Source organism: Syngnathus typhle, linkage group LG2, assembly GCF_033458585.1.
Source record: "Syngnathus typhle isolate RoL2023-S1 ecotype Sweden linkage group LG2, RoL_Styp_1.0, whole genome shotgun sequence".
In the NCBI taxonomy this organism is placed as follows: domain Eukaryota; kingdom Metazoa; phylum Chordata; class Actinopteri; order Syngnathiformes; family Syngnathidae; genus Syngnathus; species Syngnathus typhle.
Genome location: NC_083739.1, coordinates 7418141 through 7537382, shown reverse-complemented (window position 1 = coordinate 7537382; position 119242 = coordinate 7418141). Strand labels below are relative to the sequence as shown.

General features: G+C 41.1%; 3 protein-coding genes across 16 annotated transcripts; 1 reads left to right on the top strand and 2 right to left on the bottom strand.

Annotated features, from left to right (window-relative positions):
* Positions 1-14326: 14326 nt before the first annotated feature.
* On the bottom strand, positions 14327-23834 carry rnd3a (Rho family GTPase 3a). The gene is made up of 5 exons (XM_061271634.1): positions 23552-23834; positions 23288-23375; positions 17559-17668; positions 16499-16633; positions 14327-16422 (listed from the first exon to the last, which is right to left on the bottom strand). Exons 1-5 carry the CDS (start codon positions 23699-23701, stop codon positions 16174-16176), a joined length of 732 nt encoding a protein of 243 aa, XP_061127618.1. The 5' UTR covers positions 23702-23834; the 3' UTR covers positions 14327-16173.
* Positions 23835-33486: 9652 nt separating this feature from the next.
* Positions 33487-65617, bottom strand: LOC133146562 (R3H domain-containing protein 1-like). Of its 9 annotated transcripts, none has more exons than XM_061270420.1 (27): positions 65456-65615; positions 59415-59568; positions 58059-58250; positions 55251-55268; positions 54766-54855; positions 50954-51077; positions 50372-50450; positions 50210-50269; positions 49789-49929; positions 49538-49646; positions 49264-49359; positions 48937-48962; positions 48622-48675; positions 48158-48390; positions 46697-46972; positions 44963-45117; positions 44347-44451; positions 43555-43866; positions 43341-43476; positions 41569-41723; positions 41003-41133; positions 39749-39837; positions 37353-37534; positions 35933-36068; positions 35349-35431; positions 35137-35221; positions 33487-34443 (listed from the first exon to the last, which is right to left on the bottom strand). In XM_061270420.1, the coding sequence occupies exons 3-27, from the start codon at positions 58209-58211 to the stop codon at positions 34334-34336; spliced, it is 3138 nt and encodes a 1045-aa protein (XP_061126404.1). In that variant the 5' UTR covers positions 58212-58250; positions 59415-59568; positions 65456-65615; the 3' UTR covers positions 33487-34333. The 9 variants fall into 9 exon arrangements, 6 of the variants coding, with proteins under 6 accessions (XP_061126404.1, XP_061126411.1, XP_061126436.1 ...); XM_061270427.1 differs by having other exon boundaries at positions 33487-34440; positions 65456-65614; XM_061270452.1 differs by having other exon boundaries at positions 33487-34440; positions 35150-35221; positions 65456-65614.
* Positions 65618-65630: 13 nt separating this feature from the next.
* Positions 65631-117288, top strand: zranb3 (zinc finger, RAN-binding domain containing 3). Of its 6 annotated transcripts, none has more exons than XM_061270394.1 (22): positions 65631-65788; positions 66761-66933; positions 73164-73182; positions 73419-73597; positions 75157-75388; positions 77290-77375; positions 79171-79342; positions 81836-81970; positions 86431-86550; positions 88356-88475; positions 88558-88737; positions 90541-90711; positions 90864-91314; positions 94612-94896; positions 99454-99563; positions 102756-102860; positions 104744-104886; positions 109113-109253; positions 112822-112962; positions 113199-113391; positions 115892-116023; positions 116765-117288. In XM_061270394.1, exons 2-22 carry the CDS (start codon positions 66785-66787, stop codon positions 116861-116863), a joined length of 3363 nt encoding a protein of 1120 aa, XP_061126378.1. In that variant the 5' UTR covers positions 65631-65788; positions 66761-66784; the 3' UTR covers positions 116864-117288. The 6 variants fall into 6 exon arrangements, with proteins under 6 accessions (XP_061126378.1, XP_061126388.1, XP_061126369.1 ...); XM_061270404.1 differs by having other exon boundaries at positions 65635-65889; XM_061270385.1 differs by having other exon boundaries at positions 65635-65895.
* The last annotated feature ends 1954 nt before the right edge of the window (positions 117289-119242 follow it).

Genomic DNA, 119242 nt, shown 5'->3' with positions numbered 1-119242 from the left:
AAAACCCACGCAGGCTCGGGGAGAACATGCAAACTCCGCACAGGGATGGCCGGAGCTGGACCCTCCTAACTGTGAGGCGGACCAGTGCACCACTGAGCCACCCTGATCAAAGCATACTGTTAAAAAATGAGTTGCTTTCAGCAACGAAATAAAACTAGCCTCTGTTTCTGCCCTTGAAAATTTCAGAAACTAACATTGCACCAAATATGGCAATGACAGCTGTGGCAGAAAGGATACAAATGTTGAAATATGACTGGAGGTGCTTGCACCTGACGCTCATACAGGGAAGTCCAAAACGCTCCGAGTACTATCAGAGCTGCTGAACTGTGCAATGAGGCCTTCCCCTCAGTTGGAAGCCTCAGGGCAGCGTTTGCTAATGAACTCGCAGCGTGTATGTGCACTCTACAAATCATGCATATGCATCAAGAGCCTCTGGGGTTGTTGTCATGGTTACAGCACCAACAGACATCTGCTAGCTAGGTCATAGCACATTTGGAACTACTGTATACAGTTAATTCTGCGCTAAAACGTTTTTTTTCTTTCTGCATCAACATATTGTGAATCCAAACCCCCCAAAAAATGCTGTAATGGTAGTTTCTCCTGCTCCCCGTTAATAATAGAAGGTGCAAATGTCAGCATTGAATACAGATATACAGTACATTATCTTTAATCACCTTTGCAGAACACTAAAACACGCTTACAGATGCTTTTGTGCCCTCCTCTCTCGGAAGTACCCTCCAAATTAATCGCACAACACAAAACACATTGATTTGAATGCATCTCTTTTGTCATCTATTGCAAAGAAATATTTTCTCATGTTTACCCTAAAGGGGTAGTCAACATCCAAATATTCATTGTACTAGTATCTTCTCTGCAGCCAAACTAGTTGAAACACAGTGCTGGTTAATATTGCAATTGTGGGATGTGATTTAAGTGACAAAATCCACTTGGTTTTATCCATCTCAGGGGGTGGTCATTTTGACACTTGCTGTCGACAGGTCTTGAGTCACAACCAATCATGGCTCAGACGTTTTCTGAAGCTGAGCCGGTCATGTCGCTGACTTTGGATTGATTCAAACTCAAGAATTAAAAAAGGAAAAGTGAGTACTTGGAAATAAAGCCTCCCTGAACTTTAAGTCACTTTTTTCAGTACCGTGGAGTACACACATTTGGTAATGGGATTGCTCTCTGACATCGTAATAGTATTTTTGAAATAATAAAAGTAAAGTCATGATCGCAGCGAGTCGAAACTCTGGCCATATTTATGTATTGGTGAAGCGGACTTGAGCAATCCTATTGGTACAAGACATCAAAAAGAAATAACATCTGTGTGTGGATATGAGATATAAAAGAATCAAAGAGAAATAATTGACATTAGGGAGTGCGGAGGAACAAATTGTGCAGGGACAGTTTTATCATCTTTATTATCTGGAGGTTTATCCTGTGATGTGGGTACATTTAATCTTTTCCACTTATCTGAAAATGGTCAAGGCTGAAAGTGACAAAACGTTAAACTTGTTTGATATCTCCAATCGCAAATTCAAGCCGTAGAGTATGTGATTATTATTATTACATTCTTAATTTCTGTTGCATGTAACCACACATAGGTCGCATTTTATGGTATTAAAGATTTTCTCCTCTCATATTGCCTGCTTCCAAATCTCTCCTTCCTGCTGACATGTCGCCTTGCAGTGAGGATAATCACATCACAGGAAGAGCTGAAGGCTGCAAGACACATTTGTATGAACAATCTTCCACTCTCAAGTACTTCCACTAGACATTGAGTATGTCACAATATCTACAATTGTGTATGTATGTGTGAGCAAAAGTGATACATTGTTTCCCTGCCACTGTTTACAGCACTGTCTGGTTGGATTACAGGGTTGACGGGGAAAGTAGCAACACCTAAATCTCGATTTTACGCAGACTTTGGGATCCAGAATTTGGGAATTGCGTTAACCCCGAAAGCACGTTGTATAGAAAGTCTTTTTTTTTTTTTTTTAGATGTAGTTCTATTTTTAGGCAGCTAAAGTAGTCCTTTGTTTCGTTAATTTAGGTCAGGCATGTTGTTAGGCAACCAAAGAAGTCCAATTTGCTCCACACACATCAAAGTCTGTTGACATTTTAGTAAAAGAACCAATACGCCGATCATTTTAATTACTTTATCTTCGCAGTTACTCTCTAATACCCTGCCCTATTGTACACTCAAGTGCTAACGCAATGTGAGGGGTGTGCGATGGTTCAATCGACCAATAAAGTTCGTACATGAAACATCCCCGCACAGCACCAAGGAGGTAAAACAATTAGAAATGAGCCTGAAGAAGAAAAAAAAGACGAGTGTAATTACACAGGAGAACGTGGTAATGTAACCAGACAGCTGGAGATGCTCCAAAATGGAGAGTCATAGTGCAAGAGGCCCTCGAGGCTGATTCAGCTCCTCACGCTTGGCTTAAACACACCAGCATGATACCACGCTGAGGGGCAACAACACCTTTGAGTACAATAATCAGATGGCCAGTGGTTGCATGATAGAGACAGAACATGCAAGAACACAACAAAACAGACGTTTGACCTTTTATTCTCTGTTTACTTTTGTCGCATTAGTAACTAGCATCTTACTGTTAATTGAAAAATAACAAAGCCGAGAAAGAGCTGAAAGATCTTGCTTGTACAGTTATTTAAGTGGAATTTGAGTTTTAGGAAGCTCTTAATCCGGAATCTGGCACTTGCACCTGCACTATAACCCCCACTTTAACCTTAAAGTCACGAGCCAGTGTTAATTAACATCGACTGAAGCGGCTCACCTCGCACAAAGAGAATGAGCAAAGGCTGTGAGTCTTTTTGTGTTTACAGCAGCTATGCAGCAAGCCAAGGTGAGAGGAGCTGACCGCTCACCATCAGACAGGACCAACTACCCGGACGAGCAATGACCTAATTTCAAGCATTATCTCTTATCTGGTCACGTTAACATCAGCAGTCCGTGTGCTCTTTTGCGCACCCTGCAGCTGTTTGTCATGACAGGTGGCAAGAACATCACCAAATGCCAGTGTATGGCATCACTATACACTGGCATGTATAGTGATGCTGGTCCGCGTTCTTTTCATGGGAAATCTTTTTTTTTTTTTTTTGTGCAGAGTATGCCTCGTGTTCATTCTCTCATTCATAATGGACTAGACTCGCATTCTAAAATTACTAATACATTACACGGCGGAAATCATCATTGATAAGGTCACCTTTAAGTATTTTGACTTGATTGGGCATCCTTTACAAAACAGCTTCTATCTCAAAATTTACTCTGTCTCACATTGGATACATTTAGCCAAGTAAAAAAACAAAACAAAAAAACTTGGACACATTTAGCCAAGTAAAAAAAAACAAAAAAAAAACACTTCATACAGCATTGCCCCCCAAAATAATATTTCACCATATTTACATGTTGTAGAAAGTCTGAACGATCTTATTCAGTAGATATAAAAAGTCCACACACCCTTGTACAAAGTCCACACACCCTTGCTCAAATGACCCTTCTAATAAGATTTTTTTGTCGTTCGGGTCAACAGATTTTAGGTCACAATAATTGTGGCAAAAGATGATTATTTTGTTTTAAATTTCGGTATTTTGTATATTGTGTATCTGGAAAAACATTTCCATCTATCTATTTTCTGTTCCGCTTATCCTGTTCAGGGTCATCAGGTAGAAAGCCTTTAGTTGTTGGTGATTCAGTTAATCACTCATTCACATGTTATAAAACAAAGAAACAAACAAAAACAAATTTATACATGAAAACGATTTGCAAAGAAATGAGGAATTCCAAACTCAATTCACCATTTTACACCTAAATTTAGTAAGACGATACCCTAGGCTTACATAAAGTAAAATGATTTTGCCACAGTAATTAAAAACTGCTAATTTAGAGCAACTGTGGCATTAATCTTACATTGGCTATCAGTCTAACAAATTTATTCTACAATGGAGGTAAACAAAAAGGGCTCTTTACACAATCAATAATTCCCCTTCTGCTTTCTGTCTAATCAATAGGTTTATCCACTTGAATCTTCTGCCAACCCAGCAGCCTTGTGCATTTTAACTCTGCATCTTCACCTGCAGAGAAATTTTTAAAATATACATTACATCCAAATTGCATGAGGAATCGTGTATAAAATTGAGATATTTTAGAAGAAAAGCCAGATGAATGAATATCAGTATTGCCGATGCTACAGTGGTTCTTACAGTTTGATGGACAGCTGCAGACCACACGCATTGTGATTAGATCAGGAGATAAACACTAAAGCAAAGATGCCCATGCAATTGCCAGGTCATTCAACAAAAGGTTCCCTCAAGGTCAGAGCAGCTTGAAAGCAGTGTCGCTTCCACTGGTGGCCTCTGTATTTACCAAACGTAACAACATTTCTCAAAACATGGGGCACATAAGCAATGACAGCAAATACACTATTGTAGAGTTCCCTATAGTGACAGCCTGGATAACCCGGAGGTAAACCAGCTTGCACAGCACATTGTCAAGCCTGGCGACAGTTGTCTTTTTAAAACGATGGAGGGACGGTTGCAATCGCAGGTTCAGCATGTTTCCACGGCTCCATACACATTCTTGAGAGAACATGTCATTTACAGTATTTAATGACTTTGGTAGGATTTTCAAATGGTCATAAACATTTTATAAGTCATTCCAGAAGAGAATTCCCCACCTCCCATCTCTAAAATGACTTACAAAATAAATGCTCCATTTTTCACAAAGGTTGGTGCCTAATTTGTCCTCCAATTCTAGAACGACACTTGTTATTAAAGAGTAAACAAATAAATTAAAATAAAATAATAATAATAATATACTATATAAAATATATATAATATATATATATAGTGTATCGCTCAAGGTCACCCGGTGAAGCCCTCAGCTCCCCCAAAAAAGAATCAGGAATAACATCTGGATTGCTTGTGACAAAAAGAAACTCGGCCAAAAGCTCCACCATCAGCATTTGTCGTATCTTCCGGTAATGGGAAAAACACGAACCAGTTCCCTCGTGGATGCATTTGCTTCGACGGGTAAGCACTTTGATTCCAGCGAGAGTGCTTTTCTTTGTCCCCTGCTCACGGCAACAAGGGAGACGTAGCACCATTCAAACATATTGTACTAAACTGCCTGTATATCTTCCTTGCTGCCTTGCACTTCTCCGCTGAACATAAATAGAAAAAAAATACAACTTAAGGCGTCTGACAGATGGAGGTGAATCGTCGCATGCTTGCAGGCAGCTCGCTGTTGAGCTGCACTTTGTTACCCTGTGGCTTTTTTTCCGACTTTGCCCAAGATAACTGACCTCGGTCTCTCGCTGCATGTCTCGTTTTATTATCAGTGTGCATCTTCTATCACATGACTTAAGAAGAGTAAAAAATGTCCTGTACTTTGTTACTTCCGACCTTTGCATACATGATGAGCTTTCTCAGCAGCACCTCATACTATTCCTCACGAAATAGCTTCAGGCTACAACTGCACACAAGTGACAATGTTGTGATGAGCGGTGACTATTGCTGCTTAATGAGGTCTCACAAAGCCATATTTCACATGTCAGCTACATGTGCGTCATTGTGAGACGACACTGTTGTGACACACAGCACTGCTGAAACAGCAGCCCAAGGCCTCAGCAACACCTTTCCAGTTGTCTGATAAAAATATCTGTGATTTAATTCGCCATGGTCACATTAATCCTGATGTTTCATCCACTAAAAATCATATTGATTGCATTATATACTGTAAAACATGAATGAATGTTTTTTTTTGCAGTCCAAATATTCATGTAAAAATGTGATTTTAAGATTGCGATTTTATTCCTTCAACAATAATCTGAAATATAAAAATCGATTGTTGACCCATTCTTTTTTGATAATTACGATGATGCACATATATAGTCATTTTTTTCACATCTTTACACGTAATAATGATGATTCATTTTAATTATTGGCACATTTCAGGGCACTCAAGGTCATCATGCAATACAATTTCAAAAAAAAACTAAAACATCAATGAACATAGCCATTACGATGCTGAATGTCAAAAGAAGGATTTATTGTTTCCATCCTACAAATGTTCACAGGGAGCGACAGCAGTGACAGTCCTGTCCACATGCATCAGCAGCATCGCTCCTTGGGGCAGCCTGCCATCATTTTGCCTCTAACAACCTGCGTGGCGACAACACCTGCCCACATGCAGCCACACTAGTCATTGTGTTTATGGGTCACATCATGACGGCCGGTCATTTTTCCTTTGGCAAGGCGCAAAACGCTGCTAGTCTGCCAGAATACAGAAAGAGTTGAGTATTTCTGACAATTGCTGCTGGATTACACTCATGCAGTGACTTGGACAGCTTTTATACTGTAAATGGTGTAAAATGTTGGGTATGCTTCAAGTAACATGTATTGTATCGAGTTCTCTGCAAAACTAAAATGTCAAAACATTACAGCAGAAAGCCTCTTCAATTATTTTACTGACAGAGTGGACTGGAATGTAAAAATATATATTGAAAAAATCCTTAAGTCAATATTTGGTCATGACATTTCACATAACATTGACTCCAATGAAAATACTGGGAGGAAGAAACCCACAAAGCCTGCACACTCCAAACATGAAGGCTGGAGCCAATATTTAAATTCAGAACCTCAAAACTGGCAGTCTCATTCACTGTGGTTTAATCTTACACGTACGTATGTAATACTGTATTTGAGTCAGGGGCGTCACTAGTGGATGGCCAGGGGTGGCCATGGCCACCCCTGAAAATTTGCTGGACACCTCACAGCCACTGGGGGAAATAGATTATATAAATAGAAATAAATTAGACAATAATATAATATTTTAGACGATAAAACAAATGGTTGTAGAACTCAAAATGTTTACTGTTAGTCTGTCCCCATGCAATCATTCGTAACATTAAAGTGGGAGGGACACGATTTTTACAAACGTTACTTTTATTTTCAAAACTATAGTACTCATGTCGCAATTTATGGTTTCTCGGATTAACCCACATTAACTGAGCACTGGATGGATTTTACGCTTTGAAAATCTTCCAGTCACGGTCGAATTGTGAGATAGGCGAATATGACCTCAACGACCCATCTGTTTGAATTTCTCGCTTGTGAAGTGAGCTCATTATTTTCTTGTGGTTCATTTCAATTTTTGATTCACATGGATTATACTGCCATGTTGTGTTGCTGGTTTATGTTTGGAGCGACGGGAGGATACTGTGAGCCTCTTTCAGTAACAACACCTGCTGGAAAGAAGCATTGCTCGAAAGCCATTCAGAAAAGTGTTAACTAAAATCCGGTAACACGTACACACACACGTCGCCCACTTGGTGTCTCTATCGTCCAAGAGAGTAAGTATATACTACATTAGGTGTAACAAACAACTGGCAATTGTGAATGCAAATTAAATGCCAACTACTGTCTGACAGTCAATGTAACATCACTATATTTATTTTGAAATTTTCATGTACAAGCCAACAAAGTTCAAACTGTAATAAATTTGTGAAGAAATAATCACCCCTTCTTGGAATCTTATTATATGTACTAGTAGTGTTTCTTAAGAAAAGCTTTTAGGGTGACTTTTTTTCATTGTGTGCCCTGAAATTATAACACAAGACACCAAAGCCCGCCCCCCCTGTTAGACAACCCATAAAAATGTCTTTTAGTATTTGTGTGGCACCCTAACAATTTATGTGTCCCCATCTGGTCACTTCTATGAGAAATTTCCGGAGGCGCCCCTAGTTTGAGTGCTCGCGAGCGAGGATGAGAATGTCATGCTTACCCAACCTGACAAGGAATTTTTGCGCAGAGAAAAACTGCTCAGCCATAAGAGGCCAATGCTGCTGCCATGAAATCTGAAAATATAAGTGTTCTCCAAAAAAATAGTAACATAGATGTGACAGATCTGGGTCTTCACTGGTGTGGAACAATTGTCTCAGATTTGTCAAAGCGGTGCCACAACAACTCTGTCATGTTTCGTGGAGTCAAGCTGTTGCTTCTGTGTCTGCCCGTTTTACTACTTTACCATTCCCAGTGGGCACATACGTTGTAAAACCTACAAAAAAAAAGGCATAGTCATATCTTGGGAGATATAAAAACATGGTGATATAAAAAAACAACAAAAAAAAAACAAGGTGACGCTTATGCTTATTCTGGTTATCTTGATTTAGGTTTATAGATAAATATATATATATATATCATTATGATATTAGAGTCTTACAACTTCTATGTCAGACTATAGTAAAACCAAGTATTCTTATGTCATGTGATTATACTTCTAGAGAAGTGTTGTGCAAAATCTCCCACTAATTAATTGGAATTTATTTGACAATTTGAGATTTGAGTGATTGAAAGAGACATTAGTGAGTTACTGAAGCACTGTGGATATAAAAAGTGAACACCATGTATGATACCCCTTTTTTTTTAATATGTAAAGCAAACAAGAACATGATAAAAGAAATCCTGAACTTTTATGGGCGGAAATTGGGCGTTTTGTTCTTGGTTTTGCTTGTAAATGCTTTTAATTATTTGAAGCACCTTTTGTGTATGAATTGTGCTATTTAAATAAAACTGCCTTCCCTCTATAGTAGAATAATTTGAAGTCCTCTATCAAGGGAAAAAAAAAAACCCTTTTAGATACAGATGGATGGCTGTTCAAAGAAATATGAATATGCGTTTAGTTGTTTCACAAAACTTTTTTAACAATATTATGTTTTGGATTTTTTTTTTTATATTTACAAAGGATACGCTGATAATGAATACCGTAATTTTCGGACTATAAGTCGCGGTTTCTTTCATAGTTTGGGTGGGGGGGCGACTTATATACATATATATGTTTTTTTTTTCACTTTTTTGGGCATTTTGTGGCTGGTGCGACTTATACTCCGGTGCAACTTATAGTCCGAAAATTACGGTAATAGAAGACAAGAGAGATGCAGTGAAACTCTCAGCTGATGACAAGGTACTTAATCAGATCTATTTTAGAACGAGACCATCCAAGATGTTGAGCGAAACTGACGCAACCCAATATTCCTTATCCTGACATTTTTTTTCATTTGAGGCTGGCCTATGTGAGTGACAGCCTGAGGCCATAAAGTGACAGAAGGAAAAGGATGCGAGATTTAAGTCCAGTTTTTAAGATGAATCTATCAATATTTAAATGTAGATATGTGCTTCTAAAGGCTTTTAGTGCTTTTCACAAGTGGGGCCAAGCAACTACATGATTGGAAAACTTTGTGCCCAGCAATGAGCATTACTCTCCAATTCTCAAAGTGAAGCCACCGCCTTGAGCCGAAATACATTTTCTCAAAATTCCCCTTTGGCCACCACACTGTCAGGTATAAAAATCAGAAAGCTGCAAATTAAATATTGCCTACTGACAGACTATATTTACTACTAATGATCTCATGTGTACAGAATAATAACAGTACAGTACACGACAATTTACATTTTATCATATTACAAAAAAATAACTCAAAGTGTAGATGTATCGTAAACAAAACAACTGACATCTTTTTTTTTAAAAATATATGCAGCACATAGAAGAGTTACTTTCTTATTGAATTTCTCACTTAATGAGTAGGTAGGCACTGCGGAGACCAAACTATTTGTAAGAATTAGAAATGAATTTAATATCATATGTCCATTTGAAATAATATTATCTTCTGCAGAATGTTCCCCAACAGACCAGCATTGGCTGTGCTGAGCCCACATTGCTGCTGGAAGAAACGAGCGGAGTTTCTGGAGCATGACTACATATTAAGTCCGTAATCACACACATTTCTTATTCATGGCCTAAAGGGATTTTGAATTATTTTGCAGCTGCGAGATTTTGGACTGCATGGCTTTTCTACTCTATTTTCTGTTTCCGTTAGGTAAAATCTAAAGTGTGACCTACAAACGATCTTTCAGCCGCTTCCCAATGGGATGAGACAAGATGTTCAGGAATACCCGTCGGGAATTTTAGCCTTGTTATCCTGCAACGTTCCAGATGGTTGGAACAATCACGTGTGCTCCCTTTGAAATGTGTAGAGCGATAGCAGAGCAACCATTCCTCCTCAATTTAATTGACTTTCACTTTTTTGGGGCCCCACCTTGTAGGACCCCGAGTCCTCCATGACCTCCCCTATGGGCCTAATTGCTTTTGGCTGTCGAGCAGCTCGGTTTGAAGTTTAAAGAAAGAGAAGAGGCCCGGTTTACTGTAAAGTGGGCTCGGGATTGGAGGGACTTGATTTCCCATGGTGGATTTCTGATGACTTCTTAAGAAGACTGGCGGGCTCATCGGAGGAAAACAAGCAGAAAGACAGCCATGAGAAGTCTCCTCACAACATGAGATGAAATGGAGCCAGCGTTCAGGCAAAACAAAATGCACAGCAGGGATTCAGCAACACTCCGGGAGACGGAGGGGGAAGGGGTGTTAGGGTGTGTTTCCTGGTGGCTACGGGGTGGTTGGCTTGACATCTTAAGCTGATTGGTGCTAATCAAAATAAGCGCGAGAGGCCTGCTTTTTCTGCTCTCGCATTTCTGGAAGGAAATTGCACTGAGTAGTGCCTGATGGGGAAGGCCTTTGAATTGGAATGGGGATTGTTTAAGCCACAAATGGTGCACTTCAATTCAGCTTGCCACAGCAAACACATTATTCTACAATTCCTGACCGCGATACCAAATATTAAAGAAGCGCTGCAAAAGCGACAGAAAATTTTGAAGCCCCTTCCGTTCCGATTCATACACCGTACGCAGCTTGGCATGTTGACATGATTTGAAACAATTCAAAATTAGAACAACAGCACATTAAAAAAAAATCTTGCCCCTTCCTCTTGATTCTCAACTTACACATCAAATACAATATATATAACGGATAAAATGTGGTACCTTTTTTTTTTATTACAGACATGTTTTCAATAGGAGCACTTATCAAATATATATACCAGCTGCAAAACATATCCAGACACAAAATAAAACTACATTAATAAGACGGAATGCATGCAGAGTTCCCCCCTACCCTGTAAACGGACACTTTCGGGCAGTGATCTCACCACATACATACATGAGGCCTGAGAAGTAGGAGTTTGTCAGGTGGGGGGAAAACAGGGCAGACAAATATACACGAGAAACTTTACACGATTGCATCAGGTGTTTTTTCTGTTGTCAATATCTTCTTACATTAACAAAATGCTTAAGCAAATGCTTAAGATTTACATTAAACATGTGGATGTTGTGTTTACTGGCGGCAGAAAATAGACAGTTCACTGGCCCTTTAAGCCTCCTGCCCTGACTTCCCCCTCCGTCATAAAAACCCCATGAGCTAGTTTTGCAATATGTAGAACATCCCAAACTTACTCCACCCTGAGTATAACCTCAAAAATGTGACAGGCTAAGATAAGAGCCACAAATGTTTCTTTTCTTTTATCAGTTGGAAAAGTCCAATGACGTCACTTTGACTTTTTAGTTTTGACTCTTAAACTTGCAGCACAGGCAGGTTTTCCTGTATTTAAGTCCATTGTATTGTAAAGTGTGGGAAGAGAAGAAGCCAAATGGGACTAGTCGGCAGGTTCCTGTAAAATGGAATTGTTTGTGTGCAACTCACTGTTAATAGTCATTTGCTGTTTTTGTTTTTCAGCATTGGATGCATTCATTGACTGTAGGTGATAAGCAAACAAAAACAAAATTACCAAATTAAGGACTTGGTACCACATTTGCTTAGAGTACGCAGGATTAGAATATTCAATGTCAAACAGATTGAGATCAAAGTCAAAGTCTGCTTCATTGTCAATCTCTTCACATGCCAAGACACACAAAGAAATCGAAATTACGTTCCCACTTTCCCACGGTGACAAGACATAGTACACAATATACACACAAGTAAACAACACACAAAAAAATAAAAACAAGAAGGCACAAACAATGAATAAATAAGAGTGATAAATAAATAATAAATAAACAAATAACATGGTAAATAAGAGGAGCAAAAATGGAGCAAGTGTGCATACAGCAGACAGATGTTCATATTTGTGGGGAGTTTTAGTTCAACATTGAATCATGCCCTAACCTGTTTTGACAGATGTATCAGTCTTTTTTCGTTCAAGTGGTCGGCAATCTAGTGACTGCTATCATTCCTCCTCCGTTCTGTGGCTAGGTCCTAATGACTCCTTGCCTGACCCAGATACTGTAATAAGTGAGGAATCTGGCCAAAGCAGAGCACATGAGCACAAATCTGGTCTTAAAACCACCCTCGGGTGGGCTGGGCTGGCACAAAAAGCCACTTAAGTAGGTCTACGTTTAGTGTGTTCACAAAACAAATAGACCAGAATCCTGCTTGCAAATGTGCAGGATTGAGGTCTTGTGATGTGCAGCTGCTTCCAATGAGGGCATGAGGAGGAGGTGGTCGGTGGAGGTCAGGTGTTAACTAGACAGACAGACATCACATGGCGTGAGTGGCACTGCCTGAGGTTAATATACAGACTAGCTTTCATCACGGAGTCTGTAAAAAAAAAAAAAACCTTTATTGGCTTAGGAAGCATACTTAAGTGTTCAAAGTGAACCCTGCATTCCTTACAGAAGAAGCAGGATTTCAACCAGGAAGGAAACATACTGGTATTAATGGAAATAAAAGTAATGAAATACAAATAATAAGAAAACTGATGTGCAATCATGGATATAGAAACCTGTCCCAGGGTCATGATACAAATATTTTCAAATCCAGTCAGATTGGATGCAATAAAATCACTCTTAACCTTTTTTTTAATTTTCACACAAGCTTAACCCCAAGTGTATTTTTTTTTTTTCAAATTAGGGCTCACAGTATGTGATTTAAGTTAATGACATACAGCATGTTCCTCTCCTGTAGATGCCTTTACATTTCCTACCAATTAAATGTGAATTAGCTTTTGTTATAAGACGCATCCCTTCATCTATCAACTGCAGGCTGCTTCGAGACAAGACTATTTTTCACCATTTTGGTGGAATTGAACAAGCTACTCATCCGCACTGATTGAGGAATTAATGAGTTTAGATGAGCCTATGTGTTACAAGTGACACCACAATGAGCATCCATCACTGTGATGGAGAGCTGCCATTAAACAGCCAAAGTGTGATAGGGAACTCAAGTGAGCTGTTGAGGTCACTGCTTTCACATCGGCACACATCCCCCATCCCATTATGTTATTTTCCTTCAGGAGCAGCTGGGATGGAATGCTTGGATCAATAGGCCTAAACTGGTGGTGTGTTGTCATCCCCCGCCTCCTCACGCCATCTCCTCCTCACGCATCATGCAATCAGTCATGCACAGCTGTAAAACAGAGACACAACAATGAGAATAAAGGATGAAGCGGAGAACTGAAGCGAACAGACGGCTTTGCCATGAGCTGATTCTCAATGAACTGGTTTTACTCCCACAATGAAATATTGCTGTTTGAATGCATGTTACTGGTTGTCTAGTCCTGCCAATTTGCAGCATTTCAATTTGGTTAAGATAAGATTGAGGAAACTTGCATGATGTGCAACATTCACAAACCTGTGGTTGGCTGTTATTTTTCACCAGTTATTCTGAGGGTCACATAAATGTCATTTTAAATATGGACAAGAAAATATGCATACATGCAATTTATGAGTTCTCAATCCATGTATATAATGTAGGAGACGCTTTTCAGCAAAGGGTTTGAAGCAAAACACCAAAACTAATATTTTTAAATGATATATAACATCAATATTAAGTTCAAACTCTCATTTTGTGTATTTGTTTTCTCAATCACTTCATTTTTGTATTATTGAAGTCCTATGTTTGTACTGCATGTCATTCTAAATCAGCATAAAAATTACTAGCCCAACTCACATTGTAGTATTGGGTAGTATAAGGTCCAGGATAAATGAAAATAATGCCAGTGTCTTTTTTTTTCATATCAACTGTGCAAGTGCACAGAGACAGAATAATGAAAACCCGCATGGTCCAACAATCTTAGCCTAGAGGAAACTTACTGCAGTGGTGAAAAAGTTTCAACTGTGCTCTTGTAGCGTAGAAACACACATTTCCACTCAATCCAAAATAGTGTTAGTCCTGTGTTGTACTAATGGTTTAGTGAGCAAATGGGTCAAAGGTCCTGTTGATCTTGAAGAAAGTGATTTAATGTTCCAAAAATTCATTACACAGCTTTTTTTCCCCCTAAGGTTTGTTTTCACAATTAATTGTATTCTCCTACATCCTGTTTGCTCCAAATGAAAGACAGGTGTTTTTGAATAAAGAAAAAAAAATGCAATGAACCTAAAGAACGTTGTGTGCAAAGCCAACAACCACACTTTAAAGTTTAATTTAATTTTCATTTATTTTAAAAGGAAAATATACAATTCAATAAATACTGTGGCAACAACATTGTCAAGGTGTCATCAGCATTAGAGAAAACATGAAAACACACGCAGGCAGAAAACGACATGAAAGTTTTGGGTCACAGCACTGGGACATTTTCAAACGTATGTTACAAGTGCGTCATTGCCTGTGTTTTTTTTTTTGAAAACAGAAATTGCATTGCTCCAACACTGGCCGTCAGCACATGGTCATTTTTTTTAGACCCTGATGATGCACGATAAAACAAGGTGTCTTTTGGTGCAAAGAAAGACCAGAACAAATCTTTCTTAGTTGTGTAACCTTGACTAACAACCAAACTAAGATGTTAACAGCACTGTACATTAAGGCAACATTAGCAATAGCTGCTCTCTCCTGGAGGTGAAAGGTCGATGCTTGATGACTTAGTACATTGATTATAATCTTAAAATACACCATTTGCTAGTAGCACATGGAAAATCCAAGGGGTAATTAGTTGGCAAAGCTAGCAACCATTTGGCCTACAAATGAGACGGGGCCTAGTGTGAAAGATGCCACTTTGGATGGCTTTTGTTAAAGAGCCAACGCAAAATAACGTTTTCAATGTTAATAATTAGTATCGTAACAAACAACAACAGAACACCTTCTTGATCGAGACTTACAAGCTTAATTTTATTTATCACAAAATCGGGTTGGCGGTCACTGACAATTGTCGTCAGTCTTTTTATGGCTCCAAGTACGACACACATCATGAATAAATGCAACACCACCTGTTCTCACCGAATCATTGCATATTTTGTTGTAACTTTTCAAGGTAGCATGAATTGTTGCAACCTCTTGTAGCAATTGAGTTAGCTAGTTAGCTGTCAAATAGGCTGCCAAAGAAAATCGAAAAAAGAAAAAAAAAGGAAACAACGTTTGGTACAGGACTAACAAAAAGAGGTTATCATAAATATCTGCTGACACCATAGATTGGTGTACAGAGGAAGGAATGATGAATGGACCCTGTTGGCTGCAGCAGCCCCTCATCTTTGGTACCTTGGGAGATTTGCTATCACATATTGACATGCTCAAACTTCTCAAAGAATAGGGATTAGCTCACAACCTTAACGAGTGCTCTACTTTGCTAAATGTTTAGTTGTTTTGAGGATTGTTGGACTATCATAATTCCAATTACAGAAGATATGGAAACATGCTTCCTTTTCCATTTAATTTTGACATCTAAAATGAATATTAAATAAATCTATAAGAAAATTGATGACAAATTGACTTCATTTAACCGAACTGCAAACACCCAACCCTAGTGCAGACATGCAATTTCCAGAACAACCAATCATGGGAAAGTTCATCACCAAGGACTTCACATTTTACAACATATCGCAGACGGGACAAACAGCAGCTTTGTTGTGCAGGGCTGCCATGACTTGACGGACAATGTGTTTCTCTGAAGCTCAGTATCAACCATATCAGCACCTCTTTGCCCCTTTTTGTTGCGACCCACCCATACACCCACATGTCACATGTTCTTATGAGGGTTCCAATGACATCACTTCTCCAACTTAGTTCTTGTGGGCGTGACCTGCCTCAGCTTTGTTCTCCCGCAGGAAGCAGGATATAACCAACTTCCCCAGCAGGTGGCACGCTGATAGATAGCTTCCTCGACAGCCGGACTTTGACTCGTCATTGGTGCGGTGTATTCCATAAACTTGTAGATGCGTTGACTTTCCAGACACAAAAGAGGTCTTTCCCATGCGGGAAAGATGCATTCCCTGTAGCTTCTTCCTGGCTGCTCCATGTTCAGTCCCCAATCCCGTCAGGCTCTTGCCCCTCAGTCACATGACAGAGCAACTTCTGGCCTTGTCCTTGCGGAGGTCTGAGGCTACAGCTGTCAGGTCGGGTCTACCAGGCATGTGGGAAGTCCTCTTGCTGGCACGGGCGGTCTTGCTGCGCTTGACATTTTTGCCATTTTTGTTGATGCAGGCCAGCGTGGCCACGTGGAAAATGTCCCGCACGCTGTTCTCCGATTGCTGAGATGAGCACTCGATGTATGGCGCAGAGATCTGCTTGGCCATGCTGGAGCCCTGTGGTGGCAAAGTCAATGATAGATGGGGGCGGGTTCTGAGCTTCCATCATAAAAGGAAGGAAACTTGAGCATACCTGGTCATAAGACACGGGGGCCTGCCGGTGGTTCGAGAGCTCGACGAGTGTGTTCAGGTCAGTGCGTAAGTCTGACTTGCAGCCAACCAACAGCATCTTTGTGTTGGGACAAAATTCCAGTATCTCCCCCTTCCACTGCAAAGAAACACACAAAGTCTCAGTTAAGGAGTTGATGCGGGAAGATAAGAAATGTCTGCTGGTTCGACGAGGGAAAGGTTGATTTCTCGCTGGATTATAAGGTGCAAAGGTCAACACTGCAACTTCCTCTAGCCCCAAGGGCTTTGAACCCTGGGGTGGAGGTGGAGCTACAAATAATCTCCATGTGTCCTTCCTGCCAACAATAGACGCGCTGTGATGGATGGACAGTCTCTTCGGGCTTCGGCCAAATCCGCCTCTCGCCCAGGCGACTGTCAGTGGATCAAGTTCATCAAATAGAAACGGGAAATCGTGTTGCACAATAACTCTACCTGATACGTTGACTGATTACTGTGGCAGACACATTCTACAAAAGTTGTTACTGCCCAACTGGATATGTTTAGATTTTTACTTTGGAAGCGTTTAAAATCCTCCCTCCTTTCCAAGTCTGGCACATGCTAGGGAAAAACTAAATACAGAAACAAAATCTTACAGAACATTGTTCAGTGCTTCGCAGCAAAAACTCCGTGCTGTAACTTTTACTTAAGTGCAACAACAAACAAGTATAACAAATAGTAGCAAGTTTTTATTTCGCGGAAATACCCTTAGCATTTCTTGAGTAATCCTCTTTCTGAGAAGCAGACATTCCACCAGTCTGATAATCGATGTGATTTACACCATAACGTGTGGACGTCAGCCAGAACAATCACAATCAGGAGATACAAACCACAGCAGCTCCACACTTCCATATCACATCAGTGGAATTGTGTCACTTCCTTCTTTCAGCTAAGTAACCGAGTGCCACGTGACATCTTGACTGACTTCAGACTTTTGATCCAGACAGGCTTCTTGGCCGCACATCAAACACAACCAAAGTCTGCATTGTTGACACATACAAAAGACAATTTAATCAAAGACAACTGACCTTCTTCAGAACGCTGTCTAGAGTTTCGGGGCGACTGATGTCAAAGCAGATGAGCACTGCATCCGAGTCTGGATACGAAAGAGGTCTCACATTGTCGTAATACGGAGAACCTGAACGAAAGAGAAAAGAAGAGATGAGATAAACACACGATTTGCTCTTTTCGGGTGGGAGAGTCGTTGGCTGCTCAAGTGAGAATGCAATCAATCAAACAAACAGACACAAACCACCTTATCATTGTTGCTGGGGAAATTTGAGTATCGTCCTAGTCGTACGATATTTCTCAAACCTGTCCAGTCGGTTTGTGAATTGATCCATTTGAGAATTTTGGTCAAATGTTCTAGAGAGAACATTAAAAATAGTAGACAACCATTGATCTGGCAGATTTCTTCTAGCGAGCAAGTTTAATTGATAGTACATACAAACAAAATGAAGAACAGGAGCAAACTAAGACATGTTTCGTAATTAGTTTACTGTAGAAGCTATTTTGGGATCAGCCAATCTGGGATCTCGTGTCATTGGGAAAGAAAAAAGGAAATCTGCCGGGATCAGACAGGAATAGTGTGAAGTCCTCCTCACTTAAGGGAGGAGCCCATTCCCGATCTCTAAAAAACAATGATAACCATAGAAAGGAATGTACTTTAATTGATTGCATGACATAATCCATAGCAACTGAGAGAGCAAAACAAATAACACAAAAAAATGTGCTGACTATGACAAGATCTTTCTCAGGAAAAAAACCCTGCCGAAAAATAGAACCTCAGAGTGAGGGAACTACTCCCACCTCAAATTGAAGCCATATGCGACGGAGACGCCCTTTCGCCCCAACAGACATCATGATCAGGAAGTGTCGGGGGGAGGGGTGGCGGTTGTGTAATGTCAAGGTGAGTCAAGATCACATGACAAGTTATGGCCGACCACACACAATTGGCTGCAAAAAAATCTGGGGAATTTTGTTATGGGGAATTCAAGTCTCCCCTGGGAGGTCCGTTTCCAAACCGTGAGCAGCCAGGAATGCACACAAAGTCACACACATATAAGACTCTTGATTCAAACAGTCTTGGTGGGCCACAATGGAGGGGGAGGGGCACCATTCAAACAACTCGTGCTTCCTTTCAGGTGAAATAAAACAGCCACACTGGCTGATTAATACATGAACCCAGTCACCCATCGGGAGAACCAGAGTTACTTGAGGGAGCATGTGAAATAGCGCTTGTCATCTGTCCTTTGTGGATGGAAAACAGAAGTGTCCAAATTAAGCAAAAACAATTCAATTATCAAATGGATCGCATCATTTTTCGAGTTATCATTTAGCGACATCTTTTAATTACATTCAATAATTAATTTCTCTCATCCTTTGTTTATAATTTGTGTTTAATCAAATCAAGACATTTGCAAACATCTGCTTTTGCTTGAGTGATATTGCCTAACTGTTCAGTTGTTTTTTTAATCACTACAAATGGCAAAAAAACTAAAATAATTAGTTAATAAACTGTAAATGGACAAAATATTTTTAAATATACTAAGACATACGATTGCATCCAATGAATCGATAGAATACATCGATTCGAAAAAAATTCGATAGTGACATGGTGTAAAATAATAAAAAATGTTTCACTTTTGACCCGACAGTGATAAGTACAAAGATAGAGTACTCCGTATTGTGCATCAAAGAAGAATTTTAGCATAAACAATGTCTAAACAAACTATATGGCCACAAGCTGGGTCTGCCACAATGAAAATCTAAAAAAATCTTTCTTCACTTTCTCTAAACAAATATTGCTCTGCTGAAGAATTATGTTGCCGCGTGGAAAACTGGATTTTTTCCAAACAGCGCATTATAAATGCTGTCTGTAGAACTTGTTTTTTTTAACCAGTGTTAAAAATATGCCCAGTGATGGATCTTTCTGTGGTATAGGAGGCCATCTTGGCAGCATGTTAAAGAAGTGGATAAATGCCCGTTTACATTGAAATATTATGGGGTGTGATGTTTGAGGGATTGAGCCGCGTTGCGCTCTGGTTGCAGCCCTGCGTTCCACAATGTTACTGCTTCCAAATGTTGATCCAGGGGTGCCGATTCTATGAAAACATTTCCACCAAGGGCTCCAGTTGAGCTCACCACAGTACAGTATAAAACATTCAACTGATCTGGTTGATGTTTTCACCACAGGGTGTTGTAGGCCAAGGTACAGAGGACTGGTTTTGGTAAACTATGACTATTTTGAAAACAGAAATAACTCCAGAAAAAGAAATACATAGAACACAAATGAGCAGACTTGAACTGTGCTGCTGGGTGCAAAAGTTGCTTTGGTTTGGCCATAACTAATTTGAAAGTATGACATGGTCAGTGTCATGCTCCGAACTATACAAAACACATTCCTATGTCGAAAATGCTCTGCTTCGTTTTCCCATGAGTTTTGTTCAAGGTTTTTATAGGTTTCATTATTAAACTCTTAGCAGCAGACATTATCGTCCCTTCACATCAAGAAAGAATTTGGGATTAACCACAGGAATCTTTTCCCCATCTTTCATGGCTGTCACGTTCAAACGCAACCGCATCACACATTTCCTTTTTTTTTTTTTCCTCAGCACTTCAGTTGCTGGAACCAATCATTGGAATTACCGTGACTGAAAGGGATAGAGACAGTTCTGCAAAAAAAGTGCTTTTAGCAAACCGGTAAAAAGAAACACACACTGTGTGTATACGTTGAAAGACATCAGACCAGAAGTGTAAATGAGGAAAAATTTGGACCGCCTTCACCTCTCCCCCTGCCCTCAATGTGTTTATTTTTTTTTTCACACTCGGGCCTGTTTCTCTTCACAGCAACTGCAATGACAATGGCCATGTTAACCTCAAACCTTGTGGTGCTCCGATACTAGTTTGGAATGCAATCCATCATACTGACTGTAAACTCTTGTCGACAACACTGCCTTGCGTGTGCTGTATGCACGTTAGCCTCAGCAGAGGTACGGAATGACCTGTTGATTAAATGCATAGCTGTCATAGCCGAGCTTGAGCAGAGGGAGGGATTGTGTGTGTGTGTATGCACAGGTGTTGCACCATCTGTGGAAAAACAGATAAGTATGTTCTAGGCTTACAGAACTTGTATAGTACATATAATCACTCACTCAACGGAGCCAAAAGGTCTATGCAATAGTTCTTCATTAATCCCAATATAAGGATGCAGCAATACTACTAAGGTTATTTGTGATGAAAGATGTTTCCTAGAAAGTCTGCGTCACCTTCTTTCAAAGTAAATACAGAAAGGCATCTTAACAATGTGTGAATTTGATGAGTAATTTCAGTCTGAATATTGGTATCGGAAAACATGCACATTTTGGCATTACTGAACATGATCAAACTAAATATGTCTATGTTTGTGGAGGGTTGGGCATGACTACCTTTATAGAAACAGTCAAGAAATCTGGGGGGAAAAAAATCGTAAAGGATTGAAATAAAATAGAGACAAACTATTTATTCAGATAAAAACCACAATTGAAGTTCGTGTTTGAGGTAAAATAGCTTTCCCATGATACTGCCCCCAACAAGGTGAGGCCGAGGGCATTGCCTTTCAATTTGTGTATGCTGGCTTCTACTGCCAATTGACTAATTCATCCATGATTGAATTTGGCTGTGTAGGACTAGCCAACCACGCCACTTCAATTTCACCCTGCTAAGGATCCGGACCTGTGGACACAATAGACTTCTTTGTCCAGGGGTTGGCGAAACCTTTAGTCTGAGGAATGCCAGACACGCAGCTCTAATTCGAGTTCTGAAATGCGATCCGATGCAACAATGGCTTGCAGAGAGGGGAAGGGATCACATTCCCGGAAATACTTGTCACGATGCGGGAGGCTGATCTCGGTCCTACTTTGACCTGGGCTCAGACTGCAGGTGTTCACTCAATTTAAAATAAATAGTGCTCACTGGAATGAAGGCCTCATGGGCAAAATGGAAGGCAGTTCCTTCTCTCAGGGGTTTGCAAAGGTGAAGTCAACCCCAAGTTTTCTTTACAAGATGTTGAATGTACCTCTACTAGTCGAAACATAGCATTTCGATTAGTATTGTGCTTGAAGAACGAGTTGAGCAGCAATATTCAGCTGTTTATTCATGATTTTGCCACTTGAAAATAACATCACAGTTGCCAGTTCTCAACCAATCATAGCTCAGCTTAAAAAGAACTGGTGAGCTGTGATTGGTTGTGACCTGTGGCGACTGAGGTCATTTTCAGTCGACAGCAAGTAGCAAAATGGCCGCCGTAAAAACAGGCGGATTTTGACGATCTGACTAATATCCCACAAACAAAACATTAATCCCAATGACGTGTTTAGACCAGTTGGGCTTCACAGAACATTTTACGACAAAGAAGGTTTTGGGGGTTGACTTCCTCTTTAACGACCCGAATTAGTCCTATCTAGTCCTCCATCGTTAAACACACACCGCTTATTAGGTTGCCCATCAGGACACAACAAAGACTCCCTACAACCACCATATGTGTGTAGGTGTTTTCTAGAAAGGGGGTGGGGGAATCAGAGATTGTGTTTGACTCCATTTGTGTGCTTTGGTCTTTATCTAAGCCCGGCGGTCTTTGTTTGAGTGCATGCTTGGACATAGCTCATAATGGATCGATTAGGTGGCTCTATCAGCAAGTGTTTGTGAGCTTGGGTGGGTGTTTAATATGAGGTGGGGTCAGGTTGACATCTCACAATGTCAAAGGAAACACCTCGAAAGATGCAAACATAGTTCTATGAAAGTTAGAGAAAGGAAAAATGGCTCCGGGCGACAGGCCAACACAGCGCTACAAAACATGCTTTCTTTTTTCCTTTCCTTTCCTTTTCTTCGCCTTTCCCAAGTCACACAAACAGTGGGCGTGAAGGAATTTCAAATGCTACCAATATTTAACAGATGTTTCTTCTCCTATTTCCCTCCAAGAAATAAGTCTTACAGGGATTCACCTTTGTTTGCAGTCTTGCTAAGGCAGATTGCATATTTGGAGGTCTAAAAAAAAGTTACTGCAACACCTCTGAGGAATTCCAAACCTGAGAAGAACAACAGCTGGCTGGCTGCTTGGCCCCACCCATGCCCATTTTCAAACCCCCCCCTCCTCAATAGACATACTACATGCAACATATGCTGCACTTGCGCCTGACGGACTGACTGCTGAGCTTTTCACTGCTCGGACATTGATGGATGCGAGATGGGTTGTTTACACCCCCCAACACAAACACACGCATACACAGGATGCTTCAGCTCATTTGGCCCCTGATCGTAAACCCTACAAAATCGGGGTAGGGGTGAAGAGGCAGTACATGTGTTGCAAGACTTCACTTTTCTTAAAACTAGGCACAGTTCCAAAAGTGTGTTATCCAGATGACCATTGTGCCTCTTTGTTTGCATACTTCGACTTTACAAGTCGGATGAAACGGTTCATATTCTTATCAAGGATTAATAGAAAAATGTCAATATTTTATCCAGGCTACATGTTGGGACGCATCAGGGGAACATGGTCTACACGTCCAGTGGTGATCAGGATGAGGGAACAATAGGCCCTCCACACCAAAACCTATGTGACTCCCAATCAAAGCATCATAATTTGACACCAAAAATAAATTAAATAGCTTCATTATTTCTTATGTCCTCTAAAGAAAATGCGTTTTGAAAGAGTTAGGGGTCAGCGAGAAAGAGTTGAAGCATATTCATATTCATGCGCATGCAAATGTGGCCTGGTTACCTGAGGTGTCCCACAGGCTGAGTTCAATCCTCTGTGTGTCGATTTCAAAGCTGGCCGTGTAGTTCTCAAACACAGTGGGGACATAACTCTGATGGGAGCAAAACGCAGTGCAATATTAGGACGAGAATCGCCGCATTACCGCACGCATGCACGCCCTAAATCTCTCCACGCATCATAGAATGGAGGATGAGTGCACGGTCATCGTTACTGAAGGTTTATTTGTGCTCTTGAATTCACATCATGCATGTCGCTAAAGGTTCTTACCTCAGGGAAACAGTCCTTGGCGAACACGTGAAGCAGCGCTGTCTTCCCACACTGGCTGTCTCCCACCACCACGATCTTACACTTGACACTCGGACTAGGATCCATGGCGGATTTCACGGAGAGTTTCTGACACGGGCGTCTTTCCTTCATTGATTCCCACCGGGGAGAGTGACTGTGATTTAAAAGCTAAAAAGAGTCCGACGTTTGCTGCGTGTGGATGCTTGACAGCGCCTTGCTGACAGACTAGTCGAGTTGTCTGCGCCTGCTCCAAGCCGGTGGAAACTTCTCCCTCTGGCTCTTATAGGGCGACGGTAACCAATGATGAGTGGCGCTTCCCCTCAGCTCCACGCCCCCTCGCGTGGATCCAGTGATCCAGCGATCCAGCTCGGGCCTTTTCCGTGATCCACTTCGCACAGTCAAGCGACAAGCAACTCGCTGCAGTCTTGTCTGCCGTTATGGCGCCCCCTCCTGGTTGTAAGTGTAAAGGAAAAATGTAGACAGGTCCAACTCGACTGATAGGCCTTTTTTTGTGTTTCAGTGTGTGTCTGTGTTTTAAAATTGGTATTTAAAAAAAAGAAATCTTATTTTTTATTTTAGTGTACTTCTTGGAGTGTTTTTCATACAGAAATATACTGTAATTGTGGCTTTACTACTGCAGAAACATTGCACCAGTGTCGGTTCACGTAGTTCCATGGCGCTGCAGTATAATAAGTGCAATGGATAATACCGCTTCTTAATAATTAATCATTCTTGATTGCCAAGTTGCTAGGAGATTTCTGGCTAGAATTTTTATTGAGAAGTATTCCACACATTGCACGGCAGGCCACTTGCTTTTATCTGTCTGTCATCGTTTAATTGGATGGATGGATGGATGGATGGATGGATGGATGGATGGATGGATGGATGGATGGATGGATGGATGGGTGGATGACCAGACAAAGAGCATACTGTAATAAACATTACATGTCACTCCACAGTGCACATATAGAAAATTATATAATGTGTTGAAAATTTGAGGTAAGTGAAAAGATTTTACATATCATGGTAGACAGTTTTGACTATGCATATTAATTGAGCCAGTGATGTGCAAATAACAAATAAAACACTCCCGTGTTTGCTTGGCCTTGGCTGAATTGTGCTCTGAATTCAATAGCACATAACTCACAGTCCAAATGAGCTGCCTAGAATGTTTTAGACATGTTTTGTTCAGTTGGGCTTGAGCCCCCTGGCTGCTCTCCAGTGGAACCTTGAGACACGGGGATTGATTATGTTGTGCGAGCACACATGAATTGCTTTTAAGAGGTCTACATTTGAACCCAGGGGAGGTTCTGGCTGTTTCTTCAATGCAGCTTTGATTGTTTCCAGTGAGAATTCTTTCAATATGTGTGAACAACACATACAGCCAGTCATTTTCCAAAGAGCAACATACACATTTCCTATTAAAGGCTTGAGGTAAACAGGCTATATACATACAACACAAATAAAAAAACAGCAGTGTTTTATATCTTCTGCAACATCATCTTTGGACTTTTGGGGTGGCTAGTATTTTTTTTACTTCAATACAGCTCCACCCTGCAGGCTGTGAGGCTGGAGTCCCGTCTGTTGTGTGGAAACTGTGCCTGCAGGACAAAACACTGCCAGGGGAGTGGGGGACGGGGGATTTTACCCTTTCTGCTATCTGGTTGCCATCTCTCAACTACATTTGGCCTCATTTAAATTCTATCTGATACAATCGTGGAGCTTCACCACCTGGTTTAATGATCATCTCTATTGTTGCAGTCTCTCACGTTTCATAAAGTGACAAAATGGTCATTTATGAAAATATTTTCAACATGGACCACATTGTGTACTTTTAAATCAAATATTGAACAACAAAAAAGTGTAGAATGGTATGGAATTTTTGCGTTGCCTTTCTCTGGGTGCTGCAACTACTTCCCAAATTCTCAACATATTGATGTTGGGTTACCCATAAACTCTAAATCAAGGATACTTTCAAAGTGACTGGTTTGATATAAACGTGTGAAAAAGACTGATGTGCTCAAAATTGTCAAGGGTACTGATGTGCTCAAACTTTTCAAAGGGTAAATCATTTTTTCACCAGCTTGTCTCCACAAACCGGTTTGACAATGGGCTGCAATGTGACCTTTCAACTTTATGAGTTTATTTTCCAATAGTTTAATTTCCAAATTTAACCAATGAAAGTGCAATAAAAAAAGATTAACAACTGAGAAGTCTGATGCTGCTCATGATTAAGTGAAAATCTTTTATGATTTTTATCATTTCTTTTCTCTTTTGACCCTGTAGGCTTTAAAAGTGTGTATGTTGTGAATGTTTTCTCATCAGAGTGCCTTCAAGGTCACCAATACATTCACTGACAGTTTTAACAGTCACAAACAATTTTTCTTGTCGCATATCGCTGAGGATGGAATTAACCAAAATGAGATGATCTTTAGGTAACCTTGACAGCGCATCAACAGAAAATCTCCACAGGGACTCTCGGGACTACCTTTCATGTATAATAAAATATGTCAGTGTGTGTGGAACATCCTTGGAAAAAGATTTCTTTTTGTTTGATTATGCAGTTACACAAAACATGATGGGCAATCCTAAACACATCTATTTGACATGTTGGAATGAAAACAAATCACGTGATCTCCTGCAGCTGCATCTGGCGGATGTTTTTGGTCACAAGTGGATAATAAAGATATGTTCTCATTTTTGCACTTTAGCTATCTATACCTTTATCGCAATCCTCAGCTAAATGTAAAGAATTGTTGTGTTAAGAATTTTTTCTACAAAGATCTACAAACACAAAGTCGTTTAATATTAATGACTGCAAATCCCATGTGTGGTGAAACACCAAGATTAACAGATGCACAGACTCTGTTAAACGCAACAATAGCTCATAAAAAGCAACCTGGAAAGTTGCAAAAGACAAAATGAGGAGCAACTGGCTGTAGTGAGTGTCCATGTTATTCACCAATATTAAAATGACAAAGAGAAGCAATTGGAACTGCAATGGAGATAAACTGATAGTTAGCCTATCTTCCCCTTGGCTCTATGACAAATGAGTTGACCTACCATTGTCAGTTGGGATTCACACAGGCGTGCGCGCACACGTCCAGACAAAGAGAGCAGTAATTAGAATTTTTTTTTCCTTAGGAGTGAGGTCTCTTGATTAAAAAATAGGTTAAGATTTTAAAAATTGGTACATGTGTACCCCATGTTACATTTCTTTTGGTGCGAAATAAATATTTGTAGTTATAATCCCATTCACCAGCAAAACAAAGCAACTCTGAACTTTCCAATGACGAATAATCAGGGAATAGCATTTCACTTAAAACATCTTGCTCGCAAGATTTTCTAAAATGTTGTCATAAAAAAGGCTGAAGAATGAGTCACAAATAAATTCAAGCCAACTCTGACGTGATTTCAGCCTTTGGCTCAAAAAGGGCTTGAGGTGAGCGACGAGTCTAGGTCAGTGGGTCTGCCGCCCCTGAGTTATCTCTTGTCGACATGCATTCAATCAGCCGGTCGCTGACATTTACAGCTGGGCCACGCTTACACGCACACACACACAAACGCTTTTCACATCAACAACTAAAATTAAGGGCAGACTGTAAATAATAGCTTTTCCTGAAACCCAGAGACAGTCTTAATGGTTTGAGGTGTCTGGTATAAGTCATTTAAAAGGAAAGAATTGCACAAATTGTCTAAAGTGAGTTATGGCAAAAACAAACAGCAAAGGTCAGCGATACATTAATGCTTCCCTGCAGGCAACTTGGAGCCGTCTGATTGAATGGTCCATTTAATCCCGCTCTACCTGAACTACGACATATGAACGTAGAGGATAGAACCATTATGCTTCATGTTTATTTGGATTTTGTTGAGCAGTTTCCAACCGCACCCCCACACATACTGCAATTGTATTTATGCAGCTGTAGTGTCAAGGTTGCTTGGCGACAGCAATTGATGAAAGATAGGAAGGCAGAAATACTCCTTCAGACAGACTCAATTCATCTCTGTATTTTGATTTGTGAGCGCCAACTCTTCACTTCCTTGCAAAGTAATGGTGTCTGGTCCTCATACTTACAAAGGTATGTAGACTTTAGCGGCAGAGGAAATCATCTCCATAATCGCTTGATTACATGACCTGAATGGAATGTGGATTTTGCAAGCGTCACTGATCACGAGTGGGAAGATCCCTAAAAATTCCACTTGTTTTGAGAAGTGATACTCCTTCAAACATCCCTTGACCTCAAGTGTTCGTCCACTGAAGTCCAAGAGATGATCAGTCATCAAGAAAAAAGCAATTGGGCCAAATATAGGCATTTTCCATTCTTTGACCCGAATGTTGGATGTCCCTCAAAAGATTATCATGAGCAATTATCCTGTGATGCGGAGGGTTTTTTCCTCCCTGATATGCTTAAAAAATGGGGCAGAACTGACAATTGAAAATGTTCAACCCTGATTTATTATTATTATTATTATTATTATTATTATTATTATTATTATTATTATTATTATTATTATTATTATTATTATTATTATTATTATTATTATTATTATTATTATTATTATTATTATTATCATTATTATCATTATTATTATTATTATTATTATTACTGGTCATTATTATTATTACTGCTGCTTGCTTTAATTTTTACATATGAGTCATCTTAAAATACATCAGTCAAGAGAAACACAAGTATCTACAATTTTAAGGTTGTCAGTTGCTTCTCCACCCTTATTTTTTTGCTCCCCTCCAAGCTTACTAACGCATGACATTTTCTTTTAAACGAACCATTAGCTTCATATCCTCAACTCATTGTACTGAAGGGCGGCTAGGGCACGGCGCCACACAGAGAGGGGAAAGGCAATGACGCGTTCAAGTACAGTAAGTGTGCCAGTTGCCTTCCATCAGTCATTTGCTCAGTTCAGGCGTGGATGGATACACACTGATGTAATGAGGCACGTTGCGCGGTGTGTGTGTGTGTGCATCTGTTTAATAGGCTGAACGATGAATCATTCCGGGGATGACCCGATTCTTCAGGGAGGTATGAGTGTGTGTGTGTGTGTGTGTGATTTCTGCAGTTAATGACGCGTGAAACAATGTCTTCATTAGCATCTCTATGTGGACCACATGCAGGGACAATATTCATATCTGTCAGTTTGATTGCAGGAAGAATGAATGTCTGTACAATGATGAAACATACAAAGTTGATATCACGAGTGCGGGTGTGGATTCCAAAAAATCTGCCAGTGTTTTTTTTCCCCCCCTCTCACTCACTTTTGCAAGATAGGAAAATCTTTGAACAAAGAGCTTTTCATTCACACTCACATGCACAACTAGCGACAATGTTAATACCTTCAGTGAACTTAACATGCAGGATCTTGAAATTCAGGAGCATGAGGAAAAGATACAAACTCCACATGCTGTGATATGCAGAACTGGATCTAAATATGATTAAAGTATGGAAAAAAGCTTTCAGTATGACACAATAATTTATTATAAATACAACTGCAAAATCGTATATTCTGAATATGGTTGCATGTACAGCTCGGAAGCAACGTGACGAAGATGGAAATATTTCGCTGAGCTCAGTGTAAAGAAAAATTCTCACACGTGTAGGTGATTGAACCAGTAATCGCATTGCATGTACCAAAATATTATAACGGGAATGTACAATAGCATAATAGTATGTTATGTGAAATCAGTACCCAAGAAATTCCTGCAACTGCAGCAGAGGCTTGGTGGGCTGAGTTTAGAGGGGGGAAATGTCACTTGTCTCTTTTTCGGGGTCTGTCTCCACTTATGGAAGCGCCATAAACGTGGTAATGCTATGCAGATGGAGACATGGTGCCTGTGAGCGGGCTACATCGAAGGCGCAGAATGCTGAGAATGCCTTTCATCAAGGCTTTATGAAGAGGGCGGCCGCTTTGATGATTTCGCTGACATTTCCAGGAGACGTTAAAAAATTGAGCCTGGCTAATCAAATCATTGCTTGGTTCTCTTGGAGGCATGCTAGCATGCACTTCTAGGAGCATTAGTGGTTTTGGAGATAGACAGATGCCGCGTTTAAGTGCTTTTTGGAAGGAAATGAAGAGTGTGCCGTCTCCGAATGCACGTCTTGTCTGCACAATGCAACTGTGTACACTATATGAATCATGTGAGGTACGCAAGTGTAAAAAAAAAAAATTAAGTACAACATGCAAATGGCAATGCAAAAAGGAACAGACACTCACCAGCCATATTGAAATGCCATATAAGAGCTGCATCAAAATAATGGCCATATCCTACACATAATCACTTTCCTTGTTGGCTGACTCCTAAGAATTTACTAGCAACTTCCATCCATCCATTTTCTATACCCCACGGGGGTCACGGGTTACTAGCAACTTGTATATTCTTTTTTAAATTGAATATACATTGATTCAAATGACTAATGAAAATATCCATGCGGTTATTGAATGAAAGCAAATTCACAAATAAACATAAAAAACTATTGTTGAGTATGAACTACTTACAAGTACTATAGACATACTAGACATGTATGGCAAAACAAGCCCAAGTTTTCACATGTGTTCTGTGTTGCCTGCCAACACATGCTGTGTTTATTAATTCCAGCAGACAGCTCTGGGTAACACACTACTCTAAAATCTTTTCCCCCTCTTCATTTTATGTCTGTCATGAATCTTCACGGGGCGCAAAAGTTGACTTTATTTTTGGTATGTTTAGTTTTGTTATACCCTTGTTAACACGTCCACATACTTGGATGATAGTTAGGATAGGCATTTTGAAATATTACGTCGCCTGCACAGCTGATGCAGGAATGAATCCATTGCAGCTTAGACCAGGGTTTATTATTGAAGTAAGACCAGGGGGGAATGGACGAGCAGAACAGGAACAACAGGCGCAGACACAGACAGGAAGCAACAGTAGACACCAACAGGGAGAAACACACGGGCAGGGTTTAAATACTTGTGGGAGCGGGTGACAGTCAATACAATAATAAAATGGGTGTGGCTGAGGGTCCTATGGCACGGCACGGCACGGCACAGTTACACTTTAAATGTTTACCTTTCATAATTTTAAGTAATAACTGTCAAAATAATCACACCGCATATTACAGATGGATCGAGAACTAATCTACGTTTACTTGATGTGTTTTCAACAGCAAACTAATAAGGCCTGAATGAATTTCACCAAGAATGTAAACAGTTAAAAAAAAGCCTTCATTGTTTCAAAATGCGCGTTGGTCACCTCATGCAGGGAATGTCAAACGATTGACACAAATTGGATAGCGTTCTATGGACCGATCGACCCAAGTGCCCCTTGCCCCTCACCCATCCACCGATCCATTGATCTGTCCACCAATTCACCAGTTTGTATGTCTGTCCCTCCATTCATCTGTCCGTCTGTCTGTTCTTCCCCCACCCATCCACCGATCCATCCACCGACCCATCCATCCATCCGTCCGTCCGTCCATCCAATCTGCACCCATTCACACATTTATTGAAGTGTCTGGAGTGCTGCCTGACTGAAAATGATTTGTTTTCTCTTTAGGTGTGTTAGCCCCCTTCCCCCCTCTATTTCCAAGGCCATTTCTTCTTTCAGCCATCTGGCTCTAGAGGTAACAAAAGCCATGCTTGGCATGGATTTTGTACAGCAATTGTCCGGAAGACTCATGGAAAGTGAAAAAAATAAATAAAAGCACACTATGTCTCCTTTAACACCATAAGCCCTGGGAAATGAAAAAAAAAAAAAAAGGCGGTCTGCTGTTTCTGCAGCGAATAAAACACACTTAAGAGAGGCACTATTGTAAGCTTTAATCTATTCAGAAAGCACAATTCCACTTCCTGCATAATGAGGGTGAATGGAAAAGGTGTGATGGAGGAGCAGCATTTGGGGCTCTCAGCTTGTTGACCCAGCGTTGCTATGCCATCTCTCAGCCACAGGCAGGTTTTCATTGTGAGTGCTATTGTTCCAATTGCCGAGACTGTGAGAGTTGAAATTATGGGGCGGTCACAAAGAGTCACTGATTGTACCTGTCACACAAATAATATGAAAATATAATGGTAGAGTATACTGCATAGCATTTCTTGGGGTTGCTTTTAATATTCCTAGAGTATACAAGCCACCAATGTCTTTCATGAACGCTACTGCAAAAAAAGGAACTTGCCTCCTGATGGATGTTTTCAATGTACAAGAGCTCCTTGCCACTGCAACCTATTCCACTTGGTTGTCATGGAAACCTACCATAGTTCGTGTGTGAATGTGTATGTATGTGTGTGCTTGTGTCTGAAGATGAGTGATTGTCTGTAGTTGTGAGTATGATGGCAATGGGTTTCATTTTACTTAATGACTCAATTACGTGGTGGGAGATGCATAAAAAGGGGATAGCCCTATGACTGTGATAATAATTATATATATTGAGACAGAAAAAAGAAAGAAAAGCCTCATACTGCCACCTACTGCTTAATTTTGGATTTACTTACTCCAACGTACTCTCAAGCAGGGATTGTTAACCGGTGGTCCTCGGCCCTCTCGTGGTCTCTGGCGGTATGGCAGGTGGTCTGCAAAATTGGATATGGAAAATAATTGTAAGGTATTAAAAAAAAAAATTGATTTATTATTGGGACTTGATTTATTTTCCAGCTAATTTTCTGAATAATCAACTGACTTTTTCTTGCCCTCCTGAGAGTTAAGATCAGGGGATGTCGAGAATAATTGTCAACTTGTCTGTGATTAAGGGCTATATAAATAAAATTGACTTGACGTGTTAGTAAATAGTACAAAAAGTACAAACTCAAATGACCTGTGCATTGTGTTGAGCATCAATTAGACACGACATTCAGGAGTAATTGCCACTAATAAAGGAGGAATAAAGATTTATGCATGTACCTTTTACATGCATGGAAACAATCTATGTGTACCGTGCACCTCTTGAATCCAAATGATTGCAAATGCACGGTCAAATTACACAGTAAAGATGCATGGCAAACAGGTCGTTCAAACCTCATGCCGATTTTGCATGAGGAGGTTGTGTGCATCACCCGCTTTAAATTAAGGGCAAATTAATAATTTTACACACATTTGTTACATTTGTTTATTTGGTTCTCTAATGTGCGGCGTTTCACTTCAATTAACGTCTGTTTGTCAAATGCCAATTAAACAAACTGAACTTGGAACTCCAACAGTTAAAGTGATTTGGCAGTACAACTCCGTCACCCGGTGGCCAAAGACGGTAATTGCACGTCTTTTGCAATTTGGCAAACGTGTCCTCTATTCTTGTATAAATAATCAAGACACTGATATTTTGAAGGTTACTTCCCCAAGCATTTGAGAATGACATTCCTAGGGGTTTTCAATAGATTCCCTTGGTGCAGCTATGCTGTAAACCATTCAGTGACAATGATTAATTTTGTTGTTTTCAAAATAAGACAAACCTCAGCTCATTATCTACCTAGTTCATGTTGCTCTGCTTGTTTTATGTACAGCCAAGTTGCACTGCGTGTTAGTATAAATTGTAAATACAGTAAATATTCCCCAGCCTCTAAAAGCATATCTGCCAAATTGCTCCCATGAGTACCAATTAGTTTACAAAATGTTGCACTAGGACAACACCAAAATGCGACTGTGCCGTTATTGCCAATAGCAATTACCATTGAATAACAATAAAAACCTGGTATTTCATCTTGACTTTCCAATGGGAGTGAATTGCACAGTATAAAGGGGAACAGTTTGGAAAACAGATGGAATTTTCTTCCACAGAGGACTTTAATGGATGCAAAAGTGTTTGCTTTGAAGGGCATCGGAGTATTATTTATTATTTAAAATGTTCATACAAAACGTTTCTGTAAACGTTAGCAAGTGCAGTCATTCTTCATTACCGTTCCATGCGTTGGTCAAATATTAAAAATAAAGTCTCAACTTGTGGAGTGAAAACGTTTATTATTTTAAACAACCACAAAAAACACAACAGTGAGTGAAACAAACAAGAATTCCCCTCACTCTCCCAAAAAAGCCACGTACCTAAACGCTTGCATTTTTCGTGTGCATATAATCATTTGAATTTAAAACAATCAAACTGTGCTGGTTGAGTGCAATAAAGGTCATCCTTAAAATATAAATCTAGGTTACAGGCATTCAACACCAATCAGATCTTCAGTGCAAATGCAACACTGACTTGAAGTAGACATACACTCGGGTGTTGAATGTTTGGGCTCAAATGGATAATTGCTCCAATCACGAGTGTTAAATCTTACTTTTTACAAGTTGCTTAATTTGGCTTGACCTGTTCATTAAAAAAAAAAAAAAAAGCACTGCAATCTTTCAAAATGGTGGATAAAGCTCTACATTCTTCACAAAAATGTACAATTGTGAACAGCAACAGTGAATACCTCATGATTTACCTTGTGAATAAGGTTGTGAATTAAGATGGAGTCAAAATCTGATTTACAAACACACTGTAACCTGCACAGACCTGTTGGCTAAATCGAGGGGGGGTAAGTAACAAGAAAACATTCACTGTTCAAACCATTATACTGATGTAGGTTTGGGAGATGTTGAAACACTCCAAAGTGAGGCAGCAGAGGCTGGAGGTTCAACAACATGGTGGCTGCACCAAAAACTAAGCAGCTCCGAGCTGTTTTGATCACACAGCTCCCCCTGAAGTCTGGGTGAGTGACTCCTGGGTTAAAAATGGGCCCGCGGGCTGCTGTGGTAACGCAAAGTGTCTGGTTGAGCCACGGCACAGGTAGAGAGGAGCGAGGCTGGCTTTAGCACAGCCAGGGCTGACGCTGCGTCAATTCACCCTTTTTGCAGACTTGTGCCAGGAGATTTTGAGAGTCTGTCTCGCTGGTTTCCTCCCGAGGACAGCCGCTCACTGCTGACAAACACACAACAGAATCAGCGACACGGCTAGAAAAGAAAACAACTGTCACGGATCGAGAGAAGCAGTAGACAGCACCAGGGGAGGCTTCAATAAACTGCCGCTGTCAGCTTCAAATGCGTGCGGAATGAGCAATCGCAGCAGTACTTGATTACGTATTCAAAACGTGCGCAAATGAAAATCTGAAAAAAAGCATCTGCTCCGCTCTAAGCATGAACGTGCAGCCCACTGGGCTACAAGCAGGCAGCCTCCTTGATTGCATTAGCAAAATTTTTGACAAGCACACCTCAAAAGAGTACAAAATATATTTGAGGGAATGACATGCTATTTGAAATGATCAGCACAACTTCATTTGGTGCAAATATGTAAGGGGCTGCAGGTTACATTGCAATTTTTTCCAGGTTGTCTATTTGACTACTTACGTGCACATAGCTTTTCAACAAGTATACAGGGAGCTGCTCTGGACACAATTTTGGAAGAATAAATAAATACAAATGAGGGGGAGTATTTCAATACTGGCTGTTTAATTGCTAATGACACCCAACAGTTATTTTGATGTCCTTGACATTATGTTTCATTCTTATTTAGCAAACTAACAAAAGTTTCAGTGAGGTAAGATTAGGTCAATTATCTGCAAAGAATAATTGCAGTGTTAAATCAACTGGAGCCTCCCTCTGGATTTCAGATTACCTGCTTCACCTACACTGTGATCTGAAGGTAAAGATTTTCTGCCCGCCTTCCTTCCATGCCCACTGCGCCAAACTCCCAGTGGACCCTGGCGAGAAAGGGGTTCTTGTTATCGGATATTAGCGGGAGGCAAGTGTTGGAATACACGAAAACATCTGTCTGACAATCAGTACGGCTCAGATAGTTAAACAATAAATAAGAGTCAATTAGTATACCTGATGTTTGGTCATCATATGTGCGGTGTGGATGAGCGGCTTGTACTGCAGAGGCTGGCCCAAGAGAGAGTAGTGGGCTTCACCTAGACGTGCCCACAAAAATTAATGACGTGAGTTTTTACAACATTCTTCATTTGGGCCCTCTTTTCAATTGTCGTGTACAATAGACAATTTTTATTTATTTAACTGCAGGGCTGAACTATTTATTACATGTAGGGCTTTATTTGTACACAGGTATTTTCATTTTAATCAATTTGTTAAATGGTTACAGAAATAATAATTTCAAAATAGTAGTTTGTAGGGTGGGCACAGTGGTGCTTGTGACCAACAAGTTTACGTTTCAGTTGTTCTAGGTTTGAGTATTTAATTTCAACTCAAAATTACTCCGTTTCCACTCTGTCAAGCCCTATTTGATACATTGAGGTCGCCATTCTGTAGTGCTCATGTGATTATTTATGCATAATAAATGTGATCATGTCTATTGAAGTCCAAATTAATTTCTTGCGTCTGTTAAAAAAAAAAAATGTTGAAGAATATAATCCCAATATTAAATGGCAATTTAACATCTTGGTATATTTACTGACCGGGTCCAGTGTGACAGAAGTCTGTAGGGAGCTGCAGTTGTTGCTGGTGAGCCATGACGGGGATGGACGAGATGCCTTTCATGTTGGGCGATGGTCCCGATGAGGACGCGAGCATCGGGGATGAGGGCAGGCTGCTCTACATGCAATAGACCAGTGGTGCAGTCAGGAACAATAGGGAAAACCACAAACACTTTCATTCAAAAACAAACAAATGCCTTACTGCATCCACCGCTCTACACCACTAATGTATCATTACTCGTAAATGGTTTTATTATGTCTTATTATTATATTATGTCTCCCGGCTGGCCTGGCAATGCGCCTTGGTATTGCTCGAGCTGAAAGAAGTGGCTGGGGAGAGCGAACTATGGGGTTTTCTGCTAAAGCTAAAGACGCGAATCCGGATAAGCGGTCGAGAATTAATGGCTGGATGGAATATTATTTGCCGAATGCCATTAGAAACCAAGTGCTTGCGTCAACCAAGCCTGCAACGGGCACACACACACAGTTTCCTTTTTTTTTTTTTTAAAACCAGATTTTATATTCACCTCTCTGTGCCTTCATGAATCCTCAGAGTGGAACAACATTTTTCCGTCCTCTCATTGGTTCAGCTTTGTTTATCCCCTGACTGGTCCAGATTTTACAGGGGACGACAGTGTTGGATATGATTAAAAATTCATTTTCATGGCGCACATTTCAAGGAAAGAAAAAAAGCTTTTATCAGGCTAGGTTAACCAACATTGTTGCTGGCTGATTATTTCAACACAAATGGATTTTTGGGCCACTTTCAGAGCAGTATGTATGAGGGAACAGTTAGCTTACATCGACAGGGCGGCGCAAAGAAAAGTAGTCTGCTGCATTCAAATATTTTTATATTAATATTTATTATAAACTTCTATAATGGAGTGCATCGGTTTTGGAGTTGATATAGTTTGGCTTTTTTATTAATGGTATTTATCTACAAATACACAAAATCCTTCTTTTTAATGCCACGCATTGTTAGTAATTGTATATTATTTTGTGATAGTAATGTGTTATTAAGATGTGGATTAGGTCACTTAAGTCTTCATGTTCACTGTTGGCTGATATTTTTCAAATACTACCTTAAAACATAATTATTATACAGAGTAGTTTACAAACACAAGGTAAAGTCTGGGTCATTGAGCCAAAATTCAATTTGGATCATACCATTTTTTTTTACGAGTACCGTAATTTTCGTACTATAAGTCGCGTTTTTTTTTCATAGTTTGGGTGGGGGGGCGACTTATATACATATATATGTTTTTTTTTTCACATTTTTGGGCATCTTATGGCTGGTGCGACTTATACTCCGGTGCGACTTCTAGTCCGAAAATTACGGTATGCATTTTTCTACAAGGGTGTGTATTTTCCTGCTGCTGATGCACTCACACAGCATTTGTACCTGCAGGTTGTCAGACGGCAGCGGGTGATCAGTTGCTCGGCGGCTACGGTGGTGCTCGGGGCCCAGGTGTTTGTGAGTGGGTTGCTTTTGTTGGCAGGGGGAGGACGCCTGGGGCTGCTGGCAGGGGGGAGCTGCCATTTGCAGCATCATCATACTGCTGCCGGGGGCCGGCGGCAACAACCCTGCACACGATTAAAAGGAACGCGAAAAAAACAGGCGGTTGGTACAAATTTGTGCTGGGGAAAAAAAAATGCAAATCAGCTCAAGCAGTCATGATACAATTCAATTCGGTGTGGCTGGTAAGCAGATTTTCAGCACGTTTACCAATTTTTATTAACGCAGCTCATCACACAACCTCATTAATGCATTTAGACTGAGTGTATTTGTTTGTGCAAATGTGTGTTTGCTCAAAAGCTCTTTTCCAGCAGTTTGGTTCACCTACACACCCTATCCGTGAAAACAACACTATTAGCTGCTCGGCAATTAGATTTTAAGTGCCTCGATTATAAAGGCACATCCATAGGGGCTATAATTGAGTCGTTCTCTTCCTGCTAAATCTTCTGTGATGATCCGGAAGATCCAATTACCTAATTAGTTTGAGCTACGTGAATGTGACTGATGGGAATGGAGGAGGGGTGGGGGGGGGGCAATTAAAATAAGGGGAGGCTCCTTCTGCTGCGCCGCCATCAAAAACACTTCATCCTTCGATTCAAATCTTTAAATATTATGTTGACACATGTTTTAACAGGTAAAAATCCAATTTCAGAAGCCAATGTTTATATCAATTAATCAAATCAACAAAAAAAGAGACGAGAGATTACAGACGTAAAGCGGTCAACCTAAGATGTTCACGCTTCCTGTTAAATTGAAAATCTGCATATTTACTTAATAGTGGTTTTTAAATTTTAGTCTACCATGTATTTATTATAAAAAAAAATAAAAACATGGCATTTACTCACTCAGCATCGTAGATCTACTCAAAAAATTAGCTGTTAAAACTTTGAAATTATGTTCCCATTTCAATGTTTTATTTGGGTGTGCATTTTTTTCTTTTTTTTTCTATCTGCAATATCAAACATGTAAGCTGTGTCTTTATATTATAATGTAATTGGAAATCACATTAGTACAATAAAAAAATAAAAACTTCCGATAATTCTCTCTGCCGCCCGTGGACTACAGTACTCTGAGTGTGTGAGTTGAGCAAGTATGCCTTTCTCCCATTTATTTCCAAGTACCCTATCTTATTGTGAACACACAAGTTAGGGTGTTTGAGTGCGCACACCGGCTCTCCGTTTTTGCTGCACTCTGAATTTCCCAAATTTGAGTAACTCATTGAATTTCTAAACGGCCGTGCTCCGAGCATATTATGTGAACGCACCATTAATTTGGTCATGTAAAAACGGAACGGTCATTTTTAATATGGCGCTGTCCTTAGGTTGATAAATTATGTTGAACTCTTCCTGAAAACGTTAAGCAGAATACCAGGTTTTTACTCTTGCTATAATGCATTCTTTTAAAAAAGAAAATCCTTTGAGTTGACATCCGCTTTAAAATTCGGATTATTCCCATGCCTGAAGGAGCCAATTAAGAGTTTTTACTGGAGATGCTTGAGGTGAGGCTGCCACGTGACCTTCATCTGACCTCACTCCTGTTGGATTGAAATAATAGCTCCCACCACTCAACATTCACACATGCATAATAAAGGACATTTGAGAGGAAACACTTATTTCGCTGAGATTCATCATGTCTTCATAACATTAAAAGATTCTTTTGTTCAGACGACAACGAGAACAAAAGAATCTGTTTATAGAAAACACACCTGAGCCTTTGTGGGCCACATGGATAAACCTTCATATTAATCTTATTTGTCTGACTTACAATATGCACATTTATCATGAAATCATTGTTTTTCTTGTCTGCAATGTAGTATTTTATTACAAACATAATACACAGTACGTAAGAAATACATTTGTTGTTGATTTGATGGTGTCAATGTAACGGATTTACTGGGGGCTTCTTTACTTCTTGCTACAGCATCATTGTCATTAACGCAAACAACAACAACACTCCATTGTTCATGTGTAATATGTGGTGTTAAATTGAGTCTTGTGTCAGGTACGCATCCATTATACAAACTCGTTTGAGATCATTTTATTATTGGCGTCTAGATTATGGCTGTGAAGAAAAACTGCGGTTAATCAGAGAAAATTGAGCACAGTGGGGGGGGGGGCTGCACAGAGGCAGATCCAAACAGTAAATAGAACTTATTTTCTGGTATATTGGTAAGACATGTCTTCCTTTATGATACATCAATGCGATGAAATGTATGTAATGAGACGTGACTTTGTCATTTGTCGTAATGCAACTAATGACTGCTTTTAGATACAAGTACTGACCTGTGTTCTGCTGGGCAACACAGGAAGATGAGTTCTGAGGGAAATTGAGCTGCTCCATCATTGGGGAGGGCAGAAAACTCACAGTGGAACTGCGAAGAAAGGTACTTTCAGGCAAATATCTTCACCACCACCATCATTTCAAATTGACCCGAAATATATGTTGAGGACATGTCAGATTTGTGCGGAAGGGGGGGATAGTTACATTAAATATATGCCCCTTCATCAATTCAAAAATGTCTAACAGAGTTGATCTCGTCTCGTAAATATGTTGAAGCAACCTGGCACCCATAAGGAGGAGTTGTGCGAGCTCAACATTACAGCTGGTGTATTAAATTTGAAAGTGAACGTAAATCTCTCTGCAAAGCAGGCGCTCGGCTCTGTAAGCAGCCCGCCTGTGGGGACTTGTGTACAGCTGGCGAAACACAGACTGCAGGTGGACAGGCAGCCCTTGTGGGAGAAGCGGCGGAGCGCTTCCGATGCTACCGCATAAATCATTCCTGCCCAGCGAAAAAACGGTCTCATTTCACACCTGAAACAATGACAATGTGACCTATCCGAGAACGCCCGGGCTTTCTTTGCTTCGGTCCCTCGCTGTCTTTGGTTTGCCACAGATACTGTACAGCCTCGTGTAATGCTCCCAGAGGCACTACAATCACCAATTTCCAGACTGATTGGATCCGTAGAGGCAGAAACTAATTACGTGGTTTGCGTTCTGTGAACTACTTCTATCAATCTGTTATAACGAGAGCCTGGCGGACCGCACCGCACCGCACGACTCCACGAAAGCGCAGCCAGGATGAAAAAATGGCCAAAAAGCAATTAATTGCAAAAGGACCCTCAGTCGACAATTATCAGTTGCACAAAGGCGCGGCTCACAGAGTATTGAGGTAATACCATCTTGAAGACCTGTGCTCACATGGTGCTTTGGGGATTCATCAAATAAGAAGCACCTTCACGAGTAAGGCGCAGTGTTACCTGCATATGTTACCAGCAAAAACATAATTTGACCTATTAAAAGATCAACATGGTGCTTTGAGGATTCATCTAATAGGAAGCACATTCACAAACAAGGCGCAGCAAAAAACTTTTGAAATCCTGACAAATCAAAGCACACAAATTGACCTATTAAAAGATCAACTCGAACATGCATTAATTATTTCTAAATTAGTATTTTGGATTGAACTGGATTCACATTGTAAATTAGGGCAATTGCTTCAAAAAGAAAGTGCATGTGCACGAGTATTTAGATGCTACCTCATGGTAGTGTGCTGGTTCGGAGCAGCGAGAAGGCTGTAGCAGGGCTGGACACCAGCGACTGCTACCGCACCTTGTCCTGGCGGGCATGACGAAACCAACATTGGCCCCGTATGCTGTGGCAAGGACACCTGCGATGGAGCAATGAAATAGCAACTAAGGCTATACAATATATCGAAAAGATAAAATTATCACCATCTTGGCCTATGCAATATGCATATTGCACACTGAAAGAAAAATAATTATTTTATTAGATAATACATCACAAAATTGATACAGCTAAATTCAACAAATCATATTTTTGGTTCCTCACTTTCTGCGCATTCACCAGTAAATCCATTTTGATTTAATTCATTTGATACATTTTAGTTTAGCTCCAAACAATGCATCTACACAGACAGGCCACAAAATTATATTGGCAGATTGTCAAAATAGTCGATTAAAAGACTCCGACAGTATGAATCAACTGAACATCAATATCTTTGTAAAGGCAGAATTGTTTTGTTTAGCCTTTGCATTTTATGTCATTTTCTAAGCAGCCATATAATGTGCCTGACCATACATACCTGATAAGACTGCATTGGAGAGTACTGGACCATCATGCCTTGCATCTGACTGCTAATGCTGCTTTGCTGGACACCAGTGAGAGCAATGTTGAGTGTTGGCTGCATGCCCACTATAGTCTGGTAAGATGCTGGGCTTGACATCACAGGCTGGTGCACTGACAAAAGAAAAGCAAAGCACTCAGGCCACACCACAACAAGCGGACAGAGCAGTGGAGTCAAATTGGGGATTGAAATGCTTGGCCACAAAGACCGGACTCCGGTTAATAGGGTCTTTTCGGGATAAATAACCGCCAACAAGAAGCATGCAGTGCATCAGCAGGGAGACAAAAAACAGACGGGGACTCGAGCTGTTACAGCAGAGCAAGGTGGAGGCACTTGGGGTAAATGAGAAAGTCGATATATCTGATTTAGCCCGCAGGGGCCTGAAACAGCAACATGAGTGACCAAATGAATGTTGCGAGGAATAAAGCCCAAACAAACATCAATTTCTTATTAACGCCAAAAACACCTAGGCGATCAGACTAGCAGGGCCATATTCCCAAATGGCATGAAATGGTGGCGCCGGCTCCTGGCTGGAGGGGCACACTGTCAAGGTGACAAGGCAAGACATTTGAAAATTCAGTCCCTGGTGACACACGTGAGGTGCTGCGAGCGACAAAAGAGAGGGCATGCTTTTGTGAAGGTGTCTGCAGTAGGCCGCCTGGGAGAAAGACACAATGAAACAATGAAAGCACCCCATGGAGCAAGGCGCTAGCTATTTTTATCCACCCACCTCTCCTACTTTCCCTCACAAACCGAGCATGAAATGACCGCAATCTTAAATGCACCAGATTTATTCCATTTCAGCAGGCAGCAAGATGATTGTGATTCCTCAGACGCAGATAATGACTGAATTTCTCCTGACTGTTTTTGATTGACGCCAGTTTGTCGGGATTAAATCCTTCCAACTAATCTGAGTATAAAATTGATTTTGCCCTTCCATTGTCTATTTATGACAAACCATCAACGGCTTTGGCCTGCAGGTGAAAACTGAGGGGCTGAAAAAGAGACCGGTTCACTGTGAGATTCATAGAGGCCTCTCAGACAGCGTCCCGGCCCCGCATCCCGCCTCTCATCAGTATTCCTCTTTGATCTGATAATGAGGCCGAGAAAGGAAGTAAAGAGTCGATTTTAAACAAATGCTAAGATATTCAAGGAGATTCTACTCTACCCTGTTCTGTGCCTGCTTCAGCACCTCCAATTTGCAGTGCACGCTTTTCCTTTAAGTTAATTAGGGACAGTGGGGGACACGCGTTATTATTCACTTAGAAATAATTGATGTCCTTTGCTGTGGTATGGCATCTAAATTTGTCCAACTACTGAACCCAACTAGGGAAACACTGCAGGAGACGTATACAGACTGCAAGAGTGCACATTTGGTTTTATGTTTGAGGTGGCCGCAGTGAGGTGACAAGAGAAGAAGCAAACAGGTAAGACCCTGCTGAGTAATCTGGACTCAGAAATACACGGAGGGTGGGAGGATGGAGCAACCCTGTGCCCTTTCCCAAGGTGAACTGTGGCATGTGGATGATCTTGCTTCTGTATGAAAAAGCTAGAAGAGACTCTTCAACAACACGCCTTTGCTTTTCACAGCATGACACCAAAGCAATCAAGGTAAGCGCTGTTGCTTCACATCAAAACCTGCAGACCTGGTTCATTTTGTGTTCATGTGTATCAAAGCAAGCTCGACAAGAACGTCAAGGGCAACAAACCATTAATTGTGAGAGTTGTACCTTGCTGCTGGGCCAAGGTTTGGCTGTGAGGGCTGTTATGCGGCGAATGGTTTACAGGCGGACGGTAATGCTGCTGCTGCTGCTGCTGGCTGGAGCAGTGAGGATGCTGGGTGGATGAGCAGTAGCATGTGGATATCTGCAGAAGCACAAAACAAATTCAAACATCAAAAGGAAAGAACAAGTGGAATTGAGCGATGCACAACTGCTGAGCTACCTGCTGGACTGGCTGATGAATGAAGGTGTGCTGCTGGTTCAGAGTGGACCCAGGACAAGCTGCATAACCAGTCATGCTGCTGGGGTAGCTGTGGTGGGGTCCAGGCTGGCCTTGGAGCATCCCTGGGTGCCCCCCTGTGGGTCCTGCGACCATGTAGTTAGAAACTTGCTGGTGTGCTCCATGCAACACTACAGGGGCAGGATGGTGGTACACTGCTGTATAATGGCGGGGGTCTGCGGCCGGCGCTCCACCGTTGCTGGGGGGCTGCTGTGCCAGAGTCATGTGACTGAATTGGTTGTTGAGCATTTCAGGCTGGAGAAGAGATTTCAAAACAGCTTACTTGAATTATTGATGTGGATCAATACAGCTTTACCAATTAAGACTTTAATTTAAGATAACTGATAAAGTAAGAAGGGTAAAATAGTTTTGGATGTAGTTTAAATATAACCTCCTGTCCGTACACAGAAGGAGCCAAAAAGTGGATTTCATCAATCCATACCAATACCCCAACTTATGTTGTTGTAAAAGTAATGTTTTCCGTCATGTATTATTCAACACTAACATCTGGTGATGAATTAAATATTAATGGAGATTTCGACAGGCATAATTAGTTGCGGAAGCCATAGAGTTAACTAAAACCAGGTCACAAATCAGGCCATCCGTTTTACCAATTTACTTTCCACTTACAGTGATCTTCAAAAATGTTCAGTGACTTACAATATTAAACAGGTTGTATAGCCAAAAACGACTGATTTGTAATCATCAGAGAAAAGAATAAATGAAGTTATTTACCACAGAGTATTGTTGGTTAGCTGGTGGGAACTGAGGAGGAAGATGGTAAGAGACTGTTGGGTTGTGAACAGGCTCTGAAGACGGCTGGAATGGATGACACATCGGCTGAGGAGACGAGGAAAGAAGAAAACAATTGCGATGAGGAGAAAGGATGTCTAAGGTCTTGAGCACTTGGCTAAGCCCTGCCGACCATCAAGCACTCCATTGTAAAGTGACAAATGGAGTTCACGACCATAGTAGCAGACTATGAAACAACTAATGCATTTTTTAAATATAGTGAAACATTTCCCGTGGCTGAAACGACTTATGACAGATAAAATCATTGGTGCTTATTTTCGCCACGCTCAGACTAGGTCACCAAGACCTCTCGGAACTAAGCTTGTTTTGTTTTTGGGCAAGTTCCTGGTGGGGTGGCCTGGACCAGTCAGGCACAACTCAAAAAGCTAAAGTGGGTTGTGAGCTGGACAGCAGGGATAGCTATACTTATTGCTCCCAGCCCGACGCCTATGAATCCACTTATTCTGGCCATGTGCAGGTGGGATGACTGCATGTAGTGTATTGTATTGATACATTGAACAAAAAAAACAAACAATAACATTTATATATTTTTGCTGACCTGGGAGTGGAGGGCATTGATGTGCTGTTGCTGACTTGCAGCAGAGGTTGGCTGCTGTAGCATCTTCCCTTGGTGGGGGCCCCTGCCGGCAGGAGCTGCAACACTGGCCGTACTATAAGCTACAGCAGTGCTATTAGAATGAATGATTGGTTTTCCTGCCGTGAGAAATTCAAAAGAGAAAACAAATGGGTGAAAAAACCCACATGAGCCTGTAGGATGCAAAGTAAACAAAAAAAACATTGTGCCTGTAACAGTCAAAGAGCACACACCATGAGGGCACCAACAAATCAAGCGGAGTGAACAAAAAATGGTTCTAACATTTAATCATGCCCGACCAATGCTCTGCGTGTGATTGGTTTGGTGGCCATTTCTGAGGTGAGGCAAACCTAAGAAGATAGTTAGAATAACAAATCAACGAAGAGAAGACGTGACGTCAAGGGAAAAGAAAACACGTTTTATTTTTAAAAGAATGCTTCCACTGCCATTGGTTGCTGTTTTTTTTTTTTAATGACTATGTATGTGTGTGTGTCTAGTTATTTAAAATTGAATTTAATGAATTTAAAACTCCAGACTCCTGGGCAACATTTTGTGACAGTGCGCATGAAGGATACGTCACAGCGAGTAAGTCAATTTGATTTATTGATTCCTTTTGGGTCTGGCTTGCAAGGGCTACATTTATACCAGCGAGCTCTTCATGAACAAACTTGAGCTGCAAAAAACAACCAATAAAAATCCATAATTAAAGATGTTGCCAACTAATTTTATGATTCGCTGTGTTGCACAATTACAACCCCAGTCACACTGCCGTCCACGTTCCTTGGCCTCTTAAGGGCAGTGTGTTGTATGCATGCAGATTAGTTGCCATTTAATTGCTTTAATAGCAGTTAAATGACTTTTTCACAGAATAAGGACGGAGACATAGGGTTGTAATTTCATGAAAATTAGTCCGTGAAAATAAGTCATTGCTTTTGAATTGTGGTTCAACAAAATTATTTGGAGAAAAAAATCTCACAAAACAGTTCTGAACAAAAATGATGTCGCGCCTAGAATTTGACATAATTGGACATAATAACATGTTGAACCAACGTGTGCCCTCTAATTAGCATCACAGTTGTTTTCTTCTAACTTGTAATGAGTCAGTTGGTCTGTTTCAATGCTAGTTATTTGCACTTATCGCAACCGTCGAATGCCAGCGATTTCAGAGAATTTTGACAGATTTTTCAAGACCCACAAAATATTGTGGTCTGTTTATTTTTACATCGATACACATTTGTTTCTACCCTATTCCACTCCCTTGTCATCCGCAGGAGAATATAGATTAATTGGGCAATGTATTTAGAAAATCATAATGAATAAAATAACTTATTGTTCCTAGTTGATGCATTTCTATCGACATCTACTGTACACGGACTTTTGCTATTTGTGGCCTGGCCTAGTGCCATTCCCCATGAATAGCGGGGGTCAACTGTAAATACATATATTGTTTAAAAAAAAAAAAAAAGAAATAGCTTCCTTTTTTGTTCCCAGAATGCATTCCATGGAGAAAACATTTAATTAATTAGGTTATAAAGACATTTCATACGTGTGCTTATCTTACCAATAATAGTTGAACATAATTTATATTTTTGAAAACAGATGTAAAACAGATGTAAAGGTAAACAGAATCTAATTGCATCATTGAACAAATTTCAATGTTTAACCACTAAATGCAATACAATAAATGAGCATAGATACCTGTGTGCGGATTCACCAGAATGCTGCCAGGTGGTATCCCCGAAGCTTCCAGTGACATCACATAATAATTTGTTGCATCAGCAGAAGGCGTAGTAGGCTGTAACGGGACACTCTTGATCATCATGTCAGGGAGTGCTAGGCCTTTGGTGTCTGCAGCTTGGTGGATTAAAGGCGTGCCAGAGATTTTGGGCCGTAACGAGACTGACACGGTGAAAGAACGGTGTGGATGGGAGATTGAACTGGATGAAGAACCAATGCTACTGCATGATTCTGAACCTGGAATGACCAAACAAAGAGTGATACACAATCTTAAAATTAGATTTCATCTTTATTATCCAAGCAGCATCATGACTTGAGAATTAACTATCAATGGGGGTGATAAAGAATAGATGGTGATAATTAAGCAGTGGGGCTTATTCACAGCTTAATAACAACAGCGGTTGGATGGACTCTTGAGGGACGTGTTGAAGAAGGAATTGGTAGTTCTGCACCATCTGTGCTTGATTTGTCCCTGTGTAATTACTAAATGCTGAGCAAAATAGAAACGAGGCAGCTTCAGATCAAATTGGCATTCTGTGAGGTTCGACATGGGCTTGCTTGCACTGGATTTTTAACTAAATTTGCATCTTCCAACTGGGTATTGAAACAGTAGACAGTAGTATTTAGATTTGGCTTAAAATATACAAGAAAGAAAAATAAGTTGTGTTTTAAATACATTGAATTTGCCTCACTGTTCCAACAATTTTGAAGATGAGCGCAAGTGTCCTTCAAACGATTACTGTATGCGACGATATAAGGATAAGGATATTATTTACGAGGCAGGAAATTGTTTCCTTGACTACAAATAAAGACACGGTTCATAAACTCCACTTTATAGAATTTCACCTTCATTTTTTTTATGGGTACCTATTTTATCTGGAGATTGCATGCATATTTTTGCATGGGACAGTAGTTTGAGGGCAGAAAGAGAAAATGAGATGTCTTCTTGACTAACTGCGTTAAAACCTCATACATCTTTCTCCCCTGTATGGAACAAAATAAGAAAACACTACATAGTGCAGGAAAATGTAACAGTACCTAGATCAATTAGTTTCCTAATCACCTCAATGAAGGAAGCAGGCACAGTTTCCAGACTGCTCACCAACTGCTTTTGTCAGGGAGCCCCTTTAATCCGAGAATTTGAGATATTTTCTACCTTTGACAACTTCCCAACAATATGGGAGGTCCACAGCCTTCGATAGAGGTTGGACAACTGTCGCGATGTGGGGTAGAATTTCTGTCTCCAAAGTATAAGATGCTAAAAAAGGATTTCCCATTGATCTCTGTTTAGTGAAATATCTTTATCTCTTTCTAATCAATGAAGCAATATCGATTCATTTGTTATGATTTGCTTTTCTTAAGAGGTTGAAGCTATTTGTGTGGTCATGTGAAGAACAATGGCTTGTGCGTCTTCTTTCTTGCCTGTTTTGGAAAGCCTCCCGGTGCTCTTACTGCTGGCGGTGCTATCCCCTCGTGCCAGGCTGGGGGAGATGCTGCTGAAGCTGCTGGCCTTGGTGATAGCAGGCCTTGGGACGAGGCGGTTGGAGCTGTCCGAGCTGTCAGTGCTGCTCCAGGGTCGGGGTTCGCCGTTTCGTAGCAGCGTCTCTGTCTCAGAGCTGCTCTGCCAGCTGGCGCCTGACGGTCCGGCCCATGACCTGGTCAGAATTAGTCATTCTTTCAGTCAGCATTAAGAATCACGTACACACATTTAATCATGTAGACTTTCAAATCTCCTTGGCTCGTCAAGAATGATGTTAGTACCGAGATTTTACCACGGTGTTCAAATCAAATGGACGACTCCCTTCTTTCTTTTCTTTTCTATTTCATTGCAATGGCGTCTTGTGAAGTGTGTGTGTTTCAGGTGGGGGGGTGGGGGGGGACCTTACCTAAAGATTTGCCGCCTGTACTGGGTACGTGTACATGTGTCTTCATCCTGAGCACTAAGAGGGAGGGGTAGGAGGAATTAGTAGCAGAACGCTGACAAATGATTGGCACCGATCAAGACCAACGGCTCCTCTGACAATAAAAGCACAATTCGGCACACTTCAAAATAGAAATGGCCGCCATCCTCATTATAGATGAGTTGTATTATAGATGAGTTGTATTTACATATTAAAGGATGCACTGACTGAAAATTGTTTTCGTGAGACTCGACAAGCAAAGACATTGATAATGATCATGATGTATATTATGCATCTTACCTTTGATCCAGTATGAAGTGATCACCCTATGAGTGGAAATTAAATTAGATCATTGATAAGAATATTGCAATTTACTCAGTAGTATTAATTAGCTTGTTAATGTTTACATGTGGTGTATTAATTAGCTTGTTAATGTTTACATGTGGTGTCATTGGTTGCAGGTCTTTTCAAAATATCAAATCAATTCCATTCCTGGAAAATTCTAAACACTTAATCCAACACTGTAATTGCTGGTAAAAATGAGCTGAATTTGCACACGGATAGATTTGTGTTAGATCTGTGCAGCATGGCCCCCTCCCCCATCCCGCCCACACAAGGAGAGCTCACATCATGTGCAAATATCCTTTCTCTGGCTCGCTGGTACTCCTCCTCTCGCTCCTCCATCGATTTGCTTTTCTTGTCTGCTTTCAAACGCATCCGAATCTGGCAAGGACACAGCAAACGCACGTACGCACCCCCCCCCCCCCCCCCCACACACACACACAGCCACACACACAGCTTTTTAGCAGCTTTACCAGGGATGCCAGATTGTCCCACTCGTACAGACATATCAGAAATAAAAGTGACAGCTTGGTGGTGGCAGCAGGGTTGGGACACCTACCGTGCTGTCCTCGCGATCAAAGCTGGAGTTGTCTCGTTTAAGAATGTAGCGTTTCTGGAAATCGTCTGCCCTGTCATCCTTGATGTGCTCGGAGAATTTCTGATCGGGGCTGTCAGTGGGGAATTTTTAACGGTTAAGGAGGCGAGCTTCATTTTAGGCAGATGATGACAGCAACATATGTTAATCAACTGGAGGGCAAACAAGCCCCGCATGTTGGCGATATGTGTAACAATTTACAGAAAGATGCTCACATTCTTGTGTTGGTAGTTTTGTTGATCACAACTGACTTGCCAGTGAGGTCCACATTGTGGTCCATGCCAAAGTAGGCAGCCACACGGTGTAACAACATCCTGTGGTAGGACGTCATGGGCGGGAACGTTCTCTTTTGACTTCTAAAAGGAGACAGAGAGGAGTGGGTCAAAAGTAGAGCTCATCCCTTACATCCATTTAGATAAAACAGAAATCCCAGCACAAATGTACAAGTTAGGAGCAGAACCGAACTCCTTTCAAAATGCTCCAAAAACAATTTGATTCATTCTCATCAAAATTAAGCACCATCAAGGATCAGAAAGTGAAAATATTCTTCTGTGATGTAGTGCTCAAATGCTAACCCTATTCCTAAATTGGACTTGAAGAGGGATGAGATTCAATGAAACCAGAAACAGGACTCACTCATTATTGCCGATGAAATCCAAGATGTCTTGCTCAAGTTTCAGCAGCATAATTCGGTCCCTAAGAAAATAATACAAAGACTTTCCATACAATGCGCTTTTGAGGTTAACGCGATTCCCAAATTCAGAACCCCAAAGTCCGCGTAAAATTGAGTGTACTTACCTGGGGTTGCTCTTTAACGTGTTCACTAAAAACTGATGAAGATCTATTCCTGTTGAATCAGTGTAGTCTTGACTGGAATCTAAAAAAAAAAAGAGCACAAGTCCTGTGAGAATTTCTTTGTAAAACTCAATAAAAACAGAGGTGGGCGGAAAAAAAAAAATCGATATTGTTTCCCAATTTCCATATAAATTTTTTAAATTGAATTTTAATTGTGCAACTGTATCAGCAAGGGTTCAAAAGTGAAAACCCACTCAGCAAACAATAGTGTGGTGGTGACGGAGAAAGCGTCTGGGACCTATAATTGGGGCCTTGCCTCATCAGTGGTATTCCCTCCACCAAAGGGTGGCAACTTCAGCCTTGTGGGAATCCGTGTAATTGCTTTACACTTTTCAGCCCACCGCAATTAACTGAATCACACTCATTATCTGCCCATCACAAGATATAATTGAAAATAGAGAAGCACTTTTGGACAAACGGGACGGTAACTTGGGCCTATCCACACAGGCACAAAACGAGAAAATATGAAGAGCGTTGGTTGTGAGCAATCTACAAGCCCTCACTGGAGGCTTTCTATTTTCTCACCTCTGCACAGCATTTTCCTCTGCGTTCTGTCAGCTTTGTTCACCTTGTCGCAAACGACTTCTTTCTGAGCCTGGTTTTGTGCGGCTCCATCATCCTTTTCCAACATCCGAAGGAGGCTTTCATCCTTAAGTGGGCAAAAACAAAGACGGAACTGTTGTCATTCTATATTAACGAGGTGTTGATTTAGTCACTGAATCTTTAAGCGGAGCACACAAAAAGCCTGATTGCTTGCTATTGACATTTTTGGGGAGGAGGGTCAATATCAAACAAGCGTAATCATAGTTTTAGAAGGTAAATTAAGCTTTCAATTTTCCTTTCATCTTACCAGAAGTTCAAGGTTAATTCAAGTGCATCATGCACAATAAAGGCAAATGTTGAAAAGACTTCAAAAAGCCTCATGGTTCATCATTCAAACATTTTTCCTTGATGGTAACGATGCATCTGCATCCATGAATTTCAATGACGATAGCAATTAATCATCAAGATTAGCTTGTTTTTATTAAACCATCTGAATAATACATGAATTCCGTCCCCAGGTTAAACAACGCAGCACATTTCATTAATTAAAATTCAGGAGTGGGAAGAGTTAGAGAAGTTCTAACGCCAACTGCTGCAATCTGACTGCAAGCTTTCGGAGGGTGTTTTTTTTTTTTTGCTTTGTTTGCTTCCTTTGTGGAAATGAATAAAAGGCCACCTTGGTTAACCCAAGCAGAGCTTTTTTTTTCCACAGACCTGTAGAATAACGGTAGAATCTGATTTGCTTTTCAAGCAGTTCTGCATGTCTTCAACGACTTACAAGTGCCAACAATTCATGCGACATTTGGTTTTAAAATGCGAGTGAGTGGCCACAAAAAAAAAGATAACCGATCACTCAAAATGAAGATAATAGAATGCAATGCTTCGATTTCAGCTGGTGAAAAATCTGTAAAATGTAATGAGCTAATGAGAGCTGCTACAAGCAAATTCCCAAGTGGGATTTTGAAACGACGTCGACATGTCAGGTTTGAGTGCCGCTTGAGCGACAGCACGTTCCTGTCAAAGTAACAATAATGAGAAAAATTCTGGCACGGAGCAGTGGCGGTTGTTGCCTAATGCCACCCTCTGTATCGCATGGAACCCGCCCGGTTGATGTGCAGCTCTTGTGAATTGCCTCAATTGTTTACTGACACCCATTTATTTCACAAAAAAAGGGGAAAACAGCAGGAAAATGATGGCCCTCTGAATGTGTAATGAACATGCTGTCAATTTAAAACAAAAGGTACAGCGTCCATTCAAAGGCCCTTGACTATAAGGCATTTGATTTGAATTGACAGCCAGTCATAAACAACGTCAGGGCAGATTTTTTTTCTTCTTCCAGATTTGGAATGCCTATGGATTTATACAGCCTTTTGTTAATGTGTGCAATTTGACAGTGAGGGAGTGACAGTGATGTCTAATAGGAACAATGGTCAACTTCATCATCATGAGCTACAGTTTCACATGTTCGGATGAAAGATTTTGCTTCAAGTGTGCTTCTTATATATCATGGGACTCTAAAGTTGAATTGATATGTCGATTTAAAGCTAAGATTGATCTTATTAGACTCGCACAGTTGAGCTCAAACATGCACCACTTCAAATTTGGCTCTGCAAAAAGTCATATACTTTCATATTTCAGATGACCTCATTTTGTATGTGTGGGAATTTTGTCATCAAGACACGCGCCAAGCTTTATTAGATTCGTCCTCGGCTCATCTCTCCACAAGTAGTGGAAACCAGCTGAGCAGTTTCTCAACATAATTCTGCCAACCCACAAACTGCAATAACACTCTAGCCTAATTTGGTGGATGAATTAAAAATTATTCAAGTACTAGTTTAATAGTGTATGTGTAAAAATTCTCCATAATGCATCCGAGTTTACAATGGAGTGCACAACAGAAAGGTTTATTCCAAACCAACGTTCTTTTTCTGATTATGAATTAAATTTGTAAATAGCGTTTTGTCCAGAATGACAACTTCTGCTTTTAAAAATATGCATTGCCACACACTTTTTTTTTATATATATATATATAAAAAGAGAAAATCACCCCTTTGTTAATGAAAGAATAACCCACGTGGTCATAGAAATAACTTTGTAATCAAAGTGATCAATAAAAATGTAATGAATACTCCAATGAAAATCAGACATTGCTTTTGAATTGTGGTTCAATAGAATTATTTAAAAACGCAAAGCAACTAAAGAAATAGAACAAGTCTTTTGTTGCGCAATGTTTTGATGCAATTTCTGCACCTATCAGTAGGCATTTTGGCCCACTCCGTATGAGCAAACTGCTACAGTAGTCTCAGGTTTGCTTTCTACAGATGGCACTTTTCATCTCCAAGCGCAGATGTTCAATAGGATTTAGCTTTAGCTCTGAGCTATCCCTTAGTTTTTTTTTTTTTATCTGTGTGTTTTGGGTCATTGTACTGCTGCAAGAGCTATGACCTGCAACTGAGATCAAGCTCTCTGACACTGGGCAGTATATTTCACCCTAGAATATCATGATTGCGTCAAGATCTTATTTTACCCTTCACAGATCTAAGACACCTTATAAAAGAGCCTTCTTCATGTTTCACAGTAAGGAGAATGTTTGTGCTGTTCTCAACAGTGGTATACACCTTAGTTGTCTCCCATGAGGTCCACTTTACCTCAAACAACAAAAGATGTCACAATCTGATAGTGATGTACATTGACCTTGGAGTTAACCTTTAATTTCTTTGAGGGATGTTCTGGAGTCTTTTGTTACCATTCACATTAACCCTCTCTTCAATTTGTCATCAATTTTCCTCTTGGGACTGCACCAACATTTCTGAATAACGGGTGTAGTCCCTGGAACACCAGCATATTGGAAATGGTCTTTACTTTTGACATGCTTGCGTTTCGTCTGCTTTCTAATCTCCTGAGACGGCTTTCTTTTTTGCTTTTTCTGGTCCATGTTTAGTGTGTTACACACGACATTATTAACCACTTGTCACCCTTTAAACAGGCTCAAGTTTTTTTTTAATAATTCTGTTGAACCACAATTCCAACACAATGATTGATACTCACTGGCTCATTGTCATGAAATTACAACGGTATGGCTCCGCCTAACTAATGTTTTGCTTCATTCCCTATTGTCCTAGCGCTCTCCTCCAGGGTAGCTTGCCAAAAACAGCCCCGCTCAGAGGCATCTCTACCAATAACTGCGGCGGGGGAAATATCAGGAGTATTCAATTAGGGCACTACATAGCAGTCGGTAGGTGATGTGCGGAAATTGCAATTTCCTCAACATGATTGATGGCGGTAATACGAGACGTCGTGGGAGTGCGGGCAATGAGAGAGCGCGGTGGGAATAACATTGCCCTCTGGCTATGGGGCACGGTGCTGACTGGCTAAATCGTAGGACGAATTCACCTTTGTGTGTGTGTGTGTGTGTGCAGGCGCATAAATATATCATTAGCAGAGCAGAGTGGCATTTAATGGAGTTTAAGTTTGATCTGGCGGCGCGGGCGGGGCTGAGGACTCTTTGTCTGGATGCTGTAAAATAGTTGAATTAACAAATTATAGTCCTGCTTGCTGTTTGTGTTTTGATGATGTGATGCTTTCGCCAGGCTGCAATGGTCAGGTATTCCATCACAGCTGTCAGAGGAAGGCGGCTAATAGTTCGCTAGAGGTCTTCCATCTCAATTTTAATGAGCTGAATGGAAGAACTCATCCGTGGTCAGCACTTCCAATCGAGCTACCGCATGCGTGTCCAGCTGATGGGATGACGAATGGATTCAAAGAGGTATTAGATACGCTCAGGGAGTTTTTACCTGAGGTGAAGCTGAAGGCTCAAGAATTGGACAAGGGAAGGACTCCTCACATACTGCCAGGCTCCGAACGAGCTTTAGCCTGGTCTTAGGCTGTCGAGGGGGGGTGTAGGAGCAGACAGTTAAAAAAACCATACACCGATAAAAAGCAGCCAAATACACCCACAAGCTAGCAGAGGAAAAAAAAGGTTGCAAGCAAATTTTGTCTTTGTCTAGTGACGGAGTTGTTGTTTTTTCATCCCATAGAGCGATGCTTCCGTTAACTGTCCCCGGAGGGGCATGACAGCAAAGCAGCAAACAAACCACCACAGCCTCCAATGTGTGCATAGGCAAACTGACGCTTCACAACACAAATTGCAAATAAGTCATCTTACACAGATGAGATTTGACAATATTCCTGACAGTAAACACAGGGGCAGCTTCAAATATATTCTGAGGAAACAATTCACATGCTTTATTTCAAAACATGCGAGTCAAGTGATCCATACCTTCAAGTACTTCACGGGCTGCACCATGTAAGCAGGTGTTTAGTTGGAGGGAAGTTATGCGGAGGAAGAATACAGGAAGTTAAAATGGTCACAAAAACCACTGAACTTTGGAAATTAAGACTTAAATTAAACATGGATGGCCAACAATTTGGGCTTCTGTCACTCTACAAGAAATCTGCAGAAAAAGGACGATATAACCCTCCATATCCAAAACACCGTAAAAGAGGAGAACAATTTTTAAGGTGAAGATTCAGAATTTATTTGGAACCTTTTTCACATTTGTCACCGTCCAACAGCAACCATGTCGAGTTCATTTTCTGACAATAATGTCTTTAAATGAACTTGCCAGCGCTCACTCTATTCATTCAGACAAGTCATTAGAAAAATGAACATGTTAGGAAGGTTGTGGAAAGACAGTGCAAATCATTTCCAAGGCATAAGTCTTACATAATGTGCTCTTTCTGTGACAATCACTTGAGTTGAATTCCTTTTGGCCATCACGTGAATCAGACTCGGGAGCGGGAGGGAGATGGGGCGTCTGACAGTAAAAGTTAAGGTTCAGTGCTTCTCCTTTTGAAGCGCCAGAGCACGACACTAATACATGTTAGAAAGTTTCATCGTGCGCTGAGGACACAAGGTGGCGAAGGTAGCAGGTGACCTAGCAGGAGTCGTTCCAGTATAAATTGTACCCGTGCCCTGTACTGTGCCTGCTAATCCCAGCATGAATATCTGTCCTTCTTGTCTGTCCTCTAAAAAAATCAAGAGGACAACCACCAAGCAACCCCTTTCTCTAACTGAGCTTGAGGGCCTTAAGTTGCATACAAATTGAAATGGGACGCTGCCTGTGACCTACAGCACCCCTTTCTATATCAGGTAATACGGAAAGGGAGGGGTGGCGGGTAAGGTGGGAGAGGGCTGCGACTGCGTGTGCACCGCTACACCAGCTAATTGAGCAGCATGGGGCCAGTGGGGAATGAACAATACCAGCAGGAGATAAAGGAATGGAAATGGGAAAGAGGGAAAGGGCTGAAGTCAGCAAAAGTAGGGCGGCCACCAACAGAGGATGGAGCTGCAGAGCTGGAGGCAGATGGTGGCAAAGTCACACAGTACTGCCTTTCACTGAGAGTACACACACTAGCAGATATGCACGCGTGCACGCGCACATGCATGCGCACGCTCTTGCACACGCAATCCCACTCTACCGTAATTTGAAATTCCAAATTTTAGGGGGCAGAATTAACTATCACATTGAGACCACAGAAGGTTTTTTTTATAACAATCATTTTTTTCTAATTTGAATAATTTATGAATTTCCCATACATTTGATACTAATTTCAGGATGAGTATATAATGAAAGTTGGCTGGTAAGTAGGAACAAGAAAGGACATTCATAGTGACATTAAAGGCAACATTTATTCTTGTTTAATTTGAGTTGAAATGTGCTCGAGTATTACATGTTCAAAAGAGACAAAATAGAAGGATTATCATTTAATGAATCAGTTGTGTTACATAGTACTGGAAAATCATCCAGACGCACGAGTGAAGGGGTATTTGTGGTACGATAAAAACAAATATGAAAACAAAGGGAAATATGAATTCGCAAGTTTGCTCTGTCTGTTGCTCGAAGGAACATAGCCACCTCCCATGCGATAATGATTTCCTTTGTTTAGGTATAAGGCGATTCAAAAAAACAATTTCTCATTTACAATGCAACGTCAAACCTCAGAGTAGGGACGTCAGCGCGCTGCAACATGCAGACAGCATGAAACTGAATAGATCACGTCGTTATGAATGACAGTGATGTGTGGAAAAAGGGATAAGAACCAATTTCATTTTGTAATGCGGTACATTCTAATTCATACATCCTTCATTTTTGGAAGTAAAAGAAAATCTATCTGTAATTTATTTAGATCAGACATTCTGAATACTGTTTCAATGATTAAGTACTCATTAGATGTTAGTGTTACTAACGCCGTTATAGATTTCCACTAACGAACAAGCTACTTGATTACTACGTTAATCGTTTTAACGCTACTAAGAGTGAAATGTGGCTGCTTGGGACGCGTCGTCGCGAAAGACAAACGCTTCTACCTTATGTAACTGTATTGACACATGCTCAAAATATCTGAATTATTTGACATCATTGAATTATTTACAAAGGTGATGCAGTCATTACTTTCCCTAGTAACTAATTAATTTAAGAAGGGGTAATACAATGACTAATTCAGTTACTTTTTTGGAAAGGTGACTAGTAACTAATTACATTTTGGATAATTTGTCCAACACTGCTCATACTGGCAGAAAAGAAGAAAAGGAGAGAATTTGAAGCAGCACTGATTCTCTTTAATTGAATCCCTGTGAGTCACAATGGGGGAAGTTGCGAGATTGCCTCTGCAATTCACAGCCGACAATACTTCCTTCATTGATTTAGATATTCACTGTGGTCAGCAGAAAAATAGAGCCAAGCCCCGTCCAGTCGGGAATAATGACATTTTTCAAAATATATTGTTTTGTGACCTGAAACACCAACTTGGGAATCACCCAAATGCCGCAGGTACGTGTAAATCGCCTTGGGCAGTTTGTGTGTTGGACGTTGACTGTTACAGAATCACGTGCGGAGAAAAGTGGGGGAAAATATTCCCTATGAAATGCATTCAACCCACTCAGTTTGCTGGGCTGCCGTCCAAAGCTCACTTTTCCATTTAGCTTTTCAGATGTGGCTTGAGCGCACCTCCTATCATATGCTGTGTTATTAAGACAATCCAGAAGAAGCACTATGTTAGTGGAAAACAACTAATCCTCATTTACCTTGGCTTCCATTGCGGCGATGTTGCCAGCATTTTCTTTGCTGCCTTCATCAGAAACCTCCGACTGGGTGGCATCATCTTTTGAAAACGCCTCAGCGTTGGCAGTTTCGGACACCTTCGTTGTTTCAAAGTCTACTTTATCAGACATTCTCATGGCAAAGTCTTACTGGCAATGTTGGCAAAGTGTGAGAACCTGAAAGAAATGTTTGAAGACAAAAATGCAAACTGTGAGGCACAGCCGCTTTCTTCTTTTGGGGGGGGAAAAGCAAAGCATTTGCAGTTGGTTTAGCTGTTCTCAACACAGTATTCATGAAAATCAATATGTATTTTAAATAAAAATCAAATTCAAATCAAAATTATGGAGTCAAACACAATTTCCAAATAGCAAACACTATTATTTTTTTAAAGTAATGCTTCATGCAGGTAATTTTTTTTTTTTTTTGTAATCTAGATCTATATTTTAGTTACTTACATGATGTCTGAATACATTTTGCGCTTAACAAATAGGGCTGCACAAAATATCGATAAAATGCGATATGCATATCGCAAAGACATGCAATGCAAGTTTCTACTTCGATTAGGTCATAAAAATGACATTTCTGGAGGTGCAGTGGAGCTTTCAAGGTGGGGCTTTGAGGAAGGTCAACCATGATGAGTGATCACTACCATTTTCTTATCTGATGGCGGTGCATCTATGCATGTAACTGACTGTTTATGCTAAAAGCACTAAAAAAGTGACAGTCAATTCGTCCACGTCAAAGTCATTGACTTGTAGCTCGCTCCCACAGTGTTTTTCCAGAGAGCAAATGCTGTGCTGGGCCGAGAGGCACGCAAAAACACAGCTGGCATCTGCAGAGTTTGTTGCGGAATTTCAATGACCTGTCAGTTGTTTGACAAAAGCATCGCTGGCTGCTGCTTTACATTATTTTTACATTCTGAGGGAAAACAGCTTAATACTCTAGAGTGTTGCACATTCCTTTGAATATTTAGTATCTTTTACTGACATTTTGATGGGTGAAATCTCTCGAGTTGCCCTGTTCAAAGATTTGCATTACTGGACAGATATTTTCGAGAGCCAGTAAATCAGTATTCTGTCCCTCTCAGCATCATTCATTCCACCAGACACATTTTGCCTTGGGACAGGAATGTCAGAATTTTGGGGGGTTTCTGACTTTAATATATTTTCATGTTGATGCGTCGTTTTCTAGAATGACTTCGGTATGCCGGTTTTGTTTTACGGATCATCCTTAGTTTTCCATTAAGGAAACACTCTTGAATTTGATTGGCGGAAAATCTGTGGAAACTCTTGTAGCAAAAGAAAAAAATGCTATTAATTCACATCAAGCAAATGACATACCTGCGTAGCCAGCGGTGAAGGTCGCGGCAAAGGATGAGCTGTCGGGGGAAGTCAACAAGGCCTACCGATCCTGCCGGAGACTTCTTGTCCATGCCTGCTTCAGTCGCTCTGCATGGCAACCGGGGGCCCAGACACCCTCATGACCCCTGCTGACCTGGCACAAAGACAGGCACTTGAGTTAGCGCTGTGGTGTCTTACAGGTCAGGGGTTATGATTGGCACCAGTGACAGTAGATTCAGCAGGTTTTAGTGAGCAGCATGGTGGCGAGTGTGTATTTTGGGTCCCATTCGTGCCTGTGCGCCATAAATAATGAATGAATGTGGAGATGGGAATGCAGCTAAGGCAACAGCAACATTAGCTATTCAGAAAGAAGCAAGGAAAGAGCATTTCTGTGCTGAGAAAGCCTTTGCCATTTGGTGGCACACGCTTATCAAAACGCCTGCCGTGTGTTACACGCTGAGAAAGGATGATGTCTAAAAGAATGACTGACAATACCACAGAAAAGAAAAAAAGCTACTCGTGCTGTAAAATGCTTTCATATCAAATTTGTATTTTTTTTTTCTTTTCACGTAACACATTTCCAACTGACTAATGTCCCAGAATGCTCATGTTAAATGGCTGTTCAGTTCTCAAATGAGGCAGATAAACGCAAGACATATCTCATTGCCTCCCAAAATATCTTTTAGTTTCTCTAATCTCTAGCGCACTGAATGGGTGTGGCATGGTGCCGAGGCTGGCGTCCAACAGTGCCAAGGGCTGGCTGCTGCTTATAATACGGTCTTTTGTTTCACCCTCCCCCTTCCAGAGCCCCAAAAGGTCAAGTGGCATCCCTGCTAACTCTATAATCTTCCTTCACATGATGCCATCGGCGTCAGCAGCGTGAGGCGATAATGGGTGGCAACTGAGAATCAAACGGTTTACGCTTTACCAGTCAAGTGGTAAAATTGCTATTATTTTTCTTTCAATTTTGAATTTCAGTACCATTTAGTTTCTCATTCAGGTCTTGGGTTGTCCCAAAAAGTGTGCGCCACTACAGCGAACAATCAAAAATGATGCAAACGCTCGGACGAAAACAGCAAAGAAGACGGACGGCTACGACAAAATGCAAATGTTTCGGTGGGAGGAAACACGGCAAAAAGCGGCCCCGCAAAATGTGTTCATGAGGAGACGTTTTTATATGACTGGAAAAGAAAAAAAATTCAAGATACTTATTGTGTATAGATAGAATGAAAGTAAAGACACTGCAGGGGGACATTGAGGACAGCCTTTAAAATCTTTTAAAGTAATTTTCTGTTCCTGCCACTTCTAATTTCTAATGTGATTATGTGCAGTCACTGCAGTGTGTTAGTAAATTGAAACACACACACACACACACGTATTATGCACATTAATCTCTCATAGTTTTGGTTGACATTTCAATATATTCCAAAGCGCTATTATCCTGGCATGAATTTAGACATTATAAAGTGATGGAAAATACCATGTCATCTATAGTGGCAGCAACATGCTACAAGGCCCTTTGATACACTCATTTACACAAAACACAGCTTTTGTTATTCAAGAGAACGTGTTCTGAGAAAGCACGGCTGTTGCAGAAAATTAGACATGACACGCGTACGATAAACGCTGCTATAACATCAATGCAGCTCAGCCAGGCTGTGGGCGCTCCAGGAGGGCGGACATATTACAGCCGCAGCGGAAGATACCGTTACCGCTTCAAACTGAGACATTCATACATGAACAAACGGTGGCCGTTTTGATTGGTATCCCACAGCTTACATGCCGCATTGAAATTGCATTTCATTTTTTGAAATTCATCCATCCGTGCATCCTCGGGGCAACGTGCCGTCACTGACAGGGAGTGGTTCGCTGATATTAAAAAATCACAATAGAGCACAACAATACTAAAGTGGGTCCCTCCGGCGTCGCTCAGAGTCACCTCGCCAATTCACGACACATAAAACGGCCATCATAGCAACCTCACACAAAGCAGAAGACAAATTATAAGAGTTCATAGCTCATTTCAGGTTCATAGCAATCAAATCGAAATAATCAAAGACATGTACAGATCATATCTTTTTTTGGACTGAACTCATTATGCAGCCATGCCAATTTTTTTTCTCCCTATAAAGAAATTGTTAAAAGAGGTTACCAGAACAATTTCATAAAGGTGGCTGAGTTAATCACACTCCTCTTAGCGGACAACACTCACAGACAATTATAGAGATGGCAGGCTAATGAAAAATTTCTGAGGAACATAAGAGGCGACAAGTGATGACACGGGCGGGGGCTTGGTGGTGCAGGTGTAGATGGATGTCGTGACATCGAGACAGTTCTTTCCCTTCCGCTTCACATGAGCACACACCTAAATCTTCGACAAATTCAGACTTTTCCCTTCAACACCTCCACTAGGTTCCGCGTGGGTCGGAGCAATTGCCTGGGCTAAAAGCAGCTCGAGTGGAGCAGAAGAACCCTCGAAAAATATTACATTTGTTAATGATGAATTTATTTTCACAAAGGTGGAGGAACTCAAGCAGAGAGCTGTGACTGTCCACAAAAGAAACAAAAGCACAAACACAAAGAGGTGAAAACTTGACATCAGCTTTCCATTTTTCTTTTAAAACCGGCAAAAAGATCCCACAAAGGAGACATTTTCTTTCTAAGAAAGAAATCAAACACAACCAATTAGCCACATATTGTGGCGCTACAATTAAACCATTTGCACACGGCATGCCAAAAAGCCACTTTCTATTTGGCACAGCACACACAACCCGACTAATGAAATAAAACACCCAATAAACAGCTAATTAGATACTAATGCGGCTATACACTCACGGCACGGCAACAAAATAGAGTTTTGTGTTTCGCTCAGCCGAGTAACTAATCTACCGTTTCCTAGCCATTTCTCCTAATTGCAAAGCCAGGAAAGCATTGACAGTGGAGCTGGAAAGCCATTAGTGTAAAGCCAATGAGATGATGGCACTTTCATCCCCTGCTTCCCTTAATTTCAGGGCAAGGAAGCCCGTGTCATCTGAAGGAACTGCCAGCAAACGGACGGTTAAATTAACTGCAAAAGCATGAACGAGCCCCTAATTGCGTGCCGTGCGCTGCCTCCGGGTCGCATATGGTGATGCGAGCTCAGGACGCTGCGGTAGAGGCGCAGGCAGCCAGCATTAATAAATTACATTTGCAGCAGAGCATGTAGATAATCCATTACCGGTCCCAGAGGTGAACTTCTTGGGAATATCAATCTGGGCAATTAAAGGAGACACAATAAAAGTGAGAAAACCCACATGCAAGTCTTGCAGCGCTGCCTGGTGAGAACCCAAGTTCAAAAGTCTACCTTAGCCATTAAAAGTCCATTTGCTCAAAGGACGAGTCAAACCTCTTACTGGCTCATCTCAGGTAATAACGCCGCCGTGAAAACCCGAGCCCGGGCAACTCTCGAGGAGATTGGCGGCACTAACTGAGCAACACGGTCTTGATGTAACGTCGCAAATCTCACACGAACAAGCCCAAGGGAAAGACTGCACACTTGCTCGGCGATCTACAGCACAGCCATCATGAAACCCGAAAAATATAGACATCTTTTTCTGAGTTTGATTTCCATCTGAATTAATTGAGCGAGCTTAAAGTCATTAAGGACAAACTCTTCAATCAAATCAACACATCGAATGAATTGCATTAAATGACAGAGGAAAAACAGTCAAGGGGAAAAAAAGAAGCACGTTGGCAAAAATGATCAATATTGAGAGCCGGGAAGCTTGCAGGACCTACCTGCCCTCCGTCCCCAAAGCAACTCAGCTCTTTAGCTTCCATTGTGTACAGGAGGCAATAATTTTTGCTGGCTGAAGAGACTGGAGTCGCCTCCCAGCTCGCACCTCCAGCAGCTGCCGGCCGGCTGCCTCCTGCACACTCACGCAAAAGAGTGAGCGTGTGAGATGGGGAGAAGGGGCTCTAAAAGAAGAGGGTGAAGGCGAGTGGGTGTCACAAAGAGGGAGGGGAGGATGCTGCGCAAGCACAAGTCTACCTGCCACAACCCATCAAGCCAGCCAGCCTTGGAGACAGCGCCAAATCAACAGCTGGCTCCCGCGTGATGTCAGAGCCCAAACAGCCAGTCGCAGCAGCCGAGGCCGGCCGACCGGCGCTACGGAGGGCTGTATGAACCAAAGTCGGCGGCGCCTAAATGGGTCTCTTCATTAGCTACTCTGCTCTTCGGATAGAGGCGGGGGGAGGCGGAGAAGGAGGAAAGGGCATGCAGGGACATGGAACAGAACGAGATGGAAGGAGGGAGGACGGAAGGAAGGCGGCATAGACAGAGAGTGAGAGCGCAAAAGGGGAAGAGGGAGGAGGAGGGGGAAGCGGGGAAGCAAACCTACATCGAAGGGGAGAAGGAAGTTGGCAAGCACAGACGAGAAGAGGAGAGCGGACGGTAACGAAACGACTGCGGCCTGCTAGGTGCTCAAACGCCAGGTGGAGAGTCGATGGGGAGGCGCTGGCCGCTGAGAGGCCGAGCTGTTCACTGGGCGAGTGTCCCAATAAAGCTGGCACCCCGCTTCTCACACAAGTCCACGAGGCTACAGCTAATCCTACTTGACTCAGAGAACCTGAAATACCGCCCAGAGCACAGACTGAAAGAAGCCCTGTACGAAAGCAATCTACTTGAAGCAAATTACAAGCTTAATGGATCTGCTGGAAACAATTTTCTGCCTGTACATAATGAGAGCAGAGCACTGACCACCTCCATTTCATCTAAATGTGCCTTTAATCACTTTGGAGTATTGGATTGGGAAAATAATTAGAGATCATGACATGCCTAGAAGTGTTAATTTCATTAAAACATCTAATATTGTGAGAAGATGGGGAGGTCAAGGTGTAAGCCATCCTCACTCACTAAGATGTGCACTGCGCAACAACCAGTGTCTAGACTGCCATTTTGTGATAGTTTCTCAACGTTTCTCAGACGTTCAATAGAAAACACAGTGGGCGGTGAAGTTCCCACTGTCACTTAGCAACTAGCATCAGGCTGTGACAACCATTCCTTCCTTCGAGACTTTGGCAACAAATGTATTATTGTGCTTCTTTTGTCCTATGAAAAGGTCACTGATTAAACAGAAACAATTTATGGATTGACAGTTGAATTATTTAAGAGCCTGCTGGACCAAATAACATAGGAAAGGAAGATTTCCCTTTGGAAGGTGATTAATTATTTAGCCACCGTGCCACATCTTTTTTTGAGAGAAAGACACAATATCCTCAACCTTAATATTGGACATCAGCTTCAAATCAACCCTTGATCTGTGCAGGTAACAGTGAATTAGGGCATAACCACTCAATGATTGATAATACATATTTTACCATTTCCTACCCGGGATGATGGACGAAACACAATAAAATGTCGTAGGAAGGAATACTTAATGCCCATGTTTTTTTTGTTTTTGTTTTTTTAACTGTGGAGTAAAAAAATAAAGTATCTGCCAATCTTTCTGCACTAAGCTATAGTGCTTGCTTCATGAAAATGACGCCATTGTATTGGTATGCTCAGTCATCCATGCAGTAAATTTAATCTCTGTACATTGTGATCATGAGGCACAATTGCCTATGTTGATACATCAAAATGACCGGACCACTGATTAGACAAGCCCGATGAATTATTCGCAATTTCACGTGACAAGCAAATCAAAAGCAATGTTTTGCCACATTAGACATGTCTTGCTGACGACAATAAATGGTAAACTTCTCTAATTGCATTAATATTCCCCACGTTGAACTCTAAACGTGCAATATGGGGGAAAACAGATTTGAAGAAGTGCAATTTCAGCAGGAATATTTACGATGCTATTTTGCTTGGGTGTTTTTGCTCAAGCAAACACGACGCACATGCAACTTTACAACCACTTACTAAACATCAAAACAAAGGGGAAATGAAAATGGCTAGCAATTAACATGTGGTGGCAATGCATGCAAATCTTCTTGCAACACAAACAGGCCGAAAAGTTACTTCGATCAGCGTGGTGACTCTTGCAGGAACAGGTACATACCAGCAGCTAACGTGATTACTAAGCTTGCATATTTAAAGTTTCCTTTCGGGCCATGCTCTTTACGGTAAAATAAAAAGACGCAATATCAGAATTGACGGCGATTCGGGGCTAAGCTGTCAGTGTTTAGAGCTAACACCGGCCGGGCCAGCTGGGAGCTGTCACACACTCGCGAGACTGCTGTTTGCAGCTGCTAGCTACAAAGTGCGACACAACTCGCTTCCACAAGGCAACATCACTTCTGTGAAGGAATCAAGTGTTCCCTTACCGATTGGCTTCACAAATAGTGCAAATTGTGTAGGAACAGCCTCGGGTTGTTGTGAGTGACGACGTGAGGTAACGGACACAAGCAAGCTGATCGAAAGCGGTGGCTCCTCGGCTACTTACGCTCGACGGGAGGGCGTTGGAAAATATGTCACGGTTCGCCGTCGTCCGGTGTTAGTGTGTGTATTCATACAGTCATTTTCGCTCTAAACTTCCTCGATAACATACGTTTAAATGATTGCTGGTGTTATTGTTTGATCCATGAGTGTATTTTGTGCGTGTGGCTGCCGTGAATTACTTGTAATAGAAAGTTGATTGACTTGTTAACGTGATGCTGAGGGTCGCAAGGGACGTAAACCGAGTGCACCTCCACATTTTGCCGGGATCTTCGCTTCCCATGATACAGTTCAATCTGCTCTTTCCAAAACAAGTTAGTTTATTTACGTTCTACTTTCATATATGGTAGGTGGAAACGCATACGCTTACGCAAATTAAGGTGACGACAGCGATCTTACCTAGTTATACTGACCAAACTATGACGTAGCCATGCGATCAGTAGCACATCGTGCAATGATTAAAAGCAGTGGTGCATTTTGCCTGTCATACTTTTGTCGGGGCGGAGATTAACTGTATATTATTTCATGCATACTGCACAATCGTGCAGGCCTGAAGTTGTCATTTGATTGAGTTTGAGTGTGAATGTCTGAGTATACACGCAAACACGCGCGCGCACGCACATCATGATTCCATATTTATATTTTGCCCAATTTAAATCCAATGATAAGGGTTGAACAAATGGGACAGATTTGAGGTCTCCTGGTAAATGATGACTTTGGAGGTATGAGGATTCTGTCTGATGCAAGTAATATGTCCTATAAGCCCAATACATTGATAAGAAAGGAATTGTTATGCACCCGTTACTAAAAAAGTAAACAAAATTTGCCCTCTTGTGCCTTCTTTCTGTGTGCAGCATTGTCTTTATTGTCATTTTGAGTGATTTCAAGTGTTTACAGGTCAATGTTTTTGTTTCCATCTTAAATTCAGATCCAAGCCACTGGTGAGGACATAATGCCCGTGGATGATAGTGGCCCGCCGCAGCCCTCTCACTGTGACACAAGATGGTCACAGCAGATGTCAGGCCTCCCTCACAAGCTCCTGCAGCGCTTGATGCCTTTCCAACGGGAAGGAGTGCATTTTGCCCTATCTAAGAATGGAAGGTAAGCAACACCCTTAGTGAGATCATCCCAGTTCTGTTATTTTTTACAGAACTACAGTCAGGGCAATTTTTTTATCTCATTTGACTACTATCACATGCACAGTTATGCACACAAGACTGATGTGATGTGCAGATATGGAAAAATCGGTTTGTGAGCATCTGCAGCTAGCACAAGCTGTAAACTAGGAGTGCAAAAAAGTGGTGCCATCAAAAAACACAAAAGAGGCTATGACAATGTTTTTAGGCTCACAGTGCCATTGTATTGTATTTACAGTGTAGTGAAACAAAACGTGTCTAAGTGTGTGCTCGATGCGTTATCATTATTCACTTGGATTTATTTATTAATGTGAATGTCTCACGGGTGTTTTATTTTTAATGTAAGTGTATCAACAATGGGGTCTTCTGCAAACAAGCATTTATGACACTCTTTGAGCCAAGAGCATAGATGTAAACAACATTGCATATTATAATGGTTTATAATGTACTATATTTTATTAGTTTTACTATCAGATACTTTGAACAGTATATTTCCTCCGAATAATACTTTACTTTATCTTAAATAAAATTTAAAAAAGGACTTAAGACCCACCTTTTAACTCTGGCATATATATTTGCCATTGTTAGTCTCTTGTTTTAAAGTCTTGCTTGCACTGTAGCATTCTGAGATTTGGTGCCCGAATACAAAGTACATTATAAATTTAATTTATTATTATATATGAGTTTTTTTCCGATCTTAAATTGGTACAAATAATTATTATATATTGACTGATATGAAACATTGATATTGTGATACACTTTTCAGTCATATCCTCCTGCTCTGTTTGAAAGGTAATTTAGTCAAGGTGGATTTTTTTTAACTGTCTCCCAAAGGAAGTTTCTTAGCTTCTCTCAACTATCGGAATTCGGCAGCATAAGTAGACCAGGATCTGACTGTAGTCTAACTTATCCAGTTGATGCATGCTCGAGTTCTCAGGGAGGTCAGCACTGGGGCAGCCAATCTGAGTAGCTTCGCTGTGATGCAGCGGCCCTATTGATTCAGGAACACGAAAAGGCGCTGCTTACGTGCACGGGCAGCTCAGAAGTCAATTGACTTTTGTTGCATTACATGAACAGCCCTGTCAAATGGCATCAGTGTAACAGGGAGAGCTGTTTGGTTTCTGTGTCGTCTGAAAGACAAGCAGAAGTGATTTTGGCATGTCTGTGGCACAACGTTGGTCATCCAGTACCCGAAAGGTTCGCTGTTAGATTCCTGCTCTGCCCGAGTCATGTTTTTGTGTGGTTTGGCAAGACATTTCACCCATCTTTCCTCCAATGTCCCTCCTACAGGTGTACGACTGGATGTTTGGTGTTCGGAGGTGCACACTCAGGGCAGCTATGGCTACAGAATGTAGTTTGCCTCCACCAGAGTGAGAATATGTGAATACATGAATAATAGTATCCACCGTGAAGCGTCTGAGTGTCCAAAACAATCTACTAGGGCTGCTCAATTAATCGAATTTTAATCATGATTAAGATTTTGGCTTCAGACGATCTCAAAATTGATATGATGGAGGAAAAACGATTATTTGGTGTTTCCGTTCTAAGACATGCATGCACAACTCAACCGCTATGCCCCAGCCCCCGGATGTGTGGAGAGTTCAGCTTGAGGCCATATTTAACAGGCAGTGTTCTACCTGAACGCGTTCAATGAACGAAAGTTCATGAACTCGTTCATATTTTAGATGAACGTGAACTGAAGGTAGCGCATTTTTGCTCCGTGAATGTTTTTGTGAACGCGCTCATTTTGGGGCCAACGAATGGTTTTGAATGGCAGTTTACTTTCGTTCAAGGATGCCGCAGGTTTTTAACCTTTCACCTTAGACTTCATAATAGAACCCTGCTAAACGCAATGCGGGGGTAAAAGGATTTGGCAACCCCGGCCACCAACAGTCGCACAGCGCCCGCCTTATTAAAATGCGACGAAAACACGACGACAGATGCTCCATTCGATGAAAACACGTCATGCGACAAGCATCCCCACTCGCCCTTCCTTGTCAGACGGCAATGATATGATCTAAGATCTCATCCTGTGAGACCATTCATGAATTTTAAGAAAAGGTTTAGTGCTCTCAATGGCGTTGAACCACAATTTACTCTTCTCTTGTTTTAGTAATTTATTTGGGCTTTGCACCATTACCTTTGTAATTTTATGTCCCAAATTTTTCCGTCTAGCCCAAAGCAAACCCATGACCCCAATGGGTACATAGAAAACGGATAAATCAAATAAACCTAACATGTATAATTTTGGGAATGTGGGAGGAAATCTATGCAGAAAAAAAACCCACTCATTGAATGAGTTGGACGATGATATAAGCTTGTCAAATCTGCCTATCCATGCTACATTTTCATTGGTTTGATGAGATACTGTAGCTACTGACTTTCATTGTGAGATATTGTAGAATTTTGAGAATGCAATAATTTGAAGAATCCAGCAAACAATAAACACGTTTTGGTGTAACCTCCTTGTTGGAGGACAGTTTTCAGATCTTGAGTTGTTCTATCACAAGCTCCAGAAATGAAATTCATTGGTCAGATATTCGACCTCATCTTAGAAGTATTCTTTTTTTTTTTTACCTACAAATTTGAATGCATTTGCTGATCTGATTTATCAGAATTCCTGGGAAATTTAGGGTTTCACTGTACCTGGAATGTAAGTAAAATAGATGTGGAGAATGTTATGGTGTAAAAATAAAAAAGGATGAAATAGCAGCCCTTTATTACCTCCGATAAGACGCTGAACATCATTGATGTCAGATGTCAGAGTGTGGGAGGATTCGTATGCAGATTTTCATTTTAAATCTCACACGTCTTTTCACATTCCAAGCATCAGGAATACCAAACGAAAACACCAAATCTTGCTGCAATTCATATGCTGATGCAGCATATGGAGGAGGACGAGAGGAATTTGATGGGTTTAGATGACAGATATTGTGGGGAAGTTATGGCACTGTACAACAATAAATGCCATCGAATGTGGTTCGATGTGTTGTTTGCAAAACGGGCCTGCAAGCAGTTATGCTGGAACACATTTTGCCCAGAATGCACTTGGTCAGCACTTGAGTGTGGCTACTTCAATATGGGTGGGAAAACATGTCAATTTGAAGTAAAACTGCATCCATGAAGAACTCGTTGTCACTTCCATTAAGATTCTGACAGTGATGTTGCATGTGCTAGCCTTTCCCGGTGTGAGCTGTCCAAAATATCTTGAACTGACAGCCTGAGCTTTTATTGAATGAGGCCTGCTGCACTCATGCAAGAGGGGATCAATAAACGGACTTTATTGTTCCTTCATAACTCTGTGCTTGTTACATTGTAGCCGATACCACTAATAAGGTCTGATATAAAAAATTATATTATTCCTATGGCAGATCATATTCAAGAGGGACTTTTCATATAAGCAATCTAAACATACATACGTATAGACATCACATTCTATTCGGATTATAAGAGGATGGATGGATGGAATTGGAAAGACAAAAGCACTCAGCCAGTGGAAATTAAGTAAAAAAATAAACACACACATTTGAGTAAAAACACCTTAATAATGCATTTTAAGCGCAACTATAAATTGGATGTTAGCATATGAGAGGATTGACATGGATAGTAGGAGCACTGGAAAAATATTACTTTCAATGTATGAACCTGAATTTTAATTAATTCATTTAACATTTAAATTCAGCTGGGTTTTTTTCACCATTTTACTGAGAAATACTAATGTTTTAAATTGTCATTTTACTGTGCGAGTTTTGGCACAGCATAAACCCATTAATAAGTACAAATGTAAATCAGCAAATTTCAGATGCTGTGCATGGTTGTTGTTATTGACAAGAGAATTTGTAGATGAATTAAATTGTTTGCCTGACTAAGAGCCAATCCCAATCCCAAAGGTGCGTCTGTTCAATTCCCACTCAAAGACTGTCAATGTGAGAATGTACTGTTGTCTACTTCATATGTATGCTCTGCCACTGCTACTGACTGGGGACCAGTCCAGCATTTGTCTCCTTTGGCACACGAGGTTAATGTGGAGAAAAAAGGCACTGAACATCCTATTGGCTATTGTTCCTTGTTAGAGTTATGCAGGCTCTGCCAATTAACCCTTTTGCGTTGGTGCCCCTGTAATTAGAACAATACTGGCCCCATATATTATTATTTTTTTAAATATAGTTTAAGTGATTATTTATTTATCAGCTTTATACCGTACCTTTGCACTTATGGCTGACTTCAAATAATAAAGACTCTTAAAATATTTGCAGTGTACTGACATTCCAACCATCCACGAGCACAATGTAATTTTTCTTTTACTTAATAGCAGCAGCCCCCAAACAATATTATAGACATTGCAACGGCATTGAAACAATTTCAAAATATCACTCACCACTTCAACGTTGAAGCCGTATTCCGAGTGAAGTGTTTACGAAGGTATTGACACAGTTCCGTATAGTTTCTTGATGTGCGTTTCAAGCATGACTGAAAAATAATGTCTTACTTTTTGACCAGAACTCAAAATTCCCCTGACTATTGTATCTTCATAATTACAATTCTTCAGTCGATATTCTCTACAGATGAAAAGAAACAAAACCTTTTAGACATACTCTAATGTCAAATTCAACACATGGTTACTCTTCTTCAATACATTCTGCTCTTCTTACCTCCACTGTGAAATACAATATATCCTTAAATGAGCTTAGACATGCTTTATGAAATGGGGATTTTGTTTTGTTGTCCATTCTGTATTGAAACGCTTGAGGTAAATGTCTTGCTGTCCGTCTTTGCCGGATACAGTATTTTCTTTTAACTTTGTTTTGATTTCCACTTATAGCTCAGTACGCAGTAATTTTACACTTTGAACCGTGTGGGAGCCCCACGAGGTCAATCTTTAGCATCCTACAAGTCAGCTATTTGCACAGTGTCCAGCCGCCGATCAGCTTTTCACTTAACGAAATGCGCCGCACATTCAGAACCTTAACACTGCTGAAAGATTGGGGTTAGCCACAAGGCCATGTGACACATCACTGTAGCGAGGTCAAAGCCATCAAATGGTTGCAAACGCCCTGGAAGGCAAGGCGGGCCATTTCCTGACACTTTGGGGCTTGTGGGTTCCTGAGATAACATTATAAAGATGCAGCGACGGGGATCGTGCTGTCGTCAGGCAACAGCGGTGCAGCATCCTCGTGGTCTCAAACCGTCAAGACGACACTCGGGTTATTTAAAGGAGGATGATTAATGCGTTGAGAAATGGCAAACACCTGCCCCAGCCACGCACCTTCCCCACTGAGTGTGTGTGTGTGATATGTGCATGAGCACACAAAATATGTTCATTTAAATCTTTTCACACTTTTGTGCACACCTCCTGTTCCTGATCGCATGCGTGTGCGAATGTGTGTTTGCACGTGTGGACAATGCGCTGACTGAGCCGGTGTGCTGGCAATTAGAAAAACCACCAGTGGCAAGGTGCACATTAATCATGTTCCGCAGCTGAAAGAGAGAAATGGGGCGGAGATAGCGAGAAGGGGGGAGAAGTGAAGGGGAGGGAAGAAGAATAATGAGAGAGCATGTCTGAGGAACTCAGCTGTTCTGTTGCTCTGTTTTGGCTGACAGAAAATTGGAAGGCATTCATGAATACGGCGGGTCATTACAATAGAACCAAACCGCTTGGGCATAGTCGATCTGCTCGCACTACAGAATGTGCTGAAATGTTCATTGTTTCATTGAGGTGCTTTTTTTCTATATGTTATTTAAAGTTGGCTTCTAGCACAACAAAGCCATGTCAAGGATGGGGCATGTTTTGCTTTACTCTGCAACGGTCACATTTAACGTGGCGCCGACCAAAGTGTCACCTACCTAAGAAATCTAGAGGTGGCCGCCACTTTGCATTTTAGACAATTTTCACTTCAAAAGCAGATTAGTGAGGGGAGAAATCACAGATGGGGGATGAGAGAGCCCTGCACACGATCTCTATTATATCAGTGATGTTTGATGAGGGTCTGAAAACGTTGTACTTGAAACTCGCCCTGTGAAAGTTTCCCATTCGGGACCAAATCCATGCATTCGTTATTTCTTAAATTGTTTCAGTTAATGCTGGTCAAAAGGCCAGATGTTCCCTTTTTTATATATCTATAAAGCGTACATATTGGTAATATTGGGAATTTCAGCTTCTACTAAACATGGTTTCTGTTTTGTTTTGTTTCACAGATGTATGATTGCCGATGAGGTAAGCACACTCAAACCTGGCTAAGGAAATCTATTTTCCCGACCTTCCAAATGAATTTGTCATCTTAGTGCTGCATTGCTACTTGCCTAATCATTTTTGACAGAGGACCCATTCTTGGACCTTATTAGACTTGGGCCTCATATCAGCTCAGCCGTCATGTTCAATTTGCCGAATTGCTGGTGCACAGTTGACTTGTTTTTCTCCCCTTTCACCGGGTGCTGATTTGGCTGGCCCAGATGGGTCTTGGCAAAACGGTGCAGGCCATTGCAGTGGCATACGCTTTCAGGGAGGAGTGGCCCCTCCTTGTGGTGGTGCCCTCATCCCTCAAGTACCCCTGGATTGAGGAGCTGGAGCGCTGGATCCCCGAGCTCCAGCCTGGTGACATCAACCTGGTGGAGAACAAGAGCGATACCATGTAGGTCACCGTAAGCCCCCCAACCCCCCGACAAAATAGCATGTGGTTTATAGTTGGAATCACTGTGTAATTTTGGGCCATCTGGCAGCATCAGGCAAAGCCATACACCGATCAATGAAAATACCGCGGCACATTGTGAGGCGCACAAAGGATGTAATTGACGTAATGTGGATAATATTCTCTTATCTGTCTTTGAATTTGACAAGTTAATGACTGACCTAGCAGGAATGGAGCGATACACAGTTCTGTACTGTGTTTAGTGTAACAAAGTGTGAAATTATTCTGACCCTTTTTAATTTAGCATATAGAGTAAATTATCACTCAAATATTTTTCTAGTATGAAATTATTCTGACCCTCTTTAATTTGACATATAGAGTAAATTACCACTCAAATATTTTTCTTCCCGAAAACCCAGTGTTCCCCAGTGGCCAAGCCAAAGCAGAATCAAATGTTTTAGTAAAATAAAAACTGAAAATGTTTGTTAAGGTACTTAGCACTAGCGGTTCCGTTTGTCGTGATCACCATTGAGATACAGCACTTATAGCATTCTTTACAGCACTCTTTAATTTGAGTCAACTCCAATTATATTGAAATTTACAGATATTATTTAAAATTGCCTTTGTTTGGCTTTACAGCTGACAAAGAATATCAGCAAGAATCCAGCAATTAATTCAAATAAAATGCCATGGGAGTTAAAATATTGTGTCAAAGCACAAGGATAAAACTTTTCAGGAAAAAAATGCCGATGTACTTTAAATGGAAGAGGTTTATAGAGCTGTACTCTCTGGCCAAACTGAGCAATCGGACAAGAGTGATCAGGGTGACCAAGAATTTGATTATTTCTTTGGCTGAGCTCTATCAATGCAGTTTTGAGAGAGGTGAAACATCCAGAAGCCAAGGTGTTGTGAAGGTGATGAATGTCCGGGTTTCCTCAACATACTAATGGCTTTTGGAATTGTGGAGCCCCAAGACCCCCCCCCCCCCCCCCCAAAAAAAAACTGGTGTAGGTGTTTAGGGTTCATATCTCTCGCAAAAAGCTCTTTTCTGATTGCTCACACTGCTCACTGTAGGAAGAGGTCATCACAAACTTCCGCCAGAAAGACCCTTCAGCTATGAAACCATTAACTGTAGCTGAATGTTTTTCTAGCCTTGCAGTTCCGTTGACCTTATGGCTTGTTTATGCCGTGATATGCTTTTTCACTTGTGAGGCCTTGTAGGCAGTGGACAGGCTTTTAGGTGTTTGCCCCTTAGTGTTGTCTTTTTTTATAGGGGTAGATCAAGGAGACACTTTTGACAGTTTGTTTTACTTGCTTATTCTCATTGAAAATTTATTTCATAAGCCACAATGTGTATTTACCTCACCTACATGATCCTCATCAAGTCCACACTAGCTTAAGAGTTCTGATGACATACCTCAAGCACACAAACGCTGGGTAAATGTTTCCGCTTTGTGATGAATGATGATTTGTTGACTTTTCCTCTTTTGTTTTTGTATTAAAACATGTCAGTCAGACATTGGCATTGCCTACGTCATGCTTATTTTTCCGTGTCCTTGCAGGGGGATTAACGACAGTAAGGTGACGGTGTTGGGCTACGGCCTCCTCACTACAGATGCTCGCTCTCTGATGGAGGCGTTAACCAGGCGGAGCTTCTCAGTGGTTGTGGTGGATGAATCACACTACCTCAAATCCAGGAATGCTGCTCGAACCAAGCTTCTGGTGCCTATCATTCAGAGCGCTAAGCGAGCCATCCTCCTTACTGGGACACCTGCGCTGGGCCGCCCGGAAGAGGTGACGCAGATAGTTTCTAATTGATTTCTAATGATGTCCACTGGGGCCCATTTTGGTGAAATTCTACAAACAACTTTGAGATGAATTTCGCAAGTTTCTCATGCAAAACTCCTTGTTCGGATGAAGGTAACTCCAACATGTTGGATATTCCCAACTTGCCCAAGTGCCCCAAAATACCAATTAATTCATTCCCGCATCTCGCGATCTTGTATATTCCAATAACCTTTGTAACAAAAACATCATTTGCAAAGCTCAATATAGAGAGATGAATGCAGTGCAATAAATGAGACAAGTAATAACAAAGCACACAGGGACAGAAACTATTGAATTTAGAGGCAATAAGAAGGGCTCGTCACAGGGCAATGTTGTTTGCTGAGCCACACAGTCATAGTCCTTTTTCATAATGACTTATGATATTTTCATGTGTTATATTGAGATACAAGCCTAGATTGTAGACATATTCTATTGCGTCAGCTTCCAAATATTTCCAGTAAGTCTCATTATGGCACAATGGATTTTGCTAAAAACTAGTCAGCTCATTGTAGGCTAATCATGACACATTTTCATCTCTTTTGGCTTTTACACATTTGCATGGTTTCAATTATCATTTGAATTATTTTGTCAATGTAATTCAACCTGGCCATTACATTTCAAAGCATTTTTTGAAATGAAGACTTTCTGGTTATTGTTTGTTTTGAAATTACCATTAGCAGCAAACATTTCCCAAATGAGAACAACTTGATTTCAAAATTATTCATCTCCTGAAATGCTTCACTTGTCTTGCAGTTCACAATGTAAAGAAATTGCTCCATGATACATATATATTTTCTTTCTGAATAATATTTACTCGTTTTCTGCAAATGATCTGAGAAATTGTCAGCAAATTAAATTTAAAAAGCAGAAGCACCAATTGTTCTCCTCATTAGATCAGAGATGAAGCGGGCCTGTCATTGAGCTCTCACGTTTTGACTGCTGTGGTGAGGTTAGATTTGAGTTAAATCTCTCTCTCTCTCTCTCTCTCTCTCTCTCTCTCTCTCTCTCTCTCTCTCTCTCGCTCTCTCGCTCTCTCGCTCTCTCTCTCGCTCTCTCTCTCGCTCTCTCTCTCTCTCTCGCTCTCTCTCTCTCGCTCTCTCTCTCTCTCCCCTGCTCGAATCTGAAACGGCATAAAACATTTTATCATCCGTAGTATAAATCTGATAAGCTCGGTCCGTTTCCTCTCTGCCAGTCTTCATTGCGCTGCCATCATTACTCACTGTGGCTGACATGAGGTTAGTGCACAGCTCAGGGCATGCTGCACTGTTTGTGATGTGCCCCCATTCCACCCACCTATTATATCAACAGTGTGAAGAAGGATTGGGAGGTGGAAGGATGTCTGTAAAGCCTATGATGAACAAGTGCTGAATTCTGAATAGAGCTCTCGCAGTGCTGCTGATTACCTACCATTAGCTCAGATGCAAATACAAAGAAATTGACGTGGAGTGTGTGTGTGTGTGTGTGTGTGTGTGTGTGTGTGTGTATTCACACACTTAAGTATTCATCTTCAACCTAATAAGCATGAGTGGTGGGAATTTATTTTAAATAATCTTAAAATATTTGAGACAACAATATTAAATAAGAAATATTTCATTTTAATCATGATATTACAAATGTAAGCATCTGAGTGTAGAAATGGAGTGCGATTGAATGCTTACTTTTTAACGTTACTTTTTTCAGTGATGAATCCAAATAAAGTCCAACTTAAGAATGAAATGTGTTCACTCCATTCCTAAAAAGAATTTTAAAAAATGCACTGATGCCGCAGTGCTGAATGTGCCACATTGCGACTGATTGAACATTGTTACGGCATCAAGCTGTCAGCAGATTTGCAAATTGTTGATGTTTGTTTCTTGTGTGTTTTACAGCTTTTCATGCAAATTGATGCACTCTACCCCAAAATGTTTGGAACTTGGACTGATTACGCCAAGAAATACTGCAATGCCCATTATAGGTGAGAGTGAGTCAGACACAAATTAACATAAAAACATTTACGGCGGAGCCCTACATAGTGGGATTTTGGCACCCCCTGATACACATATTCTCAATTGTTTTCTTTTTTTCAATATTGTTCAAATTTGCACAACATAGGAAAAATGTGATATGCAATATGGTTGTCAATTTTATTGTGATAAATTTGGTATTTCCATTTTTTATTATTTTTATTATTTTTATTATCTAATGAACAAATGGAATGTTTTTTCATGTGGCAAAATAGGCACGCTCACTGTCTTCTTAGCTAATAAATTGGAATTACCTAAAATAATGTTCAACTCTTGGATAACGATCCCAAGAGTTTATTGTTAAACTGAACAAGTATTTAGTATAAAAAACAGTATTTCACTGTAAAGAATAAAAATCTATAGTAGGCCTATACTATAAGAGTATAAGACAAGTGATCTCTTCTGAGCCCTTCCAGCTATGCCTCCACCTCGCACGCAAACGCCTCTTCCTCTGACCCCCTCTACCTCTTACGCTCACTCTACCTCTCATCTGCTCATCTGCCTTAGACCTCCTCCATCCATGTGTGCAAAGGTCTGAAGACTGATTGCAAATTGAAATATTTTGTGAAGAAGCGTCAGACAGCTGCTTTTAGTGATTACATACTGATCAGCGAGTTTCTAAGAGTTCAGAGCATATGGTTTCTGTTCTGTAAGCACAGCTAAAACAATGGAGTTTGGACTTCTTGAATGTTAATTGTTTTGAAAAAGGGTGGAAAACGGTGTCCATCCAATGAGAATGTGTTAACACATTTGCATGAGGTGTCTTCTGCTCTGCTAAAATGGTGATGATGAAGACTGAGAGGTTCCTAGTTTCTTCAATCAGGTTAAAGCAATCAATAAAAGTCCCTGAATACGTATTTTATATATTTCCCCCTTCGTGTTTGTATTCTTAAGCCCCCCTACGTACTATATATTTATTTTTTGTTTGTTTCATGACAAGGGACATCTTTTGTTTTATTCAACGATTTATTTTAATTTAGGTCAAAATGAAAATAACTTTTAGATTAGAACTTTTGAATTAAAATGACTCTTTGAATTTTACGTAACATCGTATGTAGTCTGACCAACCTCTCGGTTTGTACTGAGTGAAAAATGTATCTTTGCCTATTTAAGATTTGACTTACCCTGAACTTGAAAGTCAATTGTAGGTGAGGTCCTCTCGTCCAACATTAGTCACTTAGGTCCTCATGTCAATGATCTCATATTCATAAAGTGAAGAGGAATGAAATAACTACTTAGCAGCATGTATTTCTTCATACTGGTAAAAGTATGTAAATCTGCCAATAAACTTTTTTTTTTTTTAATAAATAATAATAAATAAAATATTTTTCCTTTCCTCAGCAATAAAAAGTCCAAAAACACTCGAGTAAAGCTGCAGATTTTGGCACCCCATTGTTCATTTTGTCCAGCCAACATGGATGGCAGATAACCAGCCTTTGTCTACAAGGCCACTTTTATTCTAAAACCCCGTTTGGCTGATGAGTTGTGAAAGTTTGCCATGGCCTCGAGACAAATTTCTTTGCTGCTCTATAATTGCCCTGACGCAAAAACTCAGATGCCCAACTGTGTGAGTCGAGCTTTTTTCGCTGTTCACAATGCAAGACTGTTCCAGTGCCTGGCAGCTCCCAGGTGGGAATTTTTAAAAGTGTTTAACTACTCCTCCAGGGCACTTCTGTAAATAAGTATATTTAAGGAAGTTTGCTTCAGCTTGTAATGGGGTTTTAACTCTTAATTCCTCTCCTGCAGGTTCTTTGGAACCCGCAGGCAGTGGGATTGTAGAGGGGCATCCAACCTAGAGGAGCTGCACCAGCGGCTGAGCCAGATCATGATCCGTCGCCTTAAAGCTGAGGTGCTTAGTCAGCTTCCCCCCAAAATCCGCCAGCGCATCCCGTTCGACCTTCCAAAGGAGGCTGCAAAGGTAAATTTACATTCGATATTCTAGCGCTCCTTTGCCTCAAGGGATCTTCATCTGTGCATTTTTTCCGCTGTCCAGCGCCCTCCACTAATAATTCAATATTAGGGATTAAGAATAGTTTGGAAGAATCACAATCATTTTAATATGAAATGAACTTTCATTGTGTATGGGAGGGGGGGGGGGGGGGGTGTCTGATTTTTCAATGTTTATTGATTTTAGAAATCCACAAACAATTTCAATAATATGCAAATATCAGATCTTTTTTTCCCATATAATCGAAGGTCTAGTCGATTGTCAACTGGTTAGCACGTCCACCTCATAGTTCAGAGATTACCGGTTTGATTCTGGCTCCAGCATTTATTTCTGTGTGGAGTTTTCATGTTCTCCTTTGTGTCCTTTGTGATGATAATTTGTTTCCACCTCTGCTGAAGTAATTGGTATTAGAAATTGTGTTCACTCTGACACCGTAGTCTTGTTATTATTATTATTTTTTTTATAACTATAATAATAGTCTGCTTGCTTCAAAATGCACGTGCTTTGACCTTACTTCGTTGCATTCTATTCGTTCTTCACTAGATGGCAGTGAAAAGTCAAACATTTCTACACTGTCCCTTTAAATGTGTTTGATGGGGTTGAAGTCAGGGATCTTTTAATATATTCTAATATGACAAAATATTTTCATGATGAACTAAGGGATAAATCACAAACCCTGACTGAATACAATGTAATAATTTGACCAGAGATAGACTTCCTACTGGAGGTAACCAGCGCCAGCGTATTTTATTTTTTCACATCAGCAGCTGCAGGAGTTTACAGAGACACAAAATGAGTGCTTTCGATGCTAATTATGCCCTCAACCCCATTTCTCGGAGTGACACAACAATAAGCAAGACCCCCATGAAAGTGACTACGCTGCAATTTTATCCCTGAATTTCCCTGAATGCTTTATTTTCCAGCTAAATATGGTCAATGTTTCTCCATAGAGGTGCCAATTAGATACAGACTGAAAACCTATTGTGTTTTGTAGCTTTCCTTGAGCAGCTCCCTTATCTGAAGTTGGCTGATGCAGATAATTCGTCTCAGGTGGATGCAGTGGCTGCAGCCCCCCCTTAGTTATTAGATGAGAGTGTTTTTCAATACTTAAATGATTATGGAGTATCTTGCAGCTAATGATGGGAAAGGGGGACATACTGTGTGCATAATAAGCCCAGCATAATAAAAAAAAAGAAATATCCACCCACCATCCCCAAAACCCCTTAAAATGTGTACTCCAGGACCACTCACTAGCTAGGCCCTGGCCCTTCTATCTCATTTTACTCCCTAATGATGGCTTTTATCTTCCACTGCCAGACACATTTTATGCCCCGCCTGCCCTTTACATTTTTAGTCCTGCCCTTTTTGTCTATGGTGGTCAAGTGACTATCATCATGGGCGTAGTGTTTAGCCACTCATTTTTTTCAACAGCAGGTTGTTAAGCTTGAATGCGGCATTCATAATGAGAATCAAAACTCATTTCCAGTCTGTCAAACCCTTGTTTATGCAGGTGCTACTGAGTGGAACATCTGAGCAACAAAACATAAATGGAACAGAGCTTTGTTCTCCTGCAACATGATCTCATTTATTCATTCAGACGTCCTTGACTTTGACGAAATTCTACTGAAATGCTAATCTTTTCGCTAAATGGAAACGCTTTCATGTTCCAAACCAAAACTTGTTTATTATCTTGAACGCAAAGTGGCACCAATGAAACTCTTACAGGATGTGCACATTAATACGTTTCTGGTGCGTCCCCCCCCCACGCACACACATTTCTTCTTCCCCCTCGAGGAGCTCGCCATATGGTTCTGATGCGACACTTTAGGACGGCATTCAAAGTTTTGCATGATCTTTGCGATTCAAGTGAGACTTGCAAACAAGAGGGCCAGCATATACGCTGCATAGAAATGTAATCAAATTGCCGTGATTCACTACAGCATGCACATTTTTTGTCAGGCTTTTACATCATGTGGCGCATTATAACCCAAAATAGTGTAACAATGTAGGACACCCTGCTGTTAAGCAAGCACGTATTGCCCTGTTTTTTATGATAAACAGAGCCTGTTTATGAATAGCAGGTCACATATGCTGCTGGCAGCAGCTCCCACTGCAACGCTCTTCACGCTTGCTTTAAATACTCCTCGCCAATCACCTTGAGAGCACACGAGGCATCTTTGATTTATTGTAGCGGCCTGGCTGCTTCTCCATCTTCGACCCCGGCTTGTCACAAGGCGGCTATAATTGGGAGATGCTCCTGACCCACCTAACACAGAAGCCCAGTCGGAGGGGGTGGCATCCTTGGGAATTCTCTCCCTCTTTTCCCCCTCCGTTTTTCTCTTGCCTTCCAGGAAAACTAGGACATCCAGCAGCACCATTAATTGTTTTGCCCTTTATCTCGCCAAAAGTGTTGAGATCGAAAGAGAAAGATGTTGAAGAACTCGCCCTCTCCTTGCTTTGCAGGAGGCCACAGCCAGCTTTGCCGAGTGGGAGAGATTGATGAAGGGATGTGGGTCAGAGGTTGTCGCCACCAGCAACTCCTTCCCTGAGGTCATGAGCCTGATCACGCAGATGTACAAGCAAACAGCAATTGCCAAGGTAACGGGGGACCAGGTTGTTGTTTTTTTATGTCTATGAACTCGACTCTTTTTTTTCCCCCCTGAACACTTTGTTCCTCTGTTTTTCATATATTGTATTGTATTTGCAATCAAATCAGGCTAAACTGTAGAAAAGTATAACTTGTGGCTTCAAATGCAGGAACCTAATGTGAAATTTGCACCATTAGTGCCGTCTGATACCAGTCCCCAACACTTTTTGAACTAGACCAAGCTAAATGTGCCTTCTAACATTGTTAACCTATACGACACATCTGAAAGCCAAGAGTTTGCAAAGAATAGCACTTTAAATGAGTGGAATAATATCGTCTTAAAGAAAAAGGGTGACTTGATGTTCTGTCTCGGTGAGATCTCATGGCAGAGCATTGCCATGGAAACAGAACTTAATGATTGCGGGTGAAAAGCACTTAGACAAAGCCAGGGATCTAACTATGGTATTATTTAGTCACATCCAACCTGCCATGATTACACCCTGCACCAACACCATTACACCTCTGTAATTGTGTTGCTATGGAAACAATGGCTTTCAGTTTGAAGTGAGAAGGAAAGAAAGCAATGGAAGAGGGCGGCAGCATACGTGCAGCGTTCCATTCCTGTACTCTGGGTTTGGAGTGCAGTTTGATCCTCTTGCTATGGCAGCCTGTCTGCTTCCCATATTGCCAAGTAAACATTGCACCAAGCATCTGCCATATGCGAGAGTGGTGTTTCTCTTAATTAGCTCGTTGACCCGAGCCGCGAGCAGCGCTGCCCCAAGTTTTGCAAACTCCGGAGATAACCGTCGAATGCAATCACAATGTCGCTACTTGACAAGCCCTGAGTTTGTATCTTGTTTTGGACTCCATGTTGTTTGCTGATTGAATTCTGCTCAATTTAGCTCGGTGCTGGCACTCTATTACATGACAAAAGCAATCTCCTCTGTTTCAAGGCAGATGTTTGTTCGGCAGTGGACAGGATGACTTAAAACTGAAAATTTCCACAAGGGTAGAGGCCAGAATTTTTGGGGGGGAATTCCTTTATTTAGCTGTGAATTGATGCCTGTGCAGAAGGTGGGTGTCTATGAAAGTGTTCTGTTTGATTCCGATCCACATCCGGATTGTTAACTTTGGCAGCGGCCTGTGCTTGACCGGGTGCCATCCTGGTGTCCTCTCTTGCTTTTAGAGGGTGACACACTTTCTATACTTTGGGGATTTTCTTTGATCGGTGAGAGTGAAAAATTGCATTTATGTCACTTTGACGAGCAACAAGACTGCCTGCCGCCCGCCTGCCTGCCCGCCCGCCTGCCCGCCCGCCTGTCGGCCCAGCGATGATGGTGCCAAAAAGTCTTTGGGGGTATTTTTATTGCTTTACCCGCCAAGCATCTGCTCCCAATTACCCAGAGAGGACAGCTCTGATCCCGGACTTAAAAGCTAGCTAACGGCCCGCTTCAGACAGTTGAGAAGTTTGTGCACTAATTAAACTCAGCGGAAAGGAGCCAGCAGAAGCAAGCCGTCAGTAATGAGAACACCCCGATCAGAAAAGGGTCAGCAGACCTGGTGAAGTGAGTTATGATTTGGAGCACCGACTAATTATATCAGTAAGTCAAAGCATAGGTGTTCCTGCCAGAGCAGGTGTCATGGCTGCTGAGGTTGTCAGGTGGAGGTGAGATTTCACACCACCAAAAATATTCTCTGAATTGTCCAGCATTGGCTTTGTTTGACGCAAATATAGACCTTAATATTCCTTGGCACTATCCTCAGTTGCCTCCTTCCCTGCTTGGGTGAAATGAGCTGAGCCCAGATGCCGGACGATACACATGCACTGCACTTCCATATTCCACCCACAGCCTCAGTCATCAGCGGGGGTGATGGCTGGGCAGCAGCACACGGTGAAATGACACGAGATACCTGCAGGCTACAGTTAACTGAGCATTACATGTTTTCTTAGCACTATCAGCTTCAAGCTGTCAGTCAAGGTCACAGGTTGAGCAGTGGGAAGCAGGATGCTGTGTTTAAGTTGTTGTTTGGACTGTCATCATTTGTACTGTGTGTACTTTGTTTTTTCATCAGAACCTAATTCACTTCTGGTTTGCGTTTTGTGTTTTTTTTTCTTCATTATCTCGACTCTATGTCTTGACTCTCATTCTTCATTTGCCTTGCAAGTAATGTTTTCAACCAATCCGAGTTCTTTCTATGTGGGCCTTGTTATGTCGGTAGTCTGTATTCCTGGTTTGTGTTTTGTCCAACACATTTGTGTTGTCATTTGTGTCCCTGTGTCCATTTTGCTGGTGTTTTTAGAATTGGGGAATTTTCACGCTGGCGCTTAGGTGCCTCTGTACTGTACGAAAATACTAAACTATATTTGTGTTTCATGCACGGCTTAGCGCCATGTTCTTCCATGTGCTCAAACACTTTTCCAGCTGTGCACTTTCTCTTGTCAACTTGATGATGCATCCACTCTGGGAAATTTTCAGCTTATGCGCTCTAGGGACTTTGTAAAGTCCAGTTTTGGTCAAATATTATCTTGAAATTAGAATTCGATAACAACATACACCGCCACACGTTAGGAGGGATTTCTAGAAAGAGATCAAATGAATGTGAAGAAACTGAAAAAGTGAGATTTTATCACGGAGATCAACGAGGCACTGAGTCAGATAGTACTGTCTTTTAGTTGTGATATTAATTGGCGCTTATTTCACTTACAACTGCGAGGAGAGACTCTTGTTAAAACATGGGGTCTGTTTTGCATTCAAAGACAAGCCATGGGAGTTTTGGGAAATTGCAGGGCTCCCACTAGCTCCCACCGTTACAAAAACTTCAGTAATGGCACCATAGTTACATATTCAGTCATTGTTTTTATGCCAAAATGTGTCCGACTCTCTCGGTCCATGGTGCAAGGAAGGTTGAGCATTGCCGATCAGTGATGCCAGTAACTCATGACTCAGTAGCGAGTTACTTTCACGCGATACATTTTCCACACAAGTCGTCAGACTATACAGTTACTTTTGTAACAGCTAACATTTTCTCAAACACAGGCTTTTTTTTTTAATAAAAAACAACTAGCAATGTATTATTTAAAATCCAGATTTTTTTTTAACTCAAGTCAAAAAGGTTGTCTTATTTTATTTGAATGAAAACTAACTTTATTCTTTCATGTCTCTGTTGAAAACACAAGTAGCTGATGTAACTATTATAAATATTCTATTATAATTCACTTTATTTTAAAGCAAGTAATCAGTTCGTTGCATTAGTTAAGTTAGTTACTTTTTCAAGGCGACTGTGGAAACATAGCTGCTGATCTTTTTTTTAATGGACCTCCAAACATGCGAAAAAAATCATAACAAGCACAATATTATCATCACATTGGTTTTAGTGGATTTATTTGAGACGTCGTTTTAAAAAACATGTTCTTCTTCAAAGTGTTAATGTAAGCAGTCCTGACTGCCCCACGACACGCTCTGCAAGGTATATTCATATTCAAAGGGTGCTACATTTTTCTCAGGGTTTTCAATATTTACAAGTTTCAGGAAAACTCCCATGCTCATTGACTTATATCCAGCTTCAGAATTCAATGAATATCCTTTTTGGTGTTTGCACACACATTCTCATCTTGTGTGTGTTGGAACTCTGGATGGGGGAATATGCGTCGATAAAAAATGACTAAGGCCGAATGGAAAAATACGTATAACCCTTACTGCAAATATGCCATGCAAACATACCCTCCTCCAGTTCTTATTTTATTGCAATACCAGACAGATATGGAGTAACCCAACTAAACATAAAATGCCCTTTTAATGCAATTTGAAAGAGATATAAGTCCATCAATTTTCCTAACCGCATATCCTCACGAGGGTCACGTGTGTGCTGGAGTCTAGTGTCTGAAGATTTAGTAAATAAAGATTAATAAAATTCAATAAGGTACGTTATGTCATATGAAATCTAAATTGCTGGATTAGTTCATAATACCCGTCTAACATTTCATCACCGCATGCACATAGCCAAGTTACATGACATTTGACGGCATGTTTTCCCATTTAAAAAGATCCAGTTTTAAGTGGATTGCCGACCAAATTTTAATTGGAACGTAAAATCTTCTTGAGTTCATGACAGCATTTCAAATGTAAAATTTTGTAATGTGTTCAATCCAAGATTCACACGTGAAGCTCTGAAGTTTCATTTTCTTTTTCGTAATCTCAGCGTAAAGCACCAATCATAAGGTATTGATTTGGAGTTGCTTTGTGTCCTCACTCTCTTTTTAAGTCCAGATCTGTTGGCGTTCAATGAAGAATTGATCACACCGAGAGGAGGCCGCTGTGATTAATTGACTTCCTCACTGATCGAGCCAATTCCTTCCTGTGCGGTCCACAGGTGGATTGAAAGATTCAGTGGCTTCCTTTAATCTGCGTCTATTTTTGTGCGTGTGTGTGTGTGTGTTTGTGTGTGTGTGCGTGTGTGTGTGCGGTGCTAGGCTGGAGCAGTGAAAGACTACATCAAAATGATGCTCGAGGCAGAACAACTCAAGTTTCTTGTTTTTGCCCACCACCTCACAATGCTGCAGGCTTGCACCGAGGCTGTGGTTGAGGCCAAGGTAAGGGCAACATCACCCATCTATTCACCATTATCTGTCATCCCGTCACTTTTCAATTGCTTTGAATTGTAAAAAGAATCAGTGAAGTAGGTATACTTTTCCCCACTCAGAAAGTAAACTTTTACTTTTACTGCGGCTTCTCGCCTACGACGTAATTCACAAGTTGTCACAAGCAAACGGCATCACTTTGCTCAGCGCTGGAAACTAGCAGGAGGGTTCAAGAGTGTGTGTACGGCATAGGTCGAGGAGGTGTTGGATGTATGTAATGCTTCACGACAACGTGCGATAACACCTTCGGATGTGAGACGCGCATTCCGCCGCGTTCGCACTTCCCAATTAATACAGTGGGTCTAAAAAAAGGTCTAATCTGTGAGGAGAAGAGGCGGCTGTTTCTTGTGTCTAATAACACAGCACAAATAGCACCTTGCTGCTGCAGGCCTTTTCCCTGTGGCACAACAGTTGAGGTTGCGTTTGAACTTTCTAAGTTCTTTTTTGTTGAGAACCCAAATGCCAGAGAAAAGCGCAGCTGTTAGAACAGCGGGCTATTTTCTCTGCGTCTCATGGCCTTGAGACGATGTTAAAAAGAGACAAATCCTTGTTTGTGACGTTTAGAACTCAAACTGGCCTTGTGTTTGTATTTTCCTAGTGAGCCACCTCTAAATATTTTTGATGCTGTACTTCAATTGAGGTGCATGTTGGAGCTGCACAGTGTGAACGTGGAGCAGCTCTGCATGACCCAAGGATCCAAACAAAACAAAAGAGCCCTCGCTATGATGCATTAACAACTCAGCCAAGTTGTGCTCGAGTGGACCTTCAGCTGTTGCTCTCTTTGTTTGGCAGAAAAAAAAAACTTTTTACTGCCGTTAATTCATCCCAACCCTTCCACTCAGCTTTGTTCATTTGCACGTCTGTCACAGAAATGTCCCTAATACGAAGTACATGTTAATAATAAACTGCTCTTTGTTTGCAGTATCCAGCACGAACCACTTTTCTTTTGCAATTGCAAAAGCTTTTTTTTTTTTCAAATCAAGTACCGTATGGGTGTACACAATTTGTACACCTGACCTCTTTCCAATTGTGTGAGCGTATTTCTCCCTGAGATAGACATGCATTAGTAGAGAAGAGCCACGCTATTACTTGTGCACTGCATGCTCGTGTTTTAAATGACATAAACACCCTAACAAATGAAAGAAGTGGTGTTTGAATAAATATAAATTATTTTAAAATTAACATTTCTCTGGCATACTGGATGGATGGATGGATGGATGGATGGATGGATGGATGGATGGATGGATGGATGGATGGATGGATGAGTGGATATTTTATTGGTCCAAAGAAAATGTATGGATCTAGCAGCAGCATGCAGATATATCTTGAATATACATTCGAATGAACTATAACACAGTAACCATACATTGCAACTGGCCTGAGATAAATGTGAATTAAAATGTGTTCAGAAATTAAGAAGATTGAATTTGTAGCAAACTTAAACATCTGCAGAAATTGAAATTTGTATACTATAAAATGCTTTTATAAATAACTGGGCCAAATAACATTTGTCAATGTACTCACACATTTAATGTTGCGATTTTACAAAACTTTGCCCATAACAATCAAAGTACAATATTGCAAATCTTGATTTTCAACAGAGAGTAATTATTATCAAACGTATGGAAATTGAGAAGCGGATAAAATCTCATTTGGGTGATCTAATTTGTTAAGCTATGTATAAACGACTCGATAAATGGAGATCTACAGCTGCTTTGGTAAACAAGCAGTGAACATTGTTTGCTTTTGTTACACAGGCAAGTTATATTCGTATCGATGGCAGCGTCCCGTCCTCTGAGAGAATCCAGTTAGTTCACAAGTTTCAGAATGACCCTGACACAAGAGTGGCCATCCTCAGCATCCAGGCAGCTGGTCAGGTACTGTACGCAAGCATGCACGCGCACTGCCTTTGGCACACACACCCCTCACGTCAGTGAGCAATTTTTGGCTCCTCATCAGGGTTTGACCTTCACCGCTGCCAGCCACGTGGTGTTTGCTGAGCTCTACTGGAACCCGGGACAGATTAAGCAGGCTGAGGATCGCGCTCATCGTATCGGGCAAACGTCATCTGTCAACGTACACTACCTCATCGCCAAGGGTACCTTCGACAGCGCCATGTGGTCCATGCTCAACAAGAAGGTATTTTACAGTCTTAAGAAACTCCCGATTCCAATTCAGTTCAAGTTACAATTAAATTTGACTCCCCAGGTTAAAAATACACCAATAGGAGTACATTTAGACAATTTAGAATTGTTATCCCTACCATGTAAACATGTGGCATGTCACCTCCATTTTTTTGCAATAAAACATTTGAAAATAAAAAAACAACTTATTTGTGCATATGAAGTATAAAAGTAAACATGAAAATTGTGTGTAACGCAAAAAGCAATTTGCACACAATTTTAAACATTTATTCCTTTTTGGAAATTGTAATAAAAAAAATGCACGATAATAAACTGCACGGCAGTTTGCAGGCAACTTTGCAGAGAATCTAAATCGACCCTAAACTTCAGATTTAAAAAATAGAAGGCGCAGAAGTTCCTTTCAACATAAGCGTTCACACAGTCTCAAATACTCACGCGCCGACTCACCGACATCATATGCAGAATTTTCCATAAATGTTATTCTTGCAATTTTACCCATTTCGGAAATAAGTTTTGTTTTTTACTTGGGTTGTCTTTTTTTAGATGTTAAAATTGCCTTGTGGATGCAAAGCAATTAATTGTGAGGATGAAGGGATGGACGGACGGACGGATGGATGGTGGAGCCTTTGGTCCGTACTTTGTCGAGGCTATAATGGTGGCAGTCATTACAGGCTCAAGTTTTCTTTTTTTTTTACTTTGTCATAACCTTGGCACACCTACCTTTAGGCAATTTCATCCATTGCCCTTGACAGCCCCTCTCGAGCTCTATCAGGTTGAATGGGAACCATCTGTGTTCAGATTTTCAGATATCTTCAGACTTATTCAAACTGATTCAAGTCTAGGATCTGGCTGGGCCGCTCAAAGACATTCACCAGAGTTGTGCTGAAGTTGTCTTTTGATATCTTGGCTACGTGACACCTGCTGAAATGTAAACCGTTTCCACAACCTGACGACAAAAAAGGAGTCGATTTTTGTGCAGGGTGCCTGCAATTTGCTGCATTCATCTTTTCCCCCAATGTTGATAAGTCAGTTCCTACTTGCTGAAAACATTATTGTCCTTCTTTATTAAGATTGGATGAACCCCTTGAGATGCAACATCTCATTTGCGAGGGGTCCCAAAACATTGCCACAACATTATGCTGCCGCCACAATACTTCACTGTAAAAATGTTTTTGGCAAGGTGTTGAGCAGTGCCTGGTTTCCTTCAAACATGATATCTGGCAGTCAAGCAATAGAGCTCTATCTTTGCACCATCAGACCAGAGAATTTTGTCTCTCATGCTCTGACAGTCCTTCAGATGCCTTTGACTACAGGCTAGCTGCCATGTGCCTATTGATAACATGAAACAGTAGCTTCCGTCTGTTCGCTCTACTTTACAGACTATGAAGAATGAACCATGGCGCTCTGACAGACAGTGATCACATTCTTGGTCATCTCCTGCCTAAGACTTTTCTCTGCTAATTGCTCAGCTCTATGAAAAGTCCTGATATTTCAAAATCTTCTATTTACTGTTTATGGAGGAGACTGTGCTCATTTGTTTCGATTCAGATCTGTGCCTCAAGACAACCCTGTCACCTAAGGCAATTCCTTTGACTGAATGCTTGGTTTATTCTCTGACCTGCACTGTTTTATATTTTATTAAGCTGCACTCATTTATAACAATCTGTAAAGGGAGTTGTTTTTTTTAATGCATTTATGAATTTTCCTCTTGTTTTATGATGAAGTATTTTGGATTTGAAATGTACTCAATTTACATCAGTAGAGTTTTGCAAAGCTCAGGAAAATTTGTCTTTGAAAGGAAACCGTGACAGGCAGCACTCTTAACGGAAGGAAGGAGTACCTGAAGGCTGAGGAGGGAGACAAAGACAAGTGGGACTTCCTCAACTTTGCCAATGCGTGGACACCTAGCGAGCTTCCTTTAGAGAAGAATACTGGACTTGACGCAGATGGGGAAGTGTTCTTCACTCATGTGAGATGGTGAAATTGTTTCTTTTAAGCAGATAATGAAAGATGGGAGCAAAAACCAGTATTGTCTTTTCATCATCTTGATTAGGATATTAACAAATAAGAAGAAATGTTATGAGCCAAATGTATTCATGTGGCGTTTCTTTTCCCCCATAGTTTGAAAAGGAGAATCAACATGATATTCGTAACTTCTTTTCTCCGGATACCAGCAAGAAGAAGAAGAGGAAACGACTGCAAGATGAAGATGAGTCTTCTTCCGTCTCCCCAGAACCCAAGAATTCTGCAGCTTGCGGGGGAAGACATTCTGAAATTAAAACAAAGAAGAAAGAAGAGACCGGCTCTCAAATGTCCATCACAGACGACAGTGACTTCTCCCCACAGACAAAGAGGATCCGAGAGGTGAAGTCCAGCCCAAGCCAAAGGTCCGCATCCCGGGGCAAGCGAAGGTTGACGCAGGAGGCGAGCACGTCGGCCCAACATGAGTCTTTGGAGTCAAACACTTCCAGTAAAGCATGGGCCTGCGGAGCGTGTACTTACTCAAATAGCAACTTGTTGCCGTACTGCGAGATGTGTGAATGGCCACGCTCTTCTTCAGCTTCACCATCAGGTAAGAATGGCCAGCACTTTTCTGTCTTCATTTTTCTCACTGTCATGTCAGGCTGTTGCCACCAGTTTTAATTAGAGTTAGTTTTTGTATTGTGTTTGTTTTTTTAAATTTAGTTAGTTCCAATTTATTTTCAGGGTAGCTTTATTAGTTTTTATAAGTTTTAGTTATTTTTAGTGTTTATTTTTTTATGGATTTTGTTTGTTGGCAAGATTAAAATAAACCTGGTAAGTATTGTGTAATTAAAAATTCAACAAAAATATGACTTTAAGATATTTGGATCAAGCAGGGTTAGATCTTCAACTAATTGCCAAATGACGTTTGAGCACCATTGCAGACTAAGATGTGTGACTGGAGGCAGGATTGCCAGATTTTAAAATACATAGTTCAGCTGCAAGAATATCGGGTGGCTCCTTTTCCCTCTCTCCCTCTTTCTGCTGATGACAGGTTTTTAGTATAATTCTCACCTGTCAAGTCGAGAGCTCGAGAGAAAGCTGCAAACGACTGGCGCGAAAGTTGGGAAAAAAATGTGCTGGCTCTTGCCAATATCTGTCAGCCCGTGACTAAGTAACATCTGTGCACACCTCAGAAAAAGTTCTGGTCTGTCTCATCAGCTGTAACATCTGAGCTGCACAATACCTCATGTAGTATTTCATTGCATTCTTGTTGTTAGTGAGACACACACACACATACAGGCAGAGTATTCATTTAAGAATTTGTTCAAGCTATCTACTTATCCTCTGAATGCCACCTGTAAAGTGTAACAAAGCTCAATTTTGCAGCTGACTGGAGAAATGTACCTGATTCCAGATGGCAACAACAGCAGCTTTCATTAATTGAACACAAATTGAACACTGTTATGCGACATTGTTGCTAATGGAGTTTTGCTTTTAATTAAACTGTCATGCATTCCTGACCACTTTGCGTGCCAGAACGTGATGTCTCATGCAGGTAGGTGAGAACAAGACATGCAATTGATGTACCACCAATAAATCTGGTTGAGGAAGATTAGGACAGCTTTGATATATTCTACAATGATATCATGTTTAATCAGAGTAGAGCTCATCTTTTGTCCTTTAACAGGTAATATATCTCTCAGCAGCTGGTGCCAAAATAGTCCACAGGAAGAAGTTTCCTCCTGGTTCTTGTGCTGTCTCTGTCCAGTTTTTAACTCATTTCTAGCATTTAATGACACCGCCCCGGTCGCAATGTCTCTTTGAATGTTTGATATTATGCATCATGTGGGCTTCCCGAACGGTTATCATCTCTTTTTTTCATCCCACAGTTGTTCTGGCTCCCTGCAGACAGGAGACTAAAAGATTTTCATCTTTATTTCACACGGATCCTAATAGCACACATGTTTCAGTGTTTTTTTGTTTTTGTTTGGATGATTTGTGACTCAAATATGAAACTTTATCAAGGCTCTAATGGGGGTCTTCGTTTGCAGAATTTGATAAGGAAAGTCATGTTAAGGCCATGCAGGATTTCATTGTTAACATCTTCCTCGGTGGGGACAGCGGAACACAAATTGGGCCTTCTCGCTTGGCGGTCTCGCTCAGCTTGTTAGCAAAGGGGGACAGTGGCGAGGCCAGGTGCCCAGAGAATTGTGTGACATTTGAGCAACTCGTTTGTGGGCTGGCCTTTTGAAGAAACAAGTCACAGAGAGGAAGGATCACTAATTAACCCTCCTCTGCATTTCTGAATTTCATAACTTCTTAGATTTCACACCTCAACTTTACATATTACGTAAGAGGACGTGATTTCAATTGAACATGTGATGGAAGAATAAAGATTGTGCACATTAGTACATATATTCCACCTTTGAGATGAACTAAAACGCGGATTGAGATCTATGGGTGACCTCTGACCTCTCACAAAGTCCCCTGGATCCTTTGAAAAGAAGTGGAGCGTTTTCTAAAGATGAAGCAGTTACAAAAGAGGCTTGTAATTTTCCATCTTCACTATACATTAATAACAAATTTGTAAGAAAACAATACGTTTTCTGAGATTGGCCTAAACATTCACTGTTTTCTATAATGTTGCATAAATGAATTCCTCGCAATGACGGTTCAGCAAAGATTTCCGATTGAAAATAAATAAATTCACAAACATTATAACTTTGAAAACATTGGCGCGGTGAATCTTTTTTTACAGATTCAAGCCCCCAAAACGCCGCCACAGTCTAAACCAAAGGCACATCCAAATATTTTGCCCTTTTAACCCCACAAGTGTACTTGTATAAACGGGCCCTTAGAAATTGATAGAAATTCATTCCTCAAAGGGTGTGTCCTCATTTAAATTGAGCAGTGGATAGGCTGGCGTGCTTTTGTGAATGTATTTGTATATCTTTGAATAGCTATAGCATAATCCTTGCCTTCATTAACATTTCTAGAGTCTTAAAATCCCACCCACTCTTATTTCCGTCTGTGACGAGTGAAATTACACCGCAGTACAACTTTGGTATTTCAAGGGAGGTTGAAACGAGCTCCCCGAGCTCGCCGTGATCACCTCGGTAGAGCGTTGCACAGATGCGGCAATTACTGGGATTGTTATGTTAATACTGATTGCACACACAGCAATGTAGGAGAGCAATTAGGAGAACAATGTGAGATAATGATCATTCACCCTCTTTGAAAATAGCACCCAACACTTGTTGTAGGAACGAGCGAGAAACTGTCAAAGGCATTGCAGTTCGAGAAGATTGGAGCTGACCGCCATGCTATTTCACAGATCTGCACCTCAATTAACCCAACATGTTCCCTCTTGTTTACCGCTGATCAGATGAACATCCTGATTGTCTGATTACTTTATTAGTGTTTCTTTGGAAGGAGGGTTAGGGTTAGCACATTTGCGGCGCAGTTCGTAGTTCAAATTGGGACTCGGGCATTCTTTTGAGGAGTATGTTGGTGCTCAGGTGTAACGCCTTCTTCTGTTTCGATTTACCGTTGCAGCTCACCTGTTTGGGGAATACCCCGTCTCTTGCCCAATGTTAGCTTGGCGGGGCCACAGCTCCCACAAGAACCTAATAAGGACAAGTGCTTTGAAATTTTGGATGGATAGATGTAAATGTACTCAACAAATTTGTCTTCATCCATGCATATCTTTAACACATCTGTTGAAACTGATCTGCGGTCACACAATAATTAATATGCCATATTGAGATGATTCACATCCAGACTCTTGGCCACACTTTGGTAATTCTTGAATGATGGATCCAAGGACTAGAGCTCTGTAATGTGTAATTAAACTCGACAACTGAAAAGATGATCTTAATCATTCTCCTTATGTCTCTGCTCTCAGAGCCCACCAGGCCTCAGCTACCTCCTTCAGCCGAGCGGGCGTGTCATAACCCGTCCAGCTCTGACCAAGAACCCGAGCCCAGTTGGCAGGAATCCCACGCTGCCAATACGTGCAAAAGCAAACAGAGTGACGAGGAGGAGGATGTGCCTACAAAAGACAAACAGCAAGCCGGAGATGCAGAGGAAGGGGACACGCAGCAGCTCAAAGGCAAACAATCAGCGGGAAAGCGAGGTGGCGGCGGCGGCACCTGTGGTGGCAGCTGCGTCCTCCCTGACCACACTCACGGTAATCCCACCTGCAATCTCCTTTTCATATCTGGGAAAATTGGCCTGCGCTACCCAAATAATGCTCTTTAATTTCATCTCTGCAAACCAATAAGGGACTATATCTCTTTCCATATGGGGCCGGGTGTTATTCTTCATATTATTATGCATATCCTCTTTGGGATATTGCCTAGTTCTGCTCAGTGGAAGCGAATGGGAGATATTGAATAAAGTCCCACTAATCTCTTGAGTAAATCTTGTCAAAGCACACAATCTGCTCCTCGTGAAAAGTGCATGCAAAGTTTGAGGTGCAGTCAGTGACCATCAGTGAACCAGAAAAAAAAAAAAAAAAAAAAGCAGTGCTGCTACTACTACTACTAGTAACGCTAGTTCACATCGATTTTTTTAAAATGGTAAAACCTGAGCTGTCTTTTATTCACACTGTAAATAAGTGAATGATGACAGATGTTAGATACATAACTAGTGTGATATCAAAGCAAGGTCACACATTTTGACCCTGAATTCAACAAATGTATGAACGTGACAGTACGGCATAATATGCTGGTGTTGTCATACTGGGTTCAGTCTGTTCATACATCAAGTCCTGGGATGTATAGTGATTTTTGTTAGGGTGTTAGAATCTTAGCATTGCTGGTATAGTATTTCTTTGACAGGGCTTTCACTTGCAATGTAGATTATATACAATTACTTTTAAACAAAATCTCACGGTCGCTTCTGCTGCTGTTCACTCCTTACCATTCAATTACTGTACTTAGCACACTTACCTGACACCTCTTTTGAGGTATAGGTCAACAAGTAGGGACCTGCAGAGTACTTAATCACAGGTCTTCTTGTCAATCTGTGTTGAGGTGTATCCTGCTTTAGATCCTTTTGTCTCCTTTAGCGGTCCCCTGTCACGACTTCTCTGGTGATGTTTATTAGCAGTTTTCAAATTTTCACAGTCCCATTCCAGCTTCCAATTTCTTTTGAACTGGTGTTTGCTGTATTTCTGTCCAAAGCTTGCAATTTGTTATTTTGTTTAGTCGGTAAGTATTAAGGATTGTACATTACCAGTGATTAATAATTCCATCCCTCCATCCATCCATCCGTCCGTCTATCCGACTTTTTGTACTGCAGTCTTTGTTGCTCTCTACATCTCAGCCTCATAATGCAAGATTTTTATGTTGAATATTTTGATCATCTGTTTTGAGCGCCATCATTTCTGTGAAGGAATGCCTACTTTATTTAATGCCCTTGACAGGTGCATTTTGCACATCCCGATTGTCAAAGACTCTGCCCAATTATGTAAAAGAATACTTATTTCCTTACAGTACCATCAAGTGTGATTATTTTTTCTGATGTTTTTGGATTTTTCTCCACGGGCAGTAAAGCCTTGCGGAATAATTCAGTCACCAGAAAACAAATGTTAAATGTGAGCGAAGAGCACCATTTAAGACATCTGGCGAAGTAAAAAGCATCCATTTTTAAAATGGTAGAGGCACTCCTGCAACATTGCCCTGGACATTTCCTCCTCACAACTCGTAATCATCCATCTATCATGCATTGAGTTTGTTTGTTACATGCTGCGGTGTGTCTGTTTCTGGCAGCACAAGTTTAATATGGAACACAGAGGTTGTCCAATAAAGGTGACCTTTGGGGTCAGGCGCGTCGGCTAATGATTTCTCTCTACCTGCCCGGGGTTTTTGGAAGCGAGCCACAGAGCTGTCAGATGCTCCTGCCTCTTGATTGCTCCGAGATTACTTTCCTCATGGCACGCACAAGCAATCACTCCTCCCCCATCTCACCGCCTCACACGCTCAGCTGCCTGTCGCCCGGGCGATCTGCATGAGTCCAGCGTTTATCTACAAATTCATGTTTTCCGGATGTTAGTTCAAACGTTGCAGCAAGCTCAGCTCCACCGAAGTTCTGCATTCTTGAAGTTATAGTTGATTTTTTTTTCTCTCATCTTTTGTTTCAGTCCTGCAAAAGATGAGATGACTCGGTCCAATTAGGCGTTGTTTTCTTTCCCTTGCAGTAAAATAACAGATAAATCCCAAGGCGTGTGATTTGAAGGCACTGTTCATACTGTGCAAGTGACAGTCTAATAAGACGGCTTTGTAAGATGAATTGCCCCCATCAAATAAATGGCCCACTTAATGCAGCTTGCCTGTTCAGCCACTGCAAACGGCCAATTCGGGAGGAACAAAAATGCCTACAACAAAAATCAGGTGCACGTAGTGGAGCTTTTAGGTTTCCTTATGGATGTTGAAAGACAGCGGGAGTTTTATTTTGAAAGGCCAAATATGTTCACAATGCTTTTATTTTCAACATTGGGGAGACCTAGTAACAAAGGTGATAGGAAACACCAGCATGTACAAGGGAAGCGCCAACACAAAAAACAAAACGATCAATTAAACAATGAGACCCTGAAGGAGAACAGACAAGATACTAAATCAACTACCGTAAGTTTCGGACTATAAGTCGCACCGGAGTATAAGTCGCACCAGCCATAAAATGCCCAAAAAAGTGAAAAAAACATATGTATATAAGTTGCTCCTGAGTATAAGTCGCCCCCCCCCACCCAAACTATGAAAAAAACCGCGAAAATTACGGTAATTCACAACTTGCCTCGACATACAGCTAAGGCCTTTTTAAACCTAATTAAGCAAAGCCCATGTCTTTGTAAAAGTATTTTAGCTGAAGCAACCAAGTTGGCTGATCATAGAGGCATTAGCGACATCAGCCAGTGTGCAAGTCAATTGAACACTTAGTACACACACACACACGGCAGACAAAAGGGCCACATGAAGTGATTTAAAGCAAGTATTATCAGCGTCTTATAGGTCATTGTCTAAATGAAGCGTGGTGGAGCAGCGGCAGTCTCATTTCCACCACCTGACCTTTTCTTGTTCGATGCTGGCAGGATGAGCAAGTTACATTGCTGACAGTAATGACCTGCTCTCTGTCCTCCCTCTCCCTCCTCGCTGCTCTTCCACTCATTTTATCACTCACACTCACTCTCCTTTTCTGTGTTGTTGGTTGTGTGAACTTGTTAAACATAAATTGGAAGCGCTCTTTCCAACTAATGGGCCTTCTGTGACTGCATAGGATTACACAACTGATGAACAATGAAAATGAAATTCCAGGTAAAGTGTTTTTCCCGGGACTCGAAATGAGACTTCATTTTCAAGTTCGTCAGAGATGTCTTTAGATTATCTCTGCCTTCCAAGAAAGCTAAGAAACGGGCTCAACACAGAACTGAAACACTTGATTCAGAACAGTACAGTACAATGCAACTTTATTTACATAGCGCATTTTACAACCGCTGCAGCTGTGAAGGGGTGAAACAGATGGAAAATGCAGTCTAAAATATATTGGGAGCCAGTGGAACGAGGCCGGAATTGGGGTTATGTGCTCCCTTTTACGAGCTCCAGTTCGGAGGCAAGCAGCAGCCTTCTGGACTAACTGGTTACGCTTGAGGGAGTACTGGCTGATTCCAATATAAATTGTAATACAGTAGTCTAGTCGAGATGTAACAGAAGCATGGATTCGTGTTGTTGAGAAAGAAAGACCTTTACCTTAGAAGAGTCTGGATTTAACAACAGCACTGATTTGGTCGTCGGAGACTGCCGGCTTTAGACTGTCAGGGAGTGAGACAGGGTGACCAAATGCAGCACGATCCTGTATTGAAAAGAGGAAAAGGGAAGTGAGACGCAGGACTCGCGATCTGGCTGGCGTAGCTGTGCTGAAGAGTGTAGCGCGTAAATGTGGCGAGCAAGTGGCGGCGATCGGAGCGTGGTCAAGGACGGGCCAATAGGCGGCAATCGAGGCGTGGTTGGTCAGTTTACCGAAACGATTGGCAACAGAGAAAAGGCACAAACTGATAGGCTAATTGCTCAGGGAGCAACGGGTAGCATACAGGAACGAACTGAAAAGGGAGTGACTGGATGACAGGGTTTAAATAGAGAGCCTGACAGGTGTGGGTGATCCAGCCGATTGGGGCGTGGCCGAGCCGCCGGTGACCCCGGAACGTGACGTGGACAAGATGCCAAGTGGGCCCCAGACAACAGTGTAGGATGTACAGGGACCACTGTGACCAAAATCCATAATATCTGTTTTCTTATAATTGAAATTTATAAAATTCAGTTACATCCAGACTTCGATATCCTCAGGGCAGGACATGAGTGGACTTAATAGGAAGGCATCATCTTTGCTCAACAGGACATACGTAGATCTGACTGTCATTTGCATAGTAGTGGAAAGAAAAGCCATGTTTTTGTAGTAAGGAACCTAAGGGCAGCAAAAATAATCAAAACGGCAAGGACCCCAATAAAGATCTCTGTGGAACACCATACAACAGAAGGGCAGATCGGGACTCAAAGCGACCAGAAAAGTCAGCTCAGGTTAGCTAGTCTAACCAAATTCCAGATTCTAGCTGTAAAAAAATGTCAAAGCTCCATTTGGCCTTTTTAGTAAAATGATTATTTTAGCAAGGCTTATGGGATTCATCACATGCCCTGTGTTCTTATCATGTCTGAAATATTCATACATTCATGCGAACGTATTCTTCTTTGTCCAGACCTGGAAGCTACAAAAGCTAAAGACTGTCAGGAAGGTGATCATCCAGCATACCAGGGTTTGCAGTTCTGTGCCAGCCAATTCACAGACCGAATATATATCTACGATAAGGTAGATACGTGCTTCTTTGGTGTATTAAACATTTGGGCAATCGACAAACTTCTTATGTATTCATCTTTCTTGGTACAGGTGTACATATCCACTCAGGCACTTGGGTCGAGTAGTAAAGTTCTGGGCTCTGCTAGTCACTGAAAATGTATAGTACTGGTCGCAGGTCTGCTACCAAGCTCAAGCTTTATCCACACATTAAAAGTCAAGAAAGTCAAAAGTCCGCTTTATTGTCAATCCCTTCACATGTCAAGACACACAAAGAAACCGAAATTACGTTTCCTCTATCCCACGGTGACAAGACATAGTACATGATAGACATACAACTAGACGACACAAAATAAAAACAAGAAGGCACAAACAATAAATAATAAATAAATAATATACTAAAAATAATAAGTTACAATTACTCAGTATTATGATGATGATGATGACAGAACTTTTACTTGTCACAGCAGCGTAACAAGAGTGCAAGAATACAAGAGAATGATTGCGTTGTTTTCATTAGCTTCTGTGAGTTAATAAAAACTTTTTAATGTGCCCCATGTTTTCCATTTTAAGCCAAAATAGCAGACAGCTGAGCAATCATAATGATTGGCAGTGAATGGCGCTTATTGTGAAACCACACACATATACAAAAGTCATACCTCATTTTTCTTCCTCGCTTTTGTGCCAAATGTGATGGGTTCATTTTCAGTTCACGTGCCATCCCTCCAGTTTCACCGAAATCGCAAATATTATGTAGTTTTATTAATCCTGCTAACAAATAAATCACACTATTTCCGCAGCGTGCGCTCGAAATGCGCTTATAGCCTAGCGAGGGAATATTTGACTGGACAAAAGAAGTGTCAGTTGAATCTTATGGGCTGTATTCACTAACGGTGTGTACACACCAATTTGTGCCTAACTGGGTATTTTTTGCATGCAGTTGAAAAAAACGTAGTTTCTTATTATTATTAATGTTATTAATATTATTAATATTATTACCATTATCATCATTGTTATTAATATTGTTGTTATTATTATTATTATTACAATAATAAATAGATAATAATAATTATTATTATTATAATTATTATTATAATTATTATTATTATGACCATTATTTAAACCCCTAAAAACTTAGATAAAATAAAACAGAGACCTTTTCTGTCAAGATGTCCTTCCACAAGTCATTGTGTTCAACTTTAACCGAATGCACTTCAACTTTCTGTAAGTTACAGTATGTTAGCAGAGCTTCATGACTCCTTTTGAAGACAAACTATTGTTTAACCCGAGTGTGACTCTGATTACACTCCAGTGCATTCCTAACACACGTCGTGAGTGTCACCAACCAACAGGGCCAACTATCGATCGCTCCGTGATGACTCAACCCTTTTGTTTCATTCATGAGGGATCAAACTCTAACATGGATGAGAGACACGAGGGTTTTACCTAAAGGGGACCAATGTGTGTTGAACTGAATCCACAATGCTATATTAGCACGACAGCAATAGAGAAGTGTCATGTATGCATGGCTGAAACGATAAGCCACAGAGATAAATGTCCCCCGCTGTCATTTAAATGATAAACTGGAGGAGTTCTGCCTGGAAAGCTGTCACATTGGGATAATCCTGGAGCAGGAGTAGAATTCACATGGGGGGGGGGGGGGGGCAGCTCAGTTCACAATCAGAGGACAATTTACTGCCAGATTTAAACTTAGAAATACTGTATTAAGAATATGAGGAAATTGATGTGGAGGTTCTAGACGTCATTGTTATTTTCGTCACTGCTCCTGTTATCAGGTGACTGGTGTGTCAGATGGCAGCGACTTGCCACCTACGTATAGATAATAAGACTTGGTTTTCAGCTTATTCACAGTGGATGCATAAAATGGAGCAAAAGTAACAATATGTAGCAAGGGTTGAGTTTTGGCTTGTACGTATTTATGAGCGTAATGTTACATACCGCACACGATCACTCTCATAGAATTACAACTTCATTTAGTCTTTGTGTTCAAGTCTTTTTGAACATCCATAGTCCTTTCCTTGTTCTTGACTTTGAGAATCCCAGTTCTTTTAAATCAAATAATATTTCATAATTTGACCTTGTGCAACCCATAATGCATTCACATGGGGAGGGGGCATCTTATTTGAAGTATATAGAGGATATCAAAGATTTTAAAAGTTCCACTGCATAGTAAATGATTGTCTTTATTTCACCTCCCCTAAATCGTGATGCACCACCTCTGCTGATGAGATGAGCTGTAATGTTGTTGACATGGTAGCAGCTTTCTCTAGCAAGAATATTGTAATGCTAAGTGTGGGAATTGGGAGGATAGTGTGAATTTTCTATCCACTAAAAGTCTAATCCTTTGCCATGCTGCTGCAGCACAATCCGTTCCCTGCCTCTCTGCCATTTAGGTGGCCATAATCTAAATAAACACACAAGCCACTGCACATTGGTGATACTAAGGAAAACATCCCAGTGCTGATTTGGACCCGAGTTCCATACAGTGTGTTATTAACCTTTTCACTTTATCTCTTCTCCTGCCTGTCGCTCTCCTTGCTCCACCATCTTCACGTCTGAACTGAAGTGTCTCTTGCCCCTTAACTCCACTTTGCATTCTCTGTTTTGTAAAATGCTCATGATGCTTGACAGTAGTCCTCCTTCCTGAAGCCTCTCTCAAGCTCGGTTCACAATGAGGGTGCACTGAATCTTCGCCTAGCAAGCGTGAGCACTCCAAAAGTGGGAATTAAGTGTGAAAGGAATGAAAAAATAATAGTAATTCAGGGATTGTTGATGGTGTTACTTTTTACATCGTCGCGCAGTTACTAGCAGATCATTATCACGGTGAGTATGCGGCTATGCACCAACCTTCTCGAGTCGTTGGTTTTAATGCGTGCGCATTATGACAAGAGAAGTATTTTCTTTAAAGCAGTCTACATCTATGTATTTGCATTAAAGAAGTGAGGAAACTGATGAGAATTACTGTGGCAACCAGCAAAGAGTGGCAACTCCACTCATATGGGGTGCTTATTAGTCGTTGTTAATAAAACAAGTAAGATTGTGTTAAGACGTCAACAAGCACGCACCACATATAGCAGTGACTTTGTCTTTAGTAATAAGAACAGCGAGAGATAGAGTATTAATACTTATTGGAACAAATCATCTCGCTTGAGGCTAACCCTTGGTCTCCATCGTCTCATCTGTTAGGACGGCGCTCCGTTGAACTTGAGCTTCATCCCCCTGGACATCAAACTAACCAACTGGGACGACCTGCCTGAGGATTTCAGCCGGCACAAAGAAAATCAAATACAGGTCTACCCTTTGTGTGTGCTCGTGTGTGTGCGCGTGTGTGCGCGAGAATGTCTATGCATGTGTGTGCTTGCTGTAATTTATATACCTTGCTATTCTGTAACAGAACCTTGTAGTGTTAAATATGTTAGCAATAACAACATGACAAGATTTCCCAAAAATGACCGTCTTTCAAAATGCGGAATCTGGTGGGGACGTCTACTTCAACTAGATTCGAAGACATCTGTGGGTCAAAATTATGTAGTTTAAGACACAGACCCTTGTCGTAAAACCTCATTTTAACTCCAGTACCAAGAAATGGAAGATTGTTCGGAAGAGCAGTGTCTGCAGTAGAATAAGTCATGTACTTCAGCAGTCAATTCAAGGATTTTCAAATTATTGTATTTCCCCAATGCCCTAACTTCATTGTAATTAGTGTTTGTAGAATAAATATAGTTTGCAGATGGAGATTTCAACCACTTACTGAGATACTTGGAAATTCACAATTCTGACTGGAGTGCATTGCACTATTGTTTAGTTTAGTTTTTTTCCTCTTAGTTTTTTTACATTTACGTATCATAGTTTTTTTTTACTGGCTAGAGTAAATTTGATGTTTTTGCTGCCTTGTCTTCAGGCTCGTGGCATCCATTTAAACTTAGAAGCTACAAGCTGACCTTTATTTTGCAGTATGATAAGATGTAATCGTTAACCAGGCCTTAGTAAAGACGAGGCACAGCATTATCAAATCTAACTTATACCTGACACCACCGCTGGCAATCATGAGCAAATAGCACAACATTATGGCTCAGTATGGACACCAGTTTCCACCCCTGCGGGGTCTAGAGGGAGAAAGGCTGGAGGAATTGCCGGGAAGGGGGTTGAAGATGGAAAGAAAGCGAGGGAGGCTGAGCCAGTGTCAAGAGACAGGCAAGGCAGCGAATGCAGTTTTATGAGGATCATTACAGGTAGACGGATCATCGCCTCAAACGACCCCGCGTGCACCAAACAGCTCGTACGGAATGCAGCAACCTGCCTTTGTCCAGTCCCCATCAGTCACGTTTATGCCCATTTTTAAAGGCAAGGTGTGAGTTGCAACCATTATTTACATCCTACTTTGCTCCACTTATCCCCCTTTTTTTTTTTTTTTTACATAGGATCAGATAGGTTTGGATGTTTTTCTGCTTTATTAAAATCACGTCAAAACTACATTATGTATTTGATTTGGTCGTCTTTGTAAGATGTCAGATTGACTTGATGGTCCAAAACATTCAAGAGGGATAAATATGCAATAAATCACAAAAATTAAGAAGGGGACAAATCCTTTTTAACAGCACTGGCTGTGTTACACAAACATGATGTTGCACATTCAGGGTTATTTCAATGATTTACTATATTGTTAAAATAGTATACCGTACCTCTGACAATGTTCATCAAATGTGATCATTTTCTTTAGATTTTAATTATCAAAGAAGTCAAAGTGACTCTGTCTATTGATTCAATGTATTCTGGCTACTATGCATAGATTTTACCATCAGACAGCCAGCACCCAGTGTTTTGATAGCCTTGAATGATGCTAGCTTCTCAATACTATAGTTTTGGCAAACAGTAAATACCCATCCAAAGTATAATATTATTATCCATTAAATTTTATGTGGGCTCCCTGTTATTTTTCTTTTGGATTTTCTTTGAAAGCCTCACCTGTTCTAAAGCATATCTATCACTATGTCTCAGTTTGATCGGTTTGATTTGACCGGCTGGAAAGTCATCTTCATGTATATGCCTTTTGCTGATTGTTTTTGAATAGCTCTACGGTGCCTTAGATATAAAATAAAAAAAACTATACATTCTTTTCTTGCCACCTTTCAACCCCAACTTCAATACGAAATATATCAACGTCTCCCTTGCAGGTGCTGCGCTTCGTTCAGGGATGGAGCAGCCTGGCAGCCATGAAGCAGAAGCTGCTTCGACGTAGCCGTCTCCTCTACCACAGCCCCACGCTTGGCTTGCAGCAGCTGGCCAACGCCCAGCGACCTCACACCAGCACCAAGAGGTCAGGCTCCTGTTGAAAATGTGAAAGAGAAACTCAGCTTTGACTCTTACTTTGACAACCTTGAATAAAATATTCTTCATGATGGTAAGGTTGGAGTCAGAATTAAATTCCGTTCAACCATCTGTTATTATCCATGTAGCGATAAAAATAGCTCGCTTTTGTTGACAATGCAATGTTAATGGTTGAACAAAATGCCTTTTTTTGGTCTCCTGAAAAGTGAGTCATGGAACAGCAGAAAAATATGCAATTATTTCTCGGCCCATGCCGTCACATTTACTTTTTTGTGGAAAAGGTTGAGACCGTTTTTGTGTAATTCTGACACAAAGAGGGTGAGAGAACTGCAACTTCTGTTCCACCAATTACGCTAACGACAGTGTGAAGTCAAAGTTTGTGCACTCATCTGTTTCAATGAGTAGCCTCCAGCTTTTCACCTTATCATGCACATTAATAGCATATTGTAACATTGTCAGTGGTGGAAACACAAACACCACTAAGAAATAATCCAGTAGGCGACGTGAGATAGTATCACAAGAAAACAATCTCATCAATACATGGCTAAAGGCAGAAAATAAGTTTTGTGTGTGGGCGTTTCAAAAGGAGTCAACTGAGGCAAGAGAGAGGACAGGATTACTGTTGTGCATGCGAATTCATATTTCTATGGACAAGGGACACACAATTGTAGGTGTTGTGGACATGATATGTATGTGCAAGGACTTTTCAAGTGGAGAAACATGTCTGGGTGCATGAACCTAATCAAGTTGTAAGTAGGAGGCAATTGGCCCAGCTTGATTTGATAGTTGTTTGATGTATTCACTAATCAGAACCAATCAGCCTCCGGCTCAGACGCAGCAGGGCGATCGCATCTCACCTTTTGCACCACTGAGACGTTCCACTTTCAACAACTAAAAATCTAATGCATTTTTCCTAGGTTGCCAACAATGATCATACTTTTATCACATGCAACTCATGAAGAGTCATTGGGATTTTGAGAGGAGTGAAGAGGATTTAAATTGAGTTTACATTCAGTTGGAGTACACCGCATGCTGAAATTACGGCAAATGTTGTCTCGAGATGGTTCATTACCACTGGATCATTTTCTGATTACTTTGTATACAGTACATATTTGGAATCTCAAACACAATGTATTTTGGGAAGCTGATCAACTTCAAAGTTGTTTGGTCTTACCCAAAGTTTTTCTCATTTCAAAGTAAAAAAAAAAAAAATCTGCAGCCCTGCTTGTCGATTAACTTCGCCTGTTTTGACTTCTGTCCAGAACTGGAGATGAATGTGCGAATGGTTGTTTGTCTGTGTGCCCTGATTGGTGTTAGGATGTTAGAATGAATCATAATGAGTTCAACACATTAAAGAAAACACAAAATTCAGTTGTACTTTGTTTCTGCTATTTGGCAGAAGTTACTCAAGATCATGAAGGAAATACTAATAGGGTCACTTCTACGATAGTTTCCTCAAATGTGCTGGAAAGTTGAAAGGTATTATGGCTTTAAAGTCACCATCAGTCTGCAGGAGGATGGTTCCTTCAGGAACCTTGAGACCTCTCTGTATTCGCCACTGGTCATCCGGTGCCTGATACTTTAATTTTCCTCAAAAACAGCTTGAGCATCATGACAGCTGACCTCGGGTGGTGTGAAGCTGTGGCAGCCCCACGCCGGAGAGCAGCAAAGTCGTGTTCAGCAGGTGACGACTGGTGAAGCAGCTCATTAGCTAGCTTTGACACACTTGAGTCAGTGCTGACTAGAATGAATAGGGGTGGGGGGATACCCCCACTAAAATAATTTTGTCAGTTGTAATTATAACAGCTTCTACTCTTTTGGAAATGGAGACCAAGGAAACTTTGTCTTCTGTTAGTTTAATCAGCATTTGACTCCAAAAGGATCACCTGACTGTGTTGTCTTTGCACATAGCGATATGAAAGGAAGCAGAAACTCCTGAAGCACACACCCCCGACCTCTCTTCGCAGAATTCACCTGGGCCTATTTTGCTTGTGCGGGCTTCATGTGGTTTGCTTCGACTGTTTGAAACAGAAAAGATCATCTGTTTGATGATGATACACCATCAGCCCTTCCTTTTTCATAGAAACTTCTCCCCTTGGATGTTTCCTTCCTCTATGTTCTGCCCCCAATGTCCATTTTGATTCATATTTTTCATATCTTCAACATTCTTCCTTTTGCTGCTCTCACATTGACCCAGTCATAGATCAGGTGGACGCACGTAGAGATCGCAAATACAGTCTTAGCGTGTGTTCTTTTAAGATTCTTTCCTAATCTGCATGCACTCGTCGTCACTGGACGTAAGCGTTTTAGCTCATCTGGGATTTATTTCCCGAGGTGTCAGTCCAAGCAATAATGTTGATCAAACATGGCTGTCAAAACAAATGTTTGCAGAGTACAACATCAATTATTGATTCATGCCACTGCTTCATCCCTGGTGAAATAAGTACACAACCCCACGGATAATCCTTTTTATTTTCTTATTTTTGTTGTCTGTGCACCACAGATATGTTGTAAGCACTAGGCACAAATTATTTGAATCAGACACTTGTTTCTTTAAATGAGATCTCCAATATCTTTTCAATTGTTTGAGATTATTCCTCAAAAAGGTCAGGGTTAGGGCTGCCCATATCCGCCATCTGCAAGGCGAGAAGCCCAACCATTGGCCCGTAGAACCGTTTACGCTCCGCTCTGGTAGCTGGAGTTTTCTCATTCAAGTGAATGGGACTGTTGGGAGGACGCAGCGTGTAAAGGTAGCCACTTCTTCCCAACTCTAGTGTAAAAATTAAAGTGTTTGTCTTCTTTGGGAAGGACCCCGTCGTTTTCTTAGATTGCGAGGGGCTGTTGCTTGGAGACGAGGAATTAGCAGGAATGCTCGAAATGGGTGAATAAAAGAAATCACTATTTTGGGAGGGTTTTTGATGAGGAATTAGTATTTAATTATGGCTAAAAGCTCAAAATTTTGATTTAGCACGTATCCTTTAACTAAGCAGCGCCTTTCCTTGTAACTGTAGGTCAGTTTTGAAAATGTCAAACTATTGCTTCAGTTCTACCGTCAGTGGTTTTAAAAACTGATGACATCAAGTTTTTCTTTCACGATATTGTTTGGTACCTTTTTCATTCACTTTAGCAGCCTCTCTGCTGTATATTCTGTCAACTCGGCATGACGAAATCATTTTAATTCTTGTCCAGATTGACATAAAGCGTTGAGTGCAGTTTTCAACTTGCACACCTTTGCACTAGGATAACAAATTTGGCTGTGGAAAGCAACTGCTAGTGAGATGGAGTAGATTACATGATTGACGGTCCCTGTGGGGAAATAAGCTTGCTGCACTGACAAAATGGGCGCAATTCAGGAGAGGAGAGAGCAGAAATAGAGTAGGCACAAATGGAGCAATGAAAATCATCGTTTTGAGGAGCGATGTTGTATAGTAGTTTCTTCAATTACTGAAGTGAGCATTCGTTGTTGACCTGTCAGTGGACTGTAATGTGTGTCCAGTTCCACCGTAGCCGATGCCGCAGTCCACATATCCCCTATATAATTTTTTACTTTTTTTTTTTTTTACTACATTAATTTAGTACATTATTCGGAATATGAATGTCCCAAGTAAATGAAATTAAACAGGCTTCATGTTCAAATTCAAATTCCGTCAACACATACAAACTAACAGTTTTTCCAAATGTTCAAGAAGTGTAACTGTCAGTGTTGTGATGTTTTTGCCTTCCTCAATTTTTGTACTATATGCGGTCACATACCAAACAGAATCTGTTGTTTGGTGGACAAGATATTTAAAGAATACACCCCCCTCAATCCATTACTCGAGGGCCTGATTAACTGAAAGTTCAAATTGTGGGTGCCGAATAGAATGTTATTTTTTGTTACCAGCATTTCAAAAATGTTTTCATACGCATAACTGCCGTTTTTACCTACCATTGCAAAAACAGTCATGGCAATTTGTCTTTTTGCAAATTCTATTGCGCTTGCTAAATTCACCGATTTGCACATAAAACTAGAATGTGCATGCGCAACAATTTTGGCAAACACAATCCTGGTGCGGTAAGTTTGTAGCTCAATTTCCACATCTATTCGCGTGACCAATCAAGTTTGCACCCATTTCGCATTCATAAATCAGGCCCTAATTTCCCCCCCCCTCCTCCACAAAACCACACTAGTTATGTAATCATTGCTCATTGATCACAATGTTCCCATTACTGTAGGTACCTCAGTCGAGATGAAGTGGCTGAGGCCTCACTGAGCAAGGCTCAACAGGAAGGAGGCAGCGTGCGGCTGGTCACCAAAGAGAACTTCTTCAGCAAGAGAAGATCGACCTCATCACTAAATTCACCCACCTCAGACAGGTATGAGGTCTAATGCCTGTATATAATAATGTATAAAAACAAAAATGCTTGCGCTTTTAATTGACAATGTGTCTTGAACCTAGAAACACATCTCTGTTGCTTCTGCTGCCATCGACACAAGCTTTCTGTACCCGAGGCCTTGTCGCCATCATGTACTCTAATCTACTGTATTAAGACTACTCGTGATCCATTCACTGTCTAACAGCACATTCGTTTGGTGCATATACTTGATACGTTAGTCAATGATCAGAGGTGGCAATAGTGATGATCTTACTATATCCAGCGTTGGGACTGCTCGTGGCTGGGCTTTGCCGCTAAATTGAGCTTAGCATAGCTTGCTTCCTGCAAACAAATTGACACGTTTGTTTTCAACGCATTGGGAATTGAGTGTGAGTGATGTGATTAAAGTGGGAAAATATTATAAGGAATAAATAGGCCAGCGGGCCGGGGGCTTACTCGCAGCCACCTGAGATGCGTCCTTTGTGGGCAGGCACCGCTCATTTGCTAATTGTTGTTTTTCCAAAGGTTTTCGTACCAATTAAATTACTTGAAAATATTTACCATAACGTGACGTAGCAACGTTTTGCAATGATGTATGTTGTTGACTGGCCTGGAACAAACTAATGAGTGTATATTTTTTTGTTTTTTCTTTTTGTTTTCTTCTTGGTTGGCAGGGTTAACCCAGTGCCAGCAAGCACAATTTTCACCCAATCTTAAATCTTTCAAGGAATATTGTTCAATGAGCCCGTAAAGAAGAGTGTTCATCATCTTCCCATTAAGGTGATATGTGCCCCTTCCTCTTAGCAAATCAATTCGTTTCCCCATCCCTTTGCTGTCTCCATGGAGACGTGCATCCGCCTTCTGTGCAAGGCACAAAGGCCCGCTGTGAATGTTCGTTCAGTAAATTTAGACCATAATGCAATATATTGGCAGAGACTCAACACCCGACCCAGAAGCGAGCCACCGCGGGTACACGAGCAAACACACAAACTACACGCACTCATCAATGTTTGTGCAAGGTGTTTCCATGTGAGGTTGCCAGTCGGTATTTGTGCTTAGTTTTCCTGCCGGAGGAAGCACAATGCCACAGCTCTGGATTGTGTGATGATGACTGCAAGGCGTGACCGTGCAAAGAGGCCACCGGTCAATTGCAACAGAAAGATATTTACAGTGCTGACTTGACTTATGAGTCTTATTCAGTCGGTAACTCAAATCACTCGTATTTTTGGTGATGAATAGTCCTTGCGGCAAACGCTGGATGCGTTCATGCTTCTTCTTGGGAGCTAGTTGTCATTTCACAACCCGGGCTGTAATGCTGTAAAGGATCGATGTTAGTTTTAGGTTGGAATAAATTTACTTAAGCTCCATGATTCCTCGCCATACACCGGCCAACAGCAGATCCCAGGGTGGTCATAAGCATTGATCCATTTCCTAAACTGGTTATTGTTTTGGTCCAATTTCAAATCCATCCGCTCTCGTTGTTCTATTTGCCAGTTAGTGTAGAGATTGTGTCCCCGGCTGACTCCAGCGGCAACAAGTCATCAAATTGCCTTTGACATTACTGCGTGAAAGACTCATCCTCCTCCTTGCTGCGTTAATTGCCATTTCTCTCACAAGCTACTCTGTAACTGTCAGGGGACTAACAACAAAACGGCACTTCCCATGATGCCACACCATCTCATTCAAGTCTGCAAAATTATAAATCAATTAGCAATATGTCACACCCAATTAAACAAATTCATGCTAATGCATGATATTCTGAAACATATGTATGTGGCATGTCAATTATCAATTTATGATTTTATGGATTTGGATGAGATGGTGTGATGTCACCGGAACTGCCATTTTGCCAGCCTGCCTGCAGTACGTGTTAGTTTTACGGTACTTTAATCCTCCTCGCCGCATATATCATTTTGTCATGACTTCACAGTAAAAGCGGAAAATATAATATTAAGACAGTCATTCATTTCATTAAATTAATTCAAAATAATGTCCTCTGGTCACTATGACAACGCGCTTGACGTCACATCCGCCGAAAGAGCACAGGAAATTCGAACCCAATCCAGTCTGAAATTTCCTTTTCAAAGGCTTGCAAGAATACCCATTGTGGACAGCTTAAGTGCTAATCTGCAATTTATAAGATGTGTGAGTCATAGATGGTCAAATGAAAAGGCTATTGTAAAGATATTTGGGGGCAAAGTACCCCGGAATGCATCTTTAAAGGCTTCCCGCCTTCCGCCCAAATAAACACTCCTCTGTGTCCTGACCATTATTATTTTAAGCACAGCATTAGAAGCTTATTTCTGTCTCACTTTCATCTACATTTTTGGCAAAACACAGTTCTCTTGGTACCAGTTTTTGGTATCCGTCTCAAATTGCTTTTCTATTTAATGATATTTTTAATTCTTTGGAGGGTTTTCTTCTCAATATCAGTGAGGGCATATCTATCTGTAGTGTTGCTCAGATTCTTTGTTGCTGCCCAGGCCTGTATGAAATACAAAACACAAAGCCGTGGGGAAACAATGAAGTCCATCTGTCCTTCTCTTATGTGGCTCCTCCACCCCGCTGGGATGATATGGCAAATGCCCAAACTAGTTGTCCTATTTTTTTTTTTTTTAACACTCACGCAGATACATGCTGGTCATTTGCATAGATCATCATAAAATACATTGAATGTTTGGCACAAAATTAGAATATTAGTCATAGTTAAGTACCAGTGGAATCTATAATTGTAGCTGAATATTTGTGGTTTTAAAATAAACAGGTGTTTTTGTGTGCGTGTGTGTGTGTGTGGGGGGGGGGGTCTAAACTAAGACTAATACAGGACCTGTATGGCAGGTTAATAACCATCCTTTTAACATTTTACTAAACATCCAATGCTCAGCAACCAAAAAATTGCATTTCCATTGATTTGGTGCACGCATAAGGATTTTATAAAGCTCAAGAGATTGTTTATCCGTTATAGAGCAGATATGAAAAATATATATTTTTTTAAACTGGCATTTCATAGTTTTGATGCACGCTCCAATAATATTGAGTGTGTTCTTCCATTTGAAATAAATAAATGAATTAATAATCCCAGGGACACATCGATACATGAGAATTGAAAAGTAGACTCTCAGGTTACTTGACGACTCCTCTACCTCTGAGTCCCCATTTTTTACATTTGTCTTTCCAAATTGTTACTATGTTTGAGCTTGTTAGATAATATGAGATTTCCGTTTTGGAGGACTTGATTCTAGATTGATGGTTGAACAAAATCGTTGTCTGTTGCTATTGGGAATAATCTATTCTAAAAATTAAATGACTGCCCTACATACCTATGGTGTCTCCAATCTTGTATACCACAGCTCTAATCCTCACAGTAGCTTTCAGTTTTTCCAAGCTAGATTTATTGGGAAAGCTTCAATATTAATGAGGGTAGCTACGTATCTATTTTATCCTTGTAAGACGTCAATAAAAATGCGACACCTGAAATCTGATGATTTAATGTTTCAAGCTTAATAGAGCCTTGTGACATCATTCGTGGTCAATACGAATCAATTATTTAACAACTACATCTTTACAGCTCAAGCAAAGATGCCGGCGAGCAACCATCACCAGGTTTTCTGCAGGCGGTGGATGGCCAGGGTGTCCCTTTATGTCTGTCCTGCCAGAAGGCCTGCTTAACGCCCGGTGGGGCCTGGGACACCCGATTTTGCAGCAACAAGTAAGTTAAAAAAGGCAGTGGGAGAGAAGCAGCTAAAACGGCTCCATGAAATTTGACCTGTGTTGCAAAATGTGGTGACTTTGGAAAAGTCCCTCCATTTTTACTTTCTGTAGCTGGAGCCAGGGGTCCCAATGATTTTGATCTTTTTTATTGACTTGCAGCTCCGTGGTGTTTAAGGTAAATATCAGTCCACATGTCACACAGTGCAGATAAGTCCATGTTCTCCGCCCCCGTAGGTGCCAGGAGGAGTTCCTTTTGCGCTCCAGTCAGACGCACATGCGCTCGCGGGTGCTGGAGGCAGAGCGGGGCGTTTGCCAGCACTGCGGCCTCCACGCCCACGACTTATTTGTGAAAGTCCGCGATGCACCGCCGTCCCAGCGCAAAGAGATGCTTGAAAACACTTGGCTCGCCCAGCTGTCACTCAAACAGGTTGGACCCAAGCACAAAACTATAAATACCTGATGCACACACACACACACAAATTGATCTTCACTAGCTCGGGCTAGCTCCCAGTAAATGGATTGCAGGGCCCATTGATTTTCCTTCCAGTGCCAGGCCCTGACCAGTAAGCCTGTTTGATTTGGTTGGCGGTTATCCTGCGGTCCCTGCAACCTCCTCATTGCCTGCTTCTTTTGACACACATACACACACACATGGATATATATACCCCCCCCCCCTCCTTTCCACTTCCACACAGTGCCGCCGGCAACAGCATCAGCGCCGATCGATGTGGCGAGCTTGAGAGGAAACAACCTCAGCCACATGATAAGATGGCGTGGTGGTGCAAAAGCCTTAAGATTAGTGCCTCATTCTTCGGTTCATACTGGGGGTTCTTTTGTGTATGAGTGTGTTTCGTGCTCCACATTTCTATGCTTCGCCATGTGAGCGTTTCAGTCTATTTTCGTTCAGGCATGTGTGCGTGTGGGAACTCTGGCCCTGCGCTTTATATCTTTTGGGATCAATTCTAGCTCACTCCCTTAATGTCAGCAAAGTAGCACTCAAATTGGGCAAATTGATTTTTGGTGCCCAACTCTTTGACAGGCTGCTCTTCAATCATCTTTAGTTCTTAATTGATCTCTTCTCTTTGTCTCTCCAGATCTGATCAATATTGTTGGTCTTTTGGGTTTTCACTCTGCTTCAAAGTGAATCTGACTCTCGAGTCCTTCTATCTTGGGAGTCAAGTGTGCTGGAATTCTGCTCCTGTGAAGCAAATGACATTACTTTCTGCCCTCTAGTGCTTCTTCTTAGAACTTCTTTCAGTTTTTGCGTTCTTATTATCTCTACCAAGCAGAAATTGTGTTCGTTCGTTCATTCATTCGTTCATTCATCTTCCAAACAGCTCATCAGATTTAAAACCATTGGCAAAGGAGCCAGAGAAGAAGCCACAAAACAAAGTTATAAAATTCCTATGAATAGGTTTTCATTCATTTTTCACTTTTGGGCACCCACAATTGCCTGGAGTGGAACAGCGTGACCTCCTGACCTTTAGGTAATCAAGGCTGCTACTGCCCACACTTAATCGGTCTCCATTTTTTTATAAACCTATTTACAAATAAGCCTTTAAAGATAGACTACTGTAAATTGTAATTTTGGAGATGTCGCTATGGTCACTCACTGTGATCACCATTACTGTCTAAATAAGTAAAATCGATCGTATCCTAAGGAAGAACAAAGTCTTCAAAGTGGTTTCTTTTGTGAATATAGAATTTATGTGAGTTCAAATGGAAAAAAATCTGACGTCCCTGTACAGTGAGCATTAGTTTTACATACTACGTACCATCAAAGAGTATTGTCAACAACCTTACCAATGTTTTCATCATTCACTGCCATTGACCGCTCTAGATTTCAAATATCCACTTTAACTTGGCTGGCAGTGAACGAGTTAAAAAATCCTCGAGTATCTACCTGAAATGAGGTTGGAAAGTGATGAAACAGCAGTTCTCACCACTCTCAAAAATCGTGGGCAAATCAGCTGAATATGCGAAAACCCTACCCTGTCAATCAAACACTACTTCTGAAATTTAGGAAAAAAATGGATGCTAGTCAATCTTGCGACTTTTCTGCCTCTTCATAATTACATACATGTTTGAGACATGAAAATATATCCACTTCATATGTTGCGTTATCTTTTCTATTCTGTTCCTATTATAAGTAATCTCGTATTAGCTCTGGCCGTGCACAGAAATCGAGAGGAACCGAGGAATGGCTGAATCTTATGCGAGTGCAAGCAAGAATTTTAATTCCCTTGATTGGGATTCAAAGCTCTAGCTCTAGCGGAGGAGGTCACAAAGCAGCAAATTACATCTTACTTGCTTTGACAGAAAAACAACAGTTTGACTGCTTTCATCACCTGAGTTCAAACTTTAAAACAAATTCAGGATGACCTACATTTATGACATTTTAGTGAGCCTTTTTCAAACCAATATCCTACCATGTAGCTGTCATCGTCACAGAATTGCTCAAGTTATTAGTTCTAAAAGCAATCATTACATGCAGACGTCTCAAGATACACAGAACGTCACATTATTATTATTATTTTTTTTAAATCATTTTCATTATTTCTTGCTCCGTGCTGTCATGAGTGCTCTCTATTTGTTTTTGTTTCCGGTAATGATGAGACACATCTGCATTGTGCCTCTAAGGTGCATATATCTGTTCAATTTGAGTGTTTGGCCTCATGTGTGTAAGTGCGTGTGTGTGTGTTGCAAAATAAGACTTGAGGCGAGTGTAGCGCTCAGCGAGAGCTAAACACATCACTGCTGTAGGGGAAAATCTACTTGAGCATAGATGGATGGTTTGGGAGGGTAGTGCAATCACAGCTTGTTTTTGGCAATTTGCGGCTGTATGAGAGAACATGAGGGTGCTGCTCCGTTTTTTTTTTTTTTTTCATTCTCTGCGTGTATATGTGTGTGTTTGTGCGTGTGTGCAGCTAAACGAGATGATCCGTGCTCCAGCGGAAGGCGATTTCTGGCAAGTGGACCACATCCGTCCAGTCTACAGTGGAGGAGGACAGTGCTCGCTGGACAACCTGCAGACACTCTGCAGCGTCTGCCACAGAGCTGTATGTGCATCATTCAACACTAAGCCCGAAATACATTTGTCCAGCTTGATTTTGCCGGTGCACCTTGGCCAGAGCTCTCTTTTATCCTGCTTAAAAGAAAGTTGCATCCCTCATGTTGAGGATCATCCGAGGTGGCAGTAATGTGATACATGGCCAGCCTTCTCTTGCCAGTAATAACATCCCAGCAGGCGGCTATGTCGTGGTGATGTATAGCATTGGCTGCAAAAGGCCGTGCGTGTGTATCTAGTAATCACACGCGATTCCTCAAAAGAGACATTAGAGAGCAGGGATGTCGAAATAAAAGTCTCTTCTGAAATGTGCTCTAATGTCACACCAGCCACTCTTTTGCTTTCGTCAGGGTCTGAATACCATGTCTGTAAAATGCCTCTGCGGAAATACCCAGAGGATGCACAAATTGCCGCAGACTCTCCGTCCTATTTGGAGCCCCCTCGAAGGCAGTCTGCCTACTCTACTGCGGGGTCTGCCGCTGTATTAAAGCCTTTCCATAAATCACTTTCCTAAATTAAAATTAAAAAAAAAAGTTCATCTGTAAAAACGACATTGTGTACAGCTTTAATGACAAGTGATAGTGATGTCAAGGGAAATTACTGCTGTTTTTGTATTTCAACTAAGCTCATACTTGGCTGAGCAGCCTGGACAGAGAAGAAAAGCAGATTCATACTGTATGAATGCCACACCTAAACTGACAAATCATCTTTGGGTTATTTTGCCCTTCCACAGAGGACCGCTCAGCAGGCCAAGGAGAGGAGCCGGTTGAGGAAGAACGCTGCAACCAACAAGGTTGCGTCAGACATCAGCAGATTCTTTATGAAGAAATGATGCTTCTCGCTCACTCAGGTGCATTGTTGAGTCCCAACTGGCACTCACAAGATGCATTGTGATTTTTCTCTCTTATTGGAAACAAAAGGCCAAACTACTTTGTTATCCGCTTTTTTTTTTTTTTTTTAAGATAGCAAACAGGGACAACAACCGCATCCCCCCCTCTTGTCCCCGAACCATCACAAGTGTGTGTGCGTGGGAGGGGGTCGGGTGATTTATTGCAACCCCCTTTAAGCTTGAGGCGTAAATGGAGCAGGTTGCTTCAGAGATGCTCAGCTATTTTCAGATTTTGCAAAGTTAGTGCAACGTTGCAGGTGAGCAGGGTGATAAATTAAAAATGGACCGTTCTACAAGCAAAGTCTTGTTTGTGTTGCTTTTTGGAAGATAGATGACTATTTTGTGGAATAAAACCCCATTTTTATCTACCTCCTGTGTCTTTCCTCCTCCGTTCTTCTAGCGCTTTCTCCACAGTTTGAAGCGTCAACACACCAGGACATAACGGACCAGCTAGCAAATGGTGTCATCGCCTCGAGTCTGAAACATTATTGTCCATACACCCGCTCCTCTTCTGCTGTGCTTGATGTTCTGAGCAGAGCTGCAGTCAAGAGGGCTATGTTTAGAGGCACCGAGAAATGAGTTACTATGGAAACAAGGCTCCAGGTTCAGCAGTGTCGAGAGCATTGAATGTGTTCTTGTGCAAGTTATACAATGAGCCAGACAGACATCAGCGGCTCCGATCAATATCAGCGGATCCTGTCCAAGTGAGGCACAATTCCACCCCGCACCCCCACCTACCTTTTTCCTTTTCTGCGTCTAACTCAGAATTCAGTCAAATTTGCCGTCACCAAAAAGTTTGGAGTTTTGGCTGTCAGCTACTTCTTGGTGTGAAACTTTACGGGAACCCCTGTAAGTGTGTGTGTGTGTGTGTGTGTGTCCCCTTAAGGCTGCTCTAGGTCTCTACTTAATAAGGCCGCTCTTCCTCCTCTGTCTAAAACGACAAGCTTGGTGAGTAATGAACGTTGCAAGCAGCCTTCCAACAACAACAGGTTTCAGTGTCAAGCCCCTGTCAGCAGCCCATGACTCTGATCGCATCTTTTATTGCACCCAAAAGATGCATGTGTGTGTGTGTGTGAGAGAAAGAAAGAGCACAAATGAGGGATGGAGGGTGATGCACTTGGTTGACATGGTGTGCAAGGTAGCTGAGAGATGTGTGATGGTCACATGGTGCCATAATGAGCCAGTGTCCCAATAAAGATGTATCTTCTCCCCCGCAGGGCATGCTGAGTTAAGAACAGCGCTGCAACCTACCTGTATTTGACAAGCTGTCAGTGCAGGCAGGTGGGACACGATGACAGTAGTCAAGATGGACTCGCATCAAACGAGCCATCGCCAGGGTATTGGCCTCCTGCCGCTACCTCTCGCTTCCATGGAAGCAGAATTTCTTTTTTTCCCCCCACTATGTACAATCAGCATAACTGCAGTGCAGATTTACATAGCAGGCCAGTGCACTGCGAACATCACTCTGCCAAATTTGGCTTGAAGCAGGACACCCACTTTTTGCCCCTCAAAAAGGGGAGAGACATTTATTTGGTCGAATGGCTGGTGACTCTTACGATCTCTCTTCTCATTCATGGTGTGAAGGTCATTTTAACAAGTCAGTGTCAGCCGCAAAGCATTAAATAAATCCGTAATTATTTGTAAAATGGCTGTATTTTTCATTTTCAAGTGGACCTGGATCTACTGATCGTATTGCTATCGCAGCACCCTTGAGCAACATTGTATAAGCACTACAAATTTACAGTGTTAGGACTCACAAGAAACAGTATGGCTGACCTGGTGTCTCCATAGCAACCACAGAGACACTAATTGCTTTATTACAAGCCATTTTAAAATAGGATAAAGGAAAAAAACTTCCCTGCTAACGCTTTAGATATACTGAAGTACCTCTGGGAAATGTTCCCTCTTCCTTCTTTTGATATCAGAAGACCTAGTGAATCAGATTTCACTAATTGCATCTGCTTCTCAGAATCAGCCCAAAAAATCAATGCAAAGCTTATTAAACATGTTAAAATCTTGAATCTGCTGGGGGGGGGGTTATAAATAGCAATATACAACTGTAGTGTTGTTTGTTCTATACAGCCATTAGGGCTTAATCTAAAAATGGTTTTAAGAATAAATTTTTCTCAATCACTTTGGCGATTAATCGTGAATGAGTGTCATGGATCGCAATGGAGCAGGGCGACTAAATGAAGCTTGGACCAGGGTTTACTGAAGGGGAAAGGTAGTTGGAAGAGAGGATAAGGGGAACAAACTAACAGAAGCGGCAAACTGACATAACTTAACGGACCGACCGACAGACTGGCTAACTGAAACAGAACT

Bases quoted from the DNA above. Each gene is read 5' to 3' on its own strand.
- zranb3 (XM_061270367.1), top strand. From the start codon at position 66,048: ATGCTGAGGGTCGCAAGGGACGTAAACCGAGTGCACCTCCACATTTTG. The intron at 91,315-94,611 runs GTAAGAATGGCC...CTCTGCTCTCAG, and splicing joins TTCTTCAGCTTCACCATCAG to AGCCCACCAGGCCTCAGCTA. The intron at 104,887-109,112 runs GTCAGGCTCCTG...CCATTACTGTAG, and splicing joins CCTCACACCAGCACCAAGAG to GTACCTCAGTCGAGATGAAG.
- LOC133146562 (XM_061270420.1), bottom strand. From the start codon at position 58,211: ATGAGAATGTCTGATAAAGTAGACTTTGAAACAACGAAGGTGTCCGAA. The intron at 50,451-50,953 runs GTGAGAAAATAG...TTTTTTTTTTAG, and splicing joins GAGGAAAATGCTGTGCAGAG to ATTCCAGTCAAGACTACACT. The intron at 39,838-41,002 runs GTAGCATCTAAA...CTTTCTTCGCAG, and splicing joins AACCAGCACACTACCATGAG to TTCCACTGTGAGTTTTCTGC.
- rnd3a (XM_061271634.1), bottom strand. From the start codon at position 23,701: ATGAAGGAAAGACGCCCGTGTCAGAAACTCTCCGTGAAATCCGCCATG. The intron at 23,376-23,551 runs GTAAGAACCTTT...TGCTCCCATCAG, and splicing joins CCAAGGACTGTTTCCCTGAG to AGTTATGTCCCCACTGTGTT. The intron at 16,634-17,558 runs GTCAGTTGTCTT...GTTTCTTTGCAG, and splicing joins TAGACAGCGTTCTGAAGAAG to TGGAAGGGGGAGATACTGGA.